This window comes from Meriones unguiculatus, chromosome 6 (assembly GCF_030254825.1).
Source record: "Meriones unguiculatus strain TT.TT164.6M chromosome 6, Bangor_MerUng_6.1, whole genome shotgun sequence".
Lineage (NCBI taxonomy): Eukaryota > Metazoa > Chordata > Mammalia > Rodentia > Muridae > Meriones > Meriones unguiculatus.
The window spans coordinates 34,652,893-34,797,071 of NC_083354.1; the positions used below are offsets into that span (position 1 = coordinate 34,652,893).

Here is a 144,179-nt window from a genome sequence, read left to right on the forward strand (position 1 = left end):
TTTTCAACTTGATTACTAAAAATACCGTATAAGCTTTGATTTTAAGAAGTTGTCATTTTTGAGTGTGAACTTTTGTAACACTGGAGATTCAGGAGGAACTGGTAAATTTCTGCTTCAGTGTGTCAATTTGGACCTAGGCTGAGCTTTTTATACTAAAGGTTTTAGGTGGTTTTTTTGTTTGTTTGTTTTTTGAGACTGGGTTCTGTGTAGCCTTGGCTGTTCTGGACTAGTTTTATAGACCAGGCTGGCCTCAAACTCAGAGACCTGCCTGCCTCTGCCTCCCCAAGGGCTGGGATTTCATTCACAGCTAAAGGCTATTTTCTTAAACAGGAAGGCAAGACTTAACTCTGGGTCCAATCTCAATATTTTTTTTTCCTCATGTTCAAGTTTTACACAGTACTCAGAAAAGAATTACTCCTATTTGAAACTCAAAGAACCCATTTTCCCAGACCACAGATCAACAAAAGGTGGCCAGAAGCTGAAGCAGAGAAAAGAGCAAAAGCACTAAGTCTAGAGCCTGCAAGATGGGGCAGGGCAGCAGCCTGTTGATCCTACACTAGCCTGTTGGCACTGGTGCATCACATGATGAGAGCCTCTAGTTGTTGTTTCAGTGACTCAGGGAAAAGGCACAGCCAGCAGTTACTATAAGAAGCCAGTGACACAGTAACAAGACTTTTGTTTGTCACACAGCCAATAGGTACCAGACACACTGTTCACATCCACCTCTTGTGTGACTAGTGTGCCAGCTGCAGATGTCTTTGGTGAACTGGCTTTCTACTGTTGCTTGTTCATAGGGCAGGACTGTTCTTGACTCACATACCAGTTCAGTGCTTTCTTTTGGCCTCAGTACAGTAAGGGGGCAAGAGGAAGGAACAGGTGGCTGCTCTTAGCTGTGTCCTTGTATCATTGCGTTACAGGTGTGCTTAGCTGGATTTTCCTACAAAAAGAAATACAGCTATTACAGAAAATTTCAAGGGAATTTGTTTGGAGTGTTAGCTAAATATAAAAGAACCAACCAAAATGCAAATTTTAATGAATTACAAGATATAGATGCTACCATGCCACCCCTTCAAACACAGAACTGACAATATAAGTGTATACTTAAAACATTTTCTGACTAGATAAAAATATTTTAGGGTTCATCTTTCTAGCTAAAGAAGTCTTACATAGGGCATTAAATACTTTCAACTGTTAAGAACATCAGACTGTTCTGGTGATCCTTTTTGATAACTTACACTGGCTAGAGGAAACTTGCTCCATTCAGAATAGTTTTGGAGAAATAAAATTAATACCAGACTTTGGAAATATACATAGGCAAGGACAGTATTTCACATCTAATTCCATTTTAAGAACAAAAATAATTTTAATTAAAACAAATTCTTGGCATTGTGCAAAACATTATAAGACCCTCTTTACAGAAGAAAACTTTTAATCTTGGTTTAAAAAAGGCAAACCAGTAAGCTACATTAGACATGAGATGAAGGCCTCCGCAGCCACATGAGAAACAAATCCGCTTTCTTATTACACAGGTAGTTAGTTCCCTCAGCTGGAGTCTGGAGGCTCGTGTTTGTTTTATGCATATTGGGTTTTGTTGTATTACTTGGCAGGAGCCTGTACTCCCTTGAGTCAGCTGTGTTCATTGGTCAGAACACAATCCAGTATCTGACATCAATTCCATTAATCAGGGCAGGCATGAGTAAGTGAGTGAGATAACTGAATGGTGAACACTGCCGGGCTGTGCATGGGATTCAGCACGAGATCAGAGGTCCTTTAAATTGAGGATGTAGGAAATGCCACTTAGGAAAGGACAGTCTTCTTACGTCACACAGGTAATACATGATCACTAATACTCTTTGTTTTGACCCTGAAGGAATTTAGATGAATTTCCACATGAAGCCATCTTCTTTATTTCTTTACTTATTTACAAGTGATTGGCCACTTAAGGGATATTTCATAATTATACAGCACAAAATTTAGTTCTAGATGAAGTTAATTAGGATTTACTTTTTCAAATGTCCTATCTGTGCATAAGCTGTTCTGTGTATGTGTAAAACAGACAGCTGTTCTGCTGAAAATGACTACATGGTGAGTTCACTATGACTCACTGAACACACTGCTCTGTGAGATGTTCTTTCTACTTCAGCTGGACTTTGTATAAGGTTATAATAGTTTAATTCGCATACATCATCATTTTTAACTATTTGGATTTGTATACACTGGGAAAAAGTTGGCTTCAATGGTCATTAGTTCAAGTCTTAGAATTTAAATTGCACTTTAAAATTGTATACACAAACGTTTTACTTAAAATGATTTTGAATCTTAAAACTTGAAGAACAGCAGAGATGTAATAACCTACTTTTACTCCATTATATTTCAAATCTTTATGCATCAGAAAGCCAAAGAAGCACAACCTTTTCACACTGCCATTTGCTTCTTGGTATAATATGAACCAGCAGACATGGTTTTTCTCTTATATTAAAGACTACTCTTTATTTGAATGGGCATTTAGACTGGTCACATACTTTATAAAACCATGTCGAAAATTTCCGTTTTCATTCCTTTTCCAAGAAGCAAAAATTTGTAATTGTTATTAAAGGTACAACCAGAGGTTCTCATAACTGGAAAATAAAGTACATAATGTGCAGAATGTACAAATGTACACATTGGAGAACTCTGCAAGACTGTAATCAAAGTCCACTTCCAGTCTGAACAATCCCTTGGGAGAACTAGTGAATTAGTGTCCTCCTGATCAAATCGCAAGTCCCATCAAATTAACTTTTGTAAAGGCAGTTCTGATTATGTTGATCCAAGTAATGCAGCGGTGGCAGGTTGGGTAAAGGTAAGATTCTGCTTTTATTTTCACCAAATGCTGTCTCACTTGATTTAGGAGGGCTTGGGAATACCCAGGAATTATCTTCCAGAGAATTTCTGCCATAGGAATTGTGCTCCTGAAAGTCTGCACCATCATTAGGAGTCAATCTCTCGTTATCTGTCCATGACTGAAGAACTGCTTTGTCTGAGAAAGCCTTTCTATCTTCTGGCAAAGGGGAAGACGGAGCATAACAAGTAGCTTTGCCATTTGGTGACAAAGGGGGATATCTTTTGTAAGTTGCAGTGAAGTTTGTCAAGTGCAATTTAGTGCTGTCTCTTCCAAGGTCTTCCACACATCCTACTGGGGTACAGGCTAAAAAGAAAGCAAAGCTATGTGTCAGTCTTCTAGCATGAGACTGTAAACATCTTATTTATTATTAGTTTTGCAACTGATAATAATAATTAGCATTTCCAATTTAGTATGATCACTGGAAACTGACTTGGAGATACCTAACGTACCTGAGCTCTGAGAAAACACATATTTACTGAAACTGACTAAAAGTCATTTACTCAGCTGCTTCTTTTGGAAAATAGATGTGGGAATCCTTTCCTGCCTATGTCATCCCGCTGATCAAGTCTACGTGTTATTAAAAAAAAAAAAAAGCATCTTTTTTACAAGGCAAAGACAAGTTCTTGGCCTTTAATGTGGCTAGTGAATATTTTAGATCATATTTAGTGGAGACCAAGAAAGTCATGAGTAATTAGTAGGTTTAAAATATCTTCTGTTGCTTATTGAAACGTCTCCATGAGAGGGTCCAAAAGTAACTTAGTTTTACAAATATACGTTGAATTATTCTTCAAAGTCAAGTGAAATTTTAACATGTATTCAAAAGTCTTTGTGGATAAAAGTAGTTGAAATGCAATCTGTAAGGTCAATTTCTTATAATAAATATAATAGTAACAATTTTGCTTTGCTAAACAAGCAGGTCAACTTAAAGAAATAAAAAGGTGTTTCATACATACAATAGCTTAGAAAAGACTGCTATGAGGTTATTATTTAGCTATAATCAGCAAACTAGCAATAGTAGCATCTTTTACTCTCTGAATTCAGTCAATATGCCGCAATTGAAAGCCATAAAATATATATATATATATATATATATATATATATATATATACACACATACACACACACACACCTATATATATAACCAAGGATGACCAAGTATATCTATAGCTTGGCTCCATGCGAACCTAATATTTTATTTTTATGTGTGTATGTGTGTAAGCATGAGAACGTAGGTACACACACATGAGCATGAAGGTCAGAGGACAGGTTTCCAGAGTCGTCTCTTTCTTTTCACTGTGAGCTCCAGGGGAAATGGGTCCTCAAGTTTGCAGGTGAGCCCTTCCACTTACTGAGCCATTCTGCTGGCGAACCAACACATGTAATTTTAGAAGAAACAAATTGAAGCACTTGGGTAGTGGACTAGGGGGATAGATAAAATGAAAGAGCTGAAAGTAATAAATTCTTCTGGATAACGGTGATGGGCAGGTTAGGGATAAGTGAGCCATAACCCTGTCTATTTAAAACAATGAGCTATAGGGACTGCTGACTGCTTAATAGTGTCCAAGGAAATAGTCTAGAAATTGATAGTGTAAAGGCATCAAAAGACTATTATCAGCCAAGTAAGAAGGGACACAGGATGGAAAGAGCTTTTCTTCTTTATTATTTTTTAGAACATACTATTTATGATATACTTGTTGTACTGACAGCTTACTCCACAATAGCTGAGTACCTTTAAGGATAAGTCTTATTTCTGTCATCCACCTATGGTATCTTCATAAGTAAACTTAACTACTGGAAAATGAGGGCAAGGTGAACGATAAATTAAGCTATGTTTGCTCAACACCACATTAATTTGCCTGATTCTTAAGTAGTCAACTCCTCAGAAATCAAAAGAAACCGAATTCAGTCTTCTCCTCCTTCCCCAATGTGAAACATTTTCCCTTACAAGCACTCCTGAGAACGTTTTTAATTTTCTTGTTCTCCTTTAGGACAATCAGAGGTGCAACTAATTTTAAATTAGATACCGATCACTTTTCAAAGTCACATCATATTCCTTTGAAAAGTAAAATTTAAGGCATTAAATGTATACTGTATATTTTGTAAACCTGTCATATAATGTTAGGTCCAAATACAGATCATTTTTTAAGATATAAAAATAGCACTGACAAAACTACCCACTATTAGCTAACATAAAAAGAAAACAATGGCAAATTCAGGTTGAGTCTGCCTTCAAATCACATATCCCGTATGGAAAAGTAAAGTTTATAAAAATATATCAGGAACTAAGTGAATCAGAATTGTTGTTTTGAAAATAAAACGCTAGGTGTTTGGTCTATTTCATAGTATTGGAGCTCTTTTTAAATATACAACTAGTTCTATATTGCTGTGGTAAAAGGCCCCGAACTCAGACCTAACACCTTGGCCTTACACACATAAGCAGCACTTGGCTGAGAAAAGCCACAAGGGGAAAATACAGCACTGTAGAAAAACCACCAACACCTTATGTGTGAAGATGACCAGCTAGAGACTGAAGCAAAAAGAAAAGAAGGGCTGTGACCTGCACACACTGCATGTAGTCTGGCTTATCAACAGCATCCATGAGACTTTGATAAGACAAAGGAGCTGGCTGCTCTGCAGGCAGTTTGGCTGGAATCAGCATTTCCAGCCAGCAGTGACTTGCCTGTCTTGACTGCAGCTGAGGTTCTCAGTTTTCTTAGTAGTTCTGCTTGCACTTGAGTCACCAGATGTAAGTTAGACATCTCCCTCTTCAGTTCCCAGTATGCATGCTGCATATTGTCACTGAAATGGAATTTTATAAACAAGTTATACTGGTCCTTTTTATGGGCAAAGGGAATAACTTCACAATACAAACAAACAGGTTTATATTTACCTTTTAATGACAATATAAATGAACTAAAAGATATTTAATTGGGACGTTGTAAGTGAAAAATCTAGGGTTAACACTTATTTCAAGCAGTAACTACTGTATTAAACAGACTGTGATAAACACTCTAACCAGTGACTTTTCTACTGGCTCCTTTGAGAACTAAGGATTGCTTTTAGCCAGTAATGTGCAGTGCTGTTAATATAATTAGTAACTAGTAGGGAATATGTCCTTCCTTTGCCAATCTGATCAAGAATAAAATTGCATTCATTCATGTATAGTCTTTGAATTCGTCTTTATCTCTGGATTGTTTTGACACTGTGAAATGAAGTGATGAGTACAGACCCAAGACCACATTAAGACAAAATCAAGGTTTCATGCATTACATTCTTTATGTCTGACTGGGCTGTCTCATACTGTTGGTTCTAAACCAATGTGACATGACAGCACAAGACATGAGGAGTCACGTGATTTCCTCATAACGGAGCAGCAGCTAGAGAAACGGACTATGAAACAAAACTTCAGAATGCCTTTCTGTAGTTTTATGATTAAAAGGATTTTACCTCAGAATCTGAAACTTTTATATTTTTATATATATTTATATATTTTATATTTATATATTTTATATTTTAATAGCTTTCATTTTCCATTAAATCCTCTTAGGCCCATGATTTTCTTTAGGTTCTTAACTGTCAACTAAATGAACTGGCATCTTCAGCACATCATCCTGTTTTACTGTACAGCAATACATGAAATAGTCAATATAAGAACTGACTTCATAGTATTAGAACCACTGTTGTTGGTTAGAGAATGTTAATTGCTATGGAAATAAAACTAAACAAACATGCTACCTCATGCTTCAGTTTTTACCTGTTCAAAGAACAATTTAAATTTCAAAGGCGTAACTTTGAAATCTGGATTTAGTATCTAATTACAGAAGCAATAGATATTTAAAAACAAGTAGGTTAAATTATGAGGTAAAATTTTACCTCTTTTCACAGTATTTCTACCCTACTAGGACTGTAATTCTTATAAATAGCAAACTATACTGCTTTGGAGAAAAATCTATTATTTTAAATATCCTTGTTAACCTTTGGTGTATTTAACCAGATCTACTTCAGAGCCAGTAAACAATGGAGATGCTTTTAACAATGACTTTTATAGTGAGTTTGTTTTCAGTATGAAGAAGCTGATAGTTTCATGGTACAATTCTGGGCATTTAGTGTTTTTTCAAAGGCTCACTCAAATTATAAAGCAGCAAGTGTAAGCACTGTACACATGCTAATTCAGGCACACAGGCATAAATAATACAGTTTGAAAATAGTTTATTGTTATAAAATGGTGAATCTGTACCTGACTTACAAAAAAGAAAATACTCATAGAAATACTTGGGCACTGAAATACCAAGTGCATACAGTCACTCAAAATATCTAGACAAGTCAAGTAAAACATTACAAAGGTATTAGTATCAATATCTAATGTGTATTTGAAAAATTCAATTTAATGAAGATTGCTCAAAATTTAGGATAAAATTACATCATCAAATTACCTTTTTGTCCTTTGCTCTTAGTGTCACCTTCAGATTAAAAAAATTACCTGCAATTGGGCAGGACGTTCAAATGGCTCAGTAGTTCAAGGCTACTTACTGCTCTTGCAGAGGGCCAGGATTCAGTTCCTAGCATCCCAACTGCCTATAACTCCAGTTCCAGGGACCTCATGCCCTCCTCTGGCTTCCATAGGCTCCACCTCTCCCCATCAACTCATGCAGGTTCACACAGTAACATACACATAAAAAGATGCATTTTCAAAAAACTAAGGTGATAGGCTGGCAAGTGACCTGAGTTTAATTCCTGGAACCAACTGAAGAGCGAAGGCAAGCACTGACTCCACTGAGCTGTCTTCTAACTACCACACAGGCTCTGTGGCACACTGGCCACCTCAGCATCTAAGATTATTACTAATTACAATTCTTCCTCTTATGGATAACAAAATCATTTCGGTTGGTGTTACCTTTATCATGGAAGTGTTAAGTCTTTAAAATGTGTAAAACTGATTGGTAGTTCTATGCAAACCAACAAATGTTGAAACCATTAAAAAAGAAATGAAAAGGCAAATTATCTCTCCAATTCTTAGCAGGGTTCTAACTTACCCTCATGAGTATTGGGTGTTTTAGCAAAGTGTTTTTGAGACTGCATAGACTGCATACCAACCATTCTACCCTACTTTCTTAACTGGGAGTGTAAACCTAAACTTGCTCTAAGTGACATTAAAAAAAATACATTTTGTGTATATGGTCCTCTAAACTACTCACAGAGAAGTTCCCTGAGTACTAAAGTTATACTAATCCAATTAAGAGCCCTAGAAAACAATACATAACTATGGCTGAGCACTTATTACACTCTATGCATGGCACCCACATTCTAACACCAGCCTGGTAAAATGATTATGCCAGATAGTTTTAGGTCAACTTGACACAAGCTAGAGTCATTGAAAAGGAAGGAGCCTTAATTGAGAAAAGGCCTCCAGAAGACTGGGCTGCGGGCAGGCATGTAGGGCATTTTCTTAGTGGTTGATGTGAAAGGTTCCAGCCCACTGTGGGTGGGGCCAAGCCTGGGCAGGTGGTCCTGAGTTCTAAAAGGAAGAAGGCTGAGCAAGCCATGGGGAGGAAGCCAGGGCCTCTGCATCGGCTCATGCTCTCAGGATTCTGCCCTGTTTGAGTTTCTGTCCTGACTTTCTTCAATGATGAAGAGCAGTAAGGAAATGGAGGCCAAATAACCCTTCCCTCCCAAACGTGCTTTTGGTTATGGTGTTTCAGCATAGCAACAGTGACCCTACCCAGGATAATAGGAAATCAGTTTGCACACGAGACAAGTTCAGGAGTCAACGCCACAATGGTCTTTTTTCAAAACTGTGTTCCTTATCTACTCTGAGTATTGACCACGGTACCCTTTTTGGGAAGGATATTTTCTCATAGGCCTTGTCATTATATACACATCACATCAACTACAGTAAATAGTGGATGGCCCACACAAATATGATTAGTCCAAGTACAGACGTTTGTATTTTGGTCTTAGGGAACTTGTCTGTGTCTCAAGAGGCATTGCGTATTCTGTTTAGAGAACTGTGAAGTCTTCCTGACCAACACTATGTATCAACCTTTTGGTAAATGAATGAACGCTGTTCACGAAAGAAAAACCTACCGAGGCATGATTCTACTGCAGACATATATAATTTTCTTTAGCATTTGAAAAGTTACTATGCTCCCTTAAAGCAGCAGTTCTCAACCTGTGGGTCGCTACTCCTTCGGAGTTCGAGCATCAGATATTTACGTTATGATTCATAACAGTAGCGAAATTGCAGTTAGGAATTTGCAACAAAATAATTTTATGGTTGGGGGTCACCACATGAGGAACTGTATTAAAGGTTCATAGCATTAAGAAAGTTGAGAACCACTGCTTTGAAGGAGCTAAAATTAAAATATGCAATTTGCTAAAGAAGTAGAAGATGTGTACTTTGACAATTTTGAGTTCTCTAAAACAAATGTCTTGAAAATTTTTGACAGGAGAGCAAATCAGGTTAAGCCTGATGGTAACTGTTAAAATCATTTTTATAAATATACAATGACCAGAGATTACAGCCACAGGCAGATGATTTGCTGCTCCTAAAGTTAGAGCACATCAGAAAGGTAGAAGCACACAGGAGACCTGTGGAGAAGGCCCTGGTGTGGAGCATGCTCCTCCCTTGACGAGCTCGGCCTGACGACATCTCTGTTCTGCAGAAAGTCTTCCTGAGATGGACCCTGTGGTGTTTTTAAAAAGGAAAAGACAGGAGTTACTTCAGTGATTTCAGTTCTTCATTTATTACAGATGTTTCAACATTCATAGACTACAACTACAACTGTATAAAGTGTAAGATTTCGGACTCAATGAAATACTGCCACCTATCCTAGAATTGTCTAAATCACTTTCAGTTATTTGTGTGTTCATGTTTTTCTTTGCCTTTAAAATATGTTCTCATGAGTTTGGAATCTATAAAACATTTTGAACATATCAGAAGTGTAGTGTCTCCATCACATTACTGTTTAAAGTACACCTGCATGAATTCCATGGGAAAATGGGAGTTTCTTTGGTATTACTTCTGTACACAAAACCAGCAAAAACTGGACAAGCTACTGTTTTAAGACAGCATAAATTTCCTCCTAAAGAGATATAAAATGAGTGACCTGGCAAGAAATTTTTTGTATGTGCATATATTTTGGTCTTCATTTTCAAAAGCAATTGATCCGTATTTTAGGACAAGCAGTTATATCTTGAGGAAACCCATGAATATGCTGGAACAGTGCTGTCGCTTGACATATGCTGTTGGGTTTTACTTTATTTTTCATCGAATGTGTATGGACCAACTGGCTTTACTTTCTCTGGTAGTAGGCAGAGGCACAGACTGAATAGGTCACACACCCTGCATTATTTTAATAAACATTGTGGCACATTAGAGAAAGAACCATTTTCAGTGAATGTAGCAGAGTTTTCTGGTTGTTTCCACAGGGGAAAAAAAAACCATTTTCTTCAATAGCAGTTTGATTTGGGGTTTGGCACAATGTCACCAGTTTAAGACCACACTTCCCAAATTCCCTTGCAAGGTGTGGCACTGGCAGGAACTTTTTAAAAGTTCCTTTTAAATTTTAGTTGCATATACTGTGTGACAAGAGCAAACAACTACCCCAAAACACAAAACAAAGTAAAAACAAAAAACAAAACCCCCACACCTGTAAAAGATACTTTTACATCTAATATACTCAAGATCTTCTGAATCACACTTGTTCAAAATGCATTCTCATTCAAGAGTCTGCAACATTAATATCACAGGTATGAATTACTCTATGAGCAGCAACTGCTGGTACAATCTGAAAAAACAAAATGTTAATCTTCAGTATTACTTATATGACATAAATTATATACTGGGCATAGGCTCACTCCCATAATCCCATTTCTTGGGAGACTGAGGAGGATTGCCACAAGTTGGGACAGGCTGGGCTACAGAGTGAGTTCTGGGTCTACTTGGGCTACAGAGTAAAACTGTGTCTCAAAAACTATCCCCTAGGCATCTTTGGTATTGTTCTTCACTGTACTCCATAGGAAATAAGGTTATCCCAGACCACCTTTAGTTTTTTTGTACCATTAATTTAAAAACATGTTCCTTTGTGTATACTCAAATCACATGTTTACTGCAAACCGCTTTAAAACCAACTATGAAAATAAATCTTGTTAGACTAAGAAAATATTGTACACCTGATAGTTCAGAAAAACTGACTGTAAATCATCAAAAATGTAAGTCCTCAAAAGGACTGTCTCCAACTTGCAAAGATTCCTCATGGCAAGTAAACAGACTGCACTGTTCTGAAGGCCACTCCCAGAACTAAGTTCCACAGGTCACTGCACTACAGCTCTCCTGGATATTTACTACACAGCAGCACTAGGACTCCGCATGGGCTATTTATTTTGATCCACTATTTCTCACACTACTCAGGCTAAGTTTGAACTCTCAGAATCAACTGTTCTGAATGTAAATGGCTAAGATATGAAACTGGAAAATCCCAAACAGAAATGCCTCTGAAACGCTGACCTTACTAACAGCAAACACTAGGCAAATTTGCTAATAGCTGAAACCAGAATGCTGCTAATATGAACACTGTTATACACCCCAGAATGTAATGTCTTAGCATTTTAAAATATGGCCAGAGCAGACACAGATAAGTTATTGATGTCAACACAGGCTTCTTTCATTGGCTCCTTCTTACATTCCCATACCCAAGAAGATTGTGACCAGATCTAAAAGTGCATTTCTAAAAGTGACAGTTTTCTCACCCTTTCAACGTTCTTCTCTTATATCACATAAAACTCTTAAGTTTCTTGCTTCACCATCAGTTTAAACTGATGAAACTTAAGTTTCCTGTACTTCTAATGATCTGGTTATGAACTGCCAGGCTAGGACAGATGTAAAGTAAAAGTGTATGTTTATTCCCTAGCACCACCTAGTGGAGGAGAGTAAGTAATAAGAACAGCTTGGCTCTCCATACCCCACACAGACACATCTACGAGTGCTGCCTTTCTGGGCTTTAAACAAGTCTGCCTGTTCATTTTAATTATGTACTGAATATACTCTGTCCAGACACTATAGACAGTCCCTAACAATGTTTATGAAAAGTCAGGCACTTAACACCTATAGAAATAAATTTCCTGAAAGTTAAATAACATTCCTAAACTTCAAATTTAATAAACAACACAATGAAATAGATTCCCATAATCACATGGTATTGATTCTTACTCTACAGTGAAATAGTCTATGCATAAAATGTAAACATACAAAAATGTAATCAGGCATGTAAAAAAGATAGCAAATTATTTCAGGAAGAGTGTAAACATTGATGTTTACTCAGAACTTTGCAGTGCAAATCTTTGTGTGTAAGCAGCTATTCTGTTAGTGGCTTTAACTGGGCTTACGGAGCAGAATGCTGGAAGTCTGAAGAAAGAGTGGCGTGTGGCCCACTACAAGCTTAAAGGTAGGGCAGTAAAATTCTGCAGTCAAGTAAAAGGAAACAAAAATCGCTTGGGCTTTCACACAACTAGACAGCGATTTCTGTGGTGTTTTCCTTTATCAGATCCAGGGTTCTGATGGGTTCTCACTGGCCAGTGCAGGTCAGTCAGCTGCAGGCAGAATGCTATAGTAGTCACACATGAAGCTCAATATAGCTAGTGGTCACTGACGAAGACTATGTTACAGAAGAGAAGTGTAAGCAGCATTTAAGGCTCTTTGGGTTATGGGTACATAACCCTGGTAGACAGCATAAGGATGGCAAGTAGCTCTACTTTTAGATGGTGACCTCCAGAGGGACATGTACAGGAGGCCTTGATGGGCAAGTAAGTGAGCTGAGGATTAACCGGCTATGACTAGTTTAAATTATACAAATGCAAAATATTTTGCCGCCACATTTTCACACTCCCCCCTTCATCTGAAAAAAAATTTTTTTTTTTTAAATCCAGAGTATAGTAGTGGTAAACAGATTCCTAGAGAGGAACTGAGAGGCAGTTTGTGTGACTGGATGACTTCAGGCTAATCATGTTATAGCACACACTTGGCAGATATTTTTTGTTGTTGATTTTCCTAATTCATTCTCAAGCTGAAAAGAAACAGGCTATGTCAGGCTTCCTTTGTTAATGTTAAGTTTGTTGTTTTTTTAAGAATTCTATAATGTTGTCTCTCGTGTTTAAACTAACCAAATTGATATGCTAAATAAATGGAAATGTTAACACTAAGTTCTCTTTACAATTTTCAGACACATTCAGAACAAGAGGAACCAGAAGAAAGGACATTTGAAAAAAATTAAAATAACCTGTGGCAGTCTGAATTCGAATGGTCCCCACAGGCTCATGTACTTGAATGCTTGGTCTGCAGCTGGCAAAACTATCTGGCAAGGGTTGGGAGACATAGCCTTGTCAGAGAAGGTGTCACTGGGGGTGGGCTTTGAAGTTTAACAAGCTCATGCATTCCCTGGTAGTTCTATCTACCTTGTACTTGTGAATCAAATGTAAGCTCTGTTATTGCTCCAGCACTATGCCTGCCTGCCACCATGTTCCCAAACATGGCGATCATGGACTCTAACTTTCTGGAACTGCAAGTCTCCGAATTCAATGCTTTCTTTCATAAATCGCCTTGGTCACGGTGTTTTGTCACAACAGAAAAGTAAGACATAACCCAATATACATTTTAAACCACATTTTAAAACCTTATCAAAACCACATTTTGGGGTGAGTGAACATACAGAGTGTATGAAATACAGCAGCAATGATTACAAAGTAAACAAAATTTCTAGGAAATGAGAACGTTATATGGTTATGATTAATTACAGACCTATGATTTAGTACTTAGTTACAAATCCTATATGTATGTCACATATTTCACAGATGTTCTCAATTTAATAACATTCAAGTACCGTCTGCTTGGCTTTCTGTAGCTCTGTCTTGAGATCGTTGCATTCTTTCTTCATTAGTTCAAGTTCTTGTTCTAAACCATGGATCTTCAAATCACAGCCTAACTTTTCCACCTCCCAGTTGGATGAGGGTGGATTTAAATTCCTCATCACTAGAAAAAGGATAGACAACAAAATAATTATCTTTGCTTTCTATACCAGTTCCAGTTCCTAGGTGGCACTCGTAAAATATCAATAAATAACTATATAAAACAACCATACATACTAAGGCTCACTGTCATGCACTCTGTCAGTGTTTGAAATTTGACAGGTACAATCAATGTCAACAAGTTTATTTGTAAAAATCTGATTATGGAAACAACACAGCTGGATCCTATATTGTCTCTGACTTAAGTCCTTCATTTCTCCATTTCCAAAAAGCCCCAACCATTTTCCTGAAAAGATCTCATATTAATTTTCTATCAAAAGTTCTCTCAGTAGCCAATTCTTTTGCTCATCTCATGAAACTATTGATAGGAACAAGACTATTATCTATAAGTCCCAGAAAAACTTTCAACTTCAGCATCTCATCTGTATATTTTATTAACTTTGAGGAAGAAAAAAAATTAAGAGTGATTGCAGCTACTCCATGACAATGTGTTTAACTGTGGGCAAAAAGTTTAGTATGAAAGATTAGGTCAGGAGAGAGCAGTGGGTGAGAGCTTCAGTGGAGATGGGGTTTATGTCAGTCCTCCTCTACTTCACACACTACCCTTGAATAAAAACAGCACATCTTCTGTAGGAAAACTACAATTTTCAGCCAAAGAAAAGTTAATAGGATATTGCATAAAAAAGAACAGAAAAAAATTAAGGCTTTATCATACAGATATAGGAATATCTATATATTATAGATCTCATACAAATGGCAAGATCGATTAATTCTATTAGAATATTCATAACAAGTAAGTGGCATACCCTGCTGAGTTTCCACCTCTGTTCTGAGCTGCAGAAGTTCTACTTCTTTAGACTGTAGCTGTTCATTCAATACTTTCAAAGATTCAGAGTTGTCTTTATTCTAGTTAAGTAGGGAAAATGCCAAATTACAGTCAATAAAATCTCTAGGCTTGCTTATATCTTAATTTTTAGGTCAATATTGAATAAACCTCATTCTAACTTTTCAAAGATGGAAAAATGAACCCTGCTTCTCACACCATTTTGTTTCTTTCTTAGTACACCATTCTCACTGTATTAAAAGTAAAACAAACAAAACCCCCAATGAGTAAGAAATTCAACCTTGTCATCACTTTTTCAAAGTAAATTAGTGGTGCTGAGATGGCTTTAAGCCCTTAACATTATTAACTAATAATTTTTTTTTAATTAGTGGAAAATATAATCATTAAAAATTTTCCTATGCCATGAACAAGTATATTTTAATTAACAATTGTTTGACCCCTTATTTTAATTCTAGAGCTCTTGCAAAACAAAACAATGAAAATATAAAGTATTATTTTCAAATCAACTTACTATTTTTTCCAATTTGTTCTTCAAATTGTCTCTATCAATGCAAACCTCTCGATATGCATGATAGGCCTTATTCACTTGTTCTCGTCCCACAGGACTTGCTTCTTCATCTACTCGAGCTCCAACAAGCTAGCAGTATGAAATTAGGGGAGAAATCTTCAGTGGGTACTTCGTAGAACCAAGTAAGTCCTTCAGATGATTCTATATCTTCCTCTAACTACTGTAACACAAGGAGAAAGCCTACCTTTGCCTATAATTAAGTGAGTATTTCATTGACACACAATCTTCATTAAGACACACGGTAGGTACACAAACAACAAGTACCTTCTATGTTTGTAGCTCATCAGTCTTTGTGCTTTGTAACAAACTTAATCATAACAATGTAATTTAGTATATTGTCTTGTGAGTGTAAGGAATAGACATGTCACTTCATTAAACCCTGTATTATTCCAGCAATTGAAATTAATAGGATTGATGATCACAAAAACAATTTTGTATGTTAACTATATACTAAATTCCATAGTTTCTATTTAATTTTAAAAGCATAATTCTTAGTTGTCCAAGTTAGCTTCAATAATTTATCTCAATATATGACAAATATAGTTAGTTACTAAGTTAAAATATGAGAAAAATTATAATATTAATAAATTATTTCCCTTGTTTTACCATCCCAACAAACAAATTAAATTCTATTAACCCTCATCCTCAAGTTTTTAAGTACAGGAAAATTTCTTTCTTTGACTGCTCAAAACTCATTTCTTTTACCATTTGTGGAAGCTCTTATTTTTGTAAGACAGAAATAAAAATCTGAGTTTAAGAAATAAACTAATTAAAACCTTGAAATGCCATAAATAAATGAACAACCAAGAAAAATGCCAACATATAGTCAAGTTAAATCTGGTGATTTAGACTGCATTTTAGCTATGTGTATATGAAATTCAGGAATTTAACACTCAGCATAGAAAAATACATGTGTCATTATTAGTTCAAAATGTTATTCTTACTTTGTGACAAAAATAAAGAATCAGAAATAAAGGTTCCATTTCTGGTGAAGAGCTTGTTAAACACAGTGAAGCAGTAGCACAGAAGGATCCTCTTAGACAGGTTCCTTTATCGTATTCTTCTGTACCCACTTGAAAATTCAAAATTACATACATTCATCAGGGCTGGGTGACTGCTCAGTTGGTTAAACTGCTTGTTGCAGGACCTGAGTTCAATCCTCACGTAAAAACCAGGTGTGGTGATGTGTACTTGTAATCCCTGTAAGAGGAACATAGGGACCCGAAGATCCCTGAGGCTTCTAGCCAGGCAGCCTAGTCAAATTAGTCAGCTCTATGACCTAGCACAAGATCCTATATCAAACAGGAGGAGCTCCTAAGGAACTCCTTAGGTGTGCCCATGCACGTTTGCCTCACAAGCAAACGAACCAAAAAGAAAACAAAATTAAACAAAACAAGAAAAAAAAAAAAGGCAACAAAAGCAATGACAGTAGGCAATCTGAAAAAAAGAAACAGGAAATTCTGAAATACAATCCTTTCATGCTGTTAAATTCTGTTCTACAATATCACTGAGCACATAGTATGGCTGATGCAGCACAGTTTAATGCAGAAGAATTCAGAAATTCTTACTTATTCTTGGAGGACAGATTAGAAAATACTTTAAATTTCAAATATTGGAATTAATCTTTATGTCAAAAATGTAATCAAAAGAGGAATAAAATACCTTTTCTTCCAAAGCTCTTATTCTTTTCTTTAAGAAGGAGTTTTCTTTCTCTGAGTCCTTAAGTCTCTTCTTGATGTCTTCATACGCAGTGACCAGGGCAAAATGTGAAGCAACAGACTCGTCTCCGGGATATGCTGAGAGCGGAGTCACTGTCTCTCTTCTGTGGGCTTTTTCATGATTGAGAATACAGATGTCATCTTCCACTAGTGTGTCCATGGTGGCTATGGAGAAGATAAAGTATGAGGGTCACACTTGGTAAGTGAGCAGGGGTAAAAAAGTATAACTACAATGTGAATACTGAAAACAACTTTAAAAGCATTTTCTTTCAGAGGCAACACAACATAGTTGCTTTAAGCACAGCTACCCAGGCTCTAATCCAAGGTTCAGTGTCTGTGTGACTTAGTGAAAAAGCTAATAACCACTTTTAGTCTAAATAATTAAAAATAATTATAGATAAAACACTTAGGACCATAATCCATTACTATAAAGTCCTATCAGAGTGTGAAATCAGACTGTGAGTATGGTTCAGCAGGACAACATTTGCCAAGCTGGTATCAGGTCCTGGGCTGGATCCCTTCTCTATTCATTTTTAACATTAATCATCATTAAGCAAAAATACAAAATAAAACCTCTATAGTGCAGTGTGGGAGACAGGCATACAGAAAAAACAATTACACTGCATAGGTATGAAACAGTACACAATGCCATGGAGCCAGAGGGATGGTTTTCAAAGAAGGTACTGAAATGACATCAGCTCACTGTAATAAATGAGGAGGGCGTTCTGACTCTGTCCATCACACTTAAACCTTTCGGTCTGCTTGCTTCTAGCACAACAACTTTAAAGACAAAGTGTGGGGAGGCAAGAGCTGAAAGGTGAATTGCAGGAGATAAAGGTGTAACTGGGGACCAAGTGAGACGACCCTTTATGCTGAAGTGGTTGTCAATTTTGGCTCTTACCACAGGGAACAGGACAGGAGCCTCCCACAGAGGGCCCTCAAAGACTACCCAGCAGTGTATCAAAGCAGATGCTGAGACCCACAGCCAAACTTTGGGCAGAGTACAGAGAATCTTATGAAAGGGGGAGATAAAAGACCTGGAGGGGACAGGAGCTACACAAGGAGAAAAACAGAACCAAAAAATCTGGGCACAGAGGTCTTTACTGAGACTGATACTCCAACCAAGGACCATGCATGGAGATAACCTAGAACCCCTGCACAGATGTAGCCCATGGCAGCTCACTGTCCAAGTGGGCTTCCTAGTAATGGGAACAGGGACTCTCTCTGACATGAACTCAGTGGCTGGTTCTTTGATCACCTCCTCCTGGGGGTGGGAGGCAGCCTTACCAGGCCACAGAGGAAGACAATGCAGCCAGTCCTGATGAGACCTGATAGGCTACGGTTAGATGGAAGGGGAGGAGGACCTCCCCTATCAGTGGACTAGAGGAGGGGCATGGAAGGAGATGAGGGAGGGGACAAGGGAAGGGGCTACAGCTGGGATACAAAGTGAATAAACTTTAATTAATAAAAAATTAATAAATAAAAAAAGATAGCCCAGACCAACACTTAAAACTTACTAAGAATACCATAACTGTCAGGGTCTCATCTCACGGTGGTAGTGTTGATGTTGTGGACCTTCTGAGGTGGGGTGTTAGGAAGGTCCTTAGGTCACTGGAAGCTTGTCCTCAAAGGAGACTCTTGGATCCTGGTCTGGTCCTCTACCTCTCTTTTCCTAACTTGTGATGTGAGCAGTTTACCCCTTAAGTGACCTGCCATGTTGGGTCACTTGCCCTTGCCAGAGGCCCAAAGTCAGGGCACCAAGTCTTAAGACTTGAACTTCTAAAACTGTAACTGAAAGTTTTCCTTTCCTTCATAAGTAGCCCATTCATAGGTATTTCACCTTGACAACAGAAAAACAATCCATACAATTGCCAATGAACTACTTGGCACTGTGCAGTTTAGAAACATCCATTTAAATTCTCATGACTACCCTAGGAGGTATAAAAATCATGTTAACACCTTCTTATAGACAAAAACTGGGCCATAAATGTAGGCAGGTTAGATTAGTGTGCAGCAGAGAGAGGCTGTCTGATTTTAGGACCAGAATTAGTAATATTTTTCCCTCCACAATGAACTTTTCTTTAGAAACCTTACATTCATCAAGACCTTAGAGAATGGGTGGGGAAGCTCATGTCTATAATCACACACTTGACTGAGGCAGAGGACTACTACCAGTTTAAGGCTGCCTCGGTTATATAGCAAGTTCTAGGCAGTCTTGTGCTAGCTATAGTATGGAACCCTGTGATAAAATGTATTTAAAAAACCATGCAGCTGGCCTAGAAGTTCGATTTTTCTGGATAAATGTAATATACTTAAATAGATCAAGCTAATGCAAACATAACATTTTAAGAAACTCGTTCATAGAAAAATATAGTTACTGGAAATGATTGGTCTGCTGCTAAAGATGAGTGGAAGGACATTTTTCTAGCATATAGAAGGCCCTAGGTTTAGCCCCACCACTACAAAAGAGAGCTTCCCCCCACCAAAAAGAAAAAAAAGAAAAAAGATTAACTTAAAGACTCAATGATATTTTGACTACTCCCTAACAACTGGTTAATATTCACTTTCAAAACTTAAGCATTGTAAACATATTCTCAATTGTAAAAGCAGTAATGTTTTCCAGACACACCATAAACAAGAGCAAGAGGATGGTAGAAACAGTTTAACCTAGTGTTTGACAAAGTGAAGTGGAGACTACTGCCTAGAATTACTTATAGTCCTGTTAAATATCTTCATTATGTGGCTTTACTGTAGATCCATGGGCTGAAAATTTCAAACGACTCTATAATAGACACCCTAGTTATTTTGAGTCCTATTCTTATTTGAGAACTATTATCAAGATACACCAGAACTAAAGGGTATTACATGATTTATAAATTCAAATTATAACTAGTGTTCTTGACCATCTAAAGGCTAGGTTCATTTTATGTTAATCAACTGGTGACCTCCTAACTTTTGAATAAAGATGATAGCAGTTCAGGAAGTATGTCAACTTTATCATTTCATCGTAACAGTACTAGAGAGTTAAGAGTAATACATTTAAATGCTACAAATATAGCCGAATGTACAAATATTTCATGTTTGACAAATGTCATACCTTAGAGTATAGACTGAAAGAATATATTAAGAGTATAAATTAAATATAAAGTAAAACAGAAAGGATTGAGGTAAATAATGCTGCCAATTGCTGCTGAGAGCAGTAAAGTTTGAGGAATGATAATAGAGTCATTTGTCAGATAAGCTGGGTAGTGTCTGTGATGAGAGACATATGTAGAAAGAGATTCAGGCACTGTTAATCAAAATTATTTTAAAAGATCATAAATTTCCATTTTCACTGAAATCAATACTGAGAGGGATTTGCTATAATAGAAACAAATATCTTCTATATAAAACTTTCTTTTTTTTCCCTAACAATTAATGATTTTCCTGCCATTTTCAATATCCAAAACCTTGCCATTTAGATCATTTCTCAAGTGTCAACCACTAATGCTTGTACATGTGCATTTCTAGATTTTAGGTGGTTACTAGTAAATTGGGTGGTTACCCAATTTACAAAGCTTAAAAAACAATCAAGAGACAAACTTGGGATATGAACACAAATCCAAATCTTGGGATATGAACTTAAATCTAGGGTTTATTTTTAAATTCATGCATATATACTATGAAATGTGATCTACCGTTAGTTCCCCTCCAATTCTTCCCATATCCCTCAACATGTCCACACTTAAAAATGTACTTCCTTTTTTTAAATTTTGATAATCCACCAAATGCAGTTTTGCTGCCCATATGTGCATGTACATGGACCAGTCACTGGAACACTGGGCATATCTTCAGTGAAGGATCCTACCTCTCCCTGTCACTATCCAGTGCCAAAAACTCCTGAGATTATGTACCTCAACCACACTGGAATTTTGTGTAAAGTCTTGTGTTGGGGATTGGTCTGTTGCAATGTATTTTAATGCTAATTACTGGCCCCCCAAAATCTGGGTACTGCCCAGAAGAGCACATTTCCTCCCAGAGGAACACATTCTCAATTATACCTGTCTTTGTTATGTAACCTTGCTCTACCTAATTTAAAGCTGCCTGGTTAATAAGGTTGCTGACATCCTGGCCTGGGCTGAAGAGAGGCAGTTGGAGCTTTAGTTCCTGGGCTGAGGTCTGGGAGAGACCATGAGGCTTAGGGGAGGAATAAAGAGGAAGCAGAAGATGTAGCAGGACAGAAAGAGAAGGAAGTTGCTATGGAGCAGCAAGGCCCATGAACATGGCCATGAGGACAGACTGTCTGAACAGAAGCAAACCAGGCAGGAACTATTATGGCAAGTAACTTGGGGTGTGTAGTTGGAAAATAGCTAAATAGCTTCAAAGGCTGATACCTGTCCAGTTACTGTGTCTTAAAGCTTTTGTAATTCCAAAAGGTCTCTGTCTCAATTATTTGGGAAACTAGCCAGGGTAGAGAAGCCCTTGAGAGTCTAATCTCATATTTTTCTCTAACAGCCTTGTAAGGTAACAAAAGCTGCTATAAGATCACAACTGTGATGAACATGTATCCCAAAGGCAGCATTTCACAGCACTCCTTCCTTCGTTCCTTCAGCTCTTATATTCTTCTCACCTTCTCAAACCTTGTTGGTGCTGAGACTAATATTTATGACCCATTCAAGGATAAGCATCGAGTCTCTTATTCTCATCACTTTCCCCCAGGATGCATCTTTTCAGTGACTGCTGACTACTGCAAAAGGAATTTTCTCTGGCCAAGACTGAGACCAGAGCAGATCTGTCCATGCCAGCAGCAGGGTTGACCGGGAAAGTTTGGGTTGAGGGGTTGGGCCTGGGGAGGATTGGGAATCCCTTTCTGCCTGCACTAGGAGCTTGGGAGATGGAGATGGGAGTTGAGCCTAGCAATCAGGTCAAATCTAGGTTTTTCGTACAATACTTGGAGTGCTTTAATTATAATTGTCCTCAATTAGATTCTAGACACAGCAGCAGTCTATGGACACTGGCCTAGGATTCAGAAACTCAACTTCTAGACTAGAATACACAGTCATTCACTTCTGCTCTTTGCATCTTAACTTTCATATGTATGCATGACAGGCTGGATCATTAGGACGCCATTTTCTTTTATTGTGAAGGCAAGTTTTAATCGAAGTACAGAATGGGAACCTGAACAAATAAAAAAAACTGGATAAGTTAAACACCTTATATCTATGCTAAACTTGGCAAAAAGTCACTATAACACCATAGTTAGGGAAAACTGAGGCTTAAAGAAGTGAGTATATTTGTCTATAATCACACCTGTGACATGTGACAAAGCTGGGCTTTGAATTAAGGACTATTGTGCATTAACTTCTGAAGTAAATCTTGTTTAGAAATTTCATGAACCCATTTCATACAAGTCAGTTAAGAAACAGTGGGAAAAAGATTAAATCTTATGGAGGAGACCCAGGAAATAACAAGTCCTTTTTTTTTTTCTTCACTTTAAATAATTAAGGCAGAAATGTCTACTGCTTAAAAGGAATTCTCAAATGCCCTTTTAAAAAGATGCCAACACTTAAATCTATGTGCCTTACAACCAAATGCTCTGTAATTCATTAAGTGTCCAAAACCTTAAGCATTATCAGATATGTAATATGAAAAATGACACTTTCATTCTTATGGTCTTGACTCACTGACTGCAGTAAGTCTAAAGTTCATTTTTTATGGCCAAGGAATCTTAAGACGCACGTACAGCTCAGGACAAAGAGCATCCTTCCCTATGTTAACTGTTATTAAAAATTATCTCCTGACAGTGAAAAACAACTTCAATTTGGAATGTAAGTGCCATTCAAACTATGTTGATCCTATTCAGTTTTAATTTTTTTTAAATTTTAACTACTTCATTTAGTAAGCATGACAATGCTCTATCACCATTAATGAAGCGCCTCTGGCACTGGTACTTATACACTAGAAACTGTGATTCACCTTATTTTTCACTTGTAGAGGTCTCACTGTGTAGCAGTGGCTAGGGTCAGAAGTCAGCCTGCCTGTTTCCCTAGTGCTGGGTTATTAAATGCATGTGGCACCCTTCCCTGGCATCCTGTGCTTCGCATTGTGAGGGACTAGGCAGTTCTTAAGAATTCACTAAATGATGTGAAAACACTGAGATGGGTAAGCACGCCTCCATTTACTGGTGAAGTAACTAAACATGCAAGCAGGTTGCCAACTTAAGAGCCAGCACAGCTCTGAGAAACTGTATCCAGGCGCCTTGGAAGGTAAGCACTGTGCTTCAGAAAAAGGAGAAGGGGCAAAGTAAGAGAGACTTAGCCTTTTACTTGTGTTAAGTGAATAAAGGGAAAATTCAATTCTCCATCCGGGTACTTTTTGATTTAATCCACTGCCATTTCCCACGACACCATGCTGGCTTTTGGATATTAAACCCTTAACAATGAAATGTTATGAAAACATGTTATGGTCTGCATGAAAACGACCATTTACAAACCTCAGGGCATTTAGCAATTTGTAACCATTCAGTGACTAATCCCAACTATCCCCACTTTAAGAAGATGGAGTGGTCACCACAGGCTGTACGAGACGTCTGAGAACTAGAAATGAAACTATGCTTTAAGATTTTGTTCAATCCAACTTAAAATTTAAACGGGGAGGGGGAGTCTTCTGTTTTTAGAGTGGAGGTCGATTTCAACCCCAGTACGTCAGGGTTTTTGATCATCACATAGTACTTCGTTCTCTGCAACTTATGTTACGACTTCTAGTAGCCTCCATGGCTATTTTATCTCACTTTTGAGTACTCGAGTTCCTTATGAGCAGGACCAGTGTTAGCCTCCCTAAAGGCACTGCCGAAAAACGGGACCGAAACACACAGGTTAGATCGATGGTTACTGCCCAGACGCCACCGACACGACCTCACGTCCCTTTTCCCTTTCCGATATAAATGACACCCCAGGAAATAAAACTGAAAGCGTTCCCAGGGAATCAGAGCTCGGACAGAACTTGAGCAATCGTCGAGCAGCGAAGGCTGAGGAAGAGCCCGAGGCGCGGGGCTGCGGGCACGGAAAAAGGCGAGCGTCCGGGCAGGCGACAGCCACCAGGCCGCCCCTGACTGGCTGCGCGCTGCGGGCGAGCGCGAGCGGTCCACTCACCCTGAACCCTGGCTACGCAGGGCCGTCCCCAAGGCCACCGGGTTTCGCTTCCCCCGTGTCTGCAAAGCGACCGAAAACAAACCGGGTCGCCAGGGGTCACCACGGGCTTCCGGTTTCCTCGACGACGGGGCCGCTTCCCCCGTCAAGGTGGCCGTCACAGGTGCGCCGAGGAAGCCCCATGTCTTCGGCGCCGGCTCCCGCGGGCGCGCAGTCCCGGCCCTGGAGGTCACAGACGAGCGGAGCACGAGCGGCCCGGGGCGGCCAGAACAGGCCCGTTACCCAGCAGCACGCGCGCCAGCTCCGGGGCCGTCCTCCCCGGAGGCGGCGGGGCCGACGGGCTTCCAGAAGGGTCCACGAACGCCCCGCAGCCCACGAAGGTGCCGCCGCCGCCCACAGGCTACGTGCCAGCGCAGCACGACGAAACCGGAAGCCGGACCTCAGGGAGCGGAGGGCGCCGCAAGCCGGCGCTCTAGTGGGGCGGGGCGTACTACGAGTCCCATGAGTCTCTGCGGTGGGACCAGGCGCACTACGAGTCCCGTGAGTCTCCGCGGCGGGGCGGACTACCAGTCCCGGTGGTCTCCGCGGCGGGTGAGGGGGCGCAGCCGGCCGCGGGGAGGCGAAGTGGAGCTGAGTGAGCGTGGTAGGGCCGGCGCCTGCTGGGCTGAGGCCCGCGTGCAGGGCGCCCTCTAGCGCGTCTTCCCACTCAGGGGCCACTGGGAATCCGTAAGGTGGGTCCGTGCGCCTCAGCTAGGAGGCCGTGGCTGCGAACCCCAGAGCTCACGCGAGTCTGGGGCCCCTGGAACCCACGCAGGCTCCTGTTTCGGGTCGCGTGGCGATCTCCTCGGTATTCTTTGAAGCAAGGTCGCTGTGTTCTGCCCAGGGCCCGTCACTGACTCATTTGGGGTTCCGGGATACTGATCATTATCAGGGACACGCCAGTTCTTGACTTCTGGCGTCCTTACAGTTGTCCTCTCTCTTGGTTATTTCTAGGCAAAAATCCCTCCTTTTTTGAGGCAGGATCCTATGCTTCCCACAAAGGCCACAGACACAGACAGGATTTTTTTCACCACCAGGCGAAGAATTCTAAGCATCTATAATTCTCGCTAAATCTTTATTTTTTTTATTTTTATTTTTTATTTGGGAAAGGGCCTCAGGTAGCCCAGGCTAGCCTCAAACTCTTGAATTTCTTGTCTTCCTGCTTCTGTCTCCCAGGTGCTGGATTTATATGCATCACCAAACTATGCCGTACTTAGGATTGAACCCGAGCCTATGCGTGTTAGGCAAGCATTCTACGTAGTTGCCTCTCTCGAAGACATTGAACTAAACGGTTAGGCATAGATGAATTAGTTACGGTTTTAGGGGGTGGCAGACAAAAGAAAGTCCACACGCTCTAGATTGTTTCTGATTAAATGTGAGAGTCATACTTACAGAAAGTTACTGACAGCTAGGAAAGCTCAAATTTCTTGGCACAATACTATTTTGTCAACTGAAACCTTCAATTCTGTCAGTGTTCTGTGGAAGGTCTTTCAGTATATAATATTGTCTTTGGGTAGGTCCCCTTTTCAGTGGTGTAGATTTGTATTTGAACAAGAAAAAATAGGGACCCTGGTATAACTTATTAGTGTGGCTCAGCTCTCTTTGAGGCAAATATTTATTACTAGGGTTATTACAAGTCTTATTGTGATTAATTAACTTGTTTGAGCAATGCAAACCTTTAAAAAACCTTATTGTTGTTTTTAATGTGTGTGGTGCTTTGCCTCACATATGTGTCTGTGCATGCAGTGCCCACTGAGGCCAGAAGAGTTGTATCACTGGATCCGGAGTTAATGGATGTTGTGAGCCTCTGTGGAGGTCCTGAGAATTGAACCTAGATCCTTTAAGGAATAGCAGACAGTGCTCTTAACCGCTGAGCCATCTCTCCAGCCCCAGCTTTTTTTCACTTTTTAATGTGCTGCATCTGTGCAGAATACTGTAGTTTGAATCAGTAACAGCATAGTTTTAGAGAAAGGTTGTATGTTTCTGATTCAAATGGTATACTGAAATTTCATCATACCTCTCTACAAATCACTTTTCTGTGGTTTGTTCTATATTCTGAATACTGTACTCTTTGTAGACCTTGTTAGGTATGACTCTTAAGTGTCATCCAAACAGAACTAAGCTGTCAAATATCCCTCAACTCTAATGGCATGTTAATGTCATCTTCATGTTAATGTCATCTTCAATGTCATTTTATCACTGTGGATTTAAAAGCATCCTTGGTACATGTCATATGCACAGGCCAAGTTCTTTAGGGAGAGAATGGTTTTCATAAGAAATATTAAATATTAAAAGTTTGTAAAATACTGCCAGAATCAGAAAACTTGTTACATAAGAAAACTCGAGGTATAAGTTACTTTGCTCCTTCAAGGAAGGAAGGGGTTGTTCAGGCTCATAGCAAGGGTGCAGCGCATCATCGAGGAAGAAGTCTGGTCACACTGTGCCCACAGTCAGGAATCAGAGAGGGGAGCATGCTGGTTTGCTCCCTTTGCCGTTTTTATCCAGTCCAGTAGCCCAGCACATCGATTTGTGTGACACACACTTAGGATAGGTCTTCCCTTCTTGTGTAACCCAGTCGAGACGCTCCCTCACAGACAGGTTCAGAGCTTTGTTTCCATGGTGATTTTAAATCCGGTTAAGTTGACAATCAAGATTAACCAACACATCCCTTGCCAACTTGACAAACATGTCACTTTAAATCATAGCACTCCATCCCTGTCCCCTAGTGTTTCATTTTCATCTCATAGTGAAAAAAACGCTTACTCTTTCTTCCAAGGTCTCCATAGTCTTTAGCAGTTCCAACATCATTCAGAATGTCAGGGCAGAATCTCTTCTGGGGCCAAGTCATTTAACTGTGATACCTATCCCCCTTTATATATATATATATATATATATATATATATATATATATATATATATATAAACACATCACATCTAGCATAAAATGGCACAGAAGAAATAGTCCCATTCCAAAAGTAGGGAATAGGGAAAAAAATAAGGACAAGTCACACCAAAGTAAGAACAAAACCCAGTAGAGTAAACAGCATGCCTTCAGCTCCATGTTCAATATCTGGGTCTGGAGATGGATTCCTTTGTGTTCCAAGGGGCTTACTTCCCACCCAGATCTGCTGCCTGTAGCAACATGGCCTCTCTCTTGGCCCTTCTCTGCTCTGTCCCAGCAGCCTTCCTCAGAAGCTGACCCAACCTTTCTGACAATTACACATCGTTGGGTCTCCATTGCAATTTAGGCTTCACTGTCACAGCTGTGGTCACTTCATACTGTGGTCAGTGGCTCTGAAATGTCCCCCTCATTTTTGCATTTTTTATGCCTTTCAAGCCAGTACCATGTAGAAAACACTGCTAAATTCTGCTACCGCCTGAAGATGTAATCTGACCTGAACCACAGTTACAACAGCCACTGTCTGCATTGTTGTGACAAAATGCCTGACAAAAGCAACTTAAAAAGTTTTTTTTAGATTTGAGCTCACAGGTTGAGGATATCATGTCAAGAAAGTCATGACAGTAGGAGCTTGAGACAGATGTTCATATTCCATCCACAGTCAGGAAGCAGAAAAAGAGAGGTGAGCTTTGGTGCCTTGCTCACATTTCTTAGGACTGTCATCTATTTCCATTGTGATTCTAAATCCCATGCAGCTGACCTGAAGGCTAAGCAGCTCAAGGCTTTAGGCTAGCCTGGGACTACACAGTGAGTTCTAGCTCACCCTCAGCTCACCATACAGCTCAGAACAAACAAACAAACAAACAAAGCAAAAAATTAAAAATGGAAATAACGCATTATCAAGTAATCCTGCTGCAGGGTGTTTTCCCAAAAAGACTAAAAATGGGATCTGTAAGAGCTTTGTTTATTTTACTGGCGTTTTGGTAGCTAAGATGTGGAAACAAGCTAAAAGTCTGCCAACAGTGACTGGATAGTGAAAATGTGGTAAAATACGGACATTGCCATATTGTCTAGTCTTAGAAAAGGAAACCCTGTCATTTGCAACAGAATGGGCGAAAATGGAGATCATTAAGTTATTTAAAGTAGGCCAGGTACTGACAGATGAAACCTACATGCTTTGATTTATGTGAGATCAAAACAGTCCCTCATTGGCAGCTGTCCCGTGTTCATTTATAGCATAGATGGATTACTAAGATTTAAATTGGCATTTAGTATCGTTTATGAAAATTGTTTGATTTTTTCTTATTTTTATTAGTTTTTACCTTTTCTTGAAAAAAATTGAAGATATAATTTCTAGTTGTATGAAAGTGTGTGTATGGTGGCCTGGGGAAAGGAATGTGGTGCCTACAGAGGCCAGAAGAGGGATTCTGATCATGTGGAGCTGCATCATGTGGCTGTGAGCAGCTCAGTGTGGGTGCTGGGAACTGAATTCCAGCCTCTACAAAAGCAGCGCATGCCCTTAACCACTGAGCATCTCTCTAGCACCTCCTTGAAAATTTCTGAAGCAGCAGAATATAGTTGTAAGGAACCCTAGCCTGTAATCATGCCAATAAATTTTATTTCCGTGCTACTTTTATTTCTCCAACAGAATGAAATCCACCAGTGATCTTCACTATTGAACAAGATGAAAAATTATTATTAAGCATCTTAGAACTATGCTAGAAGCTATCTAGCAGTATCTGCATAAACTAGCCTCTAAATGATAGTCTCACCCAGATAATAGGCTGTTAATAAGCTTTTGTTAAATCATTAAGTGTAATCTAAAGTTGACTTATAGGCACAAATTTGTTAATTAGGTAAATGAATGAACAATGAGTGTTAAATTTGCATCATAGAGGAGATTAAGGATAAATGCACTTTAAAGATTAGATGCAAACTAAACATCTGAGTTCATCATTTGAGAAAAAAATCATGAAAGACAAGATAATTAAAGTGCTCTCATTCTGCATTTGTTCTTGCATATTCCAATTTTCTTATCTAACTACATTTGAAAAGGGTCTAAAAAGGAAATTTCACATTTGTTGTATTGTCAGTAGGCCAAGCACTAAAATGGGCTTTCTCGTAGACTGTTGTTTTGCATGTGTATCTGTGTTTATGCATGGTCTAGTGTAGGAATGTGAATGTCTTGCATGTGTGTACATTTGTGTATGTGGGCTCAAGGTTTATGTTAGATGTCTTCCTTGATTTTTCTCTATATTTGTATTAATCAAAATATTTAAAAGTTTTTATTTTGATCAGTGGACCTTATTTTTGTACAAACTAGTGGACTTCAACATGACATTCCTACATATGCACTGCGTGCCTTAAGCACACTGTCTTCGCCCCGTCTACCCTCCCTCGGGGGTCTCCATAACTGATAAACAGGTTCTTTTCTACTTTCATGTCTTCTTTTCTAAAATGTTGATTCTGCATGTAAGAGAAAACATGGAATTTGTCTTTCTGAGTATTAACTATTTTGCTTTGTAAAATTCTTCCAGTTCCAAACATCTTCCTGCAAATGACGTAATTTCATTTTTCTTTATGGAAGGATGATACTGCACTGTGTATATACGGCTCATTTTCTTTATCCACGGATTTGTTGGTAGGCACTTAGACTGACGGAAGTTTGGCTGTTGTGAATAGCAGTGCAGTGAGCATAGGTGCGCAGGTCTCTGTTTTGTGCTGACTTAGATTCTTTAAGCTGTATACCTATGTGCGGCCTCACTGTATTGTAGTTCAAGTTTTAGCTTAGCATAGGAAAACCAGTGCAGAAGTAGTGTGATGTGAAGGCCAGTGAGCCAGTGCTATTAGTTTCATTCTAGGTTCTGAAAGCCCCCAAATCAGGAGAGACGGGAGCAGAATGTGAATGTCCTAGCTCAAACGTTAAAAGAGTGAATTCAGTCCTTCCTTTGCCATTTTGTTCTGTTGGTGCTACTGAGACTGGGTGATACACATTCATCAAAGGAGGGCCATCTGCTTTATCTGTCCCCCCCAAAACTGAAATGCTGATGTAGTCTGAAAAGATTTACATAGATATGCTAAAAAAAAAAAAAAAAAGCCAAGCAATCCAATGCCCCAGTCAAGTTGACATGTAAAGTAGCTGTATAATCTGAAAGTCTGAGATCAAGGTGCCAGTGTGGTTAGGGTGACTGAGAGCTTTTGCTTGAATGGCCATCTTTGCCCTGTTTCTTCACATTGTTCTCTGTCTGTATGTCTGTGTTCTGATTTCTTCTTGTATAATGGCACCAGTCATATTTAGGTCACCCGGCTGAGCCAATTTTAATTAGCTCTTTAAAAACCCTGTCTCAAAATGCAGTGCTGTTCTGAGTTACTGGTGAACCAGTGATTCAGCAAATGAATTTGGTGTTTGTGGATGGGAAATAGGGGGGTATAGTTCAGTCCACAGAAGTGGCTTCCTTAATTCTGACACATTATTCTGATATTAAGAAGTTCTACAATGTTCTCCGTTGTCATAATCTATGAAGCTAGTGTCTAGCTTAATAAAAAAGGATAAAGTATATATACCATTTAAGATACTGAGTATTTTAGAGAAAAACTGGCTACTGCTGTAGAATTCTCTTATGTCTCTTAAAATCCTTTTCTAATGAACGACAGTAAGTGAAAATCAGGCAATAGAAACAGGATTCATTGAATGAGAAGCCACATGTAATTCTCTATGAGAAGCTGTCATTGAAGCACCATCCAAAGTGCCTGTTTTCTTTCCTAATAACAAATCTTTACTAACTCAAACATACATACACTGCACTGGAAATACTAACAGTTTTGAGCTAAGGTTTGCTGAAGTTATGCTTATTTACTCCTCTAATTACCAAAATAACGTCAGGGCAGACTGGACTACCCAGTGCCAACACCACAAAGGAGAAAAGTAATTCCTGAATATACAAGCAAGTCACTTGGCTGTGTGGTATTGTGCCACCTCCCTATGTATTAGTATTCTACATTGTTTGATTTATAGGTAGTTTCAAGAAAAACCAGAACTTATCTTGGAAATGTGGCAAACCATATAATCATAGGTTTTGAGTGTCAAGGGATCTTTGTGCATAGAACCTAGAGGTGTGCCGTAGCTATGCACACTTTTAAAATGTTACAGCATTGGGAAAAGGAAGTATTTCCTGGGGTTATGTGTCTAGATGACTTTCCTGTGTGTCAAGAACAGGCCTACAGTCTTCGGCAGGGGATTTTGCTGTACGGTGGACGATTTGGGTTTAGCTATGGAGTGAGCTGCTCTTTATGAGGATTTTACCTGAGTAAAGTAGGCCTTGGTCTTGTTTTAAAGGAGCATTTTCTCCCCTCACTTTCTATTTAAAGAGAATTCTGTTAGAAGCAAAGAGATGTGCACTGATGCTGGGTGAGCGAGTCTGGAGTTGCCCCCTTTAGTCACGCGGCTGTTCCATGACTAGTGAATCCTGAGCATTGGAGTCCCACACGAAAGCCCTTTCCTGTATAAGGCCAACTGAAGAACCACAGTTTCTGCTTTTCTAAAGTTTCAGACATTTCTAATGAGAGGAAAATATTTTGTATACTACCTAAAATTTTTACTTGTTACCCATTTTTTTTTTTTAAAATTAGGCTTTTGCTATGTTAATCCTACCAATCCATGAGCATGGAAGAGCTTTCCATCTTCTGATATCTTCAATTTCTTTCTTCAGAGACTTGAACCTTTTTTCGTAGAGGTCTTTCACTTGCTTGGTTAGAGTCACACCAAGGTACTTTGTGTGAAGGGTATTATGTCCCTAATTTCTTTCTCAGCCCATTTGTCTTTTGTATATAGGAGGGTTTCTGATATTTTTTTTTGAGTTAATCTTGTATCCAGCCACTTTGCTGAAGGTATTTAACAGCTGAAGGAGTTCCCTGATAGAGTTTTGATACGATCCTATCATCTGCGAATAGTGAAACTTTGACCGCTTCCTTTCTGATTTGTATGACCCTGATCTCCTTAGTTGTCTTATTGCTCTAGCTAGGACTTCGAGTACTATGTTGAAGAGATAGGGGGAGAGTGGGCGGCCTTGCCTGTCCCTGATTTCAGTGGGATTGATTTAAGTTTCTTTCTGTTTAGTTTGATGTTGGCCATAGGCTTGCTGTATATTGCCTTTACTATGTTTAGGTATGTGCCTCGTATCCCTGATCTCTCCAGCACTTTAAACATGAACGGGTGTTGGATTTTGTCCAATGCTTTTTTTGGCATCTAAGGTCATGATCGTGTGGTTTTTCTCCTTTAGTTTGTTTACATGGTGGATTACATTGATGAATTTGCATGTATTGAACCACCCCTGCATGCCTGGGATGAAGGCTACTTGGTCTTGGTGGGATGATATCTTTGATGTGTTCTTGGATTTGGTTTGTGAGTATTTTAGTGAGTTTTTTTTTTTTTTTTTTGCATCAATGTTCATAAGAGAGCTAGGTCTGAAGTTCTCTTTCTTTGTTGGGTCGTTGTGTGGTTTAGGTATCAAGGTGACTGTGGCCTCATAGAATGAGTTTGGTAGTGTTCCTTCCGTTTCTATTTTGTGAAATAGTTGAGATAGCAGGGGAGGAGGACCTCCCCTATTAATGGACTAGGGGAGGGACGTAGTGGGGAAAGAGAGAGGGAAGATGGGACCAGGAGGAGGTGAGGGAGGGGGCTACAGCCGGGATACAAAGTGAATAAAATATAAATAATAATAATAATAATAATAATAAGAAGAAGAAGAAGAAGAAGAAAAGAAAAAAAATTGGGCTTTTAAAATGGATAATACCAAAAACAAGCAGCCATTTTTTAAGGTGTGTTTTTTTGTTTTGTTTTGTTTTGTTTTGTTTTAATTTTAAGAGGATTTTGTGCTGTAGTCCTGGGTGTCCAGGATTTATTATGTAGCCTAGTTTGACCTCAAACATTCATAGCAAGTCCTTCTTCCTCAGACTTCTCAGTGCTGGGATTACAGGTATGAGCCATCACAGCCAACTTGTAACTTCTAATTTCATAGTTATTTATGTAAGCTTCAAGACTGTGTAATTCTTCCATCTGAAAAAGAAGCAGGCTGCACACCGCCATGTATGCGCACTACCCAGCCTCTCCCACTGCTTTTGAAGTAGAGCACAGAGGTCCTTACAGGGTCAGCGTCTCGTGAGTCTAGACACCAGAGATTCATTCCGACTCCTCCTGCACACATCAAGGAAATTTCATGTGAGAAATTAGCACCTCTTGGTCTCTTAGCCAAGAGAATCTTTACCAGAAAACCAGCCAGTCAGAACCTGTGTCTTAGACTAGTCTACATTCTGACAAAAAAAAAAAAAATTTTCTCTTATTTAAGTAACCCATTCTATGGCAGATGGTTATGGTGGCCATTACAGACTATTGATAAATTTATTAGCTTTCTGTTGCTTTTTGATTGCTTTCTTATTTCTCTTATAAATCCATTTCTCAAGTTTGGGATATGTCCAGTAAAAAAATTCTTAATTGCATTTAAATTACATTTAAAATTTATTTGTGTGTACATGTGTGCATGTGTGTATATATGTGTGGGCACATGTATGTCATGGGATATGTGTGGAAGTCAGAGGACAACTTTCAGAAGTTAGTTCTCTCCTTCTACCATGTCGACCCTGAGGATGGAGCAGATATTGGGCTTTGTGGCACATACCTTTACCCACCTATCTCTCTCTGCTGGCCTATAACTGAAATTTAAGCTCCTAAATAAAACTTTTGTTTGTTTTACTATTTTAGTAGCATGGGGGAATTGATTCAGAGTTTTAATGTTCTGATTTAAATTTTTTGCAATATTATATTTTTTATATTGAGGTTACATAATTATGAATATCCTATAGTATTCCCTATTAAAACCATGTTTTACTGGGTATGAGTTCTTTCTTCGTGTTTCCTCTCATTTTGTTATTTGTTTTGTTAATTATTATTACCATATGCTCGTCTGTGTGTTTAGGATTTACTGTCAGCCTGTTTATGAGTTCTTTGTTTACTTTGTGTGACGAACTCCTAGATAGAGTGAGGCATTGCTTCTGAATGTAAGTTTTTCAGCACCTGCAAGTGTTGGTTTTTCCGAAGACCTTGGATAATCTCACTACACACCCCAACAGCAGCCATTGCTGCCTCACTTGACAAAAGTCGTCATCCCTGTTTCTTCATGTTTGGCCCAACGAGGGATGCAGGCCTTGAATCTGACACATCTGAACGCCAACTACTTGCATTCTTGGTTGCTCTAGACCTCTTCTGTGTGCACTGACTTGCCTACAGGCCTAGCAGACCTTTCCATGTTTGTGAGTTCGCGTGTTTTAGGTGTTTCCTCTCTCTTCAGGGTCAGCCTTATGCTTTTGACCAAGTCCTGATCTTTTTCTGCTGTCTCTAATGTGTTGTAAAATCTAATGCATAACATTAAATGTCTCTTACTCGTTGTATTAGGTTTTATTTGGAGGTAGGCAGGACACAAATAGGTAACCTGCAATATTGCATGTTTTCTAAATGACACTGTGCATATTTTATTTTTAAATGAACAATTGTCTGAAGACACATTATGTGTTCAGAATTAGGGCCTTTATTATAAGTGAGACATTATCCAGAAAATGCAAATGATGAAAATTCAAAAATTGTGTGCCTTGGGGAGGGGCATGTCCGCAGTCTCAGCAGTAAGCTGGTGAGTCAGGAGCATCTTGAGTTCCATGACAGCCTGAGCTACACAGGGAGCCCTTGCTTAGAGACATAGCCCAAGTCAGAAGAAGTGGTGTAGCCACTCTTGTATTTCTCCAGTCCAGAAGAGTTGCATCATCTGTGAGAACCTAATCTAAAATGGCTGCACTTTCTCTCACCATAGTGCCGGGACAGTATGACACCTTTCTTCTTCTTTTTTCAGTTTAAAGGAACAATCATTATTTTTCTCATTCACACACAAATAATAAAAACAATTTCTATTATAAGCAGCCATTTATCTTCATTCCTACTCTGTATGTATTTATTCATACTATCTCATTAAATTCTGATGCTTTTCAGTACTCCTTGGGTGTGTTCTAATTTCGACATCTGGTATACATCAGTCACAAAATACATAGACATTATAATAAAAATTAATACTTCACCAGATTTTCTTGGCTGTTCTCTATCTTAAACATCCTTGTTTTATTCAACAACAAGACTATATGATAGTTCAACTCAAAAAAGTGTATTTTCTGACTTTTAAAAAAATTTCTGCAACACAACACTTTAAAATAATGTTCGTGAAATATAGAAATCATTGGGGATTTTAAAAATAAAATCCAATAGTCATTCTTGGCTCATGAATTTCATTAGAAAGCTATAAATATTTATAATAAGCTGGATTATATTATTTGGTGTTGTTTAGTGATTATGCAAGTTTTGGTGGTCTTCTTTAATAAATTCAGCTTAACCAATAATTCTTGTTACAAAGAAAAAATTGCTCCTGATCCCTTACCCATCTGTTGGAATATTTAGCCATTTCCAGATGCTGCACTGAAATGTGAGAGAACAAAAAATCAATGAATCCCAAGATATAAAACATTGCTAAGGTATTTAAGGGTCAGTGCATAGAGAACAGCATGCCTATCAAAGCAACCTATTCATTTCTGGAGATACAAAAATAACGTCTGTGTTCTCAAAGAGCTTGTGGTCTAGTGGTGTTGGGTAGGAATACACATTAATATAATGAAAAGCAGAATGATGTAAGTACCAGGTATAAAGGTAGAAAGAGGAGGGCAGAAAGATCACAGGGAGGGAAACCCAACTCTTTGGGGCTATCTTTCACCTTCCAAAGCCCACATTACCAGTTTGTTGCCATTATCCTTTTAGGAAGTTCCTTGTTGCCTCTCTTTTATACAGCATCATTTCTTGTATTCCAAAGGAGTCCTTGTGTGTACTTGGTAGTAGTTGTCTTACTGGCTGATTAGCTTGCTTCCAATTACTATGTACTTTTGGTCTAGAGCTGTATTTTTGCAATGCTAAATTGAATGTAAGACACTTAACCAGTTTTTCCTCCTTTAGAAAATTACCGTAGATGTAGTGTTTAAACAATAAGTGTTTATTTCCTAGTTCTAGAGAGCGGTAGTAAGGTGACAGGAGCATCCATGTCTGGTGAGGGTTCATTTCTTCATTTTGAAGTGGCTGGTATTAGTATTTTGTATGATAGCAAAACAGTGGGGAAGAAACTACATACTCTGTTGTTTCTATTTGTAAGGCCACTGATTCCTTCAAAAGCTCTGTACTCTATTTATGACAAGTTTCTAAGGGCCCCACCTCCCACTACCAATCATGCTTAAGCATATGAACAAATGTAGAGGTGTTGTTAGTACCTGCTAGGCCATAGTAGATGGCACTAAAATAGCAGTATTTTATGCCATTATTTTATCTGTCCTTAACAAAAAGGAAAACCGCTAAGTTGGACTATATACTGTATTAATTCCTAAAAGTATTTTAGACTTATTTAAAAGCCCATTTGCATGGACTTTGACTTATAGTCTTACATCTCTCAGTGTATACATAATAAGGAAAATAATAATGGAGTCAGTTGGTTACAGAGTCACTTATTTTAGCTGAAAGTTGAGAAAAGCAATAGGAAAGTCCATTGTAAAACACCTTCATATATAAAAATAATTTGGGGCTGAGAAGATGGCTCCATTGGTAAAGTGCCTGCTGTGCAAGCAGGAAGACCTGAGCTTGATTCCCCAGAACCTCCATAAAAGCTGGACATGAAAGCTGCACACCTTTATGTACAGCTTTGGAGAGGCAGTGACAAGAGGACCCCTGGGGCTTGCTGGCCAGCCGGGCTAGCCCAGTCAATATTATAGAGAGTGAGGAACACACCTGCCATAAACTTACATAGCACCTTAAACAGACAAGCTTTTACAGAACCTTGAACTTGAGGCTGAACTTCATAGCCACTCAATGTTTACTATTTTTTAAACTGTAAGTGTTTTGTAATTATCTAGTTCAATATACTAAATTGGAAAATGAAACTTTAAAATGGGTTTGGTAAAGCAAAGGTGATTAGTGTAGTTTTGTATTCATCAAGGTCTTTAAAGTGTGGATTATTTAGGTATGACTATAGACTTCAAAGTATCTAGCATTCTTGTGATGATTTTATCTTACTTTCTGTCATTGTACATTCTGGATGAGGCAGTAAGTTTGAAAACAAGCAAAGTGTGTGAGAAAAGGTAACAGAAACAGTAAGAATATATTTTGAAAAGAGTGGAGACTTTTATAATCTGCATTATTAATTCTATTAGGCTGGATAGAAATGTATCAAATCTAAATTACCAAGAGGTTTAAGTTGGATGCAATTGAAACTACCACCAAGTAATAATGACATTTTCTTAGTGTTAATTTATCTTCTCAGTTTTATCCACTGTGGGACTGAAGTTCCTAAGAAAATCTAGAAACTTTATCTACCATTTAAGCGTAATCTTTTAATCCTCTTCTGTTTTGTAATAGGCATTGTAGAGGATTTTCACAAGCTCTCCATTAATGTCCTGCTGCAGATGTAGAGTGCTCTCTGCTCTGGCGTGGGCTCCGTGTGAGATGGCAGGATGGAGGGCAGCTGAGTGACACTGATGACTTCCGATGCCTTTCATGTCTCCCCCACTCTGCTTGCCTTATTAATATTATCTAGTTTCATCCAATACTGCTGATTCTTTGTAAATGTTTTTAAGTGATTCCATTTTGTGAGGAATGCTCTAATCTGATTTGGTCTTTAATCCTGTTAAACTCACTGCTCAAGCTCCAGTACACCGAAGTATGGAAAAGGCGAGTGACCGAAGGGATGTCTGCAGGCACTTTTAGTAAGGCTGCTTCTGGTCTGGCTACCAGGTGACACCATAATTCAGCCAAGACACAGCATCCAAGTGTTAATTGATGTTAAATATTAATAAAAGCCCATTTTTTTCTTTAAAAGTTTTCCTTGAGATTTATTTATTTTTATTGTGTGTGTGGGTGTTTTGCCTGCACATATGTCTGTGCACCACCTTCATGCTGTGCCTGCAGAGTCCAGAAAAGGGCCTTGAGACCTCTTAGAACTGATGTTACAGATGGTTTTGAGCCATAATGTGGGTGCTGGGCAGCTGAACCCAGATCCTTTGCAAGAGCAACAAGTACTCAACACTGAACCAGCTATCCAAATGGTCTTGCAGAGGACCTGGGTTTGGTTCCTTGCACCCACATGATGGCTTACATCCATCTATAACTCTAGTTCTAGGGAATCTGTTACCTTCCTATCACCTCTGTGAGCCATCAGACATGCACATGGTGTACATACATACATACATACATACAAAACATTCACACACATGAAATACACGTAGAAATCCCTTGAATCAACTTGGTATTCTTACTCCTCCTATAATTGTATGCCAATGCTTTTCAACAGCTCAGTTAACCATTAAGTCTCCTAGTATGTGCTCTAGATCTGGAATCTTCTGTATTTACCTTCATACTTGAATTCTGGGTTAGCAGCTCCTTTCTAGTAGCAGCAGTGTAGCACCCTACTCCATTGTTTCGGCTTGTTGTGAGGGCTTATGAAGGATGGATGATAACATCTGGAACTTAAAACTCGAAGAAAATCTTGGCAAAAATAAGCTAATATCTTTGATGGTCGGATTTATGCCTCAATATTTCCAAAGTCACAACAAGATAAAATCGAGTCTAGTATTGATATTATTTAAGTTCTTAATGGAGCCAATGTAAAAAGTTTAAAATACATTTTTAGTATTAAAAATACACAACGTTGTGAATATTTGAAAGCGTGTTGCTTGAAAAATTTAGGAAACTTTAAAACGCAGCTAGAAATATTTAAAACCCGAGAAAATCGATTGCACATCTGTGCTGGATGGAATAAAAATTTGTTTTCAAAATGAAGTCATTATTGAAGACGGAAGTATTTTTTAAAATGAGAAGCATGTTGTAGTTTATATTATAAATTATACCAGCCATGATGGAAATATAGCAATTTAAAATATTTAAAGTTAGACTAAGCAAAGAGGAATGGTTGTATCATATATTGGAAAAAACCAAAAGAAAGTCTTTATTGGCACAAGGAAAGACATATGGACCAAAGAAGTAAAATACAGTGTAGAGAAATTGACTCATGTGTATATATAAAAATAAAATTCATTTTAAATTAATTATAAAATAATGCATAATTAAATGAATGTTGTTGGGATAATTGGCTAGCTATAAAAATAAAAGTAAAGTATTATTTACATTTTTTTAGCACACAATACATTCCAGATGGATTAAATAGCTAAATGTAAGAAATAGAGCAATTGAGAAAAATACATGGAAGATTTTATTTAAAATCTTGGGGCAAATAAACAGTATTTAATAAACATAAATTTAAGTTCTATAAGAGTTTAACTTTCCATGTGAAAAAAGTATAAAGTTAAAAAACATGGCAAACTATATGAAGATGTTTCCAACATGTGAAACAAAGAGTTAATAGCTATACTACACTGTGAGCTCTCCCAAACCTCTGTAAGGAAAACAATAAAACTATATGAAGATGTTTTCAACATGTGAAACAAAGAGTTACTATCTATACTACATCATGAGCTCTCCCAAATCTCAGTAAAGAAAGCAATAAACCTGAGTACAGAGTGAAAACAAGGTTTTCCAAGAAAAGGAAACAAATAGTCAACAAAATCCAATTAATGGTCAGGGAAGTGTAGATTAAAACTACAGTAAGATAACGCTCTTTATTAATTAGATTTGAAAAAAGTCATTGTTCATATCCATTGTTGATATACAATAGGGAAATTGATACTGATAAGCTGTGAAAAGTAGAATAGCTTTCCAGAGGCCCGTTCAGAATTGTCTCTTTAAAAATGTGCACACCTTTTTGTGTGGCATTTCTATTGTAGAAGTATGCATGATTGAACACATGAATTGACAGTTGTGAATGCTATTTGCTATAGTATTGCTTCTACTAGCCAAAAACTGAAACAAACAAACAATCCAGAGCCCCTTTGACTAAATTCATCAGTCATACTATGGATTCTGCATTGATTGAATGTTATGCTGAATAAAGCTCATAGGAGTAAAATGATGTGATATGCTGCCCTCAGGAAAGACCTATGCCACAAAGAAACGTAATCACAAAAGAGTCTATGTCTATATTAGAAACATGAGTATGCAGATAAGGTAGTATGTGTGGCTAATTTATGTGATGGATGTAGGTAAGATAAAGACTTTATCAATAAGTAGGAAAATTAAATATTTGATCATATTTGGAAGATGAAGCTGTTAATAAAAGCCTTTAAACAATTAAAGCCAGGAAGGACAGAAAAATCCTAAGTCAGTTTCTAAACTGTGTTACTTCTTCAGAAAGCTTTATTATATCACAGAGAGAAACTCACTTCTTTCCTTTAGAAGTGAGTTTTCAGTATGTATTTGGTTAGTTATGACCTGTATTATGAGCATGACATTCAAAAATTAGATATATTCAATAAGATAAAGCAAAATAAGGAGAACAAGCAAAAGTGTAGCATTAAGGCAAATTTAACAAAGCAGAAGACAATTTGGATGCAATTAGAAGGATAGTAAAGCTTTTTCCCCTATATCAGCCATTTAATTATAGCTGAATTGGATTAATAGGACCAAGTTTCAATGGCTGTAATTTCTTCTTTCAATATCTATAAACTGAAATATTAAGAATAATTTAAAAACAAAGTGGAGAATTCAGTGCTTATAAAAATTTGAAGTTGTGATGATGTAATTAATGTTCTATTTATTGTACAAATATGGTGTCCTACCTTTTTGATTTACTTTATATTTTGTCAAGCTACATTGCCAGAAGCTGCAGATACAGAAAGGTTGATTTGGGATTTTTATTAACTTTGGCGTTGGAGACATGATTTCTAGTAGCCCAGGATCAATGTTCTAAGGAAACAACAAAAGTGAGCTATTCAGCAGTCAATATAAGATTAAAATAAGAGTTATTAAAGAAATGCCAACAAATATTGACAATAATTTCTTGTATCTTATTGATCATAATTTGATAAAACTAGGAATCAGAAGCAGGAAAAATTATATAGAAAATATGCAAATACCTATAAACTAAGCAGTGTTCCTTTGAATAATTAATGAGTCATTGAAGAAATCATAGGAAAAAAAAAACCCTAGAATCAAATTGAAGCACCTAGATCTTTGGGCTAAAAAAACACAATCCTAAGAGGCAAGTATATAGATATGAGTATGTACATGGAGAAGAATGAGAGATATTGGATAAAATATCCGTGTATCTGAATAGCTGAGAAATGGTAAAAACCAGGGCAGATATAAAATGATGACTAGCGAAGAATATGAAAGTTCACTGAAATAAAGAGGTGCTTCTTTGAAAAGATAAGCATGATGTACAAGCCCTTACCAAGCTAGCCAAAAGAGAACATTCAGACTAATATAATTAGAAATAAAGAGAACATATTATAGTGGATGCCTCTGAAACTCAGAGGATAATCAGGATATATTTTGAAAATTGATACTAAAAAAATGGAAATCTAGATGAAATGAGTAAAATTCTAGACATATGTAACTTGACAAAATCAAACCAAGAATGTATAAAACCCCAAATAGATATAAGCAATAATACTGATGCAATAATAGGGTCCCAACAAAGAGTAGCCCAGGCCTGACGGGGTCACTGGTGAATTTTTTCATACTTTTAAAGAAAAAACATCAGTGCTTCTCAGGATGTTCCATAAAACAGTAAATGAAGGAATACCTTTTTGTTCATTCAGCAAAGATAAAAGACACTGCACAAAAGAAAACTACAGATAATTTTTTTGATGGGCTTAACAGCAAAGATCTCAATCTTTACAAGGCATATTCAGTAACTTATTTACAAATACTTCATGATAAGTATGCCGGAAATGCAAGAACTGCTTAACATATGCAAATTAGTAAACACAGCACAGCTCATTAGTAGAACAGAAACCATATTTCATTTCAATAGATGCATCAAAAAAGCTTGTAGCCAGGCATGGGAGGCAGAGGCAGGTGGACTTCCATGAGTTTGAGACCACCCTGGTCTACAAAGCGAGTCCAGGACAGTTAAGGCTACACAGAGACACCCTATTTCCAAAAAACCAAAGGAGGAAGAGGAGGAGAAGGAGGAGAAGAAAAAGAAAGCTTGAAACAATTTTTATTGTCTCTTCATGATAAAAAATGTCCTGTAGAAATGATTGCTGTAAATAGGACTATATTTAAATATAAGAAAAGTCATGTATAATAACTGTATAACCAGTATTATACTGAATATGAATAAACTGAAAACATTTCCTGTAAAATCAACAACATGACGAGTATTCTCAACACTCAATATAGTGTTTGAAATCTTAGCATAACAATAAAATAAGAGAAAGAAATAAGAGGGGTACAAAAGAAAAGAAAGAAGTCAAATTATATTTGTAGACAACTTGATCTCTTGCATAAGGGATTTTAAAAACTACCAGAAAACTTTTAGATCAAATACATGTTTTTATTAAAATAGTAGGATGCAAACTCAACACAAAAAAACAAGAATTTTCCTGTGTATAATTTTTTTTCTGAAAGAAAGAAAAACAACCTCATTAACAATGACCCCAATAAACAAACAGTTAATTTCTGAAGAAATAAATTGAAGAAGACAGTAGAAGATGGAAACGGTGTCCCATGTTCATGGATTAGCAAAGTTAGTCTTGAGAAAATGGCCATATTACTGAAAGTGATCTACAATCCCCTTCAAAACTCTAAGTACCTTCTTCACAGAACTAGGAAAAAAATTAATATGAAAAAAACAAAAGACCCTGAATAGCTGAAGCTATCTCTAGGCATCACAGTACCTGATGCCAAACTTTAATACAGTGAAATAGTAATAGGAACAGTATGGCAGTGGTAATAAAACTAAGCCTGTGGCTTAATAAAACAGAGGACCAGAAAAAAGCCTACCAGCCACCTCATCTAATCTTATATCAAGAGGCCAAAAAGACTTAGATTGGAAAAGAAAAAGACTAGTGCTGGGAAAACTGCATATCCATGGGTAAAAAATACAAATAGGTTACCATGTCTCACCTGCACAAAAATTAATTCCGAAATTGGCCAGTGACTTAAATTTAAGACTTGGAACTTTGAAACTTCTAGAGGAATGCATAGGGAGACCATTTTGAAACCTAGGCTAAGAAATGACTTTCTCAATAAGACTATAAATAGCTCAGAAAAGAATAACAAGAATTTTAAATTGGATTGCCTCAGGTAAATACAAACAAAATCTATTGAGAGCCCATCTCACCCAACCAGAATGACTATTATAAAAAAAAAAAAAAAAAAGAAAAGCAAACAACACAGACTGGTGAGGAAGTGAGGAAAAAAGGAACACCTGTACTCTTTTGATGGGACTATAAACTACAGCATACTGTATAATACAGCATACAAATTAGTATGCAGATTCCTCTAAAAACTAAGGATAGAGCTGTCATTTGATCCAATTATGAAATTTTGGATGTACACCCAAAAGAATGTAGACAAGTTTCTGCAGAGATACCTGTACACCCATGTCTGTCATACTGTTGGTCACGATAGCCAAGTTATGGGAGAGCCTGCTGAATTGACATCAGATGCTAAGTTAAAGAGGCATAAATGTGAAATGGAGAGGGGAGGTTTGGGACAATAGAGTTTGTATTTCATTAACAAACATTCAGAGAAAGAAATTAGGGAAACAAACTCATTACACTATTTACTTTTACCTGAAGCAAGAAAAAAGTGTTTTTGAATAATCCTAACCAAGGAATTGAGAAACCTCTACAATAAGAACTTGGTACACTGAGGAAAACAATTGAAGTAGATACTATATTGAAAAGACTTCTCATGCTCAGGGATTGGGGGAATTAGTATTGTAAAAATGGCTATCCTATGAAAGTGATCTACGTAATCCCTATCTAAATCCTAATGTTATTCTGCATAGCGATAGAAAATAAAAACTCAATTCACGCAGAAGCACAAAGGACCCTGTATACTCCAAGCAATCCTGAGCAAAAAGATTAATGGAAGAGGTGTCACCAACTTCAAGTTATATTACAGAGCCATATTAACAAAAGCATCATGGTACAGACACAAAAACAGATACGTCAGTCAATGGTGTAGAAGATCCAGATACAAATCCACACAGATATAGTCCTCTGTATTGTTTTTGTTTTTTGACAATGATAAAAAATACATTGGAGAAAAAAACAACATACTTAAAACAAAGGGTGTGGGGAAAAGGGAATATTCACATGTAGAAAGATGAAACTAGATTCCTGTTTGTTACTTTGTACAAAAAAATCAATTTCAAATGGCTGAAAGATCTTGATGTAAGACCTGAAACACTGAAACAATTAGAATTAAAAAACAATGGAATTATTTCAAGATATAGATAGTGACAAGAACTTCCTAAATAGGAGACTACTCACTTAGGATATAATCTCAAAAACTGACAAATGGAACCCCATGAAATCAAAGAGCTTCTGCACAGCTATGGAAACCACAGAGTTTACTGAAGTGGAAGTTTCTGGTGTTTTTGAAGACTTTGTTGAGTCAAGTGATGTTTTTCTAGAAGCTGTCTTGTGAAAGGGCATGTGATGCTTTGTTGGAGGCTGGCTTATGAGAGGGTATGTGATGTTTTGTTCTCAGCTCTCTCATGTGAGGGGCATGACTTTGGCTAGCTGAGAACATGCATGGATGAACTTTGAGGAGAAGAGATTTATAGAAGTTCATCGACAGTGAGACAGTGCTTTTTGGATCGACATCATTGCCCTGGTTTTCGTGCTTCGACAATTTGCAGAGAAAAACGTTCTAGAGAACTCAGGGCAATCCAACTGAGGCTTGCAGTTTTACTGACTTGTCCTGAGGTGCCGCATCATGCTGATTTGGGTTGCTGTTTGGTGTTGGTCTTTGGACTGGACTGCTGGTATCCAGACAATGAAGAGTGGACTCATCCCAAGGAACTACTTCTAAAAAGGCCTAGAACCTCCTTTTCCTAATAATCTTCTTTCCCTCTTATATCTGGTCATTGTGTAGAAGGGAGGTATTTAGGGTTATTTAAGAACCCTAAATAAAGTAGGTTAGGTGAAAAACCTAAGCCTGCAGTTTACCAATAGCTAACAGAATAGGAGAAAATCGTTGCCAACTATAAATGTGACATGATTATGATTAATATCTACAATATACAAAGAACTAAAAAACTAAGAATTGTAAAGTTGGTAAACGGGCTAGTGAAATAAACAGGTAGTGTTCAAATAATAAGAGACAAATTTATTCAATAAATGCATGTAAAAATGTTCATCCTCATTATCAGAGAAATGCAAATTAAAATTGTATTGAGATTCTATCTCAACTCAGCCAGAATATCAGTCATTAAGAAAACAAATAACAAATTCTGGTGAAGATGTGGCCCAAAATGAACCCGTGTGCACTGTGTGTGGGAATGAAAACTAGTACAGCCACTATGGGAATCAGTATGTTGGTTCTAAAAAAAAGAAATCTCTTAAGACCTCCATATGATTTAGTTATACCACTGCTGGGTATTGTCTTAAAGAACTCCAAGACAACATATCACAGATAGAGATCCTTGGACAGCAATATTGTAGCCGTGATTAAAATAGTTCAGGTACAGAGCCAACCTAGACTTCCAGCAACAGAGAGACAGTGGAGAAAAGAGGAAGAAAAATCTGGAATGTATATACAACAGAATTTTTCATCCATAAAGAAGTATGAAGTTATGTCATGTTAGAAAAATGTATATAACTGAAGATAACTGTACCAGGTGAATTAAGGCAGTCTCAGAAAAATAATGTTTTTGAGATTCATAGTTCCTAAGTTTTATGTAGATATCTAAAATTGCAAATGTCTGTGTGACATAAGTATAAAAGTGAAACTGGACTTTTAGGAATTAAGTGGGACTAAAAGGGAGGATGGGTGAGAAGGAACGGCATGTAAGAAAATTATAAGGGGGAACATGCTCAACATAAAATACTTAGTTGTATGAAAATGAACTTATGTAACAAGAATGATATCATATATGATGAACACGTACCATGGAAAGTTTAAAACACACGTAGGGATAAAATGAAAATGCAGTTAATAAAAATTAAAATTTTAAAACATTGTAATCAGTGGCTAATGTATATATTGATTATTTCAAATGTAATTTGTAGGGGCTCAAGTAAGGAATATGATGAATAAATATAAGTGTGTAAAATAAATATATGATTAACTTGTGAATTAAGAGGTCTGCTTGAATGATGCTGGTGTTTGGATAGTAGTGTTGTGCTGATTCATCACTTCTGTATGCCAGAATCTTTTTTACATTTACTTATTTAGCTATTTAGTGTGTGTACATGTGTATATATGTGTGTGCACATGCATATATTATGACATTCATGTGGAGATCAGAGCAAAGCTTACAGGAGTCAGTTTTATCCTTTCACCACGTGAGCTCTGGGGATCAGACTCAAGTCATCAATCTTGGCAGCAGAAACCTCTACCCATTCAGCTACCCTGCCAGCCCCACATCTCTTCTTGTTTTTTAAACAATAGGGCATTGGGAGACACGCTGTCAAAACTTGGCTTCAACTATATTTTGGTTATATTATTAGTATATATCCCAGTGCTGTTACTGATGTTGAGTTTGGGGAGCGTTAACAAGCAGCTGTTCACAGTGAAGCTTTGAGAGGAGGCTTTATTGTGAGGTAGGGGGCAGAACATCCTAGGAAAAAGGTTGCTCATCTAACTTTTAATTTATTACAGTTCTCATGAGGTGAAACATTTGCTGCATGTAGTTTTCCCGATTTTTCGAAAATGAACAGAACGACACATGATGCTGTCGTGTGCTCTGGAGCAGTGTGTCTACGGACAAGACCTCAGAGCTTCAAACCCAGTGGCTGCATTGAAACCTCAACTCTACAGGGTACCAGCCCCGGGCTTAGCAAGGCTTTTCTTCGCTTCAGTTGCCTTGGCAAAATGGACATAATCCTAGCTGTGTGGAAGGCAATGGGGCCTGACACTTGTAGTTCTGTGTGTGTTATGCTCATTCTAGGACCCAGGAGGCTTGGGCAAGGGGATGGAGAGTTTGAGGTCAACCTGGGCTACAGCATAAATTGTCTCAGAAAGGAAAGCAATAGCTGTGCATGGCGAGTGTCAATCATAGGCATTGCTGAACTAGACTCCTCTTACAGTAGAGTTGTCCTCCTTTAATTTCAGAGCACTTGTTAGGGTCATTTATGTGTCTGCTGCGTTACTGTTGCCAGTCAGGAGAACACAATGTGCTGGAGACATGTCTTCTCTGCCTGAAGGACAAGACTGGACAGAAAATATACAATAACATTATTTTTTTATGATTTGAATTATATCTTGTAATCTTGAAACTGTATTTTTAAAAAAACTTTTTCAGATTTAATTAACTTCTGATAAACAATACAAGAAGCTAGCTGAGTGGTCTTCAGCAATTCAATGGATGCGGCTCTGGAAATCAGTGAGTTTGTAAACAGAGTGTGGGTCCAGTGTGAGAATGAAAGCTGCTTGAAGTGGAGGCTGCTGTCTCCCAAGGCTGCATCCAGGGTGGACCACAGCAAGCCGTGGTACTGCTTCATGAATGCTGACTCCAGCTACAACAGCTGCTCGGTTTCTGAGGAGGATTTTCCTGAAGAGTCTCAGTTCCTTGAAAGAGGGTATAAGATTGTCTATTCACAGCTTCCTCTTGGAAGCCTGGTTTTGGTAAAGTTACAGAATTGGCCAAGGTAAGAAATGTATTTATTGTTTATTATTTTAAATTAATCATTACTTAATTACCGAATTTCTTTCATTTTTTATTTACTTATGTGCATGCATATTTGTGGGTCTGTATGTGTATGTACATGTTTGTATGTATGTGTCTCTGTGTATGTGTGTTTCTATGTTTGTGTGTCTGCATCTGGGTGTGTATTTGTGTGTGTATGTATATCTGTGTCTGTGTGCTGCAGCAGATCAAATACCAAGAGCCTCACACTTGCTAGGCAAACACTACTGCTAAGCTACATGCTCAGCCCTGTGCTTTGCATTTGGAGTAGATTTACCTAGTTCTAACTTTCACCCAGAGTTCCTCATGTTTTTAATAAAACAAACTTCCACCTTTAGAGCAGTCTTGAGCTCACAAAGACTGGGTGTAAGTACAGTTTCCATATACCTTCTATCCACTCAGAACCCAGCCTCTCTCCCAGCTGCACCCCACACCATGTGGTTTGTGATAATTAGTGAACCTTCACTGACACTTCTAGTTATCCCCAGAGTTCATGCTGTACGTGAGGGCTCACTCTAGGTTTATACTCTGTTTTGAGAGGCATAATCTCCAGAGTGAGGTCTTCTTTCTACCGTGTGGGTCCTGGGGATGGAGCTCATTCACCAGGCTTGCTGGCAAGAGCCTTTACCTAGTGAGCCATCTCATTGGTCCCTTAATTGCCAATCTCTGGTACTATCTTTGTCCTCTGAATTATATTAATTTTTCTGGTTTTTTAAATGGAGAGTTAGGTAATTTAATCCATCTCTTATTTTTTCTTCTTAATTTAAGCAAAGCTGCATTTTTTTCTAAGAACTGTGATAAACAGACACATTGTATTTATCATCTACCTTAAAATAGTTGCTAATTCTTCCTTAAAATAAGTTATTTATAAGTTTGTTTCTAAATGACATATTTGAGGATCTTAATTATTCCATAGATGCTTAAAATGTTTTTCATTAAACTTTTATATATTAATTATATTTTAGAGTTTTGATTCTGGGTTATTTTGTAACTATACACTATGTATCCTCAGTGTATAAGTCTAGATTTCAGTTAAACTTCCTTGACTTAAAGGCAATTGTATTGTCCTATCATATGGCTTTAGCTTTTTACTTCAGGACTTTGTATTACTTAGGTAATTTTTCCTATCTTTAGCATTTATTTTTCTTGAACTGTTTTCATAATTTGGCTCTTTAAATTTTAAGTATTTTTCTCTACATATTTTATTATTATTCTGAAGGTACCAGTTGCTTTTTATTCCTTCCAATTTAGCATTCATTTTTTAAATTTTAAAAAAGGTTTTCATTTATTTTACTTTTTTTTCCAAATCTTTTATCACTTGTTTTAAGTTTTTTGTGGTTCACACACAAACACACACATACACATTATATCTACAGTATATATGTGTTTTTATTTCTGTTAGCTCAACTTGAAATCTTGAGTACAATTTAATAAGATATTGAGAATACTCTCCAAACCATTCCTCTGTGGTAAGCTTTCATCTTTTGGTGTGTTTCCCTCATGCTTTTTTTTTTTTTCATCATACTAAGTCAGTATTTGCTTCCCTTGACCCTGCAGGGAGGGAGGAGGCTGGAGAAGTAAGTGAATTGCTTGGTCTACTTGACCTGGGCTCAGCACTTCCTCTCAGTCCTGTCTAGCAGCAGCCTCAAGCCTGGGGCCCAAGGAGCCCTGAGAAGTGCTTGTGCCTGGCACAGGGCAGGGGCCCCTCACATAGGGTTCTTTACCTCTCAGCTGTTTGGGTCCAGCCTCCCAGTCTCCTAGAGTACTTCTTGTGGACATCTCCCACCCAGGCCCTGTGGCAGAGTGTCCGTAAAGTCCCCAATGTGTGGTTGCTCCTTGTGTTCAGTAACCATCTTCTACTCTCAGACAGGGATCTCTTCTCCAATGGTATCTGGCTGTTGGACTCCAGGATGTGACAACAGAAACCATGGATTTCTTCTTGGCCCCTGGAGAGCGGAGTGGGGCACTGGCTTGGTTCCTACTGTTTTGTGTGTACTTTTTGTTTTGTCATGATTTTAGCTGTTCTGTCACCTCTTTTGGAACTATCCATTTCCTTTCTCTCTGTTAGCCCAGCTCTATGAATCGCTGGGGTCCCATAGGGAAGACTCTAACCTGTCTGCACATCGCTAGGGTCCCACAGGAAAGACTCTAATCTAGTAACCAAACAGGTTTCTTTGCTCTGACTGATCTTATAGGATCTGACTTTATTTTACCCCCAGCAGTTTTTTTTTTCTTTTTTAAAATAGAACTAACTTTTTCCTTGGCAGTGATCTGCATTAGGTTTTAATGTTCCCAGGGTTCCTTAGTTTTCCAACATCTTCACAGTTGCTTATAGCTCCGCTGTGGTTTAGCCCATTGCTCTTAGTTTAGCCTGCTGGACTCTCCATGAAGCTTGCTACCATGTTGAAGTTCTCATTTCTCAAATGTGTCAGAGGATTTCTGTGTCATTCCCATTCACACTTCTTTTCTCTCACAGATACTAATACTGTCTCGTCTCAGGGAGTTGTAATTATTGATCCTGTTTTGGTGTATACACAGTAGCCTATCACTAAGCTTTATCGTGGGTGTGGCATGGCATGTGCAGTGCTGCTGTATGTGCTCTGTCTGAGTTTCTGAGGAAAGTTACAGGATTCTGACGGTCTTTCACCCTTTTAGAGCCTCTTACTAGTTTTGTAGCTTTTACGCTACAAACTCAATTATATTGGCTTATGATTTTGTTCTCTATGAAGACCATAAGGAATCAACCATAAAAGAAAGGCTATGACCAGCCTATCCTGACATGCACATATGTGCAATAGACTTTTCAGTCAATGTGTAGACTCAGGTTCTTACTTTCTCACCATTTTGTGCTGAATTACATTGAATGGTACCATAACTTCTAATACCTTAGAATGTGACCGTATTTAGATGTAGGGCCTTTAAAGAAATGATTAATTACAAATGAGACCCAATAGGTTTTGCCTTAATCCAATGTAGGTGGTATTCTTGTGAGACAGGGATTGGGGATGCACATGCAGTAGGAAAGACTGAACACACAGTAGAAGGTGTTGTCTGCCAGCCTGGAGAGAACCAGAAGAAACAAGCTGTTCAGACTTTGGTCTTGCATTACTAGCTTTCAGAAGCTGCAGAAAGTAAATTTCTTTAGCTTAATCCTCAATCTGTGATAGTTTGTTATAACAGCCCTAACAAACTCATGCACTGTTTTAACAAATGTGTGAGTTCTGTGCTCGCCCCCTTTTATTTATCTTTTTTGTTTTTTCAGGACAGTTTCTCTGTGTAGGCCTGGCTATTCTGGACTCACTTAGTAGACTAGGCTGGCCTCAAACTCACAGAGACCTGCCTGCCTCTGCCTCCCCAAGAGCTGGGATCACAAGTATGTGCTATTGCACTGGCTTGTGCTCTAATTTTTTATTAACTTTAATTTAAATTTTTTTATATTAATTACAGTTTATTCACTTTATATCCCAGCAGTAGCCCCCTCTTTCATTCCCTCCCAATCCCACTCTCCCTCCCTCATCTCCTCCCATGCTTCTCCCCAAGTCCACTGATAGGGGGTCCTCCTTCCATTCCATCTGACCCTAGCCTATCAGGTCTCATCAGGACTGGCTGCATTGTCTTCCTCTGTGGCCTGGTAAGGCTGCTCCCCCCTCAGGGGGAGGTGATCAAAGAGCCAGCCACTGAGTTCATGTCAGAGACAGTCCCTGTTCCCTTTACTAGGGAACCCACTTGGATACTGAGCTGCCATGGGCTACATCTGAGCAGGGGTTCTAGGTTATCTCCATGTATGGTCCTTTGTTGGAGTATCAGTCTCAGAAAAGACCCCTGGGCCTGTGTTCTTTTTAAATGAGAGCTTTTCTGGGAATCAACTGTGACAATATTATAAAAATTATTGTCTCCCACATTAATAATTAACACAAACATTAATTGATTATATAAGATCCAGTATTTTGAGGGGCACATAATAAGAACATTTACTGAAGTTATCATAAAGGAATTTATAGTTCTCCATCATTTTTCATTTCTAAAGCAACCATTTTGTAAGCAGAGTTGAAAATTCATTTTGAAAGCAATTCCCAGTGGGAAATTTGAAGTTTCAGTAGTTTAATTGTAATTTAAGAGATGAATTTGCTTTTATCAGTTAGTATATCTGAAAAACAAAGTTTTATTATGAATTAGTAATTTAAGTAAAGGATTTGAAATATGTTTTAATCCAGTTCCTAAATTATCTTTAGTTTGTGATTATTGCCATCAACAGGCCTGAAAAAAAAAAAAAACAAAACAGTTGCATCTCCCCTTTTTCAGAGTTGAATGCATTTCAGAGAGTAGTCTGTGTTTCATTTCTGTTCCTCCTTATGAGCTAAGTTGAGCACAAATTTAAATTTTAAATTAAGAAACTGAAATCCACTTGTATTGTTTATTTGGTGGCACAAGTGTACAAAATGATAATAACAAGATAAATTACAATAGTAAAATGTAAAAATAGAGTTGGATCTTAATTAAGTACTGCTCTAGATTCTGAAGTAGAAAGATAGCTGCTGGCTGTAGAGATACTTAGCAGCATAGCACTGACTGAGTGGGTTTTTATTAACCTGTGGCTTTACAGGCAGCTTTTAAGAAAAGGAACTCCATCTCACCAGCATTTAGTTACTATTGCTCAAATGAGTTGATTCAAGAAGGGTAAAGAGAGATTGATGTAGAATCTAGAAAGGCTTATTAATTTTTCTATAATTAAAAACAAACAGTTGTCAAGAGAGTAGTACTTTGTGTATTGGTATCATAGTTAATTTTCTTCCACATTCTGGCACACCACATACGTATGAACCTGTAAAAGGCACACACATTGCCACTTGCTAAACAAAGGGGAGATATTTCCAAATCACTCTTTTTGTTTTCAGTTCACCAGTTATTCTACATATACAGTCATCTTATCTTTCTAGGGTTGCCATAACACATTTGAGCTGGCTACATAATGCAGATGTATTTTTCTACAGGCTCAAGTCCTGAGGTCAAGGTATCACATAGCTAATTTCTTCCAAGGCTCTTTCTTTGGTTTACAAATGGTCACCTTCTTGCCATATCCTCACACACATGTCTGTATCCTGTCTCTTCCCATGAGACAAGCTGTCTTGGACACAGAGCCTGTCCTAATGAGCTCAGGTTTAACTGAGTTGCTTGTTGCTGTTGTTGTTTTGAGACAGCCTCTCATGTAGTGCAGCTGGCCTTGGACTCCCAACCCTCCTGCCTCCATTTTCTGAGTGCAAGGAGTACACGCAACACCATATCAGCTTTCTTAGTTACATCTTTTTTTTTTTTTTTCAATGCAGTTTATTCAGAAACCTTGAACAATCCTCGGACCCTGGGGAAAGCCAGCCCACAGCTTAAATAGCCTCTGGGTAGCCAACCCAGGCGTGCCACGTGGGCAATGCAGATAGGTCCACATACATGGAAGCAAGCCAGATCCTCAGCCTTAGCCAAATGGGAATTGTTCGTGACAGAGAGCACTCACCATCGGGAAGGTGGAAGGCAGAAACCAGCTCCATCTTTAAGGCATAGCATTCCGCAGCTCTCTACAGTTCTTTAGAGAACTTTTTTGTTTTAGACGCATCAGGCAAGAGTAGAGGTCTGATCTCTGATATTAGAAATAAATTGGGACTTTGTACCGATGTTCGTTTAGGTGTCATCCACACAAAGAGCATCAGACCCGTCCGATACCTTTTTCTCAGAGGCGGGACCTGGGGCATCAACCCGCATGCAACCAGACATGCTCTTCTCTGGGTCCAAAGCGGCTGACCCTGAGTGCAGTAATTTGGACTGGAGAATTCGCTACTACGATGGAGCAGCTGAGAGTGGCCATTGTCACAGTAAATTCTACCAGAGTGGATGCAGGACTAGCCACAGGATTATCATCATGGATTGCTGCAACCATGAATCATCTGAAGGAATGGGCGGGCATGGGAGCGTTATCAGGCCTTCTGGTGTTTGTCTCCTTGGTTTGCCTGTGGTATATATGCAAGATTAGAGTCTCACAACAGTGTGATGCAGCCATGATCATTCAGGCCTTTAAAGCCATGGAAGCAGGACATTCGCCCCAAGCATGGTTGGATATCATAAAAAGCTAAAATGTTACGCTCAGGATGCGAGGCTAAGCACTTAGTTACATCTTTAAAGGTCTATTTTTCTAAATACAGTCACCTTCTGAGACAAAGGAAATAAGGTTTTCAACATTTCAATTTGGCAGGACTAAGTTAAGCCCTGTGATAATGACAGACTTTTAATTTATCAAAAACAAAAATGTATAGGCTACACATTTGATATCACACAAGAGACCATAGCAAGACCCAGGTGCCAAAGCTTAATTGGGAGCGTGGGTTTCTTGAATCACACTAACTCTCCCACTTTACAGTGCTGACTACATAGCACTGGACAGAGGTGTGGTTTTCAGTGTTGCAGTGTTAGATACAGTTTAGGTATATACATAATAAATCTTGAGCTATAAACTCTTGTCAGAGTTCTACCATGATTTTTTCCCCCATGGGATCCTCACTTGGTTTCTGTCCTTTTTCCTGCTTTATTCCCACAGTAGCGTGCAAGATGTTGGAATGCTGGAAAAATATTTAAAACTTAATTTAAATTGGGCATGCTGGCACACCTGTAATCCCAGCACTCTAGAGGATGAGGCAGGAGGATCATTTGAGGCTAGAGAGGGAAAATAAATCTGTATAAAATGTTTGCTATGGATAAAAAAAATGGATTGGATCCTAACAAAGCATTTCAAGCCACCAATTTGCATTTTGCCACTTGAATACAAAATAATCATTTTAATTTCAGAGGTGCAGTTTTCCAAGATAGTCAATCTATATATGTTAATATGAAATATGTAAGAAAATGATGATTTAATACATAGATTAAATAGGACACATAGCTCTAATTAGTATGATTTATCTGAAAGCAAAAGGCAGCCTTTCTCAAACAAACTTCTCTACTTCCTGTTCAGTTTTAGGACCTGGTAGCACACCCTTGCTCTGGGCTTCATTTTAAGGCAGCAGCATTTCTCACTGGTTGAATGGGTAAAGGGCAAGGGTTTTTTATATGTTGTAGAAACTTTACCTTGTGACTGTGTTGCAACCTCAGATTTATCATTGAGCAGGGGATCTGGAGAAGCCAGATAGTTCTCTTATTCCTATATGGTGAACGTATTTGACGCATTACACCCTACACAACAACAACATCTTCCTGAAAGTTCTGTCTGTAAAACCCATGTTTTCTTGCTCCAATAAAGAAGATATTTTCCTACCTCATCAGGAGGATGGAGGTTGGTGGTGACGGGCACCACAGAATGCTCTAGGAGCTCTTGCCGATTAACTTGCCCGATACCACACTCTTCTCTGCCAGTTCTACCCCAGAGCCTAGATCAGAACTGTAGAGTAGAAAATTGCCTATCATGGTCCGCTTCATTTTCTACTGTAGCATTAAATAATCACTTAAAGTTATTTTTAAAATATTGATCAAATGCATTACTTGAATGGTCCAGTTTTCTTAGTTGTGCAAAATTTGTTTGTTTAAGACATGATCACACTATGTAGCCAGGCTGGCTTGGAACTGGATGTTGACCAGCCTTGCCTCAACCTTACAGAGATCTGTCTGCCTCTGCCTTATGAGTGCTGGGTTAAAGGCCTTAAATGTGTTTTCATTTATATCCATAATCAGAGCATTTTGAAGATGATTGTGGCCTGTAAGTGTTATAGTTTTTAGCTTTTCTTTTAATATAGAATCTAATAAATCAAATAAATAGAGTGGAGTGGGTTTTCTCACATCAGCAGTTTTTCAGGACTTGCTCTCTAATTTCTGGTTTAGACTCCATATTGGATATTGTTTTCAGTTTTCACTTAGCAGTTTTGTTATGGACCTGAGCTTTCGGCTGCTGATGTGAAAAAGAAAAGTCAGGGGCTAAAGAAATGGCTTAGCAATTAAGAGTACATATTGCTCTTCTACTGTTTGACATGCACATACCAATAATTAAAAAGTAACAATTAAAAGAAAAATCAAATTTAGACAGAAAATAGGAAAATGAAAGCTACATAAGTGGTAACTGATTGTCCAAAGGGGAAGATGAGGTCAATTAGAGGTTTCTGTCACAATAAACATACCATTATATATATTCATACATAACTTTTCAAGATAGGTTTTTTTTCTTTGTAGCCTTAACTGTCCTGGAGTTGCTTTGTAGACCAGGTTGGCCTCAAACTCATGGAAATCCATCTGCCTCTGCCTCCTGAGGGCTGGGACAACAGGCGCACACCATTGCATCCAGCCAAACGTATCTTTTTTAAATTTAAATTTTATTTTATATGTTTGTGCCTTGTGCCTGTGGAAATCAGAGAGGGCATCCGATCCTCTAGAATTGGAGTTGCTGATAGTTGTGAGCTGCCATGTAGGTGCTGGGAACTGAACCTGGGTCCTCTGGAAGAGCGGGCAGTGCTCTTAACTACTGAGTCATCTCTCCAGCCTCTCAACAGATTTTTAAAATAAAAATTTACTTAGAGTTCTGAATATTTTTTTAGCAAACTAGTGACTTGTCAATGCGCAGACAGAGAGGAAGGAGCGGTTTAGAACGGTGGAGCTGCCCTTTCACTCTACAGTGCCATCAGTTTCAGCTCCGAGCTATTTTTCTGCTTATTACCTATCAATCTTTCTGTTATCTATTTGCCTATAGATATGCATCTATCATTTATCTATAATCTATCACCTATCATTTATCTTTAAGCTATTATTACTTTAGAGCTGTCTGTCTTTTATTATCTAAAAATCATCATTTACAGATAAGCCATCATCAATGTCTATCTAGCATAGCATGGCTGTCTATCACCTATCTACATATCACCTGTTATCTGCCACATGGATATGTCTTAGCTCTCTACCCTATAATATCATCTATCACATCTATCATCTATCTATCATTCACCTATGTACGTATGTATGTATGTATTTATCATCTATGTATCAATGTATATATGTATGTATGTATCTATCTATCCATCCATCCATCCAAATAGCTTTCTCTCACTTTGGCATAAGCCATGCCAGTGGTTAACATTTTGGTAATTAATTATTCTTCTTAGCTAGAGTAATTTAACTCTGCAGAGAATTTGATGTATCTTCCCCCCTTTTGCCCATCAGTGATGTCTTTTGGGTTCTGGATATCATTTCTTTTAGAGTTCTTTTTTTTTTCCTGTCTGTGACAATATCAAAACATTTTGTAGTTACAAAGATATAATTTACTACTTGATTATAACCTTTGAAAAGTGTAAATAGGAATGTTTATATTTGTAGAAGTCATTAAAATTCAAAGAAATAAGACCAATATTTGATTGTGACAAATGTGTCAATGGCTTCCTTTTTTAAAAGAATGAAAATTATTTTGCCTTTTTTTTTTTTTTAAAGTTGGCCAGGGATACTTTGTCCTGATCCTTTCAAAGGGAAATACGTGACCTATGACCAGGATGGAAATGTTGAAAACTATTACATAGAGTATCTGGGTGAGCCCCACGCTACAGCCTGGATGAGTGCAGCATTTGTTGGACATTTTAGTCTCACATTACAGGTAGGTACTATAACATCAAAACTTCACGCTCTCTGGACTTTCCTGTACTTATTGTCAATTTTAGCTCAGTTTTTAAAACCTAATTATTTACATTTGGATTTATATAAACAAAATAATGCATAGTATGCTTTTAAATTAAAACATGATTTTTTAAAAAGAAATTGTGGGATACTTTACTCAGGATGATCTTTTCTAGATCCCAACATTTGCCTGCAAATTTCATAATTTCCTTGTTTTTAATTGCTGAGTAGTATTCCATTATATAAATGTACCACAGTTTTTGTATCCATTCCTCCATTGAGGGACATCTGGTTATTTCCATAATCATCTGGCTATTACAAATACAGCTTTTACAAACATGGTTGAACAAATATCCTTGTTGTGTACTTGAGCATCTTTTGGATATATGCCTAGGAGTGGTATAGCTGTATCTTGAGGAAGCACTATTCCTAATTGTCTGAGAAAGTGCCAGATTGATTTCCAAAGTGGTTGTGCAAGTTTATATTCCCACTAGCAATGAGGAAGGTTCCCCTTTCTCCACATCCTCTCCAGCATGTATTGTCACTTGAGTTTTTTATCTTAGCCATTATGATGGGTGTAAGGTGAAATCTCAGGGTCATTCTGATTTGTATCTCCCTGATCCTGACTGAGGTATCCTAGAAGCAGAAAGACATACACAGTATACACTCACTTATAGGTGAATACTAGACATATAATATAGGATAAACCTAAAAAAATCTGTACACCTAAAGAAGCTAAACAAGGAGGAGGACCCTGGGTAACATGATCAATCCCCACTCAGAAAGACAAATGGGATGGACATTGGAAGAAGGAGAAAACAGGAAACAGGACAGGAGCTTACCACAGAGGGCATCTGAACGACTCTACCCTTCAGTGTATCGAAGCAGATGCTGAGACTCATAACCAAACTTTGGGCAGACCACAGGGAATCTTATGAAAGAAGGGGGAGATAGTAAGACCTGGAGGGGACAGGAGGTCCACAAGGAGAGCAACAGAACAAAAAATATCTGGGCACAGGGGTCTCTTCTGAGACTGATAATCCAACCAAGGACTATTCATGGATATAACCTAGAACCCCTGCTCAGATGTATCCCATGGCAGTGGGTTCCCTAGTAAGGGGAACAGGGACTGTCTCTGACATGAACATAGTGGCTGGCTCTTTGACCACTCTCTCTGAGTGGGGAGCAGCCTTACCAGGCCACAAAGGAAAATAATGCAACCAGTCCTGATGAGACCTGATAAGCTAGGGTCAGATGGAAGGGGAAGAAGACCTCCCCTATCAGTGGACTTAGAGAGGGGAATGGGAGGACATGCAGGAAGGAGGGTAGACTTGGGGAGGCATGAGGGAGGGGGCTACAGCTGGGATACAAAGTGAATAAAGTGTAATTAATATTAAAAATAAAAATTTAATTTAAAAAAGAAATTGTGGGTATGAAATAGCTGTGGAGTTTAAAAGCTTTTCTCTTCCAGTGGCAATGTAGTAGGGCTCAACTACAGAAAGCACTTTGGAAATGGTTTTAAGATTGCCATTTGTAAAATCCTCCTGACACTGTAAGTTTCAGCACCAGTCACAGGAAATTAATTATGGAAACAACAAGCTCTTCACATTTCAAACAGAGTATTTCATTACATTAACTCCTTTGGTGTCTTTTCACTCTTATTAAACTTTAATTCACACATTACAATTAATTAATAGATTGGCTTCTTGGGCTTGGGAGAAGAGGTGAGCTGGTCCTGTTCCCAAGGAGTACCTTGGTGAGCATAAGTCAGCTCAGCCATCTGTGCTTAGAGCTGACCCAGAAGCCTTTGATCTGCAAACCATGCTGTCACTAAAAACCTGTTAAAATGTGGGCACTGTAAATACAGATATGTTTGACTCAGTTTTGATGGCTTTTTTTTTCTTTTAATATTGAAGAGGATACATATAGGTCTTTATCTCAGTGTATGTATAGATAAAGCACATAATCCAGTCTTAGTAAATTAAATTTGTGGCAATTTGTGATTCTTTAAAATGGGTTTATGTTATCTTGGTCATATGTAGCATTTATTTATTTATTTATTTATTAAAATTTAGTTTGAAAGCTGTTAAAAGGAAACACCATTTGAGTGAGAATATGTAACCACGACAGACCACCACGTGGATCCACTTCATGTTAGTGAACCCAGCCACCCCACAATGAAGTCCCTTCTCTGCTTTCCCTCGTGGGTGTATTCTTAGACAGGTCTGCTGCAAGCAGAGACAGAAGTGCGGACTGTTTTTTCTTTGTCCTTTCCTTCTTCTAAAGGGTGGGGAAACCTAGCTGCTCATGAAGCTAGGAAAGACGAAGGTGTTTCTAAAATTTATAATTATACTTATTTGTATAGCATATATTTAATTATAAGTTATCTGAATACATGTTCTTTTTTTCTTTTCTTTTCCTCTTTTTTTTTTTTTTTTTTTTTTTTTTGCAGAGGGGTGATTGAGACAGGGTTTCTCTGTGTAGCCCTGGCGGCGTGCTGGACTCAATTTATAGACCAGGCTGTCCTGGAACTCACAGAGATCCACCTGCCTCTGCCTCCCAAGTGCTGGGATTAAAGGAATGTGCAACCACACCCAGCTACATATTATTCTTGATATTCAAATTTTGTCAGGATTAATTTACCATCAATCCCTGGGGCAGGGGGAAACAAAGAAGACAGCCAGAGTCTGGAGTCAAGAGCCATGTGTTCTTTGTTTTTAACTTACTAACTGATTCAGCAGAAATCCACACAAAGACCAGGAACTCAGGCCTGCTTATGAGAATTGACAGTGTAAGGAAGAGGGTGAGGGAATAAGGCTGGGAGGGGTGTTTGCTTCCCTTCTCCCTTTCCAAATTCTCCAGGTAGGGATCTGTAGATGCTTGCTAGATGCTCACAGGCTCTGGGATGCTCTTCCTTTGACTATTATTTAGGGCTTGGCCTCTGCCCTTAGTGCTCCTATTTGTAGTTTTTTCTCTACTTGTACCTTCGCAGATGATAGAATGAGGATGATCCAGTTCTTCAAATTCAGCTATTACACGCCAAACTTTCCTGCTGTGCCCAGACTCTACACTCTTGATTATCTGAAGATTTATGCTCCGTAGGAAGGGGAAACTGAGGGATGACAAACCTTATTGTTGCAGTTGCTCAGGAAATAATGTAAGGAGACAGACTTAGAAAAGGCTGACAAGAAAGGAGAAAAAAGTTCCCCAAAGTGGTTGAAAATGATTACCTTTATACTAGGAATAATGGACAGTTTCCAGTTTGGAGAGATGTAGATGATATTAACTCCAACTTACAATTTTATTGCCTAAATTTCCCAGGGTTAATGTTTTATGGTTCTCTGTGCCCTGGAGCTCTGTCTTGTGAAATGCAGCTCTACATTGCACTACTGCGTTTGTTCTGACATAATGGATGATAGACAACAATGGCTTTCTTAGAATTCCTGCCTGGGCAGGAGAGGAAGGATGTGAACTACACACGGTGTTTGGTCAATTTTCCTAACACCAGCTGAAGAATTTTAGCAGTAGATCATTTTGTCTATAGCTGATGAAATCTTACTTCATAGCTTGGTTCAAATAATGAAATATTTTTGGATTTCCATTAACTATGGACTATATACACTTTATAGTACATATATTGGATGAGATTGAAATAAATTTGTCTAGAAAGGCAGTCTATGCATTTGTGAGAAAATTTATTTTTTATTTTATTATAATGAAAAACATTTCTCCCTTTCATTTCCGTCATGCTTGTGTGGTTTTAAGTTTTGGAAAAGCCATTTTTATCTGACTGGTTTATGGATCTGCTGACTTAATTTAATTGCTGAGCCCACAAAAATACTCAGTCTCTCTTTCTACACACAGGTGGCAGGTTTCTCTATCAATAATTATTACACTAATTGATAAATTAAGATATACTCTAAAAAGAGTTGAAGGCAATGTAGAGTTAGTATCTCAAGATATAGGTGCCCCAGGGAAGACAAGACCATAAAACATTAATTCCCTGAGAAATCTGGGCAATAGAATTGTAAGTTGGAGTCAATATCATCTATTAGTCTTCATTAGTAGTTGCAATGACACCTAAAGTCAACTCCTCCCGTGTTAAAGAATACTCGCTTCTCTTAAGTGTTCACAGAGAAGATTCTGAGATGATGGACCACCAAACATTAAGGTTCAGTTTTTACCTAGACAGTAACCACATGGCAGATGTTTCTGGAGAAACTTACACAGCTCTCAAGATCAGCTGTTCAAAAGGTCCCTTCCCCAAGCACGGGGGATGTTGACCTTAAGTGTTGCCTGTGATCACAAGGCTGCATTCAAAGAAGATGGTGGCAGCCGAGGTTGACCCTGCTCTTCTATTTTGCAAGCTCTTTCCCCCTCAGCTGAAGTGGCTTCCAGTGTGGTAGGAAATTGAGACACTTTCTTCATCACCTTTGATCACCCCCTTTTTTTCTCTTTTTGGTCACCTGACATTAAAGATAAGAAATTAAAATTCTAGAGAGTAACTGCATATACAGGAAAAGTAGAAAATGGCAGGCTCAGGCTGGGAAGGCCTGCAGTTAAATGTAAGGCTAATCTTTGGGAGAAAGCCTGTTGTAAGGGGTACTTAAATTCATAAACTCACTGCTTCCTAGCGGAAATTAGGGGACAGATTAATAAAAGAAATCAGTTTATTTACAAACCAAACCAGGGAGAGAGATCTCAAGTTTCTCTCCTCCTCTTCTGTAAGTGTTACAATTTTATAGAGGAGACAGAGTAAAAAGCCAGGAGATATGCATATGTTAATTTAATTTGTCAGAACCTAGAACATAAAAACTTGCTTCCTAAAATGAAGCCCTTCTGCTGGCAGGCACCAGGGCTTCACTCTTTTTTTCACTTCCTCCAGCATAGGACCAGTGTTTCCACCATCTAATAGCTGAAGGGAGGGTCACAAGTGTCTCTCCTGATAATGTATCTTCACCTGCTAGTTTTTGCAAGCCAACAGCTACCACAGCTAAAAAACAAAATGGACAAAAACCAAGTTGTGACAAAAGGAGAGGATCTGTTCCTAGAGTTACCACATGTTTTTCACAGGCATCCAGATTCAGGGAAAACTGAAGACTGTAAATGGGAACTGTGACTGAGTAAAGAGAAATAGACAACCAGAGTGTCCCAAAGAAAGACCTGATGACAAGTGCAAGAGACAAAGGCTATCTAAAGCAACTGCTTTGAAGATTCTTGCAGAACTAAAAGAAGATAAAGAATCTATGAAATGTCATATGGATGGATCTATGGAAAATCAGTAAGGAGATAAACTTAAGAGTAAAAACAAAATTCCATGTGTGTGCACATGCACGTGTGTTTGTACATATGTTTGTGCATACACATGTGTACATGAAGATGTTGATTGAACCCTCAGTCTCCAGCTTGCTGGCAGAGTATTCTACCAATGAGTTATTCTCCCTGCCAATAAAGGAAATCCTGATGCAAACAAGTTCAGTAACCAAATGAAAAGATTATTATAGGGAAATAGAAACAGATTTCAGAAAGCAGTAAACAAACAAGCAAACAAGCTCAAAGACAAACAATTGAGATTTGGGGTCTAAAAACCAAAAAATGGTGAAAGGAAAAGAGAGTCTAAGAGGGGTTGTGTCACTCAGTCAGCAGGAGTTTCAAGAGGGCAAGAGACAAAGAACATCTGCAAAGACAATAGTGCCAAACTACATCAATACGATGGGAGACAGCCCTATAAATATCCAGGGAGGCACAAGGAGGCCAGCCAGCCAGACAACGGTGAGGAGAGGCTGAATGGAGCAGGAAGATGGACCACCTTCCATATACACATGTAAGAGTATCCACAGCTTCCTGTCGGAGACTTCCTGGCCCGACACAGTGCGCTATGATATATTCAAATTACTGAAAGAAAAAAAGTTGTCAATAAAGAAGCTGTGTCTGACAAAACTGCTCCCCAAAATTGACAGAAGCTAAGACATTCCCAGGTAGTGAAGCTGAGAGAGCTCACTGCCACGAACTCTGTTCTGTGTGAAATACAGGAACCTGCAGGGTGAATAGGAAGGACCCTCGACAGTACCTTGTAGCCTAGTGAAGGAATAATAAAGAGCTCAATAAAGATAAGTGAACATAAACACTAGCACTGTAACCATTTTGTAACTATTTTTTATATGCTACATGATTTGAGACTAACACTTTAAAATATTTTTAGAGTCCAAGAATTGTTGCAGCTTTTATTTATATTTTATGTGCATAAGAGACTAATTAACTTAAATAATAATCAGTTTATACTGTAGACTAAAATAAAAAGTCATTTCATACCCTCAAGAACTGAAAGAGTTGGGTAGAATGTGGAGTCAAGCTTTTGTCTATTGCCAAAGATAGGCTGTTGTAAATTAAAAGTTCAGTGTTATGGACTTAGGTTTTTAAAATATTAATTTATTGTTATCTTATGTTTATGAGTGTTTTGCCTGCATGTATATAAGGGCACCATATGGGTACCTTGTACCCAAGTAGGCAAGAAGAGGGTCCTGGAAACCCTGGAACTGGAGTTAAGGATGGTTGTGAGCTGTGATGTGAGTACTGGGAACTGAACCCAGATTCTCTGGAAAAGCAACAAGTGCCCTTAATGTCTGAGCCATTCAGGGTCTTAAATATAATGTCCACATTTCTCACAAAGGAAACAGCTAAGAGAGTAAATGCGGTTTTAAACAGGGAGGATGGCATAGCAGTATGCATCCTCATCCTGTGCAGTATGGTTTGATTTTAGCTTGCTTAGGTTTGTTTCATGTTGATACAGAACATTTGCCAAAAGTATTCATTATACCCAAATAGAGTTTACTCCAGAATGCAAAGATGTGTCTACAAATGAAAGTCAGGCAGGGCAGTGTAGAAAATTAACAGGATGAAGGGAAAACATAATTTCAGTCGATGCAAAAAAAAAAAGTATTTGGCAAGATTCCATATTCTTCTGATAAGAGCACTCAGTAATTAAGACTAAGAGACTGCCCCCACATAGTAAAGTCATGTGTGAAAACCCTGCAGTCAGCATCATGCTCCCTTGACAACAGACTGAAGGCCCTCCTGCAAGGGCAGGAGCAAGTGCAGGTGTCCTGTGTTGCCGGTTCTAGTTAAACCTACGCTTCCATAAGAAAGAGCAAATATACAAATTGGAAAGGAGCAAGGGAAGTCATCTCTTTTCAGAGAGTGTGAATTTTTACATATTCCCAAGGAACACACACACACACACACACACACACACACACACACACACATTAGAAATAACAAATTAGTGGATTAATCAAAGTCAACATCCAAATGTCAGTTGCATTGCCATGCACTAACTATAAACAACCTGAAAGGGAAATCATTAAACCAGTTCTGTTTATAATAGCATCAGAAGATAGTAATCATTAATATTGTTTATGAGCATGTTCCAATTTTCTGCCTTTAATTTTTTACCTTTTTAAGAATTTGAAGATCTGTTTTATTTTTAATTATGTGTATGTGTGTGCCTATGTGTGAGTATGTACATGTGCTCATAGTACCCAAAAGGCCAGAAGAGGGCATAGGGATTCCCTGAAGTTGAGGTTGCAGGAAGATATGAGCCACCCGGTATGAGCCACATTCCTACTGCAGTGTAGACAGGAGTTCTGTTGGAACCATGTGGTAAGTCTGACCTCATGTTGAATGAAGGGTGCCACCATCTGCAATGCCTCACTCAAGGACATTGGGACTTGTTTGATGGATTTTGTAAGGGGACAAGAATTACTGTCTCTAACATGTTTTTTTGTTTGTTTTTTGTTGTTTGTGACTGAGAGAAGCCAGCTTATTTTTATATATCTACTCAGTTTTTCTGATTCGCTCATATTTATATGTGCCGAGTCTGCTTTGTGAATAAGTTCTCTACTTTATCTCTTAAGAATTTAGGTAGCTGTGAACTTGTACTGCATTAAAAGTCCAAATCCAAACAACATGAGCAGCTTCATTCAGTTTATAAAGGATGCGACAGGTGGTCACCTTCCCAATGTGCAAGGCTCATGAAACTGCCCCATCTGAGCAGAGTGAGGCTGCCATAGTGAGTATACTGTGCAGGCTTCTTAAGCCAGGGAACAGTTGTAAACCAACCCTCTTCCAGCAGGGAGGGTGAAGCTCCAAATTCAAATAACCCTAAGTTTACAGTTGGATTTATTAATGTCTTTTTCATTTTCTTTTCTTTCATTCCCTTCTGTGTTTTATCTTGTGAAGTATAATCTAGCAAAGAAATGGAATCTATCCATGAATTCAGCAAAGCCTGTGATCCCTAAACCCTAAATAAGGCCCCTTAGATGAATTTCAACTACCATGTCTGTGTTTAGAGCAGAGAACATGCTCCGTCTGTGCACTGCATGGATAAACAAAGTTTTCTCATAAATACGTTGTTCATAAAAAGCCAAAAGATGTAGAAAATAGTGGCCATGTGTGTTAATGTTTTAGGGTTAGGCCTTGACATCCATTACTACTGATGGTTTAGACACATTTGGCTAGTTCTAACCCTACCAATCAGACCGCCTGTCTACAGCAGCAGGAGAGAGCTGCAGTTTAGCCAGACGCTGGCCTCAAACATTATCTACTGGGAACAAGTGGAGAGATGCTCAACAATTAAGAGCACTTGTCACTCTTCCAAAGGATCCAGGCTTGATTTTCAGCACCCACATGCTGGCTCATGCCCATCCATAACTCCACTTTCAGGGAACCCAATACCCTCTTCTGACCCCAATAGACTGTAGTCATGCGTGGTGCACTAGAAAGATGCAGGAAAAACACTCGTACAAATAAAATTTTTAAAAGTCTAAAAATTTTTACCTTCTGGCCCAGTGCTGATTTGCTTTCTGCTTCATTCATTAATATATTACTACTACTTAACTATCCGTTTTCATAGCAATGTTTATAATTGCTTTCTCACTGTGGGCTTAATTCAATTTTGTAAAATAAAAATATTACAACTTGAAATATGAGTATATTATATATTTAAAAATTTACACACTAAAGTTGATTTGTTTTAAAATCTCCTTTAAAATTGTGTTAACATATACATAACATAAAATGTATCAGTTTAGCTGAATTTAATGTGCAGCCCAATGTTTAAGTTTTAAACTACTGATTAATAGCCCTAGAAACATTTTTCCTAGCAATATGAAAGTGTCCTGATTTGGAAAGTACCAAATGGCACTTATCATGCTTCTTATAATTTTCAACACCACTTATCTTTCACAGCACGTGCTAGCAGCTCTTCGGAACTCTTTAAGGCAACAGAGCTGCTCACATGGAGCTGCCATCACCTCAGAGCAGGGCTGCCTGCATGCTAATTCCAGCTCTGTCTTTAATAGCTATGCAGACATAGCAAGTTGTAAACTCAGCCTCCTTATCTCCGAAGTGTAATAATGCATCCCTCACAGGCTTATGAGGGACTCATTAAATGAGTCATTTGTGAAGTGTTTAGGATGATGCTTGGCAAAACTACATAAGCTTTAGATAGGTTAGTAAATTAAAAAATAGTAATAGGCTCTTTAAATAATAGAACTCCTTTATAAATGAAATATGCACTCAGCTTCTCCTTGATATGAACAGAGTTCTTGTCTCGTTTTTTGGGACAGAGGGGGGCTGAATAGTCCTCTCTTGTGACCCTTCCTCACTGTTAAGATAGTGAGGCTCAAGTTCCATACCTGAAGTCATGCAGCAGCACAGCCAGGCCTCAGTCTAGGCATATGGCTACAAACTCCAAGTTTTCAGATTCTGCATCAGCCTGCTTAAAATTCACATTGAGTTATCTGTTCATCTTCATAAAGCATATGGAATTCATAACGAACTATTCTCTGCCAAGTGGAAAACCCAAAAAGGCCTTCTTGTTTGTTACTTTTAGTTTAGTCAACTTGGTTAAGAGCTTTCCACGTGGGTTTTCCAGGGTACTTAGTTCTGAGAGGCTTCTCTTTCCCTGCAGCATTCTGGCTCCTCACCATGAACGTGAGCTACTTGTCACTGATTTGAAAACCTGGAATTCATTTAATCTCCATGCAATATTAGCAACACATTGTCATTACTAATACAAATGCTGGAGTTCTGACACCACAATTTGTTGTCTTTCTTCATAGTTGTTTTCCAAACTTCCTATATACCATGCTCCACTGTGAAGCTCCCAGACATTCATATTCCTGAACTTGCTCCCTGGGAAGTCACCCACAAACCTGTGCTTTTCACCAGGTTGGCTATCCCCATCTCAGTAACTCTCAAGAACCATTTTATAGCAGATAATCTCCATGTTAAATATGTTTTCTCTGTGTGTCATGGAATCAGACAGACAGGACTTCTAAATGTGTGTTGTGTTTATTGTATTTACTTTGTCGAATTGTGGTTGGGTTTATGAGGTTGTGGTGCTAAAGAAGCCAGGCAACTTCACTAGGCAAATTGAAACAAAAGCTTTCCTTGTCCTTCTGAACATAGGTGTCCCTTAGACGCTATCTGATTCTGTCCCTACTGTGCAGCTGGGGTCCTCTCCCTTTGTCTCTCATGTCACTCTCCTTTCAAGTCTGTTACACTATGGCAGTCACACATTAGTATAAAATTTGTTTTCTGCAACATGTCACTGCACATGACAGACCAACCTATAGTGTCATATGGGACTTTAAAAAATGACTAATTTAATTTTATTTTATGTGCATTAGAAGGTGTCAGACCCCTTGGATTGAATTGGTGTTAGAGACAGTTATGAGCTGCCATGTGGGTGCTGGGAATTGAACCCAGGTCCTTTGTAAGAGCAGACAGTGCTCTTAACCACTGAGCCATCTCTTCAGCCCACCATATGGGGCTTTTTAAGAACAAAGAACCATGGTGTGTAGCAGTTGTCATTTTCGTCTTGATAAGAAAAATCTAAAGGTGTCCAAAATACTGTGTAAATGTATGTTGAAGTCTATATCATTGGAACACTTATCCTAGCATCCAGTGGTTTTCTGATCTGTTGGTGTCATTTTATCTTATACAACTTACTATACTATTCCTACATCCTCCCTTCTAATGTTGCAGGGAGCACCCAGCAGGGAACTTTTTTTTCTCCACCCTCCATAGATCTTCCCCACCCCCTAACCTCCAATGTTGCAGGAGCACCCAGTAAGGAGCTGAAGTAGTTCTCTTGATGGTGTCATTTTCAGTATTTCAGGCCACATAATGAAAATACACTGTAGATATTTTATTTTCATATCTTGTTTTTATTTATCTTTTAGTGCTCACTGTATCCTCATTATCTCTCAGTCTCATATAAAGTAGCACAGTAAATGAGGCTCAGTGTTTTTACCAACTGATTCATACTTGCCAGTGATATGGAAAGTGAAAAACATGAATTGATTTGATTTTAAATCTTAGTCAGTTAGAATTAGTAAAAGTTTTATTTATATTTAGACCAAGAAACAAGTAAACCATATTTTACAAGCACAGTTGTTTCAAGCATCCGATAACCTAAGTACGCTTTCTAAGCAATGAAGCCTTGGTTATCTGAAGGTTAAAGATGGCAGGTTATAGAAGGAGGCATCACTAGATAGCTAAGAAGACTGGCAGTGCGGCTTCTGTGCACATGGGAGTGTGTTCTCCTTTTCCTCAGAGGAACAAGAAACTCCTATTGTCCAGAGGACTCACCGTTGTGGTAGAAATCCATTAAGGAAGACAGGGCACTTCTGTGAGGAACTTTCTTTGGAACTGCTTTAAGTGTGACCAGTCTGTCTGGCAGCAGGAAAGAATGGACGTTTTGGTGAAGTGGAGCATTGCCGCAGGGCAGCATGTGGTTGGTGTCATGAGCAATGCTGCAGCTTTGTGAGTGTGAGTAGCAGCATCACCATTATTTCCCAGGATGAGCAGCATCTTATAATAGTGATAATGTTCTCAAATATTTATTGGAGATGCTTCCAAAATGTCAGTTTCTAAATCTGTAATACAAAAGGAAAATGTAAAACCATGTTGGAGGCTAGGTGAGTTAATACATCTATAGTCTTGGCAACTATGGAGGTAAGGGCAGGAGGACAGGCAGCTCAGACTGGGCCTGGGCTACAGAGGGGGTTTGAGGCCAGCCCAGGCAACTTGATGAGACTTTGTCTCAAAAGACAAAACAAAAACAAAGGTGTTAGAATATAGCTCAGTGGTAGAGCACTTGCTTAGCGTTCACAAGGCCTGGAGTTTAATCCTCGCACTTCAATGAGTGAGTGAGTGAATGGATGGATGAATGAATGAACGAACGAATGAGTGTATTTATGGTCAGTATTTGAAGTTGTTTTGGTGAATTTAGGATGAGAGATAAAACAGCTTGTAATATGATTTCAGTTTTCCAGATTTTTGTCTCAGTGCTTAAGCATGTGTTGCTCTTGCAGAGGACCTGTGTTCGATTTTCAGCACCCACATGATGACTCACAACCATACATAATTGCAGTTCCAGGAGATCTGATACACTGTTCTGACCTCTGCAGGCACAAGGACCACATGTGGTGCACAGATGTACATGCAGGCAAAACACTCATAAACATAAAAAAAAAAAATCTTTAAAATAAATGCCTCTAAGGCCATAGACTCTGAAGTAAATTAGTGATCCATAAAGTACTTTATAGGTCTGCGGTGAGATTAGACTCCATGTTATCTGGAAGTAACATTATCATTGTGGCAGATGCTCATCTGATTAGAGTGTCTACTTTACTTTTATGGAGGACAAAGTGTAACCGGATTTTGTTGGGATTGTATTATTTTACCTTCAGGGTCTGGGCTGGTTTGCCAATGCCACATTAACAAAATACATTTTTATAATACTCAGTGTTTACAGAGCTCTCGTATGTAAGATTCTTAAAGATGTGGCATTGAATAAAACACAAATTCAGTGCCCTCATGAGACTTAAAGTGGCGGACACGACACACAATAAACAAATAAGGAAAGGATACCTGTTACTCATTTATAAGTGCAGTCATAGAAAGGGAAATGCAAAAGTTGTCAGGGACCAAAGAGGGGAAGGAAAACCCAACCACACCTGTATGTATGTGAGTGTGCCCAAATCCCAGAAGCACAGTACTCTTTCTTACAGCTAGCCAGCACCACTGGCTGGTTAGTGATAACTTGTATGGTTCTCTTGTTTCTCTTCCTTCCTCCTGCAACATAACTAGGTCTTTTGTCTTCTAAGATAGGAATTTTGTGTTCTTTAAGTCAAACCTCAGGGTTCCCAGTTTCTTCACCTGAGTTTCTTACAGGTGGGCAGGTAAGCTATTACTGGAGAGGCCAGTGCCCTTCCCTAGACTGGGGAAGCAACAGAGAACATGTTCTCTACTTGAGGGAGGACAGAAGTCTGTCTGCTAGTGCCTTGGACAAGTGGCCAGACCTTGGAGGATGGCACAGTGACTCAGGGAGCTGAGCCCCTGTCACAAAGTCACTTGACCTATGGACAGATACTTGTGTCAAGGTATGTCAGAAAATCATTTAGGCTGTGTATTCATGTTGCCATGGTGGGGTAAGAAAATTATCTGCTGTGGCTTTGCAAGGCTATGTGTGTCCTTTCAATTCATGTATATCTAGCATGGCCTCAATATGACCGAGATAAATTTCCCATGCAGGTTGGGTGAAACATGTCGCAAATTGATTTGATTTAGCAAAAATAAGATAATGTAACACTGCTGTTGCAGGCAAGCCTAAGTTGTAAGATTTGTCTTCTTTGAACTCCAGGTCATCACAGCTTGATTAATTCTATGGTGAACAAAAGAATTTTAAGGTACAAAGCAACAGTCATGTGAATTTGTACCATCCTGAAGAATTCTCTCCACCTGCCTATTGGGAAGACAAACACATACTGCCATCTCTTCAGTTTCCCCTTCCTATCAGCACAAAGTAATAGCAAAAACATATTCAGTGCATTAAATATCACCACAAGGGACATTTATCTTCTTAAGTCTTGAGAAATGGTATAAAAAGCCTTCACTTGACCAATAGCACCTGATCGAAAAAGGATTACATGGGACAGTGACTTAAAAACTTAAAAATTAAACAAAAATTTTATTAATTACAATCTATTCACTTTGTATCCCTCCTGTAGCTCCCTCCCTCTTCCCTTCCCAACCCTACCCTTCCTTTCTTCACCCTTCCTTTCCCTTCTCCACCCATGCCCCTCCCTCAGTCCACTGATAGGTAAGGTCTTCCTTCCCTTCCTTCTGATCCTAGTCTATTAGGTCTCATCAGGAGTGGCTTCTTCTGTGGCCTGGTAAGGCTGCTCCCCATTCAGGGGGAGGTGATCAAAGAACAGGCCAATCAGTTCCTGTCAGAGACAGTCCCTGTTCCCATTACTATGGAACCCACTTGGACACTGAACTGCCATGGGCTCTGTCTGTGCATGGGTTCTAGATTATCTCCATGAATGGTCCTTGGTTGGAGTATCAGTCTCAGAAAAGACCCCTGTGCCCAGATTTTTTGGTTCTGTTGCTCTCCTTGTGGAGCTCCTGAACTCTCCAGGTTTTACTATCTCCCACTTCTTTCATGAGATTCCATCTGTGTTCAGCTCAAAGGTTGGCCATAAGTCTCAGCATCTGCTTTGATATCCCAACCCAGATGCCCTTCAACTGAGGAATGGATACAGAAATTGTGGTACATCTACACAATGGAATATTACTCAGCAATAGAAAACAAGGAAATCAGGAAATCTGCACGTAAATGGTGGGAACTGGAAGAGATCATCCTGAGTGAGGTATCCCTGAAGTAGAAAGACACACAGGGTATATACTCACCCATAAGTGGATATTAGACATATAATATAGGATAAACATACTAAAATCTGTACACCCAAAGATTCTAATCAAGAAGGAGGACTCTGGCCAAGATGCTCAATCCCCATCAGAAAGGCAAAGATGATGGACATCAGAAGAGGGAGAAACTAGGGAACAGGACAGGAGCCTGCTGCAGAGGGCCTCTGAAAGGCTCTACCCTGCAGGGTATAACAGCTAAGAATTTTCTCAGACAGTGTTACCTCCCCCTGTTCACCCATCTGTTCAGTCTCAAGCTTCACCTGACTCTGAAAATTTTCATGCTCACTTATGTTTTCAGAATAATTTAATTTAGAATCATAAGATTATGGCAGTTTTCAATTGTTTTCTTTCTACTTTTGTCATTTCTGCTTCTGTTTGTTTGTTTATTCACTAATTCATTTCTATAGTACTAGGGATTGAACCCAGAGCCTTATAGTTGCTAGACAAATACTCAACTGCTGAGAAAAGTTTTGAAATTTTATTTTGAGATAGAGTCTCCCTAAGCTGTCTGTTCTGGCCTTGAACTGGCAGTCTCACTGCCTTACATTCTCCAAATGCTGGAATTACAAGGCATAAGCTACTGTGCCCAAGTCTATAGTATCATTTCCCTCCTCTGCCTTGAGTTCAGTGATTGAGACAGTGCAAATGCCGGGATAATATAGAAATAATGAAAGGTATGGAGTTTTCTAGAGTCAGAGTCACAGCTGAGATTACTTGTCTTAACCCTTCATGGTATGAGTTTGAACATTTCCTTTTTTTAATTTTTATTTTTTTAATATTAATCACAGGTTATTTACTTTGTATCCCAGCCGTAGCCCCCTCCCTCATTCCCTCCCAATCCCATCCTCCGTCCCTCATCTCATCCCTGTCTCTTTCCAAGTCCACTGCTAGGGGAGGTCCTCCTCCCCTTCCATCTGAGCCTAGCTTATCAGGTATCTTCAGGAATGGCTGCAATTCCTGCAGAGGGCCTCTGAAAGACTCTACCTAGAAGCTTATCAAAGCAGATGCTGAGACTCATAACCAAACCTTTGGTAGAGTGCAGGAAATCATATGATAAAAGGGTGAGTTAGTATGACCGGGAGAGGATAGGAGCTCCACAAGGACAAAATATATCAGGGTATGGGGGTCCTCTATGAGACTGTTTCTCCAACCAAGGACCATGTATGGATATAACCTAGAACCCCTGCTCGGAGGTAGTCCATGGTAGCTCAGTACCCAAGCTAGAAACAGCCTTGCTAGGCCACAGAGGAGAACATTTCCTTCATAAACAGCATGTTAAAACACCATTGTTGTGGGGGCTGGAGAGATGATTCAGTGTTTTAGAGCACTTGCTGCCCTTACAGAGGACAGAGGTTTAGTTCCCAACACCCACATGGTGATTCACAATTATCTGTAACTCCAATTCTAGAGGATCTGATATCCTCTTCTAGCCTCCATAGGCACCTAGCACACATGTGGTTTATTTATATACATGTTGGCAGGCAAACAGTTGTAAACATGAAATATAAATAATATCTTTTAAATTTTTTGTGTTGATATGAATCAAAGCTAGTTTGAAAGTAAAAATTATTACATATAGCCAGGTTTTAGTAAACTGTGTAAGAGTTCAGGACTCTAAACTGAGGACAAAAATAGTATTTCCACATTACAAAGTAAGGCACAAAAGTATACACACACACACAACTGGAAAGATGGTTCTGTGGCTACGTACATGTACTTCTCAAGAACGATGACTTGAGTTTATATTACTGCACTATGGAACAATCCAGGCCTCTAATCCCAATACCATAAGGGGTCCACGGTAGAACGATTGCTGGAGATTGTTGGCCAGTCAGTGAAGCCCAAAACAAGCAAGCTTAGTAGAGAGACTAAGAACAGGAAACCCATTCTCCTCTGGCTTCTGCATTGCATGGGCACATGTACACACCGTGCATACATCTACCACAGCTCTCCCCCATCTTTTTCTTGTGTGTGTGTGTGTGTGTGTGTGTGTGTGTGATCCCCCACTCCACACAGAGTTTGTGCAGAATGTACAAAGGGAATTGCCATAATGTAGCTTCAGTAATGTAAGTCTATAAAAAAAAATCAACATTCAACATACAAGTGTTTCTTAAGAGAAAAATCTGAATGCTGCAGTCTCCCTATACCTCTTCTTTACATGCATAGGGAAAAAGAAGGATGCAAAGTACAAGAGTTGCTTGTTTGAATATGAGATGCAAGTACCCAAGAGCCTCAGTAACAGTATACTGTCGCCAGCTTTCTTCTGAAAAATCTGTGCAGAGTGAGTGTTTCTGGTCACCACAGCTGAAGAGACATGAAGCTCCTGAGAATGGTCAGTACTCTGACTATGCTTAGAGATAATGAAGCAGAAATTGACAAAGAGTCTCCGTGCCATTCAAATAGAATGATGTAAGAAAATAGCAACGAGATATGTGTTTACAGCAACTGCTAAAAGGAAGACACCGCCCTGTCAAGGGAGCTACTACCAGATATATCCCAATCACAAGATAGAATTACAAAACAAATAAACAAAAACCAAAAGAACAGCAACAACAAGCAAAAAGCCATCCAAACACTCATAATAAAAATTCCTTCAAATAATACTTATTTGTTATCAAACACAGAAGTCAAAGCTATGCCTAATTAGAAGATTCACCTCTACTGACTAGCATTCATAGTGCTAGAAGATGCTTTGCACACTCCTGGAGGAGAAAGGTACTCATTGATAGCATCTGGCTGCAAACTCTGTGACCTACAGCAGTAACTGCCTGCAAGATATTTCTAGTGCAATAGTGGCACAAACGTTACAGGAATAGCCAAACACTTTGAAATGGGGTTTAAGGCCTAATCCTTCATATGGAACCCATACCTGACACTGCTAAAGTGACCAAGAACCTGAGACTAGACAGGTCATGCATGGGCTTATGGCAAGTCCTGATACTATTATTCTGTTAAAGGATCAAACCAATAAAGTGACTCGTAATGACATATTGCTATACCCATTGCTATCCCCCTCATCAGAGCAGCTTCTCACAGTAGGTGAGAACTAACACAGAGACCCACAACTGGACAGTGTGCAAAGAGACTTTGGAATACTCAGTCCTATATGGGATGTTTTCATCAGACCCTCTTGCCTCCCATCCAAGGCTCAGGAATCTCTGTGGAAGAGAAGGCAGAAAGAGTCTAAAAGCCAGAGGTGATGATCCAAGGAAATAGTGTCTTCCAGACTCAGTAGAACTGATGTATGTCTGAACTCACAGATACTGCAGCAGCCTTCTCAGACCACAGCTTCATGTCAGATGGATTCCAGCATGGAGAGAAGGAAATGGAAATACGAGCCTACTCCTAACCAAAAAGCTATTTATAATTGATACCTTCTGTCAGAAGGAAACTTAGTTTTTCTGCGCTAGAGTGTCATTGGTATATAACCTTACCCTCAGGGTAGACTCAATCCCTGGGACTAGTCGGCCAACACAAAACAAACTTCACATTTGTGTTTGTGGACTTTTTGTTTTGTTTCATATTTTTTGTCTTATTGGTGTTTTTCTTTTTTTTCCTGATTTTTTTCTTTTGTATGTGTGTTTGAAAGAAAGAGGGAGAGAACATAAAGTTAGGTGGGTAGATTGTAGGAAGAACTGAGAAGGCGAAAACATGATCGAAATATATTTTATGAAAAATTTAATTACAAATAAATAAATTCCTTAAGGTAAGTCCGCATTGCCAAAACTACAATGCACGTGGACACAGGGCCCAGGGACATGAGCTGGATCTGATTTGAAAGCCTCCTTCCTGAGGACTAGATTTCATGTTACCGGAAGGCACCATGCAGCTTCCAAAGGAGGGAAGCAACCAATAGTCTTACCTAGTTATGATGTCTGGAAACCACAACAATGACCAGTATGGCCTGCTAATCCTATGTGGGCAGTAATGGCATACAATACTTTGGTGGTAACCAATGTCTCTCTAATTAGACTTAAGTCTTGTTCAGCAAGAGGGGAAAGCATGCCCAGCACTAGAGACTTAACCAATCACCTGAGCTTCTGAAGTCATAGATCCTGGAGGAGAGACTACAACCACCACTTTACTAAACCAGCATAACTGCTAACTGCATTTTAAACTTTGATCCTTGTGCCTACAGATAAGTATAGTTTCATCCTTCATCAAGAAAACTTCTCTTTGTAACAGGTGAAGATCATTACAGAAAGCCACAATCAATCAAAATGAAGATTGTGGAGCTGATAACCAATGGATACATCTACAGCACACCTTCCAGATCGTTCTGTTAAAGGGGGAACAAAGATTATAAGAACCAGAGGGAAAGAAAGTTTGCTGTGTGATGTATCCTACAAATGATATGTCTATGGAATTAACACATATGAAGTTGCAAAAACATGGCTTGGTGAATATGATCTGAAAAAGAATGACACAAATGGACATGTTTACATAGAAGGGGGAAAATTTCATGGGGCCCCAAACCTAGACATACAAAGAACTACAGGCAACTAAGGAATACTGAGAGTGGGAAAAATAGTCTTCCCCAGGGAAGAGCACACTATCTGGTCATCCCTGACAACATATAAATACATTTAATACTATACATTCAATTAATACTACACACACACACACACACACACACACACACACACACAAACACATGCATTTATAACAAAGATAAAAAGGCTATGAATTTGAAAGAGAGCAAAGGGGGGTATATGAGAGGGTTTGGAAGAAGGAAAGGGAAGGTGGAAGTGATGTAATTATTCTAATTAATCTCACAAAGAAAACACCATGAAAATTGAAATTTCTTCAAGCCTACAAAATACCAACTATAACATTCCATAATAGCAAACCAACAAAAACTTTGTTTTTTTTCAGCTTCCCTCCTATTTCATTTTAACAGGAGAGGATCCAGGGAATCTAGAGAGAAGGGAGGTCTAGGACCAGGAGCCAGCAGCACCCTGGGCAGTACTTCTTGTCTGTGCAGTGCAAGAGCTGAGTGGGTTTTTAACTTTGCAAGGGCTACAGCAGCCGGAGAACACTTTATGTTTTGAGAGGCATCAGAAGTGTCACACGACATATTATAGCTTTTTTTAAATTTAAATTTTAATTTTTTGACAGGGTTGCTTTATCTAGCCCTGGCTGGCTGGAAGATGTATAGCTCTGGCTGGCCTGGAACTCACAGAGCTCCACCGTCTCTGCCTCCTAAGTGCTGGGATCAAGGCTTCTGCTACCACACTACTGACATTAGTTTTTTAATATAAAGTGAATCATTCAACATGTTTTTTATTTCTTCCTGGTAAATGTTAGCCTAGTAACAGGGATGTGCAGTGAATCTGTTTAGTGGGATGACACTGGGCCTCTCTTGACAATCCGGAAGCCTTTACCTGGAAGATTCTAAGTGAATGATTTTAGGAACAATGTCTAGGAGAGGCAGTTCTCAAGGATAGTTATAAACAAACTTGCTATGAAGTCCTCTGCAGAAGGATTCAATTAAGTTAATGTATTGTAAAGCACATGAACTCACTGAGTATTTTAACTAGAGGAGAAATTGTCATTTGTGTAAGAAATTGGGATTAAAAATTAAAAAAAAAAAAAGGTATGTTAACACTCAGGGAGGCAGAGGCAGGTGGATTGCTGTGAGTTCGAGGCCAGCCTGGTTTACAAAGCAAGTCCAGTGCAGCCAAAGCTACTCAGAGAAACCCTGTCCCGAAAAAAAAAAAAAAGTTTGTTAAATTTTTACATTCAAATATTTAATGTTGCATTCTAGTTGTTCATGTAATTGGCCCAAAGTGAAGCAAAATTGCATAGACAGGAAAGGAAAAAGCAAAATAATATTTTAAATTTGTATTTTGTGTGTATAGGAACAGGAGTTACAAACAGTTGTGAGTCAACATATGAGTACTGGAAATTGAACCTGGGTCCTCTTGAAGAACATCCAATACTCCGAACCACTGAACCATCTCTCCAGCTCCAAAATAATGCTTTTAACATGGTTATGTGCCTGGAAAAGAAGTGGAACCCAAATAGAAAATCTTTTATAAACAAAGCTTTACTAAACAATAGAAAAACTATTGAAAATGGGAAAGTTCAGTTATATCTAAGCTAATGTGATTGCTATAATACGAAAGTGGCCAGTTTGAAAATAAGAACTGTGATATTCATTTTTAATAATACCAAGTTTTATAAAAAAAAATGCCCTGGTATAAGTGTGAGAAGCAATGTATCAAAATCGTACTAAAAAGATAGAAAGTAAGCACAAGAAGATGGGAAAACAGAATCCACTTTTTGGTGTGGTAGATTTAACTCATAAGATGTCAATTTAACAAAAACCTCAATAGGCAACGCACCTTGTCTTTGTTGGAAAGTAGAACTTAGAATGATAGTAGCCTATAATATACACAAGGTAGTAACTATGAAAACACTAACACTTAAAGCCATTTGTTATTAACGTTGCTAAAGTAAGTGATTGCTAATGGAATAACAGTCAACACACTCAACCACGCTTCCACACCACCGTGGTGTCCCGCCTGGGCTGCTGCAGTAGCCTGCTAATAGCTGTTCTGAAGCTACGCTCACCTCTGCATAACCTGACCTCGTCAAAGTCGAAGAGGGCATTAAACAAAGCCAGGGATAGTGGTACATGTAATTCCAGTGCTCAGAGTGAGACAGGGATGGCAAGTTCTGGCCAGCCTGAGGTATAGTAAGACCATGTCTCAAAAGTTAAAACCGGGGGGAAATGGGGGCCCTCAAACAAAGGAATACCTCCTTCAGAGCTCTGCAGTGGCACCTGTTTCATGCTGTGTGGTAACCAGTCCCATCCACTGGCTTCATGAACCTCCCTATTCTGGCCCGCAGTAATTTTCTAGCATTCTCTGTCTTCATCATTGTCTCTCAGCCACCCGTAGAGGATGTCTCCACCAGAAACATTCTTTCCTTGAAGAGCTAAATGGCTAACTCCCCAACCTCCTTCAAATCTTTGCTCAAAGTCACCATTCAGCAGGTACCTCTGACCACCCTGCCACTCTCACGCTGCGTGGGTGATCGCCCTTCCTCCCTCCTGCCATGCAGTCTTTCCTTACCTCACACAATTGTACTGGAGTGTTCCTTCTCACACAACAGCCCAGAGGTGAGCTTTGTCTGCTCACCAATAGACCCCCCCAATAGGGGGCTGTGTTATGTGAATTCAACCAATAAACTGCACAATTAGAGAGAAAGTTGACAAAGTTGACAAAATATATGGATCTATTGATACCACTGCAAAATAGGTGCCTACACTTTTCCAAGTGCAGTTAAGTCCATACTGTTTGTAGAAAAACAGACAAAGCATCAGTAGTGGTTGATGCCGTGAGAAAGGTTCAGACGAGGAGAAGAATGCACATTCGGAACCCCTAGAGCTTGAACCTGTCGCCTCTTGATTAAAAAAATACAGCGTGCAGTGAGCCTAATTCTAGAATTAAAAAGTCTTCGTAAAGTTGAGGCTCAGTTATTGAGCGCCTTCAAAAGTGTTAATTTGTTCAGCCACTAGGTGTCCTGTATCTACCATAAGTTCTTAAAGAAAACTTCCCAGAGTCACAGCTTTCCACTTCCCTTACCTCTGTAGTTGGTTGTCACTAACAGTCACGAACTGTCTCTTTATAGGTATAGAGCATCTGTTCAGTTTTATGAGGAGATTTTTTCATCTTCTTACCATCATGATAACATTAGTGCTGCAGAGGTATCATAACTTTGAAAATCTAACATGTATATTAGAGACAAGGTCACTCTATGTAGCCTTGGCTGACCTAGAGCTCACTATGTAGACAAGGCTGATTCTGGACTCACAGAGATCCACCTGCTTCTACCCCCTGAGTGCTGGGGTTAAAGGTATGTGTTACAATGCCCAAACAGATAGTTTAAATTTAGTATTTACATTGTGAAGGCCAGCAAGATAGTTTAATGGGTGAAGATGCTTATCTCCAAGCTTGATGACCTCAGTTTGATCCCAAGAAGTCACATGGTGGAAGGAGAGAACCAGGCTCCTCAAGCAGTCCTTCAGCTTCCTCACATGTGCTGTGACAAACTCAAAATACACAAATGTAACATTAAAGGTTACAGTTAACAAAGTGCTTACATTTTCATTTTTTAAACTAAGAAATAACCTAGCAAATGAATGAAATTTACATATTATGTGTATGAAAGAATTTTGATTATCTTCTTTTACTGCTTTAATTATGTACCAGTGATTGCCCAGAACCACAGGTAAGAGGCATTTTCTGAATATTCACAACACTCTGGAAAGTGTCACACCAGTGGCACCATGAAATACACAAAGACAACTACTCATTGTCTTCATGGGCTTCATTTATGAGTGGTGAGAGTCATGGCCACATGTAACTGGGACATATGTCAGAATGTAACATCATTAAAGGACAACATTGGGCACAGTTGAGGTAAATAGTTGATATTAATTTGGGGACTCCAAGAATAGTATGACATTTGAAAAGGGCTTTGCACACAGTTTCATTCTGTGAGTTAGGAGGGAATCTTACAGAGGTCAACAATTTTGTGCAAATACTGTATTATCCCCTTTATCTAAGACTAACCTATGACCTGTATGCATAGTTGGTAAATATGTATCAGGAAAATAATAGCTATATTCCTTTTGATGGCATTTAAAAATATGGCATGCGTTTTATAAATTGTAACATTTAAAAACATAAAAATCTTTCTATCAATTAAAAAAAAACCGAAAAAAATGCTCTATTAGGTGACTGATTTGTTCTTTTGTTCATTGTTTCTAAACATGTAAAAATGTGCTGTGTCTCATTAGAGTGACACATACTGAGTTCTTATGATCCTAGAAATTATCATCTGTTGTCTCATAACAATCACAAGAACTCAGCTGTGGACAGCTATGTCTCATATATTATGTACATGGAGAAGCTGGGGTGAGCAAGCTTAAGAAGTATGTGTGTGTGTGTGCGTGTGTGCGTGTGCGCACGCGTGCGTTCAGGTCTGTCACAACACCCAAACCAAATGCAAATGGAATTAATGTTTTTACACTAAAAGGATTGCTTTGCCATTTTCTTCCACTTTAGTATCATTCTCTGTCACATATGACATGACAACCCAGTCAGATGTATTCATGTTGACTGCTTGCTCGCCCTGGGAGCATGTGAGATGCATCATATCATCTTAATACGCTGGTTACTAACTTGCAGGAATCTCACAGCACTGCTAAGTTTTAAAACAATAAAGTAATAGCCAGATATCAAAGCCTAAGTAATATATAACATAGTGCTCAAATTAGACTTAGTTCTGGCAAGTGTTAAATCAAGTATAGGTTCTAAAACAAAATTAACATTTAAAATAAACACTGTCTGAATTTATGCATTTCTATAGATGGCAGAATATACAAATAAAAATAGAAGGAGGTGGTACAGGAGTGCCCTTGAGGAGGCGTACCGGCTCTACTGGTGTTCTCCTGAGCAAAGACTGGAAGCGTGCTGCCTGTCAAAGCAGGGTATGTGAAGTGTCTCCTTCCTCACCTTCCAAACCAGAGCTCCTGGCTATGTGTCTTCTAACATACATTTGCACGTTTAAAAATCTGTGTCTTTTCTTCATATGCAAATACGGTTTCTACTCATTGTAAAAGAATTCCCAAAGGGGCACGGTGGAGATGAGGGAGGGAGGGAGGGACTGGGAGGGAATGAGGGATCGGGACACAGCTGGGATACAGAGTTAATAAAATGTAACTTATAAAAAAAATAAAAAATAAAAAAAGATAAAAAAAAAAAGAATTCCCAAGTGAGTTAATCGTACATCTCTTATCCTCTCAAATGATTCTTAGTGACTATATTCAGTTTAAACACAGGTGTTGTGGTTCTGGTATTTTATTTACTCTTAGACCTCACGGACCATTACTTCAAAACATATAATTCAAAAATTAGGAACAATAGATTTAAAATGTATTCCTATTTTGATAGTTTTACAAGGACATGCTGGGTTTTGTATTATTTTTGTTTTGTTTTTAAGAATACAATGTTTTCAAAATGCTTGATTTAAAATAAATTCAAAGCAGGGGTGAACTTTATACTCAACAATTTTAAAATTGTTTTATTTCTATTTTCGTTATCTATTGTGGACATGCCATGCTGTTCTGTGGAAGTCTGAGAACAACTTTATGGGATCAGTTAACTCACTCTATTAGATGGGTTCTGGGGATCCATCAAACTCAGGTCAAAAGCACCTTTACCGGCTGAATCGCCTCACAAACTCAAAAACATTTTTTAATTAAAAAATATTTCCCGTCGTATATATAACTGTAGGAGTCAGTGTCTCTTTTGGTCTGATAGTGACCCTCAGAGCTTCAATGCTTGCCATTTGTATTTTTCTCTCTTTCAGGCCAACTGAATGACTTTAAAACATAGGCTTAGGTGGATAGGTTTTTAACTTCTTTCTCAAATAAAAAGCTTCCTGTATAAATTTACTGAGACTATACATGAAACTTTTCCAATGGAGAAAATGCTTCCCCATTAACGTAGGGTTCCATTGAAGGCCAGGTCTCTACAGAAAGGATCCTGCTTTTGAATGTAAGGTAATAGATAGAAAGCTATATGGGACATAAAATTACTGTGAACACTGTACAAAATATTTTAAAATATATTTGAGTTTATTATAATTATTTCATTGGAAAGTCATAATCTTTTTAGAGTTAAGTGTGCCTACTTTCAGTTGAGTGACTTCAAAGGCTATGCTTGATAAACCATAACATCCATGAACCTCACACTTGCTAGGCAAACACTACCACTGAACTACCTGCTCAGTCCTGTGCTTTGCATTTGGAGTAAATTTGCCTATCTCTGCTTTCCCCCAGAATTATTCATGCTTTCCCAAAATAGACTTTCATGATCAGAGCAGTCTTGGGTTCACAAAGATTGAATGTAAGTAGTTTCCATATATCTTCTCTCCACTCAGAACTCAGCCTCTCTCCCACACCATGTGGTTTGTTATAATTAGTGAACCTTCACTGACACTTCCTAGTTATCCCCAGAGTTCATGTTGTACGTGAGGGCTCACTCTAGGTGATAAGCATGCACCACCGTGTCAAACCAGCGGAACCTGGGACCTCCCTCTTCCCATTCCTTCCTCCATCCTTCCCTCCTTTTCTTCTTTATTTGTCTTTCTTCACTTTGGCCAGTTTCATTTAATATAGTCTCAAGCTCAGAGCTTCATTCCCCAGGCCACATCCTGTTTACTGATGAGTCGATCAAAGATACTTTTCATTTTGTTACAGAACCTTGGGTCCTTTAGCATTTCTTTTTGACTCTGAGAAGTTCCATGTTTCTTTGCAGTACCCACATGTTTTTTGTTTTTTTTTTTTTGTTTTTTTTTTTTTTTTTTTTTTTTTTTGCTGTTGGCTTTTAATGTTAGGTTTCTTAGTATGATAATTATAATTATTTCATATTGACAATCTGGTAAGTGCACCATGCCTGGCATATAGGTTCTGTGTGCCTATCTATATGTCAGTCTATCTATCTATCTATCTATCTATCTATCTATCTATCATCTATCTACTGTTGTCGATCAGTAATATTTATCATTGATTTATCTTTTAGTTAAACAGTGGTTATTCCTAAACCAGTGGTATACCCACAGAGTATACACCACACAGAGACTAGGATTTACTTAATTAACCTAGCACACAATGATGGACAATGATTACTCCAACCTAAACCTCCAAGCCAGCATAGCTTCCTCCCATTCAGAATTTCCAAAATTATACTTGCCTTTAGTCATATCTTAGGTCTGATTCATATCTCCTTGGGGTTCTAAGCCCTCTCCTGCTGATCTCTGCTTTCCACTCCTCCCACTAACTTCCTTTTCCTCCCCTCTGGACCAGGATGTCCCACCCTATTCTCTCCATTGCACAGCACTGGCTGGTTGTTTTATTGACAATTACAGAGAACAAATGGTGGCATGTTTATACAAACTTGAGACAGGTGATGCTTAGAATAAACATCACAAGGCAGTGTCCTGATTAAAACCAGACAGTGGGGTAGAGAAATGAGCATTTGAAAGAACAAGGGTAAACTGTATACATTCCACAAGAACATTATATCAACATTTCCCCCTTTAAGTCCAATAAAAGACTCCTTTTCTTTCAATACAAATAATTATAAAACAGTTATGAACACTATTAGGTAAGATTTACATGTGAAATGTCCAGTCTATGTGCATTTGGCAACTTAGGAAAAAGTATATGATTATCCTATCTTGACAAGTTTAGAGTTCTGTACCTAAATTAACTTTAATCCCTATTGGGATTACCTATATGAAAACATTTTCTTAAATTCTAAACAACTTAAGCTTAATTGTATAACTATTTGGTCTTCAACCCCACCAGACTTGAGAAGTAATAAAATTAGTTACTGGAGTAAATAGGAAGTGCATGTTAACAGCTTTCAAAAAATAAAAAATTAACAGAGACAGTTTGCTGCCTGAACAGTCACCCAAAACTCTCTATAATGTTGCAGCAGCATCTTCAGCCTTCTGGCTCAGTTTATTTGACAGACATATATGTGAAACAGGAACTATTTAGGACTTGATTACCTTGTCTTGGCAGAGTTCAGCAGTCAACTTGTCCTGCATTTAAACTTGCCCATTTTTGGCAGAATTCTGCCTGTCATGAAATGAGGGCATTTTCTTTTTGTCCAGATGGCTCATTTGCCACATTTGAAGCCATCTCCATATGGAGGTTCTCTGCTGCTCATCATCTTCTTTGGGGTAGGTGGGGTGCTGCCAGGAGATGACCTGTCTCCTTGTCAAAGAATCTTTAAAATAATAGACATTTTTAAATACCATATTCTGTAGGTCTCTGAAGATTTTGAAGACTTACCTATCTTTATGTAACTGATGTGTCTACAAAATCATATCTATCTATTAAACCTAGGATGTATACTCCTGTGATAAATTAGACTAGTGTCTGACATGACTGAGTTGATTAACTAGCAATTAACTTGCATTACCTAATACCCCAAACAGTATGTAATAGCAGTATAAAAGTATTGGAAGTAACCTTGAATCTGTATCAATATACTAAAATTTACCAATGTATTAAAAATAGACTTATTTTTGCATCAATATACAAAATCCTATACCAGAGTTAAAAATAACCTTATTGAGAATAACAGATAAAGCCTTAAGTTGAGTAGATTCAATAACCTACGTTTTGTCTTCCTATAAGATATTCCTGTACTCCCCTTTCTTTCTTTTCAACCCCTTTTCTCCTTTCCTAAGATAGAGAAAAGGAAAAGGAAAAGAGAGAAATCCCTGAGTCTAACCTTGTTCTCTTTCTGAATAAGACCATTAGTAATTTATAACCATCTCCCAATGACAATAAACATTCATAGCCACAGAAAACAACCAAAAACATACCAACCCCCTTAAAGGAAATTGGATGTTATTCTCATGATTTTTTTCTAGCTGACTTTTTGGACACCTGTTGTATGAAGTTATTAACATTTACTATTGGTTTATCTTCTAGTAAAGCTGCTGTTAATCCTCAGCAGCTGTATAACCAAATCACCACACAGAGACTGGGTTTTTAGTTAACCTAGAACACAATGCTGGGCAATATTTAACTCCCTCCTAAATCTCCAAGCCCTCAGTTTCCTAACATTTAGATTTCCCACATTATACTTTCTTTTTGTGAAATCTTAAGTCTGGTTCATGCTCCACATCCTCCAAGATCTCTCCTCCAGCTCTGCTCTCCTTGCTCACCTCTTCCCTTTTCCTTCTTCTCCTACTCCTTTCCTGTTCTCTAGCTCCTCCCCTCTTTCCTGTCCTCTGGCTCCTCCCATTGTACAACATTGTATCTAGTTGCTTTATTTGTGTCCTGTTTACACAAGAGTTGAGACAGGATGCTTACAGTGAGTATCACAATGCAATATCCAGATTGAAACCAGAGAGTTGGGGGTGGGGAGATCAGCATTTGAATTAACAAGGGTAAGGCATATACATTTTAAAAGAACATTATACCAACAGACACGCACAAATCCTGTCAAGGCACCCAAAGGAAATGAGGAAAAATAGTTAATTAAGCAAGCATTAACATTTTTGGTCCAGTCTTTGAATGTTGATAAATTTCAGGCTTAATAGAAGTCCTGTTTGGAACAGTCTAAAATCCTGGACAAATTGAGATTAGTAGTTTTCTTCAAAGTTCTCTTGGGGTCAGGCTTTGATGAGAAACAGCAATTGAAGCCGTTGAGGCAGGAACAAGCAGAATGCTGGAACATGCAAAATGCTGGGACAGATGTGTCAATGTCTCAGCATACTGAAAGGGTGAATTCTGTCAAGTTTAATCCAGGGTCTCCAGTGTCTAGTCCTTTAGTTCTGCAAACATATAATTTCTTACAAGCATTATACAGTTCTAAAGTTACAAATGTATGAGATGTGCAGGATAAAGCTAAACTGTAAACCAATTTTATCTATGTCAGTTAAAAGACTGGTATAATGTATTTTGAGTTTATTGTAGCCAAGTATGTATTGGCCGTGTATTGTTGAAGTTTTGGCTAGAGACATATTTTATGTCTCAGTCAATTTTAGAGTTGTTCCCATGTGAAGGGATTAGCAATTTATGTTACCTGTTTTGTTTGGTCTTCTTGACTTCTCTCTTCTTTTGTGTGGCCAAGATCTTCAGGTGGTCTTCCTCTGTCATGTCTGATTTTTATTAGTTTTGATGGAACCCATAATTTCTCTTCTCCTGTATGAATACACACAAAAACTCTTTTCCAGTGTAACATATTCCCTGTTCTCCATTTTGGAATTAGGCCCTTTATATGCTGTTTAATTCAACAGTCCTTTCTAAATTCTGCTGTGTCTTAGCAGGTGTGCTGTTTATCTTATTTAAACATTTTAAAATTGAAAACTCATTATTTAACCTATTTTCGGGAGATATTACATTTCCCTTCTGTTTTATGAGCATCTTTTAAGGACTAGCCACAGGATTATCATCATGGATTGCTGCAGCCATGAATCATCTGAAGGAATGGGTGGGCATGGGAGCGTTAGCAGGCCTTCGGGTGTTGGTCTCCTTGGTTTGCCTGTCGTGTATATGCAAGATTAGAGTCTCACAACAGCGTAATGCAGCCATGATCATTCAGGCCTTTACAGCCATTGAAGCAGGACAGTCTCCCCAAGCATGGTTGGCTACCGTAAAAAGCTAAAATGTTATGCTCAGGATGCGAGGCTAAGCACTGCACTCAGGGTCAGCCGCTTTCGACCCAGCGAAGAGCATTCTGATTGCATGCGGGTTGATGCCCCAGGTCCCGCCTCTGAGAAAAAGGTATCGAACGGGTCTGATGCTCTTTGGGTGGATGACACCTAAATGAACATCGGTACAAAGTCCCAATTTATTTCTAATATCAGAGATCAGACCTCTACTCTTGCCTGATGCGTCTAAAACAAAAAGGGGGAACTGTAGAGAGCTGCGAAATCCCATGCCTTAAAGATGGAGCTGGTTTCTGCCTTCCACCTTCCCGATGGTGAGTGCTCTCTGTCACAAACAACTCCATACTTGGCTAAGGCTGAGGATCTGGCTTGTTTCCGTGTATGTGGACCTATCTGCATTGCCCACGAGGCACGCTGGGGTTGGCTACCCAGAGGCTATTTAAGCGGTGGGCTGGCTTTCCCCAGGGTCAGATTGTTCAAGGTTCCTGAATAAACTGCATTGAGAAGAACAAAAAAAAAAAAAAAAAAAAAAAAGTTACTGTTAGATATTTTCAAAATTATTTGACCTATATAATTACAAGTTATATCTGTGACAGATTTTATGTCATAATGTCTAAAATATTGTTGAATTCCAGTGGATATACGTGCTGAAACACCATCAGCCTCAGTTTGCAAGGGCATCTCCAAAACATTTACCATCTCTAACAAATGTGTAACCTTAGGATCATGCTTTTCAGAATTTAAGGCAAAAGCCAACTGGAATTCTGAATATGAATCTATGGCATGGTGCATGTATTTCAGTTTTCCAAATTCTGTTAAATGGAGTATACCAGCCACTGTATGACCTTGTTCTAAAACAACACTAAACATGATCTGCATTTCTACTTCAGCATATAGACCTTCATCTAGTAATTGAACCTTAAGAACACACACACAATATCCAGGCTGACCACCTTGGTCTATAGCTGAAGACTTTTTCTTCAGCATTTGAATGGCTGCCATTTTGCAATGTCTTCAAGCCTCTGTAAACCTTTCTCATCTGGAACCACCTCTTTTGGTGTTCTTATAAGTACTAGATTGGATTGCTCTGAAGGCACTCTATTCAAAGATTCCTCCAACCTCTGTTCTATGGCCTTTAATTTAGCATCTATTTTCTCAGTCTCTTCATTTTCCAAGTTTGTCTTATTCTGATCTCTTCCAAAGAGGATATATAAAACTGAAATTGTCAATGAAAAAATTATTTATATGCTAACAGAAACAAACTCAAATGGTATCCAGAATCACTGTGTCATTGTGTCTTCCTCCATTTTCAATGTAGAAAATTATCTTTTTAAATCTCAAAACCTTTCTCTAAGGACTTTGCTTTCTTAGACCTAGCTTCTCTTTCAGACCTTATCAGTTCAGATGCTTGAGGCTTTTCTGTCTGTCTCTGGCTCCTGCTTCCAAGGAGAGGTATTTTTTCTGCCTTCCTCACTGGATCCTGACCCCTTCCTCACTCTGGGAAGTTACTGGGTCCACAAATGTTTGCTTCTCTGACAAGCAAGAACCCCTTCTTAAAGGGATTTAGCTTTCTGCCTTGGCTAGCAAAGTCTGGCTTTGAGAAGCTTCCTTGTTAAAGAGCCACATTTTTTTTTTTCTCTACCTAAAGAACCTGCCTTTCTGGGGTTTGTATGTAACAATCTTTGTTTTTCTGTAGGCCTTGCTGTTCTTGAAGGGGGTCTGTTTAATCAGGAATGTGTGAGCTCCTAGTTTAGAAACTGCCATTGCTTCGTTTTTAAGGACAGAACTAAAATAAACTGCTGTACAGTTTTACTTTCTATGTAAGTTCATTCTAGAGTACTGTAAATTCTGCCACATATTGGTACGGCATTTGTTGTCGATCAGTAGTATTTATCATTGATTTATCTTTTAGTTAAACAGTGGTTATTCCTAAACCAGTTGTACACCCAAATCACCACACAGAGACTAGGATTTACTTAACTAACCTAGAACACAATGATGGGCAATGATTACTCCATCCTAAACCTCTAAGCCTGCATAGCTTTCTCCCATTCAGAATTTCCAAAATTATACTCGCCTTTAGTCATATCTTAGCTCTGATTCATTTCTCCTTGTGGTAACCAGCCCTTTCATGCCACTCTCTCCTTTATGACTCCTCCCACTCGCTTCCTTCTCCTCCCCTCCTGACCAGGATGCCCCACCCTATTCTCTCCATTGCATTGGCTGGTTGTTTTATTGACAATTACAGAGGACAAATGGTGGCATGTTTATACAAACTTGAGACAGGTGATGCTTAGAATAAACATCACAATGCAATGTCCTGATTGAAACCAGATAATGGAGTGGAGAAATGAGCATTTGAATGAACAAGGGTAAATTGTACACATTCAACAAGAACATTATACCAACAATCTACCTACCTATCTATCTGTTTATCTATCCATTCAAAGTTGGGTGTGGTATCCTCACCAATAGAAACTATAGTCTTAGCCTTTCTTTAGTCAGCTAGACAGTGCTAAGATTTGGGGTTGAGGAGGCATTTTGTTGTCCTAGTATTAAGTCTCAGTTTTAGGCTGTGAACTTGACAAGACTCCTCCTCAATTTTGTTTTTACTCATTTAAATCGTAAAGGCTATGTACAGGGGATTACAGTTGTATATTTTGCTTCCCTGATGAGTGAGGCTCTGAGAAATTCAAGTGTGTTGGACAGTAGTGAGACAGCCTCTTTTGTGGGCAGATCTTAAGAAAAACAGCAAGTCATGCAGATGCCTGGGTGAGTGTTCTCTAGCCTTCACATGGTAACTTGGTGTCTCTCCAGGAGGAAGAACTCACAGAAGACACCAGGTCTCCCACTTGCCTGGGGTGAGTTCCATTCCAGGTTTTGTCTCACGCCTTTGTCCACATGTAACCTCCAGGGCTATATTGATCAGGGTTTAGAGTTTCTTACCCCTGGACTGATTGTCATGGAAGATTTTGTCGACAAGTTTCTGCTCATGTAAATCATAATTCTCTACACTGACCTGTCTGTCTCTTCATACTTAAGAGTGGAAGTGTGTTCCAAGAGACCCTCTTCTGTAATGGATCTAAGTATGGACTTTCAGTTTAGCTCTTAACATACTGAGATGTGGTGGCAACTTTTAAGTCTTTATGTGCCAACCAGAAACCGGCCTGTTTTCTCACTTTGTAGGATGCTAATTTCGGCTCATCTCACAGAGGCCATGAATGTCATTAGATAGCCACTACATATAAACTTTTATTCTTTGAGGAATGTTGCAATCTCACATAATGTTCAGACACAAGCAGAATATCAAAAAGGAAGATGAGGAGTTCTCCTAGTTGAAGGAATCACCTGTGGCTGTAAATAGTGTATTTACAAAGTACAAGTCCAAAAAAAAAAAAAAAGGTGATTCTTGGAGGATTATTATCCTAAGCATTAGGGGGATGCAGAAAAGAGGACAGCTCATATGTGGAAGCCAGTGATAAGTATAAACACAGCAGCATTTCCCTGGGTGTTCGTTTTCTGTCAGTTTGTAATATTCTTTGATAACTTCATACTGTGTACAATGATAAGTGACACATACATTCCCAATTTCCTTCTCCCACTACTCCTCTATGTCCCAACACCTCTCCCCTTTTAACAACACACTATGTCCAGTTAGTACTGTCTGTGAAAGCAATAGCAAGTCACCTTTGTACAGAGATAGGGACAACAGGATTTTGCCATGGTTTGGAAGAAAAACAAGAGGATTTTGAAAACAACTATTCCATCCTTCTTCCTGTTCACTTTCTTTACATGAGACTATACGTGAGTGTCTCATTTAGGCACTTGGAATACAGGCTATGCAGGGGCTTCAAGGAGGAGCACTACTCTGCTAACAGAACCTCTAGTTTGATGTGCTTTGAGCAGGACTACCACAGCTCCCCTTGCAAATAAAGCATCCGCTTGCTTTCCAAAATTCATTAAGATGGAGGAAGAATCAATCAGAAGCATGAGAGAGAGCCAAACTTTCTGTTTTCATTCACATCCACTCTATTGTACCTGATACTGTGGTGGCTTGACTGAGAACGACCCCACAGGCTCATGGATTTCACTACTTGGTCCCCAGATGGGGGAACTGTTTGAGCAGGATCAGGTGTGACACTGCTGGAGGAAGTGTGTCCCTGGGCTTTGAGGTTTCAAAAGACTCCTGTGATTCTCAATCTTCTTTCTTTGCCTCCTGGTTGTAGATCAATGCGAGCTCTCAGCTGTTTCTTTGCTCCACCAGAGGGACTCTAACCCTCTGAAGCCATAAGCCAAATTAAACATTTTGCATTGGTCATGTTGTTTTTTGACAGCAATAGAAAAATAATGAAGACAATTACCATCACCAGTGGCAATGAATTCACCTTAGGCCACAGGTTGTTGTTAGTATCATTTCCCCTTCTTCTTTGGATTTCAGCAGGTTTGGGATGGAGAGGTCTGGGTTGAAGTACAGTTGCTAGCATTTTCTTCTACAGCTGTCAGTACTTTAAGACACTAAATATATGGCAATTTCACAGGAGTTTTCATCCAGAAGACAGAAACTTAAAGAAAATTGAAAACCTCTCCTTTGATATCAGTTCGTAATGTTGTTTGATAACTTCACACATGTGTACAATAATAAATGACACATACATTCCCCATTTCCTTTCCCACTACTCCTGTATGTCCCAACACCTCTCCCCTTTAACAACACACGATGTCCATTTAGTACTGTCTGCACGTTCATTGGTGTGGGCCATCTACTGGGCAAAGGAAACCTGCTAGGGCTACGCTCTCAAAGAAAAGTATTCTCTCTTGATTTTTTTTAACCAATATATGCACATACATATATTGTACACACCAAAATTATATATTGTAATAATTTTCCATGAGCTAGTTGGTTGCTAAATATTTTGGTATCAGTGGCTGTCTGAGGAATGGTACCAATATCCACATTCTTATGGCATCATACTCAAGGCAGTGTTGGTACCTCAGTGGTCCTAAATGGAGGCAGCAGACACTGGACAGACTAGGGGCTTGTAATCAAATGGATCTACTCTCCAAGTACAGGTACAGGCAGGGGGCTGAAGTATTAATTTTCCTAGCTGAACAAGGAAGAGGGACTATGTGCTTTCTGATGTTAGGTAGATTAAATCAAGTATAGTTTATAGGATATTTTCATGCAGTGTCCAGTATGCAGTGGGTGTGCAAGTAGTGATAACATGGACTTAATTCTAGATTCTTTGTACTCCAAAATGTACAGACTGACCAGAAACTAGAAGTTAGGCAGACTTGATGCTAACTAATAAAATTTAAAGGACATCCAATAGATAAAAGTTTCTTCTTGACATTGTGACTTTTGGATTACTTCTCTACTTAATTCTGAGGAGGTGAATTTATCAGTGTTTTAGTTAAAAGGGCCACTGTAAATAGCCCTATTACTAATGTGTGATAAAGTAGAAAATTCCAGTTTTGTACTTATGTATCTATTTGAAGAGGAAGATGGATTCTTTTCTAAAGTAGACATATTATATTATCTTACAGACACTTCCAAAGCAGACACCAAAGCTGCTGTGGTGGCCAAGAAAAGGGTAAGACTACATTTTAAAGTTAACTTCAAATTCAGTTTTTCAAAGAAAAGTAAATTTAAAAGTTTAGTTGAACATATATTTGCTGTATTAGGCTGACTATAAACAATGTTTGTGATGATTTTCATTAATTTTATAGAGTTAGGGCAGTAGAAACACAAATGACGAGGCAACAATGTTTTTATATGTATCATGTTACTGTAACATGTGAAAAAGTTAATTGTCTTCTAGAAAATAAGAAGTGTATAGCTTAATATGGCCGTTAAACTTAAGTAGAGAACAACATTGAACAACTGAATAAAATTTCAAATAGAATATTTTAATGGAAGCTTATAAGGCCAAGAACATTTAAAAATATATTTTAGAAATTTAACACACTATTTTGAATATTTTATGTGGAATAGTGTTGAACTCTACTTACTGTGCGAAATGTGATTATAATATTGGCATTCTCAGATTACAATATCTAATTATAGGACATCACTGAAGTGGAAAAAGAGGGTGCTTACAACACACACTTGGATACATGATGTATCAGTGATTCAAGAAAGGAAGAGCCTGTGCTGTGATTGCCTGTGCTCATGGCTGGGCTGGAGGAAGAGAACAGAGACAGCAGAGTGTAGTGTGGCAGAACAGAGGGCTGTTCTGTGTGAGTCTAGAGATTATTTGTCTATGAGAAGAACATCACTTTTGAAGTGTGTGTGTGTGTGTGTGTGTGTGTGTGTGTGTGTGTGTGACCAGTTCTTTTAAGATCAAATTTTGATTTTTTTTGTCATTGTTCATGTGCTGAGTTTTTTTTTTTTTTTTTTTTTTTTTTTAGGCAGGGTGTTGCTAGGTAGTAGCTCAGGCTGGCCCCAGATCAACTGGCCGGGAACTCCTGCTTGTCATTTTTTATTATGAGGCTGTGATTCGACACCTTGGTATTTCTTTTTTTTTTAAAAAAAAAAGCCCTTTTGCTTTTTAGACTTATAAAATGAATCTTATGATGTGAAACAAGGCTATTACTTCTCTTCAGGAAGGAGTTAGTGTTATAAAAAACAAGGCTGTGTTCTGCAGAGTCCAGGGCTAGGCCCTGTGTGCACACTGGGGGTTTGCAGACATGGAAGGCAGTGCAGCCTTGTCACTGCACAGACTGTGGACAGAATTAGTTGTTTCACTGTCTTCTACTGCACACATAAAAGTTATAAAGACATTAACTATTTTGTGTATCACTCACATTTACCATTGCCTCCCAGAAGAGCAGCATTAGATTTAGGAAAATGCTGCTTATTATGAGTTTAAAATGTCATAACAAAACACATTATTACATCCAAATAACTGATAAAATGTCTTGAAAACATGGATAAGCACATAAGCTATATTTGATATGGACAAGGTGAAATTTACGAGGCTCCATGGCTTCTGTTGAGAATGCCTATTCAACTATGTAAAGGTCATTGAGTTGTATAGACTTTGGGTCTGGTTAATTTTAGTGTGTCATGTTTTTACTCATTTGTAAGTTTTCAATAATAAATCTTGTAAAATTAAAACATTACTAATAAAAAAAAAACAAAGAACAAAGCAAACCAAGAGAAAAACTTGACATCTGTCTTGAAAGGCCAAGCATGAGTCAGCTCTTTATACTCAGCTCTGACTCCTCCACAGTTTCATGGTGGATTGAATCTGGGCCCTGCTGTAAGAGATGGACCAGGGGTATTTCTTGTTTCACCAGGTGAAAGCTTTCTCTGAGCTATTGTCAGCCACTGTATGGCGATGCTATGTGCTTGCTCAGCACTTTTTATGAGTATGTAATTTCCCTACTTTTCTTGCAGAGGCTTTCTCTAAGGCCCCGTCAGATGGGAGATTTTATGTCGCCAAAGCTGAGATTCACATGTGTCTGTGACAGGTTGAGGATTTCAGTGCATCCCATCTACCCCAGTTCCTCCCATTAACCTGCTCTTTACAAGGATAGCCCAGAAGAGATGCCATTTTTGTCTATTGACACCTTTAAAATTTTTCCTTTTTCTCAGGAACTCACTTTTATAAAAGCATTAATCACATGCAAGCAAAGTAGTGTACCAGCTTAAGCAAAATGAGAGCTACCAGGAAGTTTTTCAGAACTTCAAGTTATATTAGTTGTAAAGAATACAAGGCAGTTGACTGGGGAGAGCCTGGAGCTCTGGGCACACTGAGCTAATGGCACAGACTGTGAAGTGCCTAATGTTTGCAGTGACTTGTGGGTGCCTAAACTTCAAATGCAGTCACTTAGTGTACTAACAAAATAGTACTGAATCTCACATTAGGTCAGCCAACAATGTGTTTCCAAGTGTCATTATGGAAAGAAAAACTACCATGGACTAGACACATTATTCTTGAAATTATTGAATGATTTGCTTTGTTCAACATTCTATAAGTTTTCAACTATATGTGTAGCTAGATCAATCGCAGGTTATTGGTCTCCTTTGCAGCAAGCAACTTTATGCACTGACTCATATCACTGGCCCTGAGGACTTTCCCCCAAACTTGAGCTCCTTTAGATATCCTCAGTCTCATCTTTGCTGCCATCACTGTTCCTTTAATTATTGTTACTTGTTTTACATGTATCCATTAGACACCATCTTCCGTCAGAACACTTCATCCATCCTTTTACCCACTTTTCCTCCCCATGGCAGACGTTTTTCCTACTTGATCTGTAGACATGGGTCACTCATTAGTTACCAAGTTTATCAGTGTGTTACTAGTTTTCCAATTGTTCATCAAAATGTTTGGTAGTTCAGATGATTTTTTTTTTCCTTTTGGAGTCGTCAGGCTTTTGTGACCTGCTTTGAAGTATTGCTACTTTGTTTATACAAACTACAGTTTGAGCTTGATTTCATTTTCCTCCTGTTGCTTCAGTCACAGTGAAGATTACTCAGCAGCACAGCTTTCTCTGCTGCCCCATGTTCAGAAGACATCCGTAGGACTGTTAGAGAGACTCCAAGGAAGGTGGCTGGGAAATGCCACATCTTTTCTCACCTGCAAACAAGTAGCATAGCAAAGATGGTCTTGCTAGTATAAATCATATTTTGTTCTTTTAATTTGTATTTCTCTGTTAGTTGCTTTTGACTTCTTAGCATTTTTTCAAATTTACACGATCTATTTATCAGTAATAAAGATACTCACTCTTCCTTAAAGTTTGCTCTATTATCACACCCTTTTTCTTTATACCTACTAGTGTAGATAGTAAACATTTGTATGTGGCCACCTGTATGCTTTCAATTTTGATTATTATACCATTAAAATGCATTGGGTATAGTATAATGGGAAGGATAAGAATAGAATCTAGAGCTACATTACAAGTTATGAATTCCGAGCCTTATCACTCCTTTGAAGTGTGAGCCAATATTCACCATTTAATTCTCTAACCTCCTGGTTTCTTCTTACAAGAGAATGAAAGCATTGCAAAGCCGTTTCTCTGAGCGTGCTTGACATCCGTGCTTTGAGTGTAGGTAACTTCATAGACTGCAGATTTATTTTCACATGTGGTGTGAACATGGCGTGCACAGTGTTGCTGAAGCTTCCTAATGAGCTACCCCAGTGCTTTCACGGGATAGCGAGCAGTCTCGCCATTCTCTGCTCCTCATCATCTGTACACGTCTTCCTGTTAATACAAGGCATTTGATATGCCAAAATATCTATTTCCATATTGATTCTTTGTATTCATTAAGCGAGTTCCAAACTGCTTTATTCTCTCTCCTTTGATATGTGAACTAGTGACCCTTTATTACCCCAGTTTTTCAGAAACTTTTATTATTCCTGCCTGTTGACTGTTCAGATGAACCTTAAAATTATTTTGTCAAGAATTATTTAGTCAGAGGAATCCTATTGAGATGGTGATTGGTATTGTAGAAAAATCTTAGTGCTAATTATGGAGAAAGCACGTTTATTGTACAAAACCCACTTGTGTAGAAACTAACTTGTCTCAGATAAGCTTTCTTGAGTTTCCAATGAAGAGTCCTATGTTCCCAATTAACTTGATACCAGCTAACTTTTACTGGTTGGAGAAGATTTCCTTTTTACTTTATCTCTATCATGTCTGTCTGCTGTCTTTCTTTTTTCCTTCCTTCCTCTCTTTTGTTTACACACAGACATTATGTGTGTAGGTCTTTTTTTTCTAATGCTTATTAATACCAGTAATTTAACCTGCATCATTTGAAAAAAATCAATAACCCATTTTCTTGTGGTATATGTAAAAGAAATAATTTAGGCTGTTTATTTTCCAATGAGAAGAATTTCTCAGACCTATTACAGACGTTTTTCCTGACAGTCAGACACTATCAGCGTGGAGAGTGTCAGCCTGTTGCACAACCCATAGCACTTCATGGCCAGATGCCTGGCCCTGCGTGTTGCTTGCTGAGCGAGCTCATGGCCGTTAATATGGAATTCGTGCACTGCAGCCCACCGAGTTTACCTAGCATCTTTATATGCATCTTCCCCAAAGACAATTCAACCAATCCCTGCTGCTGGCATCTAGTCCCAGGCAGGAAGAAATCTCAGGAAGTGGGCCCTTGCATTCACTGTCAGGCTTTAACCCTCACTTAGTTTCTTTCCTGATTCTACTTTATGCACAGCATGCATTTCTTTCACAGATCATTGTTTCCTAAGCTTGGCTAATTGAAGTGTTCTGTCACTACTTTATTGTGTATTACTGGCTACTATAGTTTTCTTTCAGTTGTCAAGGAACACATTTTCAACAAATTGAGTCTGAAGATCTAATTGTCTTTCATTAGTGATTTCTGGGCCAGTCAGCATCTCATCTGTGTGTGACAGATGATCCCATCAGTCTCTTAAGTCAGCCCCAGCAGCAGCAAGCACACAGCTTAGCATAAAGGCTGACTGGCCCTGGCCGCTAACCAGTCAGATTCCTCAAGGTTACCATCCCTGTGTGTTTAGGCAGAGGGGCTTCTTCATCACACTATATGGCTCTGTCAGAGTGACACCACACATCTGTGGTCTTTTCTCTGGGGGTTAGTGCAGGAACCCAATCCATAACAACGGTCACTTGTGAGCTTTACCTAACACTTCGATCTTTAAAAGTTTTTGTTGAGCTGTAATTTAGACGCAGTGGATCATTCAGATGTAAGTGTGGGTTAATTAAGCATGTGCATCTGCCTAACTTCTTTATGAGTCACTGTCTGCACCGTGACCAAAGTAGCTGGCAGGGACAACCAAAGAGCAGGCGCTTGTACTGTCTTAGGCAAGATGGTGCTGAGTCAGCTGCTCTGTGCAGGGAAGCTTGTCCACTGGTGACCAACAGGAAGCAGGCCGAGCAGCAGGGAACCTCAGGCAGTTTCCAGCCTCAAAGGCTCTCTCCAGCAGGGCTCTGCTCCTTAAAGACTCCACTGCCCTCAGAGTAGCACAGCAGGCTGAGGCTGAATCTCGAAGACATGAGCTTTCGGGAACCTTTCAGACGGGAACTGTAAGTCCCCAGTCAGCATGGAGACTGATGCTTCACCCCCGAAAGTTTCCCAGGAGGAGTTTTAAAGTGTAAACGCGCGCTTGTGGTATTCACTTACTTTTTCCAAACACACATAAAGCAAACATGTATTATTAGAAAATTGTCTTCTTGTCACTCTACGTCCTTTCTCTCAGCACCAGCGCCAGTGTTAGTCCATCTAGAGTGACTGGTGACAGGGTGCTTGCTAGTGGCTCAGGAGCCTGGTGAACGGCTGCGAGACGTGTGGTTCTTTGCAGAGATCCTGCGGTGCAGCAGTTAGCAGTGAAGCAGTAAGACTAACAACAGGCTAATTACGCCCAGATTCCCGTCAGGCTATGGGGCGGGCAGGATCCCCTGCCTCGGGGAACCGCACCCGCCTCCGGGATGGCATTTGCCATTTAATTTTTTAAAAAAAGTTTGGTTCATATATACATATATATATGTATATATATGTATGTATGTATATGTATATTTAACCTTTACTTAAATTTGGCTTTCAGTGAAGGTCCTGACTTCAGTGAAGTCCTTGTTTGTTTAGAGTGACAACTGGGCGGGCAGAGCTGAAAGGAGATGGGCGGCGGGTGAACAGAACATTGAAAAAAAAGTTGTTTTCCTCCCCTGGAAGCAGGTGGCAGCTAGCGAGCGTGAGAGCCATGCCATTCTTCAAGTTCACAGGTGACAAGGTTTGTGGAAGCAGCTGGCCACATGCAGCAGGTCCAGGCTGCACACGGGAGGGATGCTTCGGGAGATAGAAACGGAGATGCATACTCTATCGTTGTCCTAAACTGAGGTTTTTCCTAGTGCAGCACTTTAGCTGAGAAAGTCCAGGGTTTAGTTATGCAGATCTGGCCCACAAAAGAAATGAAATTAATGTTCAGCCATCTTTAGTTTTGCCCTTTAAGAACTGTTTTCATCCTGAGGATGAAGCTCAGTTGCTAGAGTACTTGCCTAGCGTGCATGAAGTCCTGAACTCAATTTCCAACACTGCCTGAACTGGGCAAGATGGCACATATCTATAATCCCAGCCTTGGGAGGCAGGGAAGGAGGATCAGTAGTTGAAGGTCATCTGTGGCTACACATTGAGTTTGAGGCTGGCCAGGCCTATGCCAGATCCTGTCTTTTAAACTGTTTCAGTCCTTAGTACTAAGAAAAGGTTTTCTTCTGGAAATCACCTTCAGAATAAGAATAACTTTATTTTTACTTCTGTTTTTCTTTGCATAATGCTCATTTTAAGATTTAGTTGAGATCAATTCACTTGAAATGTGAGTACATTAATAAAATTTACCCTGTATATGCATGGGTTTTGCATCCATGCCTTGAACTACCTGAAGGTAGAAAATTTTTTTCATTTGTCTATTGGGGATATTTCTTTTCACCACCCCCTTCCTCAGCTCCATCCCATCCAAACCAAAATCAATAATGGTTATTAGCATAACATAAAATAGAAATTTGAGTAATGGGTTTATGTTTCATAGATTGTAGATATGTCCCTAGATACTAAATCATCATTCTGTGCTCAATTGTAGCAGCTACTGTTCAGTGTCAGCGAAAATTAATAGAACTGACTTATTACAGAATTCATTTATAATATGTTCTGGTATATAAACATTTGGCTTCTGTATAAGCCTACTGATGAGGACAATTTATCTTTCTTTTTGTTTATATATTTAATGTCTTCGATTATTTAAAAAATATTTTTCTTATAAGGTACACATGAGAAATTCTTACACCAATGTGCATTGGAGAACACAGCCCCTGTACCACAAGGAATTGTGCACTGCCTTTTCTCCCACGAACATACGTGCAGAACATTCTCTCTGGATTTACTAGAGCACAAAGAGTTTGAGCATCACCAAATGATTAAGACCGCGTCTCTTTTTCATGCAGTTAGGGAGATTCTGAGTGTTCCTGTCAGAAATAGTTCTTGTGTATGATGTTGGGTTTAGGCTTAGAACTCGTGACACTATCCCACAGGCAGAGGGGTCACTGAGCACTCTTACTGCTCAGGTTGCCTGGAGAAAATATGGCTAAACTCATAACGATGTCTGAGCATTCATTTCTTGGTCCATAAAAAATATAATACTGTATTCTAACTGTTAAATGTTGTCTATACTTCAGCTTTTAACAATTCAGTTTAAACATGTAGATTTCAGAGGTCTCCCTAGAAACAGAGTCCTCTGCCAACATCCCCCTCTCCCAGCATCCTCTTCTCCTTTCCTGGATTGACCAATGGCTTTAGAACAGAACAGCACAGAGGCAGGAACTGTTTGCAGCTGACTTGCATTTCCAGAGCCTCTGACCCCTGGCTCCATTGTCAGCTGAGCAGCTGGGCCACAGCTCCCACGGCTTTCTCTGCTCCTGGGTGCCTTGTAGAAATTAACTCTTAGCATTCTTAAGTGTTCTATAGATATGAGTGAAATACAAATGACAAGCCACTATGAATTTCTGAATTCAGTCATGAACAGACCTCTCAAAATTTAAATACAGGCTTTAAGATCTCTGAGTAAACATGGAATCATGTAGCCCCTTGAAGTTCTATGCCAGTCCCCTCCTCAGCCACAGTTGGAAGTACTAATAGAAAATACTTCATGGCTTTTGTTCAAGGTGGGAATGGTAGCCAGATTCTATTTTTAGAGAAAATTCTCTTCTGTGCCTCCCCGTTTACTGCTTGAATGCACACTCCAGTGTTCTCTCCTTTAAGACCCTCAACCAAAGAAACCCAGAGCTTAACTGCAACCGCAGAAAGCAGGGGGCAGTGAGGTATTGACGAGTCACACCGCAGGCACTGGGCTCTGGTGCTTGTCCGGAGGTCACGGGAATGCCACACTCCACTGAAAACTGACCTGGCTAGCATGTGATAATCAATGAGTAATGTTTATGTAAAAAAACAACAGAATAATGCACTTTAGAAAAATAGTATCCAAACGAGGGACAGAAAATTATCATTTCAGTCCTATCCCTCTCAAGGAAATGCTGAGGGCAGTGTGTCTACACTGGAATGTATTAGCTATGTGCTACAGTGGTTCAGCTGCGACCATCGTTTATACCTGCGGCAGGAAGCTGGTTTTCATCCGTCCTTCACTAACACATCCCTGGCATCTTTTCCAAGAGAAATGGGCACGCTGGCTTTGCAAATTTCCATAACATATCTTTGACAAAGAATTTTCTACATTATTCAAAGCATGCAGATTCACCTTTGGAATGTCTGTCAAGGTTGGTATCTCTTTAGTGGTTACTGACTGACAATTACCCTCAAGGGAAGGTTGTAACACGTACTTACGCCTCCTCTAGGAACAAAATGTTAGATCTATGCTTTACACCTTCATACACCTTCAGACTTAAGGCAGCTAACAAACTTGTTCCTTTTTTTTTTTTTTTTTAAAGCATGACACATTTTCATTTAGATGCCAAATAGCTGAGGGAAAAGGACAGTGTAGAGTTAGAGTAGATAGAGTTAATGTAAGCACAATTCTCTGTTGTTGTTGTTGTTGTTTTGAGACAGGGTTTCTCTGTGTAGCCTTGGCTGTCCTGGACTCACTCTGTAGACCACGGTGGCCTCGAACTCGTAAGTACAATTCTTAATGATTTTCTTCATTTTTAATTAAAGGCAATTCTACCATTTGCTATTCCAACTATTAGTTCTAGTGTATATGTGTACACATATGTATATGTACTTATAAACATATATTCAGGCATTTTATTTTTTAGTACATGGCCCATGTTCTTTGTATACATGTATTTTCTTGTTTTTTATAACCAGGGAGAAAAGAATTAATTAATACTTTGGCTTATTCAAAGTCAATGACACTTATGCACTCTCACAGCTTAGTGGGCAGTTTTGGTTTGGAGTGCTTAAGAGCTTCTTCAAAAACAGACCTTCCTGATTCAGTAGGCATGAACTGGGCATGAGAATTTGTACTTGTAATAAGCTCTCAGGAGTTTATGCCTCAGCATCATTGTGTTCTTCCCCTGAACATCACTGGTCGTATGGCAGGGAGATTGGCGGTTCAGCAGTGGGGATAGAAATTGAAGAGATGGGCTACATTGTTGCCTCAGGGTTTGTTTACACTGTCCTGAAATATCGCCCCGAAGATACATCCACCAGGGTGGGACCTAATTTGGAGTAAGCACTTTGGTGGATATAATTACAGTAAGGATCTTGAAATTGTATGGTCTGGGGTTAGGTAATGTCTAAATGTAATGATGAGTGTCTCAGAGGAGAGGAATTTGAATCATAAGAACCAAAACACCAGACTTCTGCTGGTTTACCAGCTTTGGCTGCAATAGCCTTGGGACTCTGTCGCCTTTGTTTATAGACCATAACTGAAGGAACTTAGCAACTTACTGCGGTGGGTCTGAGGGTAGTATAAAGTTTCTCAAGGCTAATGCAACCAAGGTTGTTAAAGCAACAGAAGAGTAGCATTGTCTAGTCTCTGTTTTCTGGTTTCTGCCAGAAATATGAGGAGGTCAGTAGTCCCAGCTCCATATTCTTGCTAGCATGGAGTCACCTGCCATTATGAACACCCTGCTGTAACGATGTGATGCTGTCTGAATCCCCTCAGCTTGTGAGAGCAAATAAACCCTTCTTCCTTTTAGTTGCTTTTGTCAGCTTTTAAGCTATAGCAACAAGAAGAGTAAGTAATAGAGGTAGTTACAGCGGAACATTTAGCAAACTAGAAAAGCAATTTAGTATCTCCATCACAAACCTTCCTACTTTGGGGTAGCTGTTTAATGGTATTTCTTCTTATTCATATGAAGTAGTTTTATTTTGTTACATTAACCTTATCCATCCTTGTAGTAAGCTTTTTACATCATACTCAAATACATAGATAATTTAAGCAGATAACAGTTATCTCAAATAATAGCTCTACAGTTTCTTTGAGGATGTAAATCAGTGACTTAGAGTCATGGAACGAGTTTTGAGTATTCCTGTGAGGGTGACAAGAAGACCCTCTAGCCCTTGGCATTGTCCTGTGAACTCTCCAACGCCTCTGTCCAGTTGCTGTGAATGATTACCAAGACATTTGAGCTGTCTAATAGTACTTTCAGACTCATATAAATTAAACATTTGTTGTAGTTAAGTGTTCGATGCCAATGCACTTCTAGCTGCTAAACAGTTAGTGCATAATCTTAAATTGTTCCTATTCTTGTAGTTGATTTAAAAGCAGGAGAAGTTCATGAAAGAGTGAATGGAATAAACAAGATGGTCTAAGTCTCTACTCACCCTGACGGATCAAAGAGAAAAGCTGAGAAGCAAAGGAGCTAAAAACACTTCAAGAGAGAACTGCTTTGAAGTTCTGCTTAACAGTTTAAAGTCAATTTCATGAAGTCTACTAAGTGGCCAAATCAAAAATACTTACTTTATTATGATTGTGGGGCTTTTTGGAGGGGGGTTGTCTCACCGCGTAGCTCTGGCTGGCTCAGAACGCTGTGTAGGCTTCACTTGTCTCCTCAGTGCCAGGATTAAAGGTGTGTCCTGCCACAGCTGACCACATTGAACTGGGGAAGTAGCTGGGGATTTAACTGAGTGCCCTGTACATACTAAACACAGGTGCCACCACTGAGCTGTGCCAGTCGCTAGAAACGATATTCCTACAAGTGTGCAGGATCACTAAACTTTCTTATACTTGTTATGCTGCTTGTGTTTTTGCTCTCTTCCTTCAACTCTTTACTAATTTGTTTCATTTCTACAAGTTTGCAAGATGGCAGGAAGTCTGTATTCTTTAGTGAGGCGAAAAGCCTGGTGTGCAAATCTTTAGAATATGTGATCCAAACGAAATAGAAGACACACAGCTTGTTATAAAAAGGTCAGGAGAGAATGAATTCTCCTTATCACTTGAATTCTTTATTAGTTGCCACACAGGGTTTGATTTTACACATTGTGTATTTTGAAACTAAGATTTCTGAAAATGAGATTATCTTTTAACACTAAGTAATAAACTTTCTTCTTAAATTTTGCTTTTGAATTAACATCTACTTTTTTCTGGGTATTAATATCACTAAGTTGAGTAATATTAATAATTACAGCTAGATTATATTCTATATTTTCCATGTCATGAATTTTGTAGCTATGTTTGTTAAGTTATATTTTATATGCCATCAAAGTCTCATTTACAAATGTTAAATGCAGTGGTTCTTAACATATTCAAAGTTATGCAATCAACAGTGCTAAGTAATTTTAAACAAATTTTCATCACTAAAGCCCCATGTACATCAGCCACCTGTCTGTCTCTACCTTCTGTCATTTCCCAGCAGCCACTCATTGACACTCTCTCTATAGATTTTTCCATCTTTGAACATTTCAGGTAAATGGTGGCATACAATATTATAAGTGGTTTGTCTGGCTTTTCACTTTTCATTTAGCATAATGGTGTGAAATTTAGTCACATAGTATTTGTACTTATTATTTTTAGTGGTTGGGTAATATCCTGTTATGGATATATATACATACATATGTATATACATACATATATATATGTATGTATCAGTATTTGCTGATACATACTTATTTCCTGGTAATGTATCCTGAGACCCTAGTGAAAACCTCAAATCATGGAGAGCACAGAACTCAGTGCAGCTTTGTTTCTTCCTATACCTTCATAGCTATGATAAAGTTTAATTTATAAATTCACTACAGAAGAAACAGAGCATAAATAATACAGAAAAATCAAAGCAACCTAATGTAATAAAAGTTATACCAATTTATGTTACTTCTGTAATTTCTCATGTAATATTTTCAGACTAGTTACTGGGCAACCTGAGATGGCCAATTCAGGTAGAGGAAGGCACTAGCATGTCACACTTTTCTCATCTGTTAACCACCATTTGCGTCGTTCCTACTTTGCTGCGAACAATGGCTCTGGAAACATTGTGTGTTCTTGTGCATTACTTCTTATAAATATATCTAGAATAATTTTTAAGATCTAATTTATGTTTCCTGTTTGCAGTGCTTTTTATCCTTTTTCTCTGCCTCTTTTCCTAGATTCTATCAGGTTGCATGGTTTAAAAATTCATTCTTCTTTTACCTACTACTCTAGAAGTTATACAATGCAGTCATCTTCTTTGGAAGATTATCCTTATGTGTGAACATGCTAATCTTTAATTACTTTTCTGGAACTCCTGTATTGTTTTTTTAAGAATTACTCTATTGGTTATAAATGTTCTAATTACACCTCTTTATTTGTGAGCAATTCAATATCATTTATTCACTTTTTGCCCTGGTCTGATTCCTTTTCCTCTTTTATTATAGTGTTTCTGATTATGAATCTTCCCTGTTTTTTTTTTTTTTTTTTTTTTTTACTTCTTTACAAATTAGTCCTTTTTTCAAAGAAGTCTCTCTCAGTGCTAGGAATCAAACTCAAGCCTCATCTCTACTATATAAAAGCTGTGGTTTTGAACTCGGCACTCAGCCCCTGTTAGGCTTTAGGGAAGGGAAGGTCATGTTTTATCTATTTATTTTCTCCCTCTTTATTAACACTGAAAATTCTTTATGATGTATTTTGATCATACTCAGTTTCCCCCAACCCCTCCCTCATCCATCACACCTTCTCTGTCCTTTTGTTTTCTTTTTGTCATTGTTGGATTTTGTTAAACCCATCAAGTTGGCACTGCTCATACACACTTGTATGTGTGACCTTCTACTAATTGCCAGTAGTGTCTCAGGTACAAGAGGGACTTCTTACTCACTTCCTTTCTCCGTGCTAGGTTCTGTCTGGCCTGGGCCTGCATAGGTCTTGAGTTTATATATATATAAACTCAAGGAAAAGCATTATATATATATAATGCTTAATAATTTGTTTATCTCCACTTATTTTTGGTTTCTCTTGTAGGTTAAATCTTCTCTGTAGAATAGTACCTCTTTCAGAAGAATTGTATTTTTAAGTTTTATTTTATTTTGAAAGTTTTAATGATTTTTCTGATAATCATTGGAATATGGAAATCAACAACTGAAAAAACTAAAGACAAAGTTCCCTGTACTGTACAATTTAAACAGCTTCAGCCAACACAGACAGCCAGCTTCCCCCTTAAATTACACTTGTTTGGGGCATAATTTAATTGGTGATAGTTTTCTGGGCACTGCTGTTGATAAGGTGTCTATTGCAGGCTGATTGTCAGCGCTCCAACAGCGGACACTGTCTTCACTCGAAGGACCTTAATTAGTTCTGTTTTTTAATGAACTTTATAACAACTGAACTATACATTGAAAACATGACCTTACAGGGCTTTACTTTGCTGCATGTTCTTTGGACAATTTTTAGTTACTCTAAATGAGTGAAGGCGATGCATGAAATCCTGTGTGAGTCGTTACATTAGGTGAATCTGTCTCTCCTAGCTTAGGAATCCTGGAGAACCTTTGTGTTGCTTGATTTGGGAATCCTAATATTCACAGGAGACACGACTTTGAATTTTTACTTCAATGGTAGAGGCTGGATGTTTCCTTCTTTTAGGATCACTGCTTTTCCTATCTAACCTGGCAGGACAGGTGTATAACACCTGCTTTTGCGCTCTATTGAATATAGTTTTGCCTGTTCTTTTTATAGCCAGAAAACTCCTGTTGTCTCCAAGCCTTATCTGACTGTGTCAAAAGAGAACAAGGAACCCGTCTTTGCTTAGACATAAAACGCCAGCCATGTTTCTTGGGCAGCGCTCCTGCAGACTGTCGGGGACCTCTCATTTGTCAGCTCCCAGCCATGCACCTTTTTGTTCTACACTTCTGCAGGCTGAATGCTTTAGCTTTCCTTAAAGCTGAATGTTTGTAAACCTTAACAATTGTCTTATTATTTTTAGGGCTTTGTGAAGGTGCATATGGGGTAATATGCACAATAGCGGATTCTTACCACTTCATTGGTTCTATTTCTGGGGAATAGAACTGCAGGTTAGTGACTCCGCAGTGCCGTGAGGTGAGGGCTAGACAGGAAGGCTTGTGGAGGAATGTGGCCAACGCCTTTCTGCAACCAAGTTATTAAACCACAAAACCTACTAGTATATTAGTAGATCGAGAGCAATATGAACTAATTCATTTTGATGGTTTTTTATAGATGCAAGCTTTCAAAAATAATACTGAAAAGAAAAAGCCCATGGTTAGAAAAAGGAAAAGGTATGTTTTGTGAAATTAAAACTATTAGGATAAAGCTGATATATATAATATTTAATTATTGTATGACATTTTCCTGGTTTTTTGTTTTCTTCACTGGTTAAACATTGTGCTTAAACCCTTTTGAAAAAATTAGTTATATGTTCAGTTCAAAGTTCATATATATGTTCAGTTCAAAGTGTGGAGAAAGCTAAGCTTTATTTTGTTTGGTTTGGGTTTCACTTGGGAGCCCAGGCTACTCTCAGATTTTCTTCCTCCTGCCTCTGCCACTCTGATGCTGGGATCACTTTTTTGGCTGAGAAAGTTTTATATTCTTATAAATATGCTGAACCAGGTTATTATCATCCAAACAACCATGTAAAATAGTTTTTAGCTTAAAATAGGTAAGACAAGCCAGGGTCAAGTCTTCAAAATAAAGTAATAAGCCACTGCTAATAATTTCCGTGCTTCTCATTGAACTAGTCTCAGCATGTGTGCTTCGGTATGTGGTTGGGCTGTACAAGGGTTGCCTCTCACAAACAAAGGCTGACACCAACAGCCCTCCTCCTGCTACTGTGCTTTTCAAGAAGAAAGTCGGTTTTTAGATGACTTGTTTATGTATCTATTTCATTTAAGCTTGTTTTGTATTTATAAATTGTGTGGGGTGTGTGTATCCATGCTACATGTGTGGAGGGCGGAGGACAACTTCAGGAATTGGTTCTCCCTTGTCAGCACTGTGCAACAGGGTCTCCACCACAAGACAACTAGTTCTTAAAAACAGACTTTGCTCACCTTACCTCAGTTACACACCACAGTAACCCCTTCACACATCCCGGGCAGCACGTAGTCATGGCTTGCAGAACTGACTTGGGAACTTCTGGCGGCAACAGTGCATTGGCACAGCTTCTCTCTCGTCAGAATCTCAGTGTGAAGGGAAGCATGGCTTTGCCATCAGACAGGACAGGTCTGTGATGGGGAAGCATGGCTTTGCCATCAGACAGGACAGGTCTGTGATGGGGAAGCGTGGCTTTGCCATCAGACAGGACAGGTCTGTGATGGGGAAGCGTGGCTTTGCCATCAGACAGGACAGGTCTGCTGTGGTCAGTTATTTACCTGTGGTGCCAAATGTCTCATTTTCTCTGGTAGCTCCAGTTCCTCAGATGCTTTCCAGAGGGAGACCAGCAATTACTTGATAGATATTTTTGGAAGACAATTGCATGAAGAATGCCTATATAAGAGCTTGTTGGATTAGCCTCTCAGTGCTTTGTAGCCACTGAGAGCTCAGGTCATATTTGTTCCCTGTTTTCTCCACTGATTGTGCTGCGTGAAACAACCAAGAAAACACACTCAAAGATTTGAGACATACAGTTATCAAGAAATGCGCATTTGCATATGTGCAGTAAAATGTGTAACCATGCGTATGTATGTGTGTACGTGTCTGTGCATGTCCCTGTGTGTGGAGTTGTTCTTTTGAAACTAAATCTGTCAAAATCTTTTTCAGGACTGCTGTTTCAAAATGCTCTGTTGAAGATATTTGTTCTGAGGAAGCCTTATCCCAGGAGAACGTGGGTATGTGAAGCCTGTCATGGGTTTAGTTTCTTTGCCTGGATAGAATTTCAAAAATGAGTAGTTCTAAGCAGGGCTTATGGGGGGGCTCGCAGAGACTGAAGCAGCAGCTGCGGAGCCTACGTGGTTCTACACTAGGTCCTCTGCATGTTATGGTTGCTGGTTTGGTGTTTTTGTGGTACTCCTGATTGTGGGGGTAAGGGCGTCTCTGACTCTTTTGCCTGACCTTGGAACCCTCTTTTCTCCTACTGGGTTCCCTCACTCAGCTTTGATGTAAGGTTTTTGCCTGGTCTTATTGTATCTTGTTGTGCCATGTTTGGTTGATGTTTCTGGGAGGCCTGCTCTTTCTCAGGGGAGACGGGGGTGGGGATGGGTCTGGAAGAGAGGGATGGTATGGGGGACACTGGGAGGAGTGGAGAGAGGAGAAGCTGCAGTTAGGATGTATTGTATGAGAGAAGAATAGAAAGTGTAGCTGTTTGCTTTTAAATGATAAGAAGCTATTGTATTTTGTATGAGTAAAAGGTTAATGGGTCATTTTGGCATCAAAGGGGAGGTTTTCAATTTTCTTTAAGTTTCTGTCTTCTGGATGAAAACTCCTGTGAAATTGCCATATATTTAGTGTCTTAAAGTACTGACAGCTGTAGAAGAAAATGCTAGCAACTGTACTTCAACCCAGACCTCTCCATCCCAAACCTGCTGAAATCCAAAGAAGAAGGGGAAATGATACTAACAACAACCTGTGGCCTAAGGTGAATTCATTGCCACTGGTGATGGTAATTGTCTTCATTATTTTTCTATTGCTGTCAAAAAACAACATGACCAATGCAAAATGTTTAATTTGGCTTATGGCTTCAGAGGGTTAGAGTCCCTCTGGTGGAGCAAAGAAACAGCTGAGAGCTCGCATTGATCTACAACCAGGAGGCAAAGAAAAAAGACTGAGAATCACAGGAGTCTTTTGAAACCTCAAAGCCCAGGGACACACTTCCTCCAGCAGTGTCACACCTGATCCTGCCCAAACAGTTCCACCATCTGGGGACCAAGTAGTGAAATCTATGATTCTGTGGGGCCGTTCTCAGTCAAGCCACCACAGTATCAGGTACAATAGAGTGGATGTGAATGAAAACAGAAAGTTTGGCTCTCTCTCATGCTTCTGATTGATTCTTCCTCCATCTTAATGAATTTTGGAAAGCAAGTGGATGCTTTATTTGCAAGGGGAGCTGTGGTAGTCCTGCTCAAAGCACATCAAACTAGAGGTTCTGTTAGCAGAGTAGTGCTCCTTCTTGAAGCCCCTGCATAGCCTGTATTCCAAGTGCCTAAATGAGACACTCACGTATAGTCTCATGTAAAGAAAGTGAACAGGAAGAAGAGGATGGAATAGTTGTTTTCAAAATCCTCCTGTTTTTCTTCCAAGCCATGGCAAAATCCTGTTGTCCTTATCTCTGTTCAAAGGTGACTTGCTATTGCTTTCACACTCATGAATTTTTTTTTTTCTTGGGTATTTCTTCCTTTGCCTTTCGTGATCAATCCATATGTTCCAGTAAAGGCAAAAGTCTGGGTATCCCAAAATGGAGTTCCCAGAGGAGAGGTAGCTAGCATACCCAAAGGCTCCTAAGCTAGCCCCTTCTCCTTCTAAGATGGGTTCATTTGGCACTTCCCTTTACTCTTCCTTTGTTGTTTTTGTTTTCTATCTTTCTTTGATCCTCTTTGCTGAACGGGAGCCCTTCCCTGCGTATCGGCTAACTAGTGTCAGTGATCAGAGTGTAAAGATGCCCCCTGACCTGTGCAGACCCCGCCACAAGATCCTCAGCTTCATGTGCACCAGCACTGGGCAGCCAAAAAGAGAGGATGAAGGCCAACAGCGGGGACGGCGACAGGACAAGTCAGAGCAGTACTTGTACTGTGAATGGGAAAGTACAGGAAAATGTCTGTGATGGCTAACTTCTATTTTGGAGGCAAATTGGGATATGCTTTGTGTAGTTTAACGTCTGGAACTAAAGGAGAAGGAGGATCATTTCATAGTGTGCTGTAATCTGAAGGGACCAGGCCTTCTAGGTTTCATAAATATAGAGAGACTATTTAACAGCTAACACCTTAATCATGGACATACAACCCTTATATTTTCTTCAGAGCCAACAAACCTTTACCCATTTTGTCATTTTGGTGTGGCTTCTCTTTAGAACTTTGGATGTTGAGCAAAAAGAAGACAAGTAATCTTGCAGAGGACAAATTACAAGGCCACTGTTGCAGTGATTTCCAGTAAGGGTGGGTCAACCCTACCTCTGTGTCCAGACAGTGGCCTGTACCCAGTTCTTGATCTCAGTTGTCCTGCATACAGATGATACAGTTTCTTATTTTCCTGACTCAGAGTTACTGTTTTAGGATGGGATCTCTCTCTCTTCTTTCCCCCTCTATTTCCCCCATTTCTCTTCCTTTCTTTCTCTCCCTCCCTCTTTCCCTTCCTTCCTTTCCCTTTATACTCTCAACAGTGAATTGAAACAAGCCAGGAAACTAAGGATAATCATCACAGATAGAAGATGAGTGGTCCTATAGTCAGCAAATGCGTTCATTTTGTGTCCAGCTTTGGAGGATATCATTGACCAATTCTGATAACTGAGTCTGTAGATTACAGTAACTGCCATTTCTTGAGAATTATTTTTGAATTTCAGTTACAGTATAGGAATACTTATAGAAAAGCATGCCTCCTGTTGCTCTGGAAGCAGAAATCAACATCAGTCAAGTTGTTAAGAGTCCTGGACAGTTGATTTAGTCCTCTATTACTCTGTCTACTCTTTGATCAAAAGGCAGTGCAGACACTCTTCCAGATTGCTTGCAAACAGAGACAACAGTGAATTTGGCAATGATATACCTCATCATAACCGGGTTGTACTTTAGCCTAGCATTAGAACATAGAGATGTTTGTTTGCCATTTCCCTTTACAGCAGAGCTTAAAATCCATCTTTTCAACAGGACATTAAATTTCAATGTCAGTTTCCATAGACTCAGAATGCAAAGTAGGAAAAAATATTGTGAAGAGAACTAGAGAGTCAGCCCGAGGATAAGCACAGATAGTTGCCTGTGAATTAACAGGTTACGTTACTAAAAAGAAATCTATCAAAATTGGAGCAGTGGAGATGGCTCCGTGTTTAAGAAGCACCTGCGGCTCAAGCCTGATACCATGAGCTGAGTTCCCAGAACCCAAGTAATAGCAGCATGAGGGGCACACACCAGTAATCACAGCACTCCTGCTGAGGTGGGAGGAGACACAGGAGAATGAAATGGCCTATAGTGTGCTGTGTGCGGAAACAACAATGGAGACCCTGCTTCAACAAGATGGAAGGAGAGAAGCAACTCATAAAGCTGTCCTCTGACCTCTACACACATGCTGTGACACTTCTGCTCACACACACATAAATAAATAAGTTTTAAAATCAACTACAATTGGATGTTCCTTGAATGTCCAGCTGTGCTGAGTGGTGTGACTTTTGTGACCTGCCAAAACGGCAGAGAATAGAAGTGGTGTGTCAGAGTGCAGGGGTCAGAGTGAAGGTGAGGGCATGGCATTGTCTCCAGGTTGTGCTATCTTTGTTTGGACAGGCTGCAGATGTCCTCTCTGCCTCTGGTGCCATACAACAAGCTCCATGTGTGCTGGTTTCTTTGGTTTTGCTTCAGCAAAACTTTGTGTCAAGTAAAAATGCTGTTTTGTTTAGGTGGAGGATTCAAACATATTGTTAATCAGAATTCAGCTCTATCATTATTGTAGGCTGTCTTTCTTAGGTGGTGGTGGAGTAATTTTATTTTAACATATTCAGTAAAGTAGTAAACACCTTTTCTACTTATTTCATAGAAATGCAAAAAAGGTATTTATCAGCATGGTGTTTTCTTTTTTTAAATCATGCTGGGCAGTTAACATGTTACCATTTAGATTAGGAATGAATGAAATTATGGGTATTTGGAAATGCCTCAGTAGTTAAATTGCTAGCCATGCAAGTGTGAGGACCAAAGTCAGGATCTCCAGAAACCATAATTGTAGGTGCTGTTTTTAAATTCTCCTTTATTTGGGGTTCCTAAAGCCTCTACCTCCTTTCCAACCCCCCAACTCTAGGTAGGAGAGAAAGAAGGTTACAAGGGAAGGGAGGTAGACCTTTTTAGACTTAATTCTGGCTAGTTAGGGTGGTTGGGTTCTTTGGGAAAATACCAATATCTAGCAGTTCAGCAACAGCAAACCCTAACCCTCATCCTAACGAATCAGGATGAACAAGCAGCCTTCTCTCTATTCTGTTTCCTTGAAACCTTCCTTTTCTCACTGGGTTCTTGTATTTATACCCTCTCAGAGTCCTCAGAATTCCACTACCTGGTGCTGGCAAGGACCATGCCCTGCATGAGGCAATTGTCAGCTGTGGATAAACTAAGGCAGTCCCGTTTTCCACACTTGGGAGTAGAACAACGACATATTTACATAACATAACTGAGTTTTTTTGAGAAAGCAAAATTTCTGCTACACATAACAAATCTCACTGGACCCCAAGCTGGCTGGTAAGACTAGCCATATCAGGGAGCTCCGGGTTGTACTTGAAGGACCCTTTCTCAATAATAAGGTAATAGAGCAATGGGAGATGATCCCTGATACCAACCTCCGGCCTCCATCAGCACTCACAGGGGTGCATGTACACCTGCAGAGGCACCCTCCCACCCAGGGTCCCATATGTGAAAATGGAAAAAAAAGAAGTAAAAGAAAGGATTAGTCTACATTTGGGCCAGCCACTTAGTTTTGTGGCTTTTCCTTTTTAGCTGCAGTTTTTAATGTCATACATTGCCACAAAGTGTTTCAATCATCTTCACCCACACACTCCCCTAACTCCTCCCAAATCTACTCCCAACTTCCCTAATTTTGTGTCTTTAAAAATAATCCAGCAGTCCAGTTCAAATGCTCCTGGGTGTGGGGCCACTTACAGGAGCACAGTGGACCTACCAGAGGCCACTGACCTCCTCCACTGTCCGCTGTCCATAGCTCCTTGGTTGTGATGTTTACTTTATAAACATAACGGAGTTTGGTGCCCTGGGGCCCCAATTAAGAAAAAAATGACTTCTAATGAGCTTTTTATAGTCCAAAGATATTTTATCCTATGTACATATCAAGAAAATTAGCTATTCCTTTCAAAAATTATAAAAACTTCACCTGAAAATTCATAAAAGAATTTTGCAACAAGTAGAGATTCTCTATAAAAATTATGTGATAATAAAAGCTAAGTATATAAGGAAAAGCTATAAGGAAATCTTTTATATTTTATGCTAACTAAAGATAATTTTTTTAAATATTAAAGTTTATTTTTTATTTTTAATCCTGTAGTACTTAGAGGAATTCTTTCTGGGTGGTTAAAATTTTGAATTAGATGGAATAAAGATGCAGCTTTTGCTATATTCATGATTTTATTTAGTTGTCTCTGAGACAGAAGGTTTACTGAAAGAACTGGAGAAGATGCTGCAGGACGTACAAGAACCCCAGCAAGAGCCGAGGAGGAGGGGAGAACAGGTTAGTGTGGAGAGTTGCTATTCGGCCAAGGTAACTGAGCGGAGACAAAGTCCTTTTCTCCACATCTGAAATTTGAGCCGTTGATTGCCACAATGTTAATAAGCAAGGAGCTCTCGAGAAATCTGAATGCATTTATTCCTGGGAGAAATGTGTTTTAAGCAAAGGTAGTCTTTTAATTTTAGATCTTTGGGGTTGGGAGAAGGAAGATGGAGAGACTTCCTGTAGCTGAGGAAGAGAGATCTTGTTTTGGCCATTGTGACAAAACACCTAATAGAAATGATTAAAAGAGATGTCAGCTCATCACAGCAGGGAGGCCATGGTGCAGAGCACGCCATATCCTGGTGAGACAGGAACAGAGGAAAGAGAATACAGGAAGAGGCCAGGCAAGATAGAACCTATGGACAAGCTCCCTGTGACCTACATCCTGCAGCTAGGCCCCACCCCCAGCCTGTCACTATCTCCTAGTAATCCATAACTTTGGATTATGACTTGATTAGCTCAGCTGTATGTTGACTCTGTCAGTGAACTCATCTGTTGGTTAGCTCTCAGTCCTCATGATCTTAACTGCCTCTAGAAAACCCTAAACTGGCATGCCCGTTTTCTAAATATCACTAATTCTATGGAGATTTCTTAATTCAGTGAGGTTAACACTTTAGGATTAACAGCAAGAGGCTACTCCCACCCAGGCTTTCGATCCTTAGCAGCAGGTCCCTGGAGAAGGAAAGCAGCTTGGTGGGAACCTTCCCTGCCCCATCTGTGCAGAGACATGTGCACGTCTTGGCTACTGTAAGGCAAACAGTGTCAACAGAGCAGAGTTCATCCCAGCATGTGTTTTATCACCACGTCTAGGGTTAGCTCCGATTTCCTCCTGTCTTTAACTATGTTATATTCAGACAGTCATGTTCTTATTATCCAGTATCTGCATAAATGAAGTGAGAGTTTGTGGGAGAAAGCTCAGGCCACTTATGAAAGGCAGCACAGGGTCAATCAGTGCAATAGAAATCAGCCTCGGGGCACACCAGACACTGTACCCTGCGGTAGAGTTGTTCCCTAGGTAGTTAGGAAACAAATGGCAGCAAGAGGTTACATAAGGTTTCACTAATTCATTCAGATACATAGTGTGCCCAGAGTCCAGAGAGCACACCCAGACTGAATCCCCAATGTAATCATTTGAACTTTTATTGCTTTATTATTATTTATTATTAATACAAACAAAGTAAATAACAGTTCTTCTACTGAGGACTTGTGCCACTTGGCAGTTACTTTAGAGAAGTTGCTACTGAAGACTTGTGCCACTTGGCAGTTGCTTTAGAGAACTGTTTTAAGAATTAGATAAGAGGGGTGGAAAAATGGCTCAGAGGTTAGGAACACTTTGGCTGTTCTCCCAAAGGGTCAGGTCAGTTCCAAGCAACTACGTGGTGGCTCATAGTGAGATCTGGTGCACTCTCCTGGTGCGCAGGCATACATGCAGGCAGAATATGGTTCAAATGACAAATAAATCTTGAAAAAAAATGAATTAGATAAGACAAACTGGGATATATGTCAGAGGTGACAATGGAACAATGACTTGGTCTTGTTTCCCACATTCTCGCTTAGGGCTGCTACGTCCTGCCAGTCTCTCCTCAGTAATAGTTGGATATAGAAATGGGCAGATAGGGGCTGGGGAGATGGCTCAGTGGTTAAGAGCACTGTCTGCTCTTCCAAAGGTCATGAGTTCAATTTCCAGCAACCACATGGTGGCTCACAACCATCTATAATGTGAACTGATTCCCTCTTCTGGCAGGTGTAAATGCAGATAGAACACTCATATACATAAAATAAATAAATCTTAAAAAGAAATAAAAAAAAAAAGAAATGGGCAGATAGTTTATACATGTTGTCAGACTGCCACTTTCACTTAGATCCTTAGCACGTATGAAGAGTGGATCTCCCATCTTTTTCTTCTGTCTGTCACAGAGATAGGGTTTCCCTTGGTGGTGAAGGTTCTGTGCATAGTGGAGTCTGGGCTCAAACAATCCACCTGCCTCAGGTATAAGTGCCAGGGCTGGAGCTGGATGTTCAGCACCATGCCCAGCCAAAGATGAATCTTTAACACTTTCTTACTGAGTTTAAGGGGGCATAAGATTAAGATTTTAAGCATAAGATTAAGATTTAAGATTAAGGGGAGCATACAGAATTTATCATCCCAGAGATTAATGTGTTAGAGGAAATGAATGTCAGTCCCTGCTGAGTTGGAAAACACAGGAAGCTCTCTTGGTCATGGCCGCAGCACAGCTCCACCCGGATCTGCAGGGTTATGAATTCGCTTATAAATGCCATTTCTCCACAACGGCTCCTTTGCTAAAGATGACTTCTTCCACATATAGGCTGTATTTTTTGAACAAGATGTATAGATGGCTGACATGGGTCTTAAATATGTATAATTAATATACAAAGTATTTCTTTCTAGCAGTTGTGTGCTTAGTTGAACACTGCATGGTTTTATGCAATACATTTTGTGTTTTTTTTTTTAAATTTCATTTTGTTTTGTGTTTTGTTTTCCTGTTCTTTTTTTCAGCCCTAGAAATTTGTCTTTTCAAAAACACAGCCTGGCTGGGTTTTATAGTGACATTCTGGAGTTTTTGTAAGCATAGAATTGGCTTCCATTTTGTCATTAGAACTAGTAACTTGATGGAATAGAAATCACTTTTGATTTTTATTTCTTATGATAACATACACAGTTTTAATATAGCCCCAGATAGGCCTTCTTTTTGTCTTAGATTTTCGTGTTGTTCTGTGCTTTCAAAAGGCATTTAGGGACTGTGAAAGTTATATATTTTAATGTGTTGCCAGGTGAGTGCCTCCTACAGGCTGCTCACAAGTAGCCCCTCACTGGCTCAGGGTGCTTAGGGCCTAGCTCACTGTTAATGAAGAGTGCAGCCATGAAACCAACCATTAAAGTTGTAACAATTTCCACCTTAAAAGTAAGGAAATAATCACATACCCCTGGGCTTATTTTCTTTTTCTTTTCTTTTTTAATTTTAATTTTTTATATTAATTACAGTTTATTCACTTTGTATCTCATCTGTAGCCCCCTCCCTCATTCCCTCTCTACTCCACCCTCCCTCCTCCTTCTCCTCCCATGCCCCTCCCCAGTCCACTGATAGGGGAAATCCTTCTCCCCTTCCATCTGACCCTAGCCTATCAGGTCTCATCAGGACTGGCTGTATTGTCTTCCTCTGTGGAAGGCTGCTCCCCCCTCAGGGGGAGGTGATCAAAAAGCCAGCCACTGAGTTCATGTCAGAGACAGTTCCTCGTCCCCTTACTAGGGAACCCACTTGGAGACTGAGCTGCCATGGGCTACATCTGAGGAGGGGTTTGTTTTCATTTATTCCTCCTTTTTTCATTGTTTCTGAAAGAATTAATGTAGCTTCCACTTAAAACCAGAGGTATGCTTTGTGTAGTTCGTTTTTGTTTTGTTTTGTTTTTACTTTTTTTAGAAGGTGCTCTCTGATATGATAAATATACTGAGGAGAGTCAGCACATAATTCCAAATCTGGACTGTATAGATTCTGATCAGATGCTATGTGAGCCCCTTTCAGAGATGTAAACTTGCTGTTTTCTTCACTGCTGCCCATCAGATTTCTGGTGATTCCTAAGCACTTGTGCCAGTGAGGAAGATGGAAAGAGCACACACCCTCACACAATCAAAATCTCTCTCCTTTGTGCTCTGGCAGATTAGCACAAAGATTTTTTTGCGTGAGTCCTCTACCCTCCCGAGTATGCTCTTCTTTAGCCAATATGAGCACTCTTTACAGTCCTTGTTTGACTTGGCAACAATGGAGACGTTAATCAGATTTTTATAAATCCACCTCATTTTGGAATGGATAATCCAAATGCAAATAAGGAGTTTTGCTGCATAAGTATTTTGATTAAAAGGTACATATTATATTGTGAACTACAAGCATATTCTTGTCTTTTAACTGCACGAGAGGCTGGTCTACCTATAGTGAACTTGAAACTGAAGTTATGTTAGTGTGTGTGTGTGTGTGTGTGTGTGTGTGTGTGTGTGTGAACAGTGTGTTACTACTGTCCTTCCCATCTAAGCCACAGCAAGGACGTTTTTGTGGATAATGTAAATGCTTATGAAAGAATGGCCGCAGAATACATGACTGAAATTATTTTAATATGTAATCCATATAATGTTTTTTAAAAACAAACCAATATAGAAAAGTCAGATGAAGATCACACTGTCCCAAGGTAAAAACTTAAAAATATAAGTAAATTACATTGGAGAAAAGAGGCAGAACCTAAGGAAGAACTTAGCCTTATGCAGATATGTTTAATAGATGTCATATTACACAAGAGCTTATCACCTGACCACCTGCACAGAACACTGTATTCATTGCTGCGCTGGAGGCATGCTAACCTCCTCAGGAACCAAGCAGTATTCTGTAATTGTGAGGAACGGTGCCGAGGACCTTCTGTAATTGTGATCAACTGTATGGCTCTTTTTGCAGTTGTCCCAGTGCAGCCTGGGAGCCTCCACAGGCAGTCCATTTCAGAGCTACCATGAAGAGGACTGTATTCTGCCTGATGGCACAGTACTAAAAGCTGGAGAATGTATTGAGAACATAACTAACAATTTAAAAAAGATAGCTGCTCTTATATCTGAAATTTAGGGTGTTACTCAAGTATTTACAAAAGTTAATTTAAAAATACTAGCACTCTTTATATTTTCTGTGTCAAACAATTAAAAATATTTAGTGAGATAGGCATACAAAATTAATATTTGTTATAAATTTATACTTTGTGAGTGTGCATGACTTTGTGAGCTTATCAAGTGGCATTTGAGTTAGGGTTTAAAAATTCCTGATATTTGTATTTGTAGACTTTTTTGTTTGCTTTGGCTTTAAAATTCTTTATGAAATTTATTTCATAAAAAGATGCTGTACAATCAGTATTTAGGCCCTTCTTCAAATGTGAATATTAAAATGGCTGCCTATTCTGCTATAAGTCTCAGAGAGAACTCAAATGTAACACATGTATCAAGTGTTTTTTGTAGTTGGCTGGAACTATTTTAAACTATAAGGAAATATTAAAAATATAGCAATATAATAAAGTTTGAGAATTCTTAAAAGACAAAAAATCCAGCTGTCTTATTGTATTGAAAACAATTACTGTTATTCAACATTGTTCCTGAACATAGAAGAGCCTCTGGGACTTTGGAATATCAGAGTCCTGGATACTTCCCTGCTGAGTCAGTATCTGTATAGGTGAGATTGGGAAATATGACTCAAAATGCAACAAGGGAAATTAAAACTCTCCTGTATGAAATGCACAGTGCCATAGAGGAATAAAAGTGTGCATCATTCCTCAAGGACTCCACGAACAGTTTCAGTAGATGTCTGTGTCTGAAGATAAAGTGGTGGGCCACCTGAAGAAGACAGCCGCAGACCAGTGCAGAGGTGAGTGTTAGAAATTCAATGTAGATTCCTAGAAAAGAGCTGACACAAAATTAACCTCAGAATGAGTTTTATTAGGAGAGAGCCTCAAACAATGGAGACCCACAATCAGGCCTTGAAGAGGGAGAACACTGGAAGAGCAGCTGCCTCATGTCACATAAAAGGTCTGAACAGACAGACCGACTCTTCAGGACCAGAGGACAAAGAGGCTTCTGACTCATAGCTACTGAGGCAGATGACAAGTTTCATTCCCACAACTGTGTCTGACCTATCCTGTGTAGCACAAATGAGGTGACAGAGACTAGCTGTAATTTCAGGTTGTACTGGTCTAAGAAATGGAAGCTGAGCCTGCTTTCAGCTGCTAGTGGGAAGGTGACTGCAAGGCCACATCACAGCCTGCTTTCTGTGCAGTCCTCTGAGTGTGGCCTGATTCTGAGGAAAGGAAGCAGCTGAAGGGTCTGTAGTCCACCAGTTGAGAGAAATGGGAGCAAGTAAGTGACCTTACTAAGGTGCTGGCTACAAAGGGAATTAAAGGCTGGACAACGCAGACAGGATTTGTTCAAGGAAGACCTTGATGTTACAGCAGAGGGCAGCCAGCATTTTATGTGTAGGAGATCCATATGTCTAGAATTAAACAGCCATGCCGGCTATAGGGACTTACTCAGAATCAGACTGTTGTGAGACTGCACGCGTGAGAACGCAGCAGATAGATGTGACTGTGCCAGTCTGTGCCCTGTGTCTGAGGGAATCCATTGCCCTGATGTTAGCTCCAATTGTCAGCTTCCACATCAAGAGCCTTAGGGTTGCCAGCAGGCAGCCAGCAACTGCCAGGTTAGGTGTCTGCACAAAGTCTTATTAAACTCTCAGCTGCCTGGGAATAATGCACCATGGCAGCAGAGTTTTAAATGGCAGAGGGTCTCTGCCTGTCAGGGATGTTACAGGTAGATACTTTCACTTGTCCCCCATGAAAGCTTAATATCATTTTAGTCTGTTCAAGTCAACTTATAGACCTCATTACTTCAAGTTCATTGGGTGCTTAGAGCAGCTTCCTTTATTCTGTCTGCTCCCAGGGTCATGTTAGTGAGGAGCTAATGCATTTGTAACCAGCTCAAGCAGCTGAAGGGTCTGCTCTGTAGCACATCCAGACAGCTGCTGCTCACTGTCTCAGAGCTGCAGCTATAGCAAGAGACTCCCATTTTGTGTGTGTAGGTTCCTAGAGGTGAGGGCTATATGTTTAAGGCTATCCCAAAGTACCTGACTTGCATGTTGACAGTTACCGCTTTTATATTCATTTGAGATTTCCTGTCAGTCCAGCAGGAACACTGTCAGTTTGTATACTCAGACACCTTTGATGTGAACCTATGGTATTTGTTTGTGTTCTCCCTAATTCCTCCCAGAATCTTCACAATACCGTAAGGTGGCCAGAAACCTCCACATGCTACTGTCAGGCAATTAGAACCTGCTCTGAGTTGGAAAGTCTGCAAAGCTCAGCTTCCTTGGCCAATTTCAGTGAGTCTCACCTATGTCTGTGGGCAGCTTCCAGACTGCTAGGCAAATGGCTCAGTTGACCTTTCCAGGCTCCCTCACATGTCTGGGAAGCAGACTGCTGCATCGTGACCTAGAGAATTTCCAAGTGGGGAAGTCAGGTCAGTTTGGCTCTGCTTCATGTTTTACTTAACCTCTTGCCCCAGGCTAGCCCAGGCTTGCCCTTGTGGAGACATCAGAGCATCCAGAGCAAGAAAGAGCCTTACTGTTAGGTAGCTGGTTAGATACTAACAGGATGGAGGACAGGGGCAAGACCCCTCTTTTTCATAATTAGCAGGATCTAAAGCCAAGGATTAGAGCAGCAGAGCTCTAATTACTGTATTTAGCCCTGGGAGGAGGTGTTACCCTCAGCTGCCCAGAGGTCACTGAGAGATAACGAAGTCTGGCTCTGGAGCCCCAAATCTTAAACGCTTTCCACTTAGCAATGGGCTTCTGATTAGAGGACAAGGACATGTGATGTTTCCTCCTGTTAGAATCAATCCAAAGAGGCCTGTCAATCACCAGGTCAAAGCCATGTCCCACAAGAAGGGATATAAAACCTGCCTTGGATATAGATCAGCACAATGGTTCCTTTGGCCATTGTCCGCTCTTAACCCTCGAGAATGTGTTCCACCATACTTGGATCTATCTTCTACCTGCATTCTACATGACACCAATTCTTACCTGAATTATGAAAGGGATCTGAGAAGAGTCCAGAGAAAGATCCCAGTGATAGTATTAGTCAGGAAAGGATGCTTCTGCTTGCATCCTCTTTACTGACATCTCCTTGTTCAAATCAAGTCATAGAGCTTCTACCAGTGAGATGGAGACATGCCACCAAAGAGCATGGAGACAGATGTGGGCATCAGGCTTCTTGAATGAGTGTTAAAGAAGAGAATGTTTCAGTATGAAAATGAAAGCCATTTGCAGTCTTCTGAACAGCAGCTAAATTGCTGATGATATTTGAAAAATCCTCACAAACTTATTTTCTGATAAATATGTAATTTAAAAAGCATTTTTGAATTGATCACCAGAGCAGAACAGAGAGATAGAGCTACTCACATGGACATAGTATCAGGATTAAGTCACACAAAGCTAGATGGTTGGCTGGGAGACTGCCCTAGCGAAAAGGCCAAAGCTTTAACATATTAAAAAGCCACTGTGTCATTATTTATACTGCCCATGGGTCCAAAAGTCCCACTATGAAGAGGGATTCTAGCTTCTGCTGTTTACCTGGATGGAGAATAAGAAATGAGAGATGGGTTCAGGAGAAGGTCAGAGAAAAACTTTTCTTCTGGATCCGCTCCATGGTCACTTTTTTAATGCTGGGAGGAGACACTGTAACCAAAGCAACTCTTATAAAAGAAATCATTTAATTGGGGACTTGCTTATAGTGTTAGAGGCTTAGTTCATTATCATGGCAGGGAGCATGACGAGAGAGAGAGAGAGAGAGAGAGAGAGAGAGAGAGAGAGAGAGAGAGAGAGACTGGGCCTGTCTTGGAAACCTCAAAGCCCACCCCCAGTGACACACTTTCTCCAACAAGATCACACCTACTCCAACAAGGCCACACCTCCTAATCCTTCTAATCCCTTCAAACAAGTAAGAATTAAAATTATACCTTAAATATAATTGCAATACTTTGAAAAAGTGGTGAAATTGTGACTCAGAGCCTAAAACTCCCAGTGTTTAAACCTCGAGCTATTTGAAACTTAGTTCTTACCTGTGTGTGGTCTTATGTGATTCGTTCCTTAGTTCAGTGCACGGTGGCTAGTTTTCTGGGAGTTTCTTTCCTTCTGGTACTTATGCTACATTCAATTTCCTTCCACAATGAATAACACTGACTTCCACAAATCATTAAGATACAGAAGACATGACTGGGTAGCCTCCAAGGCTTAGTCATAAAGGGCACTGTGGCTGGCTTCCACTGTATTTGCCTTTGAGTGAATCATCTGTCACATAGTGAGTGTACTTGAGCTATTCTATATATAGAGAGGTCCATGAGGCGGGGGGGGGGAAGCAGAGTCCTCCTCTCCTAGCACCAATTTGAGAGCCATGTGAGTTTGCTTTTTGGGAAAGTATCAGACAGCCACAATCAAGCCTTCCTATGACAAGATCCCAGGATGAACTCCTGATGCAAGCTTCCAAGAGAGGTTGAGCAAAAATCCCTCTGCACCTGCTATCAGATTGCTGACCCACAGGAGCCCTGTTAGGTAATAAATGTCTCTTAAACAGTGTTTGCTGTACATCAATAGGAAACTAATACAATGTGTGATGAGCTTGTTTCACCAAATAGATGATACACATGTAGAGGAAAAAGCTGTCTTTCATTTCAGAGATAATATTGGTCTCAATAAATGATGCTAAGGTTTAGTAATTAACTCCTAATCAAGAAATATTTCAGGAATGCCAGCCAAATGCTTTTCTGGGGCTGTGGAAATCATTAAACAAAAGGACCTAATAATGCTAGGGAGACAGACAGCCCAGCAGGAAAATGTTGCTTTAGAAGCAGTACAGACCTAAGTTTGATCCCCAGGACCAACACTACAAAGCCTGGAATGATGGTACATTCTTGCAGTCCCACCAGCAGGCATGCAGAGGCAAGATATACCAGCCAAATGGCTTAGGCTACGTATCAAGCTCCAGGCTAATGAGAATGAGAGTCCCTGAGTCAAAAAACAATGTGGATAGCTCCTGCGTAATGACACCCAAGGTTGCCTCTGGCTCCCAAACTCACATGAGCATACACAGAGACATGCAGGCATATGCATACACAAAGAGAACAGGTAAATCCTGTGGAGAAGGCAGGTAGTAAAGAAAATAGATATGGTTCAGCCCAATGGACATATGAAACAAGAATGGAAGAGACAGGAGATACTGTTCTGTGTGTTGTAGGTTTGAGTGCCTTCTCTCTCTTTTTTAATTAATTCAATTTACATCTCAGTCATTGGCCCCTTCCTCCTCTCCTCCATGTCCCACCTCCCTCCTGCATCTCCTTACCCCTATTCCTCAGAATAGGGGCACCCCCCCCGACACCTCAGCTCATCTATTCACTAGAGGACTGAGTTTGTCTTCCTCTCCTCTGGCCTGGTAGGGAAGTTCCATGAGGGGGAAATGATGATCAGAAAGGAGGCAATGTAGTCTATATAAGAGATGTGCCCCCACTCTCCTAAGGGGAGTGGGTCCACATGAAGTCTAAGATCTTCATTGGACTTATCTTCTTGGGGTCTGTTCATTGTAGTATGTCTATCCTGTGCTGTGTGACTAAAATCTGCTTATAAGTGAGTATGTGCCATGTGTATCTTTCAGGATCTTTATTACCTCACTCCGGATGATATTTTCTATCCATTTGCCTGAAATTTTCATGATTTCTTTGTTTTTAATGGCTGAGTAGTATTCCATTGTGTAAATGTATCACAGTTTATCTGTTCTTCAGTTAAGGGACATCTAAGTTTTTTCCAGTTTCTTGAGTCCCTTCTCTAGGGACACCTTAGCAGAAGCTGTGCAAGTATCTATGAAAGAGTGTCTGAAGCAAAGGGAAGCATATGTTCATATCCCAGGGGATTGGAAAGGTGTGACACGGGCAGAAAGGAGTGCCAGAGGCCTAGTTCACTCTGTTCTAGACCTCTGTTCTACTCCAGGCGATCAAGTCTCTCACAAGTACACCATTGTCATTGGCTCTCTTTGAACAGAATGCTAGACATCAGTCCACATTAAACAGACCTGTTCATGCACATTTATCATTTTTAATGTAAACATAGCTAATGAGTCAATTTAGGCTAATATTTATAGCAGAAGTACAGAATTAGGAAAAGCACCAATTGTAATCTTCAGTTATTTCTGCTCCTTGCAGATTTCTGCCTTCATTAAGACATTATTATCCATTAACAAATTACACAGCTTTGTGATAACATGGATATGTTTGAGGTAACTGACATGGCATGAAAGAATCAAACTCAGTGTACATTTATTAAAATGTAATATGTTACACCAACAACTTATTAGCTTTCCCTACAAAGAACTAATAAAATTCTATTTCCTAACTGTTCTGTCATCCCATGCAATGGGCTTGACTGTTTTTCCTTCATTACAAGTGAGTTTCATAATTGATGAATGATAGATCCTGCTATGATTACAACATGCTGGTGACCACAAATAAATGACCATTCATGGATATCTGAGGATTTCCATCTTAAATTTCACCTTGTATAAACATCCGTCAGGAGTGGTATAAGCCTGCTGCTCCAGCCGCAGGCAGAGGTCGTGAGACCTCTAATCGAGGCTAGCCTTGGCAATTTGCTAAGACCCTGTCTCAGAGTAGAGACTAGACAAAGGGCGTGGGGAGTATCTGAGGAGCGGGGCTCTTCCTAGTATGTGCAGAGTGCCATTCAGCCCCCAACACTGCTAAACATGTAGACAAACACATGAATGGCACAATTTATGCTCTTCCATCCAGTGTCCCAGGTCACTGTGCAAACAAAACTCTTGTCCAGCTTTGCTTGTAGTGGTCCGCATTGTTCCTTTACACATGTGTACTCATCATGTTCTTTCTTCCTTCTTCACTTTTATAAACATTATCTTGGCAACTTAATGAACTGTTTTATTTGTGCATTAACTCAGAGAGGGGGATGTTGGAACAGTAGACTGAGGCAGAATAGAATAAAGGAATTAAAGAGAGAAGGCCAGAAAGAGACACAGAAAGAATGCTGAACAGATTCTTAAACACACACACACACACACACACACACACACACACACACAGACTGTGAAGCTTGTGTGACTGTGTGTGCCCAAATGCATGCATATATGTGTGTGTGTGAAGAAACACCCATGGAGATGTAACCAGAAAGAACAAGGACAACTGTTTGACTAGGATTTATTTAGGTAGAAGTGTCTATTATTTTTTTTAACATTTCTACTGGAAAAAAAACCCAATATCCGTAAATTCTTTTCCTTCAGTAAAAATGAGTCCATTCAGATTGTAAGCAAAATATTAGAAATAACTGAAAAGCATGTGCAGCTAACAAACAGTGCACCTGGAAGCTTACTCTTGTACATTTTATCAAAGCAAATTAAAATGTCTGATGCAGTGTGGTTTATAATCACTCTTTCTTAGCTGTAAATACTTCTATAGGTCATGGAAGCAATGAGCTCTTCACTTTCTATCCCAGTTTTAAAACTAGGCTATTAATGCTTAGGCAAAGACATTTAAATGCTTTTCTTTGATACGTATTTAAATTTTGTTTGATTCAATAAATGTTCTGACAAAAAAAGGTGATTGATGTAAAAGATGATTTGAGGACCTTGTTATTTAGTTTAAACCAAACTCAGTGTGCATTTATGTTGACACCTTTTAATTTTATGAATAATACTCAACCTTAGTAGATGTGCCTGGTTCTCCCTTGAATGCTTCAGCTTGGAATAAAACATCTATTTCCTGCTCCTGTCTAGTGAACTAGGCACTATTATCTGTGTTTCACAGACAAAGAAATTGACTCATGCAAAAGTTTTGTCACTCAGGGCCTAATGGCAGAGAAGAAATTAAAATTCACCCTGACTTCAGAAACATGTACCTTGGTTTGACAGGATGTTTTGGACAAATGAAGCTACCAGTGTGTAAGTTTGTCACAGGACACTGATACAATACACCTGGCAAAACAGAAAAAGACAGAAGCTCAGGATGCATGGTAGAGGGGCCCCCATCCCCACCCTGCAATGATCAGGAAATGTGGAGAGATCAGATAGAGTTTCTTTTTAAAGATTATTTTACTTTTAATTTTGTCCATGTGTCTGTGTATGTAAGTGCAGTGTCCATGGAAGGCAGTAGAGGGTGTCAGATCCCCTGGAGCTGGACTTACCAACAGTGAGTGCTGGGAACCACTCAGGTCCTCTGGAAGAGCAATGAATGTTCTTAACTGCTTAGCCATTTCTTTAGCATGGTTATGGGCAATTTTATGTCCCAACTTGAATATCTATGTGTTGCCCAAATGTTTGCTTAAACATTATTTCTGGGAGTGTCTGTAAAGTTCTTTTTTATCTGCAACTGTAACTTGACTATTTTACAGGTTCTCTAAAGTAAGGTACAAATTGTGACCCAGGAGGAAGTTCTCTATAGTCTCAAAACAAAGCGAATACTGCAATTTTCTAATCTATACAGACTAGTCTGGAAACATGTTTGGGAATGGACAGCAAAGGTGTGGGATAAAGGTAGGAGGAACATGTTGGAACAGATGAGTTAATGATAGGTAGAAAATCTGTATTTAATATTGAAACTGAAGCTGAAAAGGCTCTAATGGAAGTTATGATTGATTAAAACTTGCCTACAAGGTGTAACAGCAAGAGAGAATTAGAAATGCCAGATGTGCTCTGCTTGAGTGAGAAGGGATAAGTTTGAAGGCTAAGAGAGATGGGAGCCCAAGAGCATACCTGTCATTTAAGATACATGTGCATGAAGGAGTCCATCATACAGACCTTCCAAGAGGACTTTGTGAGCTAAATTGTAGGTGGCTCATTACAATCCCTGAATATTTCCATGGTCACTTCACTATAGGCCAAGTCTTAACAATGATGATTGCAGTGGTTGGATTGGGAAGCCAGCATGCGGTTGGATTAATTGGGTCCCAGAGATGTAGAGGGTGTGTAGCAGTACCCAAGTGCCAAAGGCCAAGAAGTCGTGTTTACCACGAAGGATGGCAGAACAAAAGCAGCAGTCTTCATGGTCTGTCCTCGGAAGACCTATGGTGCTGCTCCATTAACTGTGCTCTTTATTCTATCTAGTCTTAAAGTCATCTTGACACAGCCTAGAATTATCTCAGAAGGGAGTCTCAACTGAGTGATTGCCCAGATCAGACTGATCCACGGGCATGTTTATGGAGGTGTTGCCTTGATCAGCAAGTAAGCAAAGAGGTCCCAGCCCACTACGGGAGGCCCCATTCCCTGGGCAAATGGTCTTGGGCTATATAAGAAAGCTAGCTAACTACCTAAGCACATGCCTGCAAGTGAGCCACAAAGCAACATTTCCCCATGAGTTCTTCTATATTCCCTGGGTTAAAGATAATATTGTGTGGAATGGCAAGTAGGCTTTCAGGATCCTGCCTTGACTTTGTTCAGCAATGAGTTGAAACCTGTAAGAGAAAATAAGCCTTTTCCTTCCCAAAGTTGCTGTTGGTTAAAGAGTTTACCATAGCAGCAGAGGAATAATTAGAACAGGATTTTCAGAAGGGGGATAGGGACTCTGCTCAAGTTTTACTTGATCTGTGTAAGCACAAAAGTTTTAAGTGAAATAAATTCTGAATTATGAAAACAAAGTTACAACTCTTCATTCAATTCCCAGCCTTTAGCAAGTATACAGAAGTAGACACTGGGTCCCTTTGAGAAAAGACTTCAAAACAACGCTCAAAATGTTCACCATTAATCTCTCTCATATCCAAGAGGGGCTTATGGACTCTTACTAAGGCAAATTACATTTGGGGAAAGGAAAAAGGAGATGCCTTGGGCACTGTGGACATTGGTTATGAACTGACATGAGCCCTGCAGACCCAGAACACCACTGTGGCATGCCACTGGAAGTCAGATAACCAGCAGAGACTAGCTCAGCTGCATCTCACAGTGAGACCGTTGCACACCGACGTCAACCCTATGGCTGCTTTCCCGGTTCTAGACAGCATACCTGAATATGCTCAGAGGCTGGCAGAGTCCCTGTACTGGTTCTCACACTTGTAGGGCTGAGGGTAAGCGTTTGTCCCTAGGAAAATGTTAAGTCAGTATAGCATTCCTAGAGGGACCACAGAGTTCGGTGCCGCTAAGGACCAGGATGAGCATTAGTGCTTGCTCTCACATCCGCTTTCAGGTCCCCTGTGTGGCCTATGGAGAACACAGACAGCCCTCAGAGAACAGTGTTATACCATCCTAAATGTGTCTATGTGGTGGCCCCAACTGCAGTTTCTTACTGCCCATGTGAATTATAACAGAGTACCACAAATTGGGTAATTGGTAAAGAATGGAAATTTACTTCTCCCAGTTGAGGAGGTTGGGAGTTCTGAGATCAAGACAATATGTTCAGGATCCAAGCACCTGTAGTTGCAATTTCCTGGCGAGGGATATTCTCTGCTTCCAGCATGGCCCTCATGGCTGCATCCACAGAAACAGTTGAACATTGTGCTGTCACATAGCAGGAGACAGATGGCTAAGCAAATCCTTCATAAAGCTCTTCTGGGAGAGCCTTTATCCTATTCTTGAGTAAGGGGTTCCCATGACCTAACTGCTACTCACTGTCAGCTTGGCTCCCCTGAATATTGGAAACTATACTCTCAACCATAGCACAGCTACTACTGCTTGTGGTTCCCAATGAAATGAACATGGCCTCAGCTAAACAACATTACGATCCCCCTGCCTCTGCATTTTTTATCATCCCTACTCATACAGCCCATCAGAATAGTTTGTTTTAATCTGGAAAGGCCATCAGTATCTGTCCCACCTCAAGGTATATTAACTGTCCAGTCCTGGATCATACTTTGAAGGCATCTTAATTACTTCTCCTTTCCACAGATGTCAAATTGATGAGCTCATGCTGTTTGGACTTTGTGAGCCAAAAGCAGCAACTGTTGGCATCTGTGTTCCAGAGGGTGAGACCTAAACTCTGCAAAGATTCCAGGACCTCTTGAAAAGCATGTGGATAGTAGTCACATAGCTATCAGAAAAGGGAAATCTGTACTGAGTGTCCACAGAATATTGCTTCTTTCATGATGGCATTGGTCCTGTAATCTGACTGAGAAGCTACATAATCCCACTGAGCAGTGAGCCCACACTGAGGACTTGGGTTTGCTGTCTGCTGCTAGCAATCTTGCACATCCAGCAATGGATGGGACCAGGCTCACCTTGGCGTATTAACTTTCTTGGGTTCCAGTGAAGTGGGCAATGCTGAGGGATCTATCTCTTCTGTAGTGACAGCCAAGAAAGAAGCATGGCCTCAGTAGAAGGGGAGGCGGTACATTCCTGAGTCATGTCTAGCCCCCTTGTCAAGTGACTTAGAACATGCTAGTTTTGAGTTGTACCCAGGGACAATTCAAGGGAAAGTTCTCTACCATGTCAGGGCCTGAACTATGGTATGGCTTTTCAGGACAGCTATGGTTCCAACCACATGGAAATACCTTACAGGGCTCAGAAAAGGCTATGCATGCTTGAGTCTCATAGCCAGGAATTAAGGACCATATGGGAGTGGCACCATTCAACCCCTGTGACCACTAGCATACTTTGCTACTCCTTCAGCCTCATGCTCTGCCATGGTCAATGTTTGCTGTCCACAAGACTAGTTTGGAGATCACCTCTGGGCATACCTTTAAGGGGGTTTCTAGAAAAGTTTAACTGGGGAGGGAAGAGTCCTTCTGAATATTGGCAGCATCATCTCACGAACTGGAGTCCTTGGCTGAGAAAAACAATACAGAGTACAGAATGCAGCACAACATCTATCTTGTTCTGCATCTGACTGCAGATGCAATACGGCTGGTTGCTTTGCAAGCCTGTCTGTCCACCTTTCTCGCCATGAGATGGACTCTTAAATCTTAGACCCAAATAAACTAAATCTTTTGTTCATTTCATTGTTTTGTTGTATATTTTATTACAGTAAGAAAAGTAACTAATACATGTTTTCCTGGCCTAGATAGATGCCTTACTTTTAAATGAAATCATGCTTTTACACTTTCTTGAACTAGGATCTAAGGTTTCTGCCTAGCTACTCCGGGTTCCTCAAGTTTCTGAGTCAATAGGCAGCATCACTGTGTTGGCTGGAGTGACCAGTCGTGGTGACCAGGAGAGAATGCCACAGTGGAGTCGAGAAGGATATGTCTGCAATAAGCAGGCCATTAAGGGTTCTCTTAGCATTGCCTTGTCCTACAATTAAGTTAATGGAGAATTACAGCATCCAGATCAGACAGGGTTACTAATGGGGAAGGCCTTTAAGATACCAAAGGTGTTGTTCACTCTACCAGGTAAAAAGCCATGACCAACTAAGGTGCCAATCTTGATGAAGGACTGACATGAAAGAGTTATGCTTTAAAGTACACATTCTTCATTTTATATCTGCAGTTGAACATTCTTCAACTCCTTGTGGGCTCATGGCCATCCTCAAGTCAAACTAAACTTAAAAACATGGTTGTAGAGCTGGAAAGTATCTTTGGGGCCAAGTATTGGCTCAATAAGTAAATACCTTAAAGCATTTTGCATATTGCAGATGTGTGCAGTAGACTGCAAAGTTGAAAAGGAAGCATACAAATACAGATAAAATACTGTTGGCTCTTTGGTTTATTACGTAAGATACTTTTTTCCCTTGTTTTGGGGGACAGCCTTACCAGGCCATAGAGGAAGACATTGCAGCCAATGAGACCTGATAGGCTAGGGTCAGATGGAAGGGGAGGAGGACCTCACCTATCAGTAGACTTGGGGTGGGGCATGGGAGGAGATGAGGGAGGGGGCTACAGTGGGGCTACAAAGTGAACAAACTGTAATTTATTAAAAAAAAGTTAGTTCTTTGAGAGTTTCAGAGAGCCTGTTTTATGCTCACACTCTTTCCTCCAGTCTTCCTAGATCCATTCTTCTTTCCTACACACCCAACTTTGTCTCCTTTTCTTCCTTTAAATCATTTGAGACAATTTGTGCTGTCCAGATGGTCTTGGATGTGGCCTTCCAGTGGAGAGTGGTTGATGTTCTGGGGGCTGACACTCTTGGAAAAAGTGGTTTCTCCTCCCAGCAGCTAATCGTTCCACAAGTAGTGGTGATATCTGTACCTGCTCCCCACTTCATGCTGAGATTTGGTCTGGCCTGAGGTTACACAGGTTGTATGCATGCTGTCACAGGCACTGTGAATTTTTACATGTAGCTTGTCCTGCTATGTCTAGGAAACACTAGAGTCAGCTACCACCTCTGGCTCCTATAATCTTTCTGGCCCCAATTCCACAATGATTCACAAGCCTTGGTGGGGGTTTCAGTATATAGGTTCCCTTTAAGGCTGAATATTTTAGTCTCTTATTGTCTTATTTACTATTCTATTACTGTGAAGAGACATCATGATCAGGGCAGCTCTCATAAAAGAAAGCATTTAATTGGGGACTTACAGTTTCAGAGGCTTTGTCCATTATCATCACAGCAGGGGGCATGGCAGCTTGCTTGGCACTAGAGCAGTAGCTGAGAGATGCATCCAGACCTACAGGCTGAGAGGAGGGGGAGGGCAAGCAGGCAAAAGGGAAGGAGGAAGAGAGGGAGGGAGGGAGAGAGAGAGAGAGAGGAAGAAACAGACAGACAAAGAGACACTGGGCCTGGCTTGGGCATTTGAAAACTCAAAGTCCACCTGCAGTACCATACTTTTTCCAACAAATCCATACCTACTTCAACAAGGACACACCTCCAAATCCTTCTAATCCTTTATAATGGTGTTACTCCATAAGCTACAGAGGCCATTCTCATTCAAACCATCACACTTACCCTCTGTACTTTGCATAGCAGTGTGCCACTGTGTCAGTCATAATCTACTGGAAATAGAAGCTTCTCAGATAAGGGTTGGGAGATGCATTGATCTGTGGGTATAATAACAAGTCATTGGGAGTTGGTTTAATATTATGACCTGTTGTCTCCTGCATGGCTTCAGGGAATGACTTAACTGGGACAGTGAAGAAATGAAGAAAGAACAAATACATGAATGCACAGCACAGCCAGGACTGGAAAAGCTCTGATGGAGAAACTGACATGCCCCAGAAGCTCAGTGTGCTTATTTTTAGAGTTTACAGGGTGGCAGGGTTATTGCATACATGGTGCATGTCTGTAGTCCCAGCCCTCCAACAGTGCACCAGCTGGCCTACTGTGTGCAGCACAGCAGGGAACACCAAGAGATCCTGCCTTAACCAGAGCAAGGTGAGGACTGACCTTCACATGCGTGATGTGGTACACACACACTCTTATATGCATATGTATATCACACACACAGTCACACACTCTTACATACACATATGTACACGCATACCATATACACATACATAAAATAAATGTTTTTAAAAAGAAAGTGAGCTATTAAGATGGCTCAGTGAGTAGAGTTGTCTGAGGAGCTGTGCTTAATCTCAAGAATCTACGTGGTAGGAAGAGAAGTGACTTATACACGTTATCCTCTTACTACCATATGCACCCCCTACCCAGCCACACATGACATACACAAAATAGATAGTTGTTTTTTTAAATACCATCACCTCAGGCATCCAAAAGGCCAAGATGACTCTGTCTTCATGAGTTCAGAATATGTGACCTGACCCCGCACCCCCACCTCCCGCCTGCCTTCAGTGATGGAGTGGTTAATTCTCTGAAAGCACTGTGAAAACTGCTTTTAGGTATTATTTCAAAACCTCATAGTAGCAGTGAAAGCAAGGAGATAATCACCACAGGCCCTTTTCTGAAGGGAAGTAATTCTAGTTATTAAAGTCTCAGGAAGAGTAAACAAAAGTAGGATGAACAGGACTTGAGGAATGCGGTTTGTGTGCGTTTTGCAACACTAAGAAGACCCTGTGGAGAAGCCCATGGCGCACACACGGCATGGCTCGCATCCTCAGGGACTGTTAGGATCCAGAGGTGTGGAGCATCTGTTTCCTGAGAAGGAAAGGATCAAGCTTGCACAGAGAGGCAGCCTGTTATGAGGACAGAGCACCCAGAGGTCACTCATTGCTATCAGTGACAACCGTGCTGAGCAGAGAGCACATCGGACACTTTCATCAGTGGTGGGAAGGCCGCAGACATGAGGATGGCACTTTGATTTATCACCTCATTCCCTCGATTGCTGCCGTCACGTTTGGTGCCGCACAACGTGTTTAATCCCAGTAGTGCAAGGAGCAGGTTGACTGCAGGGTCACTGGTGGCAGCTTTCCTCTTGGAAGCTTTCTGTCTTAAGCAGCAAGAGATTTAAGCCTCCTGAGGTTCTATTCCATCCAGCCATTTGTCTCAGGGATTTGGAACAGGACAGAGGTGCAGAAATTTGGAGCTCTTGCAAGTTATAGGAATCTATGAACCTGGTCCACAAACTTGAATTCTGAGGATGTGACTCCTTCACTTTGTGGCTGTTAGCCTCTGCTGTGGAACAACTCACTCCAACCCTCAGCGGATTAAACCAGAAGCATCCATTACTATGATGCATGCATTTGTGCATTGTCTGACCCTCCTTGGAGTCACTGTCTCTTTGGACTGGATGTGTATTCTGATGGAGGCATATGTCTGTTTTCCTGGAACATAGGTTATGGGCAAGCATACCATCTTATGGTAAAGTCAGAGGCACACAAAAAAGCAAGCAGAAGCATTTGTCTTCTCCTGAAGCTTAGACATAGATTGACACATGGTCATTTCTGCCACCTTTAGTTTGTCCTAAGCAAGTCACACTGCACAAAGATATTGCCAATAATTTGAATATACTGTACACACACAGAGACATAAAGACAGACAGACACACTCCCCCCCCCCCACACATAAACAGGCACACAATCAGACACCCACACACCCCACACACATAGACACATAGACAGACACACACACACATAGTCAGACATACAATCAGACAGATAGACACCCCCCCCACACATGCACATAGACACACACACGCACGCACACACACGCACGCACACACACAAATCTTCGTGTTAGTACTGAGTTGAGCTCTTGTATCGGTACCAAATGGAAGAGCCAGAGGCTGGATAGCTGTTTTCCCACATCAGATTTCCCCACATCAGAAGGTTCATTGTCAATTCCTTCTACCTGGAGTTCATTCCCTGAGGAATGCAACCACAATATGGGACACTAGCCCCACCAACACCATCGTCTTGGACTCTTCAACCTTCAGAACGGTGAGAAAATGGATTTCTCTTCATTCTACACTACTCAGTCATAATTTTGTCACAGCAGTGCAAACAAATTAAGATGTAATAGAGATCGGTGCCAGAGAAGTAGGATGTTGCTATGACAAATTCTTCTTTGGGCAGAGGCTTGTACAGTTACACTGTGCTCAGCAATGTGCCTTGTTGCGACAGTAGTAAATTCCAAGCCTGCTTTAACCAAACCTTGCACATTTCCAGGTGTTCTTCCACATGCTAGAAATGGTCTACATCATCAAGGCTGGGTGGGAAGGTAGGTTCTGGTGGTAGCTGTGGGAAATCATGTCATCCTTAGAGAAAATCTCAGGGCTTGTGACCAGAATGCTGGACTGAAGTATGGGGAAACAGCCATCTCGATGCACTCCCAGCCCTTAGGGAGAGCATCTTAGGGAGCCCGGAAGAAAGGCTGGCTTTCTTCAAAAGGGGCAAGAACTCAGTTGAATTATGTCAACACCTTAGGATTTTGTGAAAACAGACTTAAGATACCACAGATAAGGGTATTTGCAGAGGAATTCTCCAAGTGTGCAGGGTAAAAGAAGAAAAAATAACACAGTGAAAGGTGGAATCTCTAATTAAGGAGGAAGAGTGGAAGATTTGGAATAGTTTCAGCCTGGAAGAGTATAAGTGAAAGGGTATGCTGGGGAAGGCCACGAGGAGTGCAGTCAGTTGCTGTTTGGTAAAGAGGTTGTGTGGCTGGGAGGAACCAGGTGCTGCTCACCAAGACAATGGAAGAATGAACCCAAAGTCGTTTCGGAGATGGTTCTGTATCCCCTGCTAGTGCAGGCTCAGGTACCAGGGCTTGCGGGAAACTGTCCAAACAGAAGCCCCGAGCATCTGTAGGATCTGTAGGGTGCGTGCATTCTTCATGTTCTGGTACAATGATGTACCTAGCTTTGACCCAGGTAGGTGCAGGTGCAGCTCTAGCCCACCACTTCGGAAGATATAGGCCACAGCCCTTGATACTATCTACATGGTGCTAACTCTGCCTAGAGGAATAACACCTATTGGATTCTTGTGGATGCAAAACTGGTTCTTGCTGCTTCAAAGTCCAGGAAATTAGATTCTCATCTATTGTGAGAAAATAAAACAAAACAACAACAAAAAACTATGACAGAGTTGTGAGTAGGAAATAACTTAGTTTTACATCCTTTTTCATGACCCATGTGTCCTTTTGCCTACATTCTATTACCCCCTCTTGGTCTCCTTTCTAAATGTTATATTGTGCCTACACTTATGTTTGTTTACATACACTTGTGTTTACATCATAAGCCAAGGGCCACCTATGAGGGTCAACATGCTGGTTTTGTTTTGTTTTGTTCCCTTTTCAGTTTGGATCAGCCTCCCTTAACATCATTTTTTCTAGGTCTGCTCGTTTTCTTACAAATTTTATTTTTCCTTACAACTGAGGAATATTGATCTTTATAGATTTTGAAATCACCACTTGCCTTTACTTGACCTATTTTTTTTTCTAACTTTCCTTATAATTTTGAGTAAGCCTAAGTGTTAACTCCACTTATTTCTCAGCTACCTTCTGGACTCAGTGTACTGATGTAGTTGGCTCTGCTGGTTTCCTGCCTGTCTCTTGCTGAGCCTGTCTCTGATTGCTTACGTGCAGAAGGACATTTACTAAAAGCATTAGGGGAAAATACGGCACAAGAAAACAGGAAGGTGGCTTAATCAACATGGCAGTTGGCCATGTAAAAGTTGAGAAGGAGGAGGAGAAGGGGGAAGGGAGAGGAGGAGGAGTCAGAGAAGCCTTGGCTGTACTTTGCAACATCAGGCAATTACAGGATCTGCTGCAATAAATGGCCAAGGTTATGGCACCCATAAAGTTTAATTTGCATTTGGAATATTTCAACACATTCAGTGAGAATGCAAAGCAGGGGCTCTGCAGGTTTGGGAGCAGCTGAGCTACAGTGTGTTTCAGAATCTCGTTGGTTCATGCTGAGGCACAAGGAGAATAGAGTGCTGGTGTGTGGCAGGCCTCAGCTCTTGCCTCTCTGGGCAGGGCACATAGAGCATCAAAGCAGATGGTCTTCCTGGGCTACCCTGGGAGGAGACAGAGTTACCAGATGGTCCAGTGTGGACTATGCCTGGGCTACACTGTGTCCGATCAGATTATCTGGGTCATTCTGGGGATTGATGTAGATGGTCGGAAGACTGATTGCCACAATTGGAACCAAGGACCAAAATGACTCAGGGGATGGTGCCAACTGGGTTCTGGTCCAACGCACTCAGAGTGAGCTGAGCTGGTCTTGTACACAGAAACTGGAATGAGAAGCTCATTGTCGGAGAACTACAGAGCACAGAAAAATTGCATTTCCAGAGCAAGCCAACGCCCGGCAATCACAACAGCTGTGCAGCGGTAGAGCCACAGGTCCCCCCACCCTTCCGTCTTGGGCACACATTGGCGGGGTCAGGCTTGCATCTTTCGGAAGATCAATGGGTGTGTTGACTGCCAATTTCTTTTCTTCTCACTTCTGAGCACCTCACATGCCTGAGTTTCCCACACGCCCGAGTGACAGCTACCTGTCGGCAACTGCCGTGTTGGAGGGTGTCCATCAAAGTTGGAGGGTGTCTTCTGTCCCATGTCTATTTGCAGACACTGCAGCTATTAGCCTTATGTCCATCTTAATGAAACAGTTGGGATTTTAGGATCCCAGAAGAGTTCAAGAAAGAAAACAAGAAACTGGCCAGAGTGTCCTTGTATTTCCTTCAAATGAACTGCCAACGTGACCTGACATGGCCCCTTGGAACAGAGAGGTTTGCATTTGCCTGAGCTCCAGAGCCTCAAGGTTGGCTATGCTGATCAATTTGGCATGCTGGATTGTGGATAGAGAGGGCAGAGCCAGATGATGGGGTCAGGAGACTGAACCCCTTAAGAATCAAACCTCACTGTGCCAAAGCGAGACCTTATTGGACCCATTTTCTTCCATTACTGACAGCAGAAGACCATCTGGGTCATCCAAGAACAGCTCTTTCACCTTGTTGAAGAGGCAGATGAACAAGTACAATTTCTACTCATGTCTGTCTGTCTGTTTGTTGAGATGGGGTCTCTCTATGTAGCACTGGCTGTCCTGGAGCTCATTATGTATAAGACCAGGCTACTCTTGAACTCCTATAGATCTACCTGCCTCTTTCTTTACCTCGTATCTTTAATACATGAATTGACATAACCTTTTTTAGAATAGGAGTTTTACCAAGATGTTTTTTGTTGTTGTAGATATCTTATACAATAAAGTAGAACACACACCAATAAACAATTTCACTAATCTTCATAAATGAGTGTATAAATCATATTTAATGATTTAAAATTATTATAATATAAATGACTCACAGAAAAACATAACATAGGAAGAAAACTAAAACCATCTATAAATACAGTAGGGTTTTGGTATGTTTACTTCTAGGAATTTCATCTGTCTCTCTGTATCTCTCTATGTCCCTTTGTCTCTGTGTGTGTGTGAGAGAGAGAGATAGAGATAGAGATAGAGAGAGGGGGGTGGAGAGGAGAATTATCTTCATTGCAGTGCCAGATCTCTAAGATAATGAGCAGAGAACGAGAGGAAGACTGATGCTGACCCCTGGCTTCAGAGGTCTTGTCTGTGATGGCCTGGCTCTGTTATCATTGAACCTGTGGCCAGGAAGCATTTCCTGGCATGGGGTAGATGGTGGAGGAAGCTGGTTATGTCATGGCAGCTGGTAGACAGAGAGGATGAGAGAGGGGTACCAGCATTCCCATTAATGGTACGCCCCAATTACCAACCTTCTTCTACTACGTTCTAATTCCTACACATCTGATGTCTCCCAGTATTGATATTAGCTGGGGTCTAAGTCTTCAACATACCAAAATAGTATGTGTCGGGCTGTGTGAGCCATGTTCTAAAAACATGGGTCATAAATGCACACTGAATGTAATTTAAAATAAATAAATTCAGTTTCAGTGCTTTAATTGAACCATTACAAATTTATTTGATAGTCACTCATTGTTTTTATCAGCAGATGTTCAAACAATATATAATAATATTAATATATAATATATAAAATATATAATATATTAAATATATTTGCTTTTCGAGACAAGATTTCTCTGTGCAGCCTTGGATGTCCTGGACTCACTTTATAGACCAGGCTGGCCTCGAATTCACAGAGCTTTGCCTGCCTCTGCCTCCCAAATGTTGGGATTATAGGAGTGTGCCACCGCACCCAGCTTCAGACAATAATATTTATAGGCATAAAGACTTGTTGCAGCTTTTAAATAATTAAAATAATAAACAGCCTATCATACAGATTGATTTTTAAGTCTCGCTAAGTCACTGTGTGATGCTAAGTGGACTAAACGGTGCATCTCCCAAACTCAAGGCTAAGCCTGCATTAGCTAGTTTCCCAGTTTCTGTGATCAAATGCCTGAGCAAAAGACTGATGTTGGCTCATGTCTGAAAAGAAGGTCTGGCGACTGGGACAGAATGGCAGGACCTGGGGCTGCAGTGCATTGTACTCAAATCACCACAGAAGAGCTGGCGCCAGAAGCAGAGCCCACCAACTGGGCCTCATCTGTGAAAAATTCCAGAACCTCCCAAAGCAATATGACCAGCTGGGGAGGGGGTGTTCAGACAGTTGAGCCTGTAATGGACGCTCCTTCTGGAACCCACAGCAAAGCCTCTCATACAGCTCACTGTGCTCATGGGTGAAGTGACTGAGTCAAACAAGGAAGGGGAGGGCCTGATCAGTACTCAACCTCTAATACGACTGTGTTTGAGGCAAGTGTGCTCATGAAGGTGAGGGCCTAACACAACATGAGTGGATTCTTTTATGTAGAGGAAGACACAGAAATGGGTGCAGAGAAAAACCCAAATGAGGGTGCGCGGAGATCTGCCAGCGGAAGATAGGAGCTTGGGATATGATGAGCCTGCCCACACCTTGATCTTGGCTTTTTTAAGAAAGTAAAGTTGTAGTGTGTGAGCCTCACAGGCTATGGAGCTTTGTTAAGGAAGCCTGGAGAACAAATACGAATATAAGAGACCCCCTTCCCCATGTGCAATGACAATTTGCAGGAGGTGATTCTCTCCTTCTGGGGGTCCTGGGGCCTGAACTCAGGTCGGCAGGCTTTGCAGCAAGTGTCTTAACATTCTCAGCCAGCTCTCAGCCCCAGGATAACTAAATTTATATTGCAAAGATAAAAATCATCAGAGAGAGAGCGAGAGAGAGAGAGAGGAGTGTTAAGAGACGGTGGCTGTGGTAGTTAGATTTCCCCAGTTTCCCCTTTAATAACCTGATCATGGACCAGTAGGAGCCTTGGTACTTCAAATTCTGTTTACCAGCCAGCAGTGGTCCTCAGAGCCCAACAAATGCTTGTGTCCTCACCACCCAGCTGGCTACGCCGACTTGTCGTTGGCCCCATAACCGATGCTGGCCTTCCAGCGGCCTTCCTGTGAATCTGTGTCCTCTCACAAGCACATCGGGTCTCTGTTTTCTGTTGCTGTAATGACACCTGAGATGACATAATTTACAAAGGAAAAGAGTTTGTTGTGGCTCCTGGTTCTGAAGGCTAGCAAGTCCAAGAGGCCAGCGCTGGTATTTTCTTAGCCTCTGGGAAGGGCCTCTTGTTGCTTCACCTATACATGGATGCAGATGAGCAAGCAGGCACGCACAAAAGAGAGATGAGTGACAAGGAGCATGTCTCAGGGTTACTGTTGCAGCAACAAAACACCACGACCCAAAGCAAGTTGGGGAGGAAGGGTTTATGTGGCTTACACGTCCACATCACTGTTCATCATCAGAGAAAGTCAGGATGGAGCATCAGGCAGGGCAGGAGGGGCTCATGCAGAAGCCACGGAGGGTGCTGCTCACTGGCTGCTCCCCATGGCTTGCTCAGCCTTAGAGAACCCAGGACCACCAGCCCCGGGATGGCACCACCTACCATAGGCTGGGCCCTCCCCCATCCGTCACTGATTAAGAAAAAGCTTTTCAGGCTTGCCTACAGCCTGATCTTATGGAGGCATTGTCATAATTAAGGTTTCCTCCTCTCAGATGACTTTATCTTGCGTCAAGTTGGTATAAATCCAGCCAGTAGAGAGCCAAGCTCCACTAGACGGAACTCATTCCTAGGATAGAGGCATTATTAAGCTGCCCACGAGGACACTCCTTGCCCCCATGACCTCACCTCCTCCACTAGGCCTCCTCTCCCCTCCTCATACTACCAAATGAAGATTGAAGTTTCCAACCCTGGAACTTCTAGGGCCACACCTAACCCTGGCATACATGTAAAAATGCTGTATCAGTGACGTAAGATGAAGATTAGGGAAGTGAGAAAATGAGGGCAGAAGTGAGTTTAATAAATGAAAATAAGAAAAGGAGAGATGAAAATGAGTATTGAGAAGAGGGAGAGAACAGAGCCGGGTATTTAAAGACATCTGACTGCCCCGTAAAAATGCATAAAATTAACATTGGAGAGGAACAAATAAATAAAACCAAAAGCTTTTAAACAATAAGATACAGTGAAAATCTTATAAACTGTTAGTAAAAATAAAAGATGAAGTTAGGATGTGCAGAATATATAAAGTGTTGCAGTGCCTTCCTCTAAAATGGAATCTGCCAGGTAGAGACAGGGTGGGGTCAGTTGAACTTGAGGTCTCTTGTCTTTTTTTGTCCTTTAGGCTGGTGCTGAGCCTTACTGGACAAGTGCCAGGTGTCTGACCAAGCTTCTATAGTTCCCTCCGTTCCTTGTGTACCAGGAGCCTCTGCTGGCCACACTTAGCTTTGCAGTCTGTGGGCCAGGCATGTTTGCCCACACTCCCAAGACGCCAGAATTCACACTGTATGAAGTGACTGATTTCATAGCCAGGGGCCATCCTCCTGAATGTGTCGGAGTCAGAGAGGGGTGCAAGCCTAGTGCTGAGATCTATACAGAGGGGCTAATGGCCACACTGGTTTCAGAGCCCACTAAACACCAAGCACCCTGCAGAGGGACGAGGCTGTGGAAATCAAGTGCACAATGGGTGCTTCAGATTGCCTCCTGTAGCCATCAGAGAACCTCGCATCAGAGAAGTGGCTGCAGAGGCTGTGCCACCCTCTGGTATCAGTTGGTTCCACACTTCTCCTCAGGTGATGGGGTCCTTGCCACCGAGGCTGGAGCTAAGCGCAGGGTTCCTTTATTGCCTGAGCTGAGGGTCCTCCACCTGCGCCTTTCAGTGTGTTGATGTCAGGTTCATGCTCTGACTGTCCCGAAACTGTCTCCCAGGCTGGCTGACCTCCAGGCTCCTGAACTGTGAGCTCTCAGGGTGGCTCTGGCTTAAACCACAGGTTCTCTCTCACTGGGAGGGACAAAGCTGACCCATCCTGCTGGAGAAGTCACTGTCTTACCAAGATGCATATATTGCTAGATCTGGGGCTCGCCCTGTAGGTTGGCAATTTGTATCTCTTCCCCAGGGCCACCTGCCTTATGTTTTCTGGATGTAGCTTCCAGTTCCTTGCCCTCCACCCAGAAGCCATGACTGGAACTCCGTCGCTGCCTTGGCTTTGTGCTCTTCCAGGTTTTTATCATTTCTGTCACCAGCTCTGTAGTTTTCGAGACTCTCCCAGTCTCTATGCACACACACCCCCTCTGTAAGAATGGAGTTTATCCTTTGTGATACCAAATCGTCTCATCAGATCATTTCACTCTGGAAGCCTTAAGCCGTAGTTTCTTTATTTTAACCAGAAATATTTGCATAGTAGAGTTCTTTTACTAGGCGGGTAAAGAAAATGATTTTTTTGGTCATGGATTGAAAACAACTGAGTGAAAGAGCCCATCCTCCTGGCTCTAGCATTTCCTCGGCTGCATAGCCTGGGTTTACCATTTGCTGCTTACCCAGAACATGCACAAAAACAAACCCAGGGCCTGCTTTCTCTGCTTTCTCCATCCCCACAAGTCTCCTCTTGTTTCACTTCTATTTGGGCTAGGGTTTTGTTTGTTTTGTCCTTTGTTGCTTTATTTGAGACAAGGTCTCACATAGCTCAGTAGCTCAGACTGGCCTCAAACTCCATAAGTAGCTGAAGATGGCCTTGCACTCCTGATCCACCTGCCTTTATCTGCTAGGTGCTGTATTGCAGGCATTTTTTGCAGTGTGCCTCGCTCACACAAGCCCCCTTTAACTGTCCAAAGTGGTGGCAAGCCTGCAACAGTGAGTGGGAATTCAGTCATCAAATGTTGGTGGTGCCCGGATTCAGAGTCCTTTAGTAGGAGCATGACACCTGTTCTCAGAAGCCCGCTCCTTCCCGCAACAGCTCGCCATGGCTGGCAGCCTTCCAGGAATGATACCTCTCTTCTCAGAAAGAACTGAAGTCCTGGCTGCTTAGAAAATATATTTGCACCTCTGTACAAATAGAAGCCATGGCTCACCCTGACCCTCCTTATAGAATGTGCTGCAGTCGCTTCTTCAATTACCTTGGAGAACCTCTGTGCTCAGTGTGAGAGTCTCCAGGTCTGTGTGGCTGTTACGTTATTAAAATGAAACAAAATGTGAAATTTGGTTCTTTGGCCACACTAGCCACATTTCAAATGACAAATACACAGGTACCAAGTGGGACCGCATG

General features: G+C 39.8%; 2 protein-coding genes across 6 annotated transcripts; one reads left to right on the forward strand and one right to left on the reverse strand.

Annotated features, from left to right (window-relative positions):
- Window positions 1-1,338: 1,338 nt before the first annotated feature.
- On the reverse strand, window positions 1,339-24,293 carry Azi2 (5-azacytidine induced 2). Of its 3 annotated transcripts, XM_021648757.2 has the most exons (9): window positions 24,161-24,293; window positions 16,975-17,195; window positions 16,408-16,512; window positions 15,256-15,381; window positions 14,707-14,806; window positions 13,756-13,904; window positions 9,470-9,564; window positions 5,562-5,680; window positions 1,339-3,184 (listed from the first exon to the last, which is right to left on the reverse strand). In XM_021648757.2, the coding sequence occupies exons 2-9, from the start codon at window positions 17,188-17,190 to the stop codon at window positions 2,772-2,774; spliced, it is 1,323 nt and encodes a 440-aa protein (XP_021504432.1). In that variant the 5' UTR covers window positions 17,191-17,195; window positions 24,161-24,293; the 3' UTR covers window positions 1,339-2,771. The 3 variants fall into 3 exon arrangements, with proteins under 3 accessions (XP_021504432.1, XP_021504433.1, XP_060241067.1); XM_021648758.2 differs by lacking the exon at window positions 16,408-16,512; XM_060385084.1 differs by lacking the exons at window positions 14,707-14,806; window positions 16,408-16,512; window positions 16,975-17,195; window positions 24,161-24,293.
- A 270-nt stretch (window positions 24,294-24,563) lies between these two features.
- On the forward strand, window positions 24,564-119,830 carry Zcwpw2 (zinc finger CW-type and PWWP domain containing 2). Of its 3 annotated transcripts, none has more exons than XM_060385086.1 (9): window positions 24,564-24,697; window positions 47,540-47,885; window positions 57,365-57,524; window positions 81,707-81,827; window positions 93,080-93,126; window positions 107,617-107,675; window positions 109,153-109,220; window positions 114,653-114,747; window positions 119,247-119,830. In XM_060385086.1, exons 2-9 carry the CDS (start codon window positions 47,599-47,601, stop codon window positions 119,406-119,408), a joined length of 999 nt encoding a protein of 332 aa, XP_060241069.1. In that variant the 5' UTR covers window positions 24,564-24,697; window positions 47,540-47,598; the 3' UTR covers window positions 119,409-119,830. The 3 variants fall into 3 exon arrangements, with proteins under 3 accessions (XP_060241069.1, XP_060241070.1, XP_060241068.1); XM_060385087.1 differs by lacking the exons at window positions 24,564-24,697; window positions 114,653-114,747; window positions 119,247-119,830 and adding exons at window positions 24,722-24,888; window positions 90,353-90,396; window positions 109,837-114,637; XM_060385085.1 differs by lacking the exon at window positions 24,564-24,697 and adding an exon at window positions 24,724-24,888.
- The last annotated feature ends 24,349 nt before the right edge of the window (window positions 119,831-144,179 follow it).

What these genes read in the sequence shown, in the direction of transcription:
- Zcwpw2 (XM_060385086.1), top strand. Translation starts at nt 47,599, where the DNA reads ATGGATGCGGCTCTGGAAATCAGTGAGTTTGTAAACAGAGTGTGGGTC. An exon ending in GTGCTGCCTGTCAAAGCAGG is followed by an intron (nt 81,828 to 93,079) that starts GTATGTGAAGTG and finishes ATTATCTTACAG; the next exon opens with ACACTTCCAAAGCAGACACC. An exon ending in CTTATCCCAGGAGAACGTGG is followed by an intron (nt 109,221 to 114,652) that starts GTATGTGAAGCC and finishes GATTTTATTTAG; the next exon opens with TTGTCTCTGAGACAGAAGGT.
- Azi2 (XM_021648757.2), bottom strand. Translation starts at nt 17,190, where the DNA reads ATGGACACACTAGTGGAAGATGACATCTGTATTCTCAATCATGAAAAA. An exon ending in AGAGGTGGAAACTCAGCAGG is followed by an intron (nt 13,905 to 14,706) that starts GTATGCCACTTA and finishes TCCTTTTTCTAG; the next exon opens with TGATGAGGAATTTAAATCCA. An exon ending in TACAGAAAGCCAAGCAGACG is followed by an intron (nt 9,565 to 13,755) that starts GTACTTGAATGT and finishes AAAACACCACAG; the next exon opens with GGTCCATCTCAGGAAGACTT.